The sequence below is a fragment of the Mirounga angustirostris genome, unplaced genomic scaffold, assembly GCF_029215605.1.
Source record: "Mirounga angustirostris isolate CCGP_5_RB_7025 unplaced genomic scaffold, mMirAng1.0.hap1 SCAF_2, whole genome shotgun sequence".
Taxonomy (NCBI): Eukaryota; Metazoa; Chordata; class Mammalia; order Carnivora; family Phocidae; genus Mirounga; species Mirounga angustirostris.
Window position 1 is genome coordinate 202,283,709 of NW_026991710.1, and position 143,386 is coordinate 202,427,094.

At 52.4% G+C, this 143,386-nt stretch overlaps 1 protein-coding gene across 2 annotated transcripts; it reads left to right on the forward strand.

Moving 5' to 3' along the window:
* The first annotated feature begins 36,082 nt into the window (after window positions 1-36,082).
* On the forward strand, window positions 36,083-101,930 carry ERICH1 (glutamate rich 1). 2 transcript variants are annotated; one of them, XM_064585729.1, is made up of 6 exons: window positions 36,083-36,201; window positions 49,774-49,905; window positions 66,366-66,518; window positions 90,819-91,310; window positions 93,517-93,714; window positions 101,419-101,930. In XM_064585729.1, exons 1-6 carry the CDS (start codon window positions 36,180-36,182, stop codon window positions 101,565-101,567), a joined length of 1,146 nt encoding a protein of 381 aa, XP_064441799.1. In that variant the 5' UTR covers window positions 36,083-36,179; the 3' UTR covers window positions 101,568-101,930. The 2 variants fall into 2 exon arrangements, with proteins under 2 accessions (XP_064441799.1, XP_064441800.1); XM_064585730.1 differs by lacking the exon at window positions 36,083-36,201 and adding an exon at window positions 65,380-65,633 and having other exon boundaries at window positions 49,772-49,905.
* Window positions 101,931-143,386: the final 41,456 nt, after the last annotated feature.

Sequence of the window (143,386 nt, forward strand, 5' to 3'; positions counted from 1 at the left end):
TCAAAGAAACACTACATGAGAGTTTACAAAAGCCAAAGGCACAAAACTACCAACTAGAATCTAGAGTCCACATAGCCAAGCATCTTGACTGGGAGGGAAAAACATACACCCATGGATATCCTCATAATTTCCTAGAACACAAAGATAAAGAGAAAAGTGTATTTGCAGAGAGGAGAAATCAGTTCAACAAACGAGAATGAGACTTTCAAGTAACAACACTGAATTTAAAAAAAGGGAAAAAACGCCTTCAAACGTCTTTACCAAAATTAGATGCTAGACTTCTATACCCAGCCCAACTTTCACACACATGCAGCCAGACAGGCAAGATCGGAAAAGTCACCTTCTACTCTTATTTTCTTAGTAAATTATTTGAAGTTGCACATTAGCAAAATGAGGGTGAAAATCAACACAGAAAAAGACAAGGAACAATAGGTCTAGCCAGGAGGGAAATGAAAGAGACAGAACCCAGGGCTTCCTGCCCAGAAGGCAGTGAGTTCAAGCAAACAGGGCTTCAGGAAGTGGCTCCTGTCAATGAGGCAGTCGATGGGGGAAATGAGGATGTTTCAGGTGAGAAATGTAGCGTTTGGAACGTAGCTAAGAGGCAGTGAGGGAAGAAAATGCAAGAAAAGGAAAAGCCGTCAGAAACTTTAGCTGGAATGAACAGCTAGTTGAGAAAGAAAACAATGAACACACACCAGGCAGGTAGCTCTGCCCTGAATTTTGCCATTTAGATAACAACACACATGTACACATGTATTTTCAACTTTCAACCCACTGAAAAGCACCAAACGTAACTACGATCACTAAGCACAACTGAATGGTATCCACAACGGACACATGTTGGCAGGCAGAAGTGAACCAAGAAAGGAAGGAAGCTGACAGGTGTTAATGTCCCCGCCTTACAAAATGGGTTGTCAGGTGACACAACTGTGAGCTGATGGAGTGATAAGTAAAGGAGGAAACTGTCAATCAAGGTATCGCAGTAGCAAAGAGAAGGATCTAAAAGCAGTGACTTCCTTATGCTGAGAGAAGGGGCAGATGTGAGTAGTTAGAAATGTTAAAGGGGATTAATTAGGAGATGAGGAAATCACCTGAGAAGACCTGAAAACACAGCCACACGTCCAAGTGAGCGACACAGTGAAACTACTTGACGGTGCGTATGTGTCCACCCCGGAGAACGCACCCCACCAGGAGGGAGCCCGTGGCTCACCGTGGACTCTGGGTAATGAGCAGTGCGGCACACCAGCGCTAACTAATGTCAGTAAAGATCAACGCTGACCACCCACAGGGGGCCACGAGGAATCTCTGCACCTTCCTCTCTATTTTGCCATGAGCCACAAACTGCACTAAAAAATAAAGTCTGGTCAAAAACTTCGAGTTACACGTGATTCTCCTCCCCTTATAGGGAGGAGTGGAGCCAGAGGCTACTGCTTTTCACTGCAATTCCTTCTGTATCATCTGATTAATTCTGTGCAAATGTTACTCTAAAATACATGTAAAGATATATATTTTTTTAAAGATTTTATTTATTTATTTGACAGAGAGAGACACAGTGAGAGAGGGAACACAAGCAGGGGGAGCGGGAGAGGGAGAAGCAGGCTCCCCGCAGAGCAGGGAGCCCGATGCGAGACTCGATCCCAGGACCCTGGGATCATGACCTGAGCCGAAGGCAGACTCAACGACTGAGCTACCCAGGCGCCCTGTAAAGATATATATTAAGATGAAGGTTTTCCAGTCTTCGTATTCAACAAGGAAACAAGCGTGAAGGGTTTTCTCCACCTAAAGAAAGTCTTCATTACCATTTCACAGTTTATACAGAAGGTACAAATACAGAACTGATTTTTATGAAGAAATACTAGGAAGGCTTTCAATACAGCCAACCCCATCATAGCATCCTGCCTCCTCACCCCTCCCAGCACTGACGGCCTCAGAGCAGGGCGGACCCTGTGCACCCTGACCAGCATGGAACCCTTGGGCAGTTACCTTCTGTGGCTTTGGTCCCCTCAGCTTAAAGCAGATTGATCAGGGACGTGCGGCCCATGGTTCTCTTTTCTTGTGGGATCTCGCCTGGCTTTGGTGTAAGGCTGATGCTGGCCTCATTTAGAAGTGTTCTCTCTACTTCCCCCTTTCAGAAGAGTTTAAGAAGGATTGGTATTAATTCTTCTATGAATATGCAGAAGAACTCAGATGTGAAGCTGTCCGGTCCTGGGCTTTTCTTTGTTGGGAGGTAATCAAAACCTTTCTTTGATTACCACTTTCTTTGCTTTCCACTTCTTGACTCAGTCTTGACAGGCTCCACGTCTAGGAATTTATGCCTTTCCTCTAGGATACCCAATGTGCTACCATATCACTATTTATGACAGTCCACATGATCCTCTTATTGCTGGGCATCCGTGATAATGTCTCCTCTTTCAACAGTGATCTTATTTTTCTGAGTCTTCTTTCTTCCTGTTGGTCCAGCTACAGTCTGTCAACAGCAGACCCCCACCCACGGTGGTCTCATGGAACTCAATGAGACACCAGCAACACAGCATCGACCACCACGCCTGGGTGCTCATTCAGGAAATGGTAGCTGAATCTCTATTATCTTTAATGATCAGAGTACAGTTGACCCTTTAAAAACACAGTGCCTAGGGACACCAGACCCCTGTGCGGTCTAAAATTCACACATGATTTCTGACTCCCCAACAATGTAACTACTAATAGCCTACTTTTGACCACAAGGAAGTCTTACCAATAACATGAACATTCCATTAACACATTCTGCAGGTTATATGTGTTATATACCGTATTCTTACAACAAACTAGGCTGGAGAAAAGAAAATACTTATTATGAAAATGGTAAGAGAAAATAGATTTAGTTTTGTAAAAAAAATTACATGAATGTGCAAGGGTCAAATATATAAATCAGTTAAGATCTTGCTGAACATATAAGCCCAAAGAAATACAAAAGTAGAGAAACTGATGTTTTGAACTGAGAATAACTGTAGAAATCATTTCATCTGGTTCTACACACTTAGAGATGGGGCCACAGAGCTGAGGCTGATGTGCACCTAATCATGGCTGAAGGAAGGGGCAAGAGCAGAAGGAATGGGGATTTAGTGCTAAAGTCAGAGATCAACAAAGTGATCAATGGATGCATGATAGTCAAATAACCTGTAGGTAGGAACGCTGATTCAGTTCTCAGGGGACACCCTGCAGGACTTCACCATGACTCCGAGAGACTGTGTGCCCAGTGGCACCCAGCAGGAAGGAGAGGACCTGTGATCAGGTGTGGCTGGGGTTGCAGCTGGAAAAGAAGATCCCATGACAACAGGTCTGGAGGAACCAGACAGACATGATGTGAGAGGAGTGCAGAGAAGCTAAGCCAGCCCCCAAGCTGCTCAAAGTCTGTCTGCATGTGGATGATGAAGGTAACCAGACACACAGCATTTGGGGAGACCAACTGAAGGCAAAGCTATCGAGATCAGAAGCTGGTAAGAACCTTGGAAGCACATACTTTTGGAGAGTTTCCAGGAAAACCTGCAATACTTCAGATGCGTCACGTGAAAAGTTGTTGCACCATCTCTAATTCAATAAAAATATTCACAGTTTGTTTTAATCAGTAAAAATAAAAGACACAGTCTCATAAAGATGGATGGATTGGGGCGCCTGGGTGGCTCAGATGGTTAAGCGTCTGCCTTCAGCTCAGGTCATGATCTCAGGGTCCTGGGATCGAGTCCCGCATCGGGTTCCCTGCTCAGTGCAGAGCCTGCTTCTCCCTCTCCCTCTGCCACTCCCTCTGCTTGTGCTCTTCTGTCTATCTCTGTCAAATAAATAAATAAAATCTTTAAAAAAAAGATGGATGGATTGAAACAAAAAAAAACCAGCTGAAAATTTAAAAATGCTTTCCCAAAAATATGGGAGACACAGTATCACCTTCTGAGTATAGTAATTTCTATGGTTAAACGACTTTCACTACGTGCGTGCCCAGGGAGCTCACCAGGATGCTCTGTGCTGAGGAACTGAGCAGAGTTCAGTCTAGTGCTCAGCCCCAGGAAGGGAATCCGAATGTCCATCCAGGCTCCACTGCTGTCCCATCCCCCGGCTGGTCAGCCAGGCTTGCCAGGTCTCGGGATCCTGTTTCATGCTGCCCTCCATGCACAGGTACAGAAGGGAATGACATCGTTGTCACCCCCATTCCACTGATAAGATGACTGGCACTCACAGACACGGTCATGGCCAAGTTCACTCGGCCAGGAGGTCAGGTCACCCACCCTCCATCATGCCTCACCGTCACCCCACGACCGTGAAACCATACAGCTGAGGGCACACGCATTTGAGAACACCTGATGGCTTTTAAATCCACCAAGAGAACAGACTCGGCCTCTGATTACATAGTGAATTTGACACAGAGTTTCTGGAGAAAGGCATACAGCTTCCCACCACTTTCAACACTATCTGGGCTTCTGCTAAAACATGACTCTAAAATGGGAAAATCAGAGACACACAGTCTCTAAATCAAAGACGTCTGATCTTAGATTCAGTAGTGTGGGATTCGAAACTCCAGCCAGGCCCATGGACCACACAGCCTGGGAAGCCAGCACCATTTCCCAATGGACAGGCACAGCACAGGACTCTGAAGGAGCTCGTTCCTGAGCCTCATTCTGAGGCGTGTGCTGCAATCTCCTGTCGGCCCGTAAAACCATGAGTGTGGCATCTCTTAAAACCCAGCATGAAATAAATCAATCTCATTAACTGCATCACTGTCAACGCAGAACGGGAACTATTTTTTTAGAGAAAACTCATTGTGGGGTAACATTATTTGTAATTTACAGTATTTGTAAATTATTTGTAAATCTAGCTAGCCATTACATGATGACTGGTTTGTGGTTTAAGGTATCTTGTATAGGACATCTTCTGAAGGTTATAAGCTGAATACATAATTGCTAAAGGGAACCATAGAGTAAAGGAATGGTCAGAGTTGGAGGAGTGAAGCACAGATGTTCCAGGATAAAAAGGGTTTCAGTTAGATAGGAAAGAGAAATGGACACAGATCGAGGGAGAAATGTAACACAAGAAACAGGCTGATACAGAATTTTCCAGGTGGGTGATATGGCTTGTGCAAAGGCCCAGTGGCAGGCAACAGTAAACCGTGGGCAGGAATCCCGCATGAGCAGCATTTGCTCCATAAAGCTTTATGCGGAGTACCCCAGGAAAGAGGATATTTTGCAGCAAGCTTTGAAAGCCAGAAGGGAAAAATCTGGATTTGACAAAAGGCAACAGAAAACAGCATGCAGAGAAGTGACATGATAAAAATGGCCTTAGAAAGATTATCCCAGCAGCTGTGTGTAGGATGGTTTCAAGCCGAGGGAGACTGGAGGCGGAGACCTGCTAAGAGAATGTTCTACTAATTCAAGCACAGTGGGGGGAGGGCGTGGTCGGGGTGCAGAACCTGGTGGAGGGAAAGGGCACTCTCACAGAAAGGAAGAGGTCTGGGGCCATCCTCAGTTTCCCCATCTGTAAAATGCCAGGCTTGACCACACACTTCACTTTGAGCACTCTGGGACCCAACAGATTCTAGATGATCCAAAAGACGATGGATAAGATCTCCAGGTGAGCCGGATATGAATAGAGATTGGGGAGAAGGAAAAGGAAAAGCAAATCCCAAACCACACCTAAACAATGAAACCTGGTTTTTGCAAACTAAAGTTCATGCATTTAGTATTCTCTTAAAATCCTTCTAAATAAACAATTGTATCCATACTAACTAAAAGCAGATTAGAGACCATTCCCAAGTAGTCGGTTAATGGTTCCAACCTTACTAGACCCTCAACAGCACCCAGAACAGCTCCATCCTCCACCAGCTCAGGCAGAAGCCTTGGAGAGTCCTTGATGCTTCCCTGCACAGCCCTTCCTTGGACCTAGAAGACAATTACCTCTGCCACCCCAAACACTGCTCCTGATTCCTACTTGTTCTTCAGAACTCACCTGAAATGCCACTTCTGCCCCCACACTCCAAGCTGCCCATCATCATAGGACCAATGCTTCTCCTTCAGAGCTGTCCCCATAGCAGTCTCGTAATTATAATTATGAATACAGTTTTAGGAATTGTTACATATTTATTAATATTTATCTCCCTCCACAGAGGCTTACTCCAGCAAGGGCTTTCTTGTTTCCTGAAATATACATGATGCTGAGCACAGTGCTTGGCCCACTGGGAGTTCACAAATGGATACATCAAATGAATGAACAAACAGTAATGTTCTCTCTTGTATCCACCAGACATGCACCAAAAAGTACCTTCCAAAGGACCTATAATCACCAAATATCTGGAAATTCATCTGAAGTTATCCAGATTATTACAAATTGCTAGGAAGAATGCACCTGGGTGGATCAGTCAGTTAAGCATCTGGCGCTTGGTTTTGGCTCAGGTCATAATCTCAGGGTCCTGAGTTGAGCCCTACATCGGGCTCCCTACTCGGCACAGAGTCGGCTTGTCCCTCTCCCTCTGGTCCTCCCTCTACACACTCTCTCATAAATAAAAATCTCTTAAAAAGTTGCTAGGAAGATTTATCAGATGGATTAAAAATGCATATCCTGGTGACAAAGGCATGTGCCCCTTTCTAATGTCCACTCTGTGGCTGCACACATCCAACTGCTGAGTATTCCTTTCTATGGGAACAGAGAATGCTAATCCTGCAGCCCTTGTTTTTTAAGCTATGTTTACTCGGTCCTCCATGAAAAGCTTCACACACAGAAAAAGAGAGAGATGATACATACAGAAATCCACACTTCAAGTTCCTTTGGTATGCGATCACCATCCTACTGAACCTGTGATTCCCTGATATTTAAAGAGAGATCTGTCCCTTTGTTTAAGATACAGTGAAAGTTGTTGAAGTCCAGTGGAGCTGAATTCGGCAAACCCTACAAGTGTTTGTAGATGAAGGTGGCAACTGGATATGGCAGACATCCATCAGGGGGCCCAGTGAGCCCAGGAAATGTTGGAAGTATCATTCAGACATGGCTGGCTCAGGAATTCCTGTGGGACAAGCCCACATGCTCTGGACACTGCCACACCCTCACTCGGGACCATTTTCTCCCAGCAGGAGTGGCTCACTGGGGCACTGAGGCCTCCCCTCAGAACAAGGGCAGGAAACAATGAAAGGAGTTACCAGGGCATCACTTTAAACAGGGAACCCAAGTCTGTACTGTCCAGTTTCCTCTGACTCTCAGGGACCTTGAAATGCCCGTCCCATCGCAATTACACAGACAGGGCCATTATCCCTAATTTGTCGCCGACTGTAAACTTACCATGCTTTCTCTGTACATTTATTTTTAAATACTTCAAGGAAAACAATGATTATTTATCTCATTTTATCATGTTGGATCATCGTAGAGGACACGCATCGTGTTTAAAAACTGGTAAATCTCCATCTGGTGCACTGATAAATTCTGTATGCCTATGATATTTGAACAGATGAATAAAGAACTCAAAGACACTTCTGGGCTTGAAAACTGACTGCACCTACTGTTATTTCTCCTATTTTCTCTCTGTGACTCCCTTCAATTTTGCAGGCCCCTCCTGCCCTCCCGGTCCCCTTGCGGTGGCCTCACCTAGAACTTCTCACTCCTCACGGATCTGCCCGTAATTTCTGAAGACCTGCAGGGGTATCTGCTACCTCACAGAAACCCTTTCAGTTCTTCATTCCTAGAAGGAAATGTTTAATGAGTAAACTTATGATTTAAACGGACTTCATTCATCCTAGTGACTGAATGTCCCTATTTCCCTATGGACAAAGCTTCAGTATAAACAAATTGTGGCCATATTAGCCTAGAAGTAACATTAAAGAACACTGAGTCTCAAATCCAACAATACATTATCATTCACCACAATCAGGTGAGATTATTCTGGGGTTGTAAGGATGGTTCAATATCCTTGAATCCATCAGTATGATACAACACATTAATAAAGGATAAAAATCACATGACCACCTCAATAGATGCAGAAAAAACACATCTGACTAAATTCAACATCTGTCTGTGATTAAAAAAAAACACTCTCAAAAAAGATGGTTTACAGAAAACACACCTGAATGTAATAAAGGCCAAATATGAAAAACCCAGAGCAAACATCAACCTCAATGGTGAAAACCTGAAAGTGTTTCCTCTAACATCAGGAACAAGACAAGGATTCCCATTTTCACCACTTCTATTCAACACAGTACTAGAAGTTCCAGCCACAGCAATCAGACAAGAAAAAAGAAATAAAAGGCATCCAAATTGGTAAGGAAAAGTTAAACTACCACTATTTGCAGATGGCATAATACTATATTTAGAAAGCCCTAAACACACCAAAAACTATTAGAAGTAATAAATTCAGTAAAGTTGCAGGATACAAAAGTAATGTACAGAAATCTGTTGAGTGTCTATACACTAATAATGAAGTAGCAGAAAGAGAAATTAATAAAGTAGTCTCCTTTACAACTGCACCAAAAAAATAAAATAAAATACCTAGGAACAAACTTAACCAAAGAGGTAAAAGACCTGTACTTTGAAAACTATAAAACACTGATGAAAGAAACTGAAGACCACATATGTGGAAAGATATTCCATGCTCATGGATTGGAAGAACCAATATTGTTAAAATGTCCATACTACCCAAAGCCATTTACAGAATCAATGAAATCCCTATTAAAATACCAACAAAAACAATAACAATAATTTAAAATAATTTAAAAAAGATACACAACCACTCAATTTATTTACAATAGCCAAGATATGAAAGCAACCCAAGTATCCATCAATAGATGAATTGATAAAGAAGGTGTAATACACACACACCACACACACACATGAATATACACAGTGGAATATTATTCAGCCAATAAAAAGGATGAAATCTTGCCATTTGCAACAACATGGATGGATCTAAAGGGTATTATGCTAAGCGAAGTCAGAGAAAAACAAATATCATACAATTTTACACATACGAGGAATCTAAAAAAAAAACAAAGACTCAAAGAAAAAAAAGCAGAATCACTCCATAAATACAGAGAGGAAACTGGTGGTTGTGGGAGGGCAGGTGGTTGGGGGCATGGGCAAAATGGGTGGAGGGCAGTGGGAGATACAGACATCCAGGTATGGGATGAAAGGCACATGGGATGTCTGGGTGGTTCAGTCGTTAAGCATCTGCCTTTGGCTCACGTCATAATCCCAGGGTCCTGGGATCGAGTCCCACATCGGGCTCCCTGCTCCACGGGAAGCCTGCTTCTCCCTCTCCCGCTCCCCCTGCTTGTGTTCCCTCTCTTGCTGTGTCTCTCTGTCAAATGAATAAATAAAATTATTAAAAAATAAAAAAGAAAGAAAGGCACAGCACAGGGAATACGGTTGGTGATACTGTAACAGCGGGTGGAAGACGGTCGGTGAGGCTCTAACAGCAGGTGGAAGACATTCGGTGAAGCTGTAACAGCACCATATGCTGGCAGACGTAGCCACACTCGTGGTGGGCACAGCAAAACTTTGTCCAATCGCTAGGCTGTACCCCTGAAGCTAATGTAACATTCTGTTCAACTACCCTCAAATAAAAAGAACGCTGAGCCTTCCTAACATGCCCTAAAGTGACTACTGCTCCCGAGAGGCATTTGTCAAGTCCACGCTCGGAGATGCAGGGGAGGGACGCGGCACAAAGGATCACCGTCCTCCCTCCCTGGGAATCACAGGTGGACAGCGACACCGTTATCCCGGCTTGTGTCCCACACTGTAAAGTCTGCATACCTTTCAAGGCAACTGTTCGCATTTTGCAAGAGAGAGAGGATAATACTTGACCCCAAATAAGCTTGTAATCTGTGTTCTTCTAAGGTGGGGGTTTAGGACAAAACAATCATAGGAGAGTGACCATGGCTTTTGCCACATTTCTAAAAATAATCTTTTTTTTTTTTTAAAGATTTTATTTATTTATTTGAGAGAGAGAGAATGAGAGACAGAGAGCATGAGAGGGAGGAGGGTCAGAGGGAGAAGCAGACTCCCTGCCGAGCAGGGAGCCCGATGCGGGACTCGATCCCGGGACTCCTGGATCATGACCTGAGCCGAGGGCAGTCGCCCAACCGACTGAGCCACCCAGGCGCCCTGATTCTGCATTTCTTTTTTCTTTTTTTTTTAAAGATTTTATTTATTTATTTGAGAGAGAGAGAATGAGAGACAGAGAGCATGAGAGGGAAGAGGGCAGAGGGAGAAGCAGACCCCCCGCCGAGCAGGGAGCCCGACGCGGGGCTCGATCCCGGCACCCCGGGATCATGACCTGAGCCAAAGGCAGTCGCTCAACCAACTGAGCCACCCAGGCGCCCTCTAAAAATAATCTTGAGAAACAGGTAAGCAGGTGTCTATTTGGACGGACAAAGGAATACAACATTTGAGAGGAAGACTGTCCTGAGAAACCCAAGAGGCAGGCCATCTGCAGGGGGCCAACCGGGGTGACTCTGGGCTGCTCGGGCAAGGGGACCCGGCCGGCCTGCACTCCCCTCCCCAGAGGCTTCGTCACAAGGGCCACCACACTCCACGTCTGCCCGACCTGCAGGGGCCGCTGTCAGAATCTGGGTGGGTCCCCATGCATCCCACGCCTCCTGGCCAGCTCAGGCAGCCCGCCACTTCTACATTTCAGGGGGGATCCGGGCCTCGTTATGCTGCATCCTCCATGTGTAGCACTGAATGAATGGGCCCAGGGCGTGAAAGCAGGAAGATTGGCAGGAAGCACTGCTCTGAGCATCGACCTGTGGCCTCAGCCCCTATTCCTGGATGACAAAGTCAGATGCACCCCAGACAGATGCTAACCAGCTCCCGAGCACACCTGATCCCCCCGGTCCCTGCTCCACCTGTCTGCACATCAGATACCACTGTTAAGTGCTGGGCGAGGGCCAACTGTTCGGTCCTGCCATGTCCATGGCTCCCACCGGACTAGGAGCTTCTGGTGGGCAAGGACCACATCCCACTGTCCTTTCTGACCACAGCGCGGGATCTGACACAGACAAACCCTGTCACAGAACCCGTGAGTCAGGTGCATCAAAAGAACATAAGCGTGAGAACATCAGATGAAGCAGAATTTTGAACTTGCCATCAGGATTAGGAAAGAGGCAGAAAACCCAGAGAAGTGCTTATGTTTTTTAAACCTTACATTTATTAAACGTCTCCCAGAGAAAGCAACAAGGACCCGGAGGGAGGACGCTGAGCTGGCACGCTCAAGAACGGGACAGGGAGAGACGCCCCTGAGCAGTGATCAGAAACGCGTCAGGAGCTCTTAGCACATCAGACGTTTATGTCACAAAGTATCGGAAACAGATCTTTCCAGGGAGGGACGGTCGTGGCATCCCACACAGCTAACGGCCCCTGTCTGCGGGCAGAGGCTGGGGGGGGCCAAACTTCCAGGCCCCAGCAGCTTGCGCAGCTCACCTTCTCCGTCGAAATAGTGCAGCCCAGGCCCACAGTTCAGAATTGGTCTATTTTAGGACTGGACATTTTTCAGACACTAAATTTAGCTCGCTTGAATTCTTCTTAAAAAACGCTCTCCCATTAAACCTTTTGAAACAGGAAATCTACATTTCATTATAAAGTCAGAACACAGTGTTCTCTGATCAGCTGTGAAGCGCAGGGGAAAGTGAGCGTTAGGGACGGCGCACTCGGCAGAATCAAATGCCTCATGGGGGTATTTTGGGAAGGTTGAGGGCATACAACGAATGGACTCATGCTTAGATGTCTGATCATCAAATACTGAAAATGTGTGGTCATTAATTATTTTTAAAATAATAACCTATGGTATGAGTTTCAAAAAGTGATGTTTAGTTTGCCTTTTTGTTATCTTTCATTAGTGATTCTGGCCGTTCTCAAATGCTTATGGACCAAACTACTGACTCTTTTATGAATTTCCTGATTATTCCTTATCCATTTTTATGCACTCATGAAAATAACCTTTATACATAAAGGATATTAACCCATTTTTAAGGATAAGAACAAACGTGCCTCCAAGCTCACCATGTGTGCCTTTAGTTTTCTCTGGGTGGGCACAGAAAAGTTTCCTGATGTTCCTTTCCTCTCCTTTGCTCTCGTGGCTCTCACTCTTACAAACCCCGTCCTGAGCCACGATCAGCTCACACTTGCCCCCTTTCCCAGCTGTGGCGAGGGTGCCACGGAATGAGCACTCACACCGTGCTGGTGGGGACGTCCTGCTCTGGAAGGAGCTCGGCAGCAGTTTCAAGTTCTAAGACCGTTCATGCCCACTGCGGTGAGCCAAAAACGGCCCCCAGGGGACGGCCACTCCACTGCCTGGAATCCAGCAACCTGACCTTGTTTGGAAACGAGGTCTTTGAGGCTGTGATTCAAGTAGGAACACGGAGAAGAGCCAACGCTCCCGGGTCATCTGGGTGGGTCCCAGATCCAGTGACAAGAGTCCCTCGAAGAGAGAGAGACTGGAGATGGACAGGAGACACAGACCCAGACAAGAAACCACGTGAAGATGGAGGCGGAGACCGAGTGATGGGGCCACAAGCCACAGGACCCCCAGTCAGCCCCCAGAATGGCAGCCAAAAATTTTGGTAAGCAACTGAAACTAAGCAATAAGGCAATGCTTAAATAATACTGTATATGGGAATATTATACTTCAATAAAATCAAAGAATATCTTAAAAATAGGGGCACATTCTCAGAAAAGAATATAAAGTGAAAAAACACTATAGTTTGCAATTTTGGTTTAAAAAAATAATAAGATGGTAAAGAAGCATGCAAGAGAAAAACAATGATTGTTTCTAGGTCATGGAATTACTGGTGACTTTGAAGTCATTACTTTGTGCTTCTCTATAATTTCTAAATATTTAGCAGATCCAATGGCCGGAAAAAGAAAAGAAAATGTATGAATGTCATCCAACTAGCCTGCAATTTCTCCACCAGCTAAGGGGAAAGACAGCCATTATCATAGGAAGGAAGTTTTTAAAAGCGGAATAAATACAAGAGGTATTGGCCAGAAAGGATCTGGTAGCCAAGCAAATGCGCTGAGTTTGACAATAAGACTCTGACCTCCAGGTTCTGCCTGTTCTTGTTCCCTGGAAAAACACGGCATACTTCTCAAAGAATATTCTAGATCTAAAATAGAGGGAAATTCTAAAGGGTTGGAACAAAAGCTCACAGGCAGAGGCAAAAGAATAAACTGCCGTTGTGATCATTAGTAAGAAGAGTGGTGCTTAGAGACGCTCTTAACTTTGGAACACTGTGGACCCTCATTCTACCCAGCGTACACGTGGAAATCGCTTCCGCACAACACCCTAAGATACGTTGTAGGAGGATACAAGATCTTACATCTCTCCCCTTCCCTACGGCTGGGATTCCAATGACTTACAGGGGAAAGGCCAGGTAAGGGTCTTCTCCTGGGGGCACAGAAAGAACAGGATACATTTGCCTGGTCGATGTTCGGCGTGCCCCCTCCCCCGCACACCACAATCCAGGTGCCCTGCAGGTCTCTGGATAAAGCAGCACACAACCCTGCTAAGCCAGCTGCATGAACCAATCCCAAGCAAAGTGAGGCTGAGATGGAGAACGGAAACCCCAGGACAGGGTCCCACAGATCCTGCCACTGAGCTGCTACTGCCAGGCTGAGAGGGGACACGGCAAGTGACAGAGGCCAAGGAAGAAGTGGTGTCGCAGACTCTGCCCCACAGGGTCCGCCCGGCCCCTCCCCATCCTGGCTGGGTGAGGAGGGTGAGCACAGTGTGGCCTGGACCCCCAGACTCTGCCCCACGGGGTCTGCCCGGCCCCTCCCCGTCCTGGCTGGGTGAGGAGGGTGAGCACAGTGACCCTGAAAGCCTCCTGTGTGGATGGCCGAGCCGCCGACGGCAAGAACCTGGGTACAGGAGGATCATTCTGGGGATCGCACTCCCTGCCCCAGAAACCTGTTCTACTTGACTGCAGCAGAAGCCATGCTCCGGGTGTCATAACCAGTGCTGCAGGAGGACTGTCACGGCTGCCGGCAGGCCCAGCAGAGGCCAGTCCTCTTCCCCCAGGGACACGGTCACACCTGGAGTGAAGGCCCCGAACGTGCCGGCCCCCTGCACCAGGAGGGGTTAGACCAACACAGGGAAGACCCAGCGCAGAACGGGGACAACCAGGATCCCTGATGACATTCCACCCGCCGCCCTTTATGACAAGAGTAACATGTCCTGTTTCAGTCATTCTGTGTGGGACCATCCATGACCCAAGGCCAAATGTGTTCAGACACAAACAGAAAAAAAGAACAAAAAACTGTGGATCCACCCCAGCATTTGCGGATGAACACTGTGAGTTCTCTGATCAATATGCACCCATTCAGCAAACACAGACTGAGCACCAAAGGCCCAGCAGTATTTTAGGGGCTTGGGACCCAGCAGTGACCAAAATGCACACAACCCTCCACCCTCACAGAGCTGAGATTCCAGCCAGAGGCTGCACTCTCCGGCCCTGCCTGACCATGTATGTGACCCCCGACACGTCACCTAATCTGTTTCCCCTGCTCTCCCCATCTGCGATGTGCAAGGGAAAACAGTCCAGACCTCCCAGGGCTGGTGTGCAAGGGAGGGACACAACGCTGTGTGTTGCACACTCAGCAGCATGCCCACCGCCGGCAAGTGCTCAGCACGTGCTGGTGATTACAGGCAGGGGACAAACATCCAAAAATAAATAACTAAATCACACAGTGCGTCAGACAGTCACCAGGGAGCTCGCGAGTGCGGGAGGCATGGCGTGGACTCCCTGACAAAGTGCTGCATGTGGGGGCTCCATGCAGGGAGGGGTGACTGCCATGTCCTGGGAGCACAGAGGCAGGCCAGGAGCTGTGCAAAGGCCTGGCGCCAAGACACACCCCAGCCCCAGGAACAGCATGGGGAGAATATAGTGTGAGCCGAGTGTGCCGGGGAGAGGGACTCAGACACCTACCCAGGTCAGGTGGGGCCTGCCCTTCACTCTGAGCACTGGAGAGGGGGACAAACAGGGCCCCCCACTCTGGCCTCTGGATCTCTACTGCCTCTCCTCTTCAGAGATATGGGGTGAGAATGTGCTCTTTGTAATCTCCTTTTGTGCGTTCATGTGATATGAACACCTTTTTCTAGTATGAAATACCTAACTGTCATCTTTTTAATGGAGGTGTACTTTTTTGGTAATGTGGCTATAACAGTGAATTGATCTGATTTCTTATTATTCCTATTTTCCAGTATTTTACTGTAACACAAAACTAGACTGAACATCATTTCAGTAGTTTCCTATAAATTCATGACTATTTCCTTAGGATATGTTCACCAAAGTGAAATTGCTGAGACTAGTTATACCCAAAAGTAGTTTTATTTTAAATGAGTGCTGTGGCGGGGGGCGGAGCAAGATGGCGGAGGAGTAGGAGACCTGGATTTCGTCTGGACCCAGGAATTCAGCTGGATAGGGATCAAACCATTCTGAACACCTACAAACCCAACAGGAGATCGAAGAAAGGAATAGCAACAACTCTCTGAACAGAAAAGCGACCACTTCTGGAAGGTAGGACGTGCGGAGAAGTGAATCCGAGGCGATATTTGGGAGGATAGACGGCGGGGGAGGGGCCTCCGTCGGCCGCTTCTGGCAAGTGATAGAGCCGCGGAGCACAAAATCGGAACTTTTAAAAGTCTGCTCCGCCGAGGGACGTCACTCTGGTGGCTCAGCGGGGGGTGGAAGCCTCCGGGACAGTGTGGTCTCAGGACCCTCGGGGTCACAGAAAGACCGGGGGCGCCTGAGTGTGGCAGAGCTCCCAGGTATCGGAGCAGGGAAGCCGGCTGCGGAGGCGGAGCCCAGGCGCGGGCTCTCAGCTCGGGGTCGCCATTGACCGTGATCCGCGGCCCAGTCGGGCCACGGCTCCTCCAGCAGGAACCCAACAAGCGGCAGATCCGGGGAGACTCCCCTTCCTCCCCCGGGAGGAGCCGCGCGGGAGGGCACCGCAGGGATCTGCTGGGTTTGGAGACTCCACCCGGGGTCGGGGGCCAGAGATACAAATGCGCGGTCACAGGCCGGGCGAGCACGGAGTGCGGCCGGAGACCGGGGAGACGGGAGTGACTGGCGGCTTTTCTCTGGGGCTCACTGAGGAGCGGGGCCCCGAGTTCTCGGCTCCTCCGGGGCGGAGATTGGGAGGCCGCCATTTTCACTCTCCGCCTCGAAAGCTGGACGGAAAGCTCGCAGGGAACAAAAGCCCCGGAGAGCAAACCCGAGCAGATGACTTAGGCGGGAGGGGGCAAGGGCGGGCAGTTCCGCCTCCGGCAGAGACATTTGGGAACCAGGGCAACAGGCCCCTCCCCAGAAGATCCGCGAGAACAGCCGGCCAAGACCAAGTTTACCGATCAATGAGAACGGCAGAACTCCAGCGCTAGGGGACTACTGCACATAGAATTCACGGCTTTTTTACCATGATTCCTTAGTCTTTCAAAGTTAATTTTTTTTAACTGTCTTTTTTTCTTTTTTTTGAATTTTTCTTTTTCCCTTTTTCAAACAACATCTTATCAATCCTTTTAAAAAACATTTTTTATTTTTCATTTTGAGTCATTCTATCCCTTCATAGTAGTTACCCTTAATTGTCATATATATATATGTTGTTCTCTCTTTAAAATTTTGAGATACACTTTCTTCTAACAAATCAAAATATACCCTAAATCTCTAGTGTATGGCTTTGTTCTACTCTCCTGCCTGAGCACAGTCACTCCCTTTTTTTTTTTAAACCTCTTCTTTCTTTTTTCAAACAACTTATCAATTCCTTTTATAAAATTTTTTTATAATTTTCATCTTTACAGTCATATTCCATCCCTTCATCATATCAACCCTTATTTTTGTATATATATAAGTTTTTCTTTCTTTAAAATTTTGGGAGGCACTTTCTTCTAACAGACCAAATACACCCAAAATCTAGTGTTTGGCACTGGTATACCAGCCTGATCATATTTGATAACATTCTGGGGGTTTTTTTGTTTTGTTCTGCTTTTGTTTTTTGTTTTTTAAAGATTTTATTTATTTATTTGAGAGAGAGAATGAGATAGAGAGAGCATGAGACGGGGGAGGGGCAGAGGGAGAAGCAGACTCCCTGCCGAGCAGGGAGCCCGATGCGGGACTCGATCCCGGGACTCCAGGATCATGACCTGAGCAGAAGGCTGTCGCTTAACCAACTGAGCCACCAAGGCGCCCTCTGCTTTTGTTTTTACTTTTATCTTTTTCTTTTTTTCTTTTTCTTTTTTCTCTCTTTCCCTTTCTTTTCCCACTGCTTCAGGTCTTTTCTGACTTGTTTAGAGTATATTTTCTGGGAACGTTGTTACCCTATTAGCATTTTGTTCTCTTCTTCATCTATTCCCCTCTGGACAAAATGACAAGATGGAAAAAATCACCTCAACAAAAAGAACAAGGGGTAGTACCGACTGCCAGGGACCTACTCAATACGGACATTAGGACGATGTCGGATCTAGAGTTCAGAATCATCACTTTAAAGATACTAGCTGGGCTGGAAAAAAGCATGGAAGTTATTAGAGAAACCCTTTCTGGAGAAGTAAAAGAACTAAAATCTAACAAGTCGAAATCAAAAAGGCTATTATTGAGGTGCAATCAAATATGGGGGCACTAACTGCTAGGATAAATGAGGCAGAAGAGAAAATCAGTGATATCGAAGACCAAATGATGGAAAATAAAGAAGCTGAGAAAAAGAGAGATAAACAACTACTGGATCACGAGGGCAGAATTCGAGAGATAAGCGATACCATAAGACGAAACAACATTAGAATAATTGGGATCCCAGAAGAAGAAGAAAGAGAGAGAGGGGCAGAAGGTATATTGGAGCAAATTATAGCAGAGAACTTCCCTAATTTGGGGAAGGAAACAGGCATCAAAATCCAGGAAGCACAGAGAACCCCTCTCAAAATCAATAAAAATAGGTCAACACCCCGACATCTAATAGTAAAACTTACGAGTCTCAGAGACAAAGAGAAAATCCTGAAAGCAGCTCGGGAGAAGAGATATGTAACCTATAATGGTACAAAACATTAGATTGGCAACAGACCTACCCACAGAGACCTGGCAGGCCAGAAAGGACTGGCAGGATATATTCAGAGCACTAAATGAGAAAAATATACAGCCAAGAATACTATATCCAGCCAGGCTGTCATTGAAAATAGCAGGAGAGATAAAAAGCTTCCAGGACAAACAAAAACTAAAGGAATTTGCAAACACAAAACCAGCCCTACAAGAAATCTTGAAAGGGGTCCTCTAGGCAAAGAGAGACCCTAAAAGCAACATAGACCAGAAAGGAACACAGACAATATACAGTAACAGTCACCTTACAGGCAATACAATGGCACTAAATTCCTATCTTTCAATAGTTACCCTGAATGTAAATGGGCTCAATGCCCCAATCAAAAGACACAGGCTATCAGACTGGATTAAAAAACAAGACCCATCGATATGCTGTCTGCAAGAGACTCATTTTAGAACCAAAGACACCCCCAGATTGAAAGTGAGGGGGTGGAAAACCATTTACCATGCTAATGGACACCAAAAGAAAACTAGGGTGGCAATCCTTATATCAAATTAGATTTTAAACCAAAGACTGTAATAAGAGATGAGGAAGGACACTATATCCTACTTAAAGGGTCTATCCAACAAGAAGATCTAACAATTGTAAATATCTATGCCCCTAACATGGGAGCAGCCAATTACATAAGGCAATTAATAACAAAAACAAAGAAACACATTGAGAGCAATACAGTAATAGTGGGGCACTTTAACACCCCCCTCACTAAAATGGACAGATCATCTAAGCAAAAGATCAACAAGGAAATAAAGACCTTAAATGAAACACTGGACCAAATGGACATCACAGACATATTCAGAACATTCCATCCCAAAGCAACGGAATACACATTCTTCTCTAGTGCCCATGGAACATTCTCCAGAATAGATCACATCCTAGGTCACAAATCAGGTCTCAACCAGTATCAAAAGGATCATTCCCTGCCTATTTTCAGACCACAATGCTTTGAAACTAGAACTCAATCACAAGAGGGAAGTCGGAAAGAAATACATGGAGGCTAAAGAGCATCCTACTAAAGAATAAATGGGTCAAGCAGGAAATTAAAGAAGAATTAAAAAAATTCATGGAAACCAATGAAAATGAAAACACAACTATTCAAAATCTTTGAGATGCAGCAAAGGCAGTCCTGAGAGGAAAGTATATAGCAATACAAGCCTTTCTCAAGAAACAAGAAAGGTCTCAAGTACACAACCTAACCCTACACCTAAAGGAGCTGGAGAAAGAACACAAATAAAGCCTAAACCCAGCAGGAGGAGAGAAATAATAAAGATCAGAGCAGAAATCAATGAAATAGAAACCAAAAGAACAGCAGAACAGATCAACGAAACTAGGAGCTGGTTCTTTGAAAGAATTAACAAGATTGATAAACCCCTGGCCAGACTTATCAAAAAGAAAAGAGAAATGACCCAAATCAACAAAATCATGAATGAAAGAGATCACAACCAACACCAAAGAAATACAAACAATTATAAGAACATATTATGAGCAACTCTATGCCAGCAAATTAGATAATCTGGAAGAAATGGATGCATTCCTAGAGATGTATCAACTACCAAAACTGAAACAGGAAGAAAGAGAAAACCTGAATAGCCCTATAACCACTAAGGAAATTGAAGCAGTCATCAAAAATCTACCAATAAACAAAGGCCCAGGGCCAGATGGCTTCCCAGGGGAATTCTACCAAACATTTCAAGAAGAATTAATACCTATTCTTCTGAAACTGTTCCAAAAAATAGAAACGGAAGGAAAACTTCCAAACTCGTTTTATGAGGCCAGCATTACCTTGATCCCAAAACCAGACAAAGACCCCGTCAAAAAGGAGAATTACAAACCAATATCTCTGATGAACATGGATGCAAAAATTCTCACCAAAATACTAGCCAATAGGATCCAACAGTACATTAAAAGGATTATTCACCACAACCAAGTGGGATTTATCCCTGGGCTGCAAGGTTGGTTCAACATCCGCAAATCAATCAACGTGATACAATACATTAACAAAAGAAAGAACAAGAATCATATGATCCTCTCAATAGATGCAGAAAAAGCATTTGACAAAGTACAGCATCCTTTCTTGATCAAAACTCTTCAGAGTGTAGGCATAGAGGGTACATACCTCAATATCATAAAAGCCATCTAGGAAAAACCTACAGCGAATATCATTCTCAATGGGGAAAAACTGAGAGCTTTCCCCCTAAGGTCAGGAACGCGGCAGGGATGTCCACTATCACCACTGCTATTCAACATAGCACTAGAAGTCCTAGCCACAGCAATCAGACAACAAAAAGAAATCAAAGGCATCCAAATTGGCAAAGAAGAAGTCAAACTCTCACTCTTTGCAGATGATATGATACTTTATGTGGAAAACCCCAAGGACTCCACCCCAAAACTGCTAGAACTCATACAGGAATTCAGTCAAGTGGCAGGATATAAAATCAATGCACAGAAGTCAGTGGCATTCCTATACAACAACAACAAGACAGAAGAAAGAGAAATGAAGGAGTCGATCCCATTTACAATTGCACCCAAAACCATAAGATACCTAGGAATCAATCTAACCAAAGACACAAAGGATCTATACTCAGAAAACTATAAAATACTCATGAAAGAAATTGAGGAAGACACAAAGAAATGGAAAAACGTTCCATGCTCATGGATTGGAAGAACAAATATTGTGAAGATGTCAATGCTACCTAGAGCAATCTACACATTCAATGCAATCCCCATCAAAATACCATCCACTTTTTTCAAAGAAATGGAACAAATAATCCTAAAATTTGTATGGAACCAGAAAAGACCCCGAATAGCCAGAGGGATGTTGAAAAAGAAAAGCAAAGCTGGCGGCATCACAATTCCGGACTTCCAGCTCTATTACAAAGCTGTCATCATCAAGACAGCATGGTACTGGCACAAAAACAGACACATAGATCAATGGAACAGAATAGAGAGCCCAGAAATGGACCCTCAACTCTATGGTCAACTCATCTTTAACAAAGCAGGAAAGAATGTCCAATGGTAAAAAGACAGTCTCTTCAACAAATGGTGTTAGGAAAATTGGATAGCCACATGCAGAAGAATGAAACTGGACCATTTCCTTACACCACACACAAAAATAGACTCCAAATGGTTGAAAGACCTCAATGTGAGACAGGAGTCCATCAAAATCCTAAAGGAGAACACAGGCAGCAACCTCTTTGACCTCAGCCGCAGCAACTTCTTCCTAGAAATATTGCCAAAGGCAAGGGAAGCAACGGCAAAAATGAACTATTGGGACTTCATCAAGATAAAAAGCTTTTGCACAGCAAAAGAAACAGTCAACAAAACTAAAAGACAACCGACAGAATGGGAGAAGATATTTGCAAATGACATATCAGATAAAGGGCTAGTATCCAAGATCTATAAAGAACTTATCAAACTCAACACCCAAAGAACAAATGATCCAATCAAGAAATGGGCAGAAGATATGAACAGACATTTTTCCAAAGACATCCAAATGGCCAACAGACACATGAAAAAGTGCTCAATATCGCTCAGCATCAGGGAAATCCAAATCAAAACCTTAATGAGATTATCACGTCACACCAGTCAGAATGGCTAAAATTAACAAGTCAGGAAACGACAGATGTTGGCGGGAATGCGGAGAAAAGGGAACCCTCCTACACTGTCGGTGGGAATGCAAGCTGGTGCAGCCACTCTGGAAAACAGTATGGAGGTTCCTCAAAAAGTTGAAAATAGAGCTACCATACGATCCAGCAATTGCACTCCTGGGTGTTTACCCAAAAGATACAAAAGTAGGGATCCGAAAGGGTACGTGCACCCCGATGTTTATAGCAGCAATGTCCACAATAGCCAAACTGTGGAAAGAGCCAAGATGTCCATCGACAGATGAATGGATAAAGAAGATGTGGTATATATATACGATGGAATATTATGCAGCCATCAAAAGGAATGAGGTCTTGCCATTTGCAACAATGTGGATGGAACTGGAGGGTATTATGTTGAGCGAAATAAGTCAAACAGAGAAAGACATGTATCATATGACCTCACTGATATGAGGAATTCTTAATCTCAGGAAACAAACTGAGGGTTGCTGGAGTGGGGGGTGGGGTGGGAGGGATGGGGTGATTGGGTGACAGACACTGGGGAGGGTATGTGCTCTGGTAAGTGCTGTGAATTGTGCAAGAATGTTGAATCTCAGATCTGTACCTCTGAAACAAATAATGGAATATATGTTAAAAAAAAAAAAAAAAGAAGATGATGATGATAGCAGGAGGGGAAGAATGAAGGGGGGGAGATTGGAGGCGTAGATGAACCATGAGAGACGATGGACTCTGAAAAACAAACTGAGGGCTCTAGAGGGGAGGGGGTGGGGGATGGGTTAGCCTGGTGATGGTTATTAAAGAGGGCACGTTCTGCATGGAGCACTGGGTGTTATGCACAAACAATGAATCATGGAACACTTCATCTAAAACTAATGATGTAATGTATGGGGATTAACATAACAATAAAAATGTTTTTAAAAAGAATAATTAAAAATAAATAAATAAATGAGTGCTGTGACTCTTAAATATTAGAGAAACTAGCAAGTCGATAAACTAGCAAGGACGACTAAATACTGTTCCGTTTTAATGAGCTATGTAGCCCCTCCTTCATAACGAAAATAAAATTTTAATCTAACTAGAGTGAGAATTTGGAACATTTTATTGTAGACCCAGGAATGTTATATCCTAAAATGGCCACAACGGAAGTTCAAAAAACAACATTCAACTGTTTAAGAAAACTGCTAAGTTACCAATAGATTCTACACTGTTTTAAGAGTCAGAAAAGAGATGCTCAGAAATTTGTTCAGAAACTGTCAAATCACAAAGAATGTCAGAAAAATGGACATTTTTAAAAAGCCAAAAGTTTCATATACTAGCAAAATTAAAAAGGTAACCAAACCCACTGACGTGCCTATCACGTCCCACATCTCCAACATCCTCACACACAACTGAGAAGCCATGGGTAGAAGCAGGTCAACGAGGAGCCTCTCCCGCAGGGCACCAGGGAGGAAACTAGTTGTGGATTCACTCACTCAAGTATCTAATGAGTAGTACGACTTAAAACACTCAGACAGAACGGGGGGTGAGGGGGACTGCCAGATCTGCCCCCTTCACTGTTTCTCCTCAACACCACGGACAGAGCCAGGCAGCTGGTACATGGAGGCATCAGGAGCACAAATATTGATCCTCCATGGAACATTCACTAAGAAAAGCACAAAGAACCACAGGGATGACTTGCTTCTACACTGAAGGACTGGGGAACCTGTCAGTGGGGACGTCACAGTTAAACGAGGTCTGAAAGGATAAACTGAGGAAAGCACAGATGAGAAACTGTGGTTAAGTGTGGGCAGAAGCATGGTGTCATTCTGCTCATGGCCAAGTCAGGAAACAGGGAACAAACCAGGGACGGGATCCGAGAGCAGAGCCTAGAACACCACGGAAGGAGCCATGGGGATGGAGGAAGAGGAACAGACGTAAGGTCAGATCTGCCAGGCTGAGTGTCACTCACTGCTCCCGGTCACACGCTGCAACAGATAGCGAGACAGACAGGGATCCGAGCGCCCTCCCTCAAAAGCTGTCATTCTGAAAGGGGAAGAGAAGTAAAGGGTTAACCGCAGTGCAATGTGAGGTTTACTCGAGGAGCAGGTACACAGGGAGTTACCTAGCTGACCTTATGGGGTTAGGGAAGTTATGGCTTCTAAGTTCTTACTCGGAGGCTAAGTACTGCCCCCCAAAGTGTGGGTGGGAGACGGAGACCGGACATGGCCTTGGGGTTGGAGACCGTAGCCCTGACGACTCCATTCACCTGGGGTCACATTCAGACCACACAGCCACTCGTCTTTGGCTAAGACAGGTTCATCACCGAAAAACAAGCATGCAAAGTCCACTCCAATAAGGTGATCAAGTCAGGGCCTAGATGTTTGGGGTTTCGTGGACTTGGTGAACAGGAAACTCAATCAAATTTGATGCCCAAGGAATTACGTTAACCCTCCTGGTTGTCATACTTGTTTGCTCTGATTATCTATTGCTGTTTGATTAACATTTTTGGCCTTAGTCTTTGTGGTTAAGTGGGGTCAAAATTTTGGAAAAAGGAGGCAAAACAGATAAATGAGTAAAAGAAGACTAGAAGTAACAAATACATAAGTTTTATGGGAATTCAGAACATCGCTTCACAACACACAACATAGGATGGTTCAAACCAAGCCCCAGTTTTACTCTCTGATCCAAAAGAATCAACACTTACTGAGCATTTACTGCATACACCGTTCTAAGTGCTTTATAGCCATTAATTCTTTTATTTTTTTTAAGATTTCATTTATTTATTTGAAAGATAGCAAGAGAGAGCACAAGCAGGGTGGAGAGGGAGAAGCAGGCTCCCTGCAGAGCAGGGAGCTCGACGTGGGGCTTGATTCCAGGACCTTGAGATCATGATCTGAGCCGAAGTCAGACGATTAAATGAGCTACCCAGGCGCCCCAGCATCCATTCCTTTAAACCTTGTGACAACCCTATAAAGCTAATTGGTACCCGTCCCTCTCTTATTGACAAGGGACTGAGGTATATGAAGGTCAAATGAACTGTCCAAGGACACTGGGCTGCCCAGCAGGTCTGACCCCAGAGCCCGCTCTCTCATCACCACCTACACTGCCAACATGGATCCTACTGTTCAGTGCTGTGCAAAATCATTTTCATTTAGCACAAGACGATAATTTTATTTTGCCTGGCTTATAATATATACTCTATGGGCCCTAAGGGAATCATTTCAATATTTTTACTTTTGTGCAGAGTATGGTATACATCATTGTAAAGACAATGACCAATTACATTTAAAAGTTACTTTTTTATTTATTTTTTATTTTTTTTTTTTTTTAAAGATTTTATTTGACAGAGAGAGACACAGCGAGAGAGGGGAACACAAGCAGGGGGAGGGGGAGAGGGAGAAGCAGGCTCCCGGCCGAGCAGGGAGCCCGACGTGGGGCTCGATCCCAGGACTCTGGAATCATGACCCGAGCCGAAGGCAGATGCTTAACGACTGAGCCACCCAGGCGCCCCTAAAAGTTACTTTTTTAAATATTTACTGCAATTTTATGGATAGGCTGACTGAAAATGCTTATTCCTCTTTGGCATGACTTTTTTCCTGTGGATACACACAAAAAGTTATGTCAAACAAAAATATCACCTCAAGATGGACAAATCTTACACCATGATGAGAGCTTTAATGTGGATATTCTGGGAGAAACTAAAACCCCTCACATTCCACCTGGGTCCCAGGGACAGAAAACCCAATTCACACTGGGGGAGATTTCTTGGTTTACATAACTGAAAGTCAAGCAGTAATGATGCGGCAGGCACAACAAGGTCTCAGGACCCAGTGGTCCCCAAGCACAGCTAGAGCCCTGCCGTCCTCCACAGATGGGCGTCCCCTGCGAGGTGGCTTCCTTTTCAGAGAGGCCATGCCCTCCTCAGTGCATTGCAAGGACTCTAGGCCCTGCATGTTTTCAGCTTGATTTCCTAAAGCTTTCGTTCCTCAAAATGCATATGCAGTTCTGGACTGAAAGGAAATGTCCAGGTCCACAGGGATGCTCTTCCTCCTGGGACAGGGATGGGGCTGTGACTTCCTTTCGCCCACTAGGAGCCTGTCTCTAGACAGAGGGCAGACCACCACAGCGGAGTGCTAAAAGTGGGCACAGGTGACCCCCAAAGGACATCAGCAGTCATCTGGAAGGGTGAATTCACACTGCATGGGACGTTCAACAGAAGCCTAACAAGCTGGTCTAGAGAGTTCATCTCCTTGAAGATCCACCCAGAAACACAGCTCAAAACCAGCTTGACCAGCACCCAGCAAGGAAAACCACCGGCAACCACTCGGGGAGGCACATTCTCCGAAGCGCTTGGGGAAGCTGTCGGAACAACCAGAGGACTGGGCAGGCACCCTTCCTGGGCACAGAGTCAGGACAAGACGGGGCCCATCATTGGCTCACTGCCGGCAGCTTTTTCAGAAGCAGATGAAGCCAGAGCACAGGGTAAGGGCAGGAACAACGAAGAACGGGATTGCACATGGTATCCAGTTACCTTTGCCAAGGAACCGGATGCTGACAACAAGGAAGTCTGTCCCCAAGAGGGACGGGGAGGGGCTGGAAAGGCAGGTGCTCTTCCCCAAGCAGGTGCAGGATGTGAATCGCAATCTATACACCCTCCAAGCCCACCCTGTCGACCCAAAGCCCACGGACCCAGCTCCCTACACAGGAGTGTTTCTGTCATGAATAAACACGGAACGCCCTGCTTATTCTTTGTATTCACGAGTACCTGCGAAACAAGACACATTTGAAACGCTGATGATCAGCTAGGACCACGGTCACAGGATAAAAAGAACTTGCACATAAAACTGTGGTGGATGAAGAATGACTTTTAACTTCCTAAGATGTTTTGCCTGCTAACTTCCTGTGTGGTAGCCTATAATTCTTTTAGAACCAACACACTGGCAGTGCTCTGAAGAGGACTCCCATCTGTCCAACATGATGAATCATAGTTATTTTTATTGTATCCAATGAATGACCCAGACATCCTTTCCAAGGGTCAATAAATGATATATTAACTGATTTTCCCTTTAAGATCAATACTCAAAGTGTCCATCCTTCAACTCCTTGGGTAATCATGAAGCTGTCCTCAAATACAGTCATAAAACAATAACAGCATTTCTTCGATTTCATCATGTAGGCACAGGATGGAAGATACTCTGTTAAAAACAGACATAAGAAATGCTCTAACAATATTGATCATATTAGAATGCTTTAGTTTCAGAAGTGGTTGGATTCTGGGTATCTGGAATCCAATGTAACCCAAATGCTGCAAAGCATATTTTTGCTTTTAATATGTAATTTGCAATTTCCCCCAATTTCAAAAATGAGGTAGACAAAGAGAAGCAATAGATTGCCATAGGGGGACATATTTATGTCACCAGGAAGAAATAATGCAAAGTAACCTGAATTCTATAAAAATAAAATCTATCCTTATTAATTCATCAAAATCACAAGTAACCTAAGCCATACAAAAATAGTGGTAAAAGAATACATGTTTATTTCTGTCTCAAGCAGGACCACTTTGGACAACTCTTCTGTAAATGTGAAGTTTCTTGGAAGGAAAAGGAATAAAGGATTAACAGAATGAAAAGTTGGCTCAGAGCACTTATCTGAGAAAACATCTCCGTGGTGAGAAAACTCTCGTTTTAAGCACTTCATCACTTTGGATTACTTGAGGTAGTATTCTTTTCTCTAAGCTTACCCTGTAACCTACAATTATCCGGCAGAAGCGACAGGTCACTAGAGTAAGTCACCCAAGGCTCACTGATTTCTTCACCAAGAACAGAGGATTTCAAGGGAGAGGTAATGAAGGGGCAGAGGGGCTCACAGACACAAAGTTGTCAGTGAGAGTCAATCCCACCTTTATGGGCCTCCTCATGGACAGGACATTACAGTGATCTATAAAAAGGCAGTGTGCTTTAGGACAGGACTTTCTCCCCTGTTTTCGTTCATTAGGTCCCTTACTCTGCCCAGATGAGCCTGAGCAGACCGTGTTCCCCACAGCCTGCTCACAGTGTTGCCAGATGTGGGGCATAAAATACTGCAATTTGTTCTTTTCCAAGCAATGAAAAAGTCACATCATCTAAAAGGAAATGGTCCACACACTCCACAGTTAGTGTGGAGCCCAGTGTGTGAGTCACCCAGTGTCTGCACAAGACAATCTGGCTACTGGAGAATCCTGATTAATGACTTCTCTTACACACCGGAGTAACCTGACGTGCCAAAAATCACAATCTTTCATCAATTCGCCACGTTTTGCCTTGGCTACCTATTCGCTTACCCAGAGAATGTGAAGGAAAATGAGAATGGTGTTGTGAGGCACATGAACCGCAGATGTCCATGTTGCTTCTTGCAAGTTGTGGGGGAGGGGGCGGGGGTGACATCCCCTGGAGGTGCTACGCGGCCTCCCCCAGCCTGTGCGGGGAGCCTGGGGATTTTCTAGTCACCAACAGAATTCACCACCTGAAATAAGTACCAGGTCCGCCAGTTCCTATCGCATGCAGTGCTCCCCAAGGACACACAGCCAGCAAGTGCCCAGGACCCCAGGGAGAGTCCTTGTCCGAAGTCCTCCCCTGAGCTCTCCTGCCTCCGAGGGGACAGACAAAGGCAGTGCGCTCTACATTCCGAGCTCCAAAGCCACGCCAGCCCTGGCCCGCGGCATTACCGCCACCGAGGAAGAGCTCGCTACCCATCGCTTCATTTTAAGCGGTACCAGACAGCCCATGCTGAGAAGTCACGAATTCCCAATTCCAAGCCCCGGCCGGAATCGCCATCCCTTTGGCAGAAGAGAACACAGGCGGCTGGAATCACAGCAGCTGCGAAGTGTGCAAGAGTCAAAGGAAGAGAGGCTGCCTCGAGTTTCCCATGCAAATCTCCAGCCACTGGGCATGCTCTCTCCTCTCTCCACCTGTGCCCCCTCCCACCTCCACGTGCGCCCTCTCCACCTGCAGCTCTCTCCCTTCTCCACCTGTGCCCCCTCCCCTCACAGACCTCTGATCTCTCCATCTGTAGACCGCTCCTGCCTCCAGGTGGGCCCTCTCCCTTCTCCACCTGCACCCTCTCCCCTTTGCACGTGGGCCCTCTCCACCTGCAGACCCCCTTGACCTCCGAGACACCCCGCCTTGTTGCCCCCTCCCGACCTCTCCTAACTCTTTCCCCTAACCGTCTCCCCCCCACCCCCTCCCCAGGTTCCCTGTCCAGCTGGCTCCAAGCCTCTGGGCGCAGCGTGGGCAAGGAGGGCGGCCGGGTGGGCTGGGGCACCCCCCCCAGCCCGGCCTCACCTGCTAGTGCACGCAGAGCCCGTGCCTGCCGCCCCCACCCCTGGCAGCCAGGCTGCAATAATTACATCCTCATTATTTCTCTGCGATCCTTAGCGAGCGAGCCGAGAACAGCAACAGCCGCTGCCGGGGGAGGCTTGGTTACAAAACCCTGCGCCGGGAGCTCCGCGCTTAGCAACCACCCCGAAAAAAGCCCGGTCCTCGCGCTCCCACTTGAAGAGCGGGGCGGCGGCCACCCCCTCCCGCGCTGCAGCCGCCGCGACCCGGCAGAAGTGGCCCCTCCGCCGTCCCTGGCCCGCGCCCCTCGCAGGCGCAACCCGCGCTCCCGACCCCCGCTGAACCTCCCCAGTCCGGGTCAACGGCCCACCTGCGCCCCTGGCCCCTCGCGCCTGCCCCGCGGGAGCCGGACACCGCCCCCTCCTCAGTCTCCAGCTCCCCCAGCTCGCCGGCCGAGCGGAGCCTGTCCCGCCTCCGCGGCTCCCGCACCCGCCCATACCTCGAGAGCCCAGGGTCCGGGGACCCCCGGCCACGACCAGCGGTGCGCCCAGCCCGAGCGAAGGACGAGGCCGCCCGCGCAGCCCGGGACCCTGGGTCCAGGCTGCCCGGGGGTCCCTGCCCGCGCCCCACGCGGAGCCCAACCCCGCGCCCCGGCACCGCGCCCCGGCGTCCGCACCTTCCTCAGCGCAGACATCCTCGGGCGCTCGGAGCTCAGTAGGTGCAGGGCGGCATGGCGCGTGGCGGGTCCGTCCGCCCGTCCGCCCGTCCGTCAGTCCGCGGGGCCGCCGCCGCCGCGCGCTCCGACCGCGCTCGAGCCCGGCGCACGGTCGGAGCTCACCGCCCGCGCCTGCGCACTGCGCGCCCGGGGAGGCCCGGCGCACTGGGGGGCGGCCGGCGCGCGGCGGCATCTGGGGAGGGGCCAGGCCTGCACCCGGGGGAGCCCAGGCGGGCGCGCCGCGCCCCCGGCCGCCCCGCCCCGCCCCGCCCCGCCCGCCGGCGCGCAAGCCACGCCCCGGACGCCACCTGTTGCGCGGGGCGCAGCGGGGCGCCGGAGACGGCGTGCAACCCGAGGCGCTCGGAGCTCGCCCGGCAGCCCCGCTGTTCCAGCGCTGCCCGCGCTAGCCGGTGCCAGGGCGCTGCGAAGTTAGCGCGCGGATCCCGCACGTGCCTCGGCACCTGGGAAGCAGCAGCGCGCTCGGGTTCGGAGTGACGCGCGCACCCGGTAAAGGCAGCTCCATAGCCAGATGCTCCCTAGCCGGAGACGACACAGGAGGAGCTGCGTGTTCCAGGCGCTGGCAAGGGGTGTCACCGCAAAGGTGCCCGCTTCTGTCCGTCCTGCTGCTGGGGCGGCCCTAAAACCGAGCCTCCTCCTCCTTCCAAGAGCGCGCTTTCCCGTAGAGAGCACCTGCGTGGTGTCCGCAGGGGAGAAGGGGTGGACTATGGCGGCAGCGGAACAGCCTTCCTTTTAATGGTAAACCTGCGTGGAGAGGCCGTGAGCACCATCAGTGGGGTCTGGCCGCCTCCGTGCGTTTGCTCTCAGCAACACAGAGAGGGCAGCGGCCGAGGAGGAGGACGAATTAATGGAGTAGAAGTTGTGCTGACAACCTGAGCTATCCGGACAACAGCTGAGCCCCGCCGGCCATACTCCGATAGACCGTCATTAAATTCGTGGCAATACCCTTCCAAGACCGGATTGCCTGAGAAGGAAAGTTCGCCTGCTGCGCCGGGAACCAGAGGCCAGGTGCTCTTATTCCAGGCTGTCCCCTTGTGGTCATGGGCCCAGGGCAGGGTAGGGAGCCCCATGGTAACCCGTCTGCACTAACAGACTCCTCCAAGTCTCCACGTGGGTTGTTGGGAAGTCTAAGGGGGATGAAAGCCGAGGAAGCTGCTAGCAAAAGCGAGGTCGGCAGGATGAAGGTTTGGTTTTGGTGAAACGAGAGGGATTGGAATAGGAATCAGGTGATCAGAAATAATTGGTGGACAAGCCGGTCTTTTTCAGAAATTCCAAGATTTTTTTTTAAGGTTTCATTTATTTTAGAGAGCACAAACGGGGAGGGGCAGAGGGAGAGGGAGAAGCAGACTCCCCGCTGAGCAGGGAGCCCAATGCACGGACTCGAACCCAGGACCCTGGGATCATGACGTCAGCCTAAGGCAGCCGCTTAACCGACTGAGCCACCCAGGCGTCCTCGGTAATTCCAAGATCTTTAAACAAAAGCACTGTCTCCCTAAGAGTTCTTCTTCATAGAACTGACCACTCTTGTTCATCAGTTGCATTTTATCTTATTTTATTTTACAGCAAAGTTCTACATGCTGAGGGGAGTGGATACAAGGTGAATCAAAGAATCCTGTCCACAATCGCATTCTGTGCAGTGTTTCTAGCATCTTCCCATTTGCCTCTGTGGTCAAAAACTGATGAATCGTGCATGCCAAACCTCAACCAGAAATCCAGATTCTAGATTCATTTTTTAATTTGAAAGCTTACTTCGCTCCTCTCCATATTTATCCTCGTCTGTTCATCTTTTTGAGATTCATTTGTTCATTCATTCACACTACAGCAACAACAAAAAAATAAAAATGTGCTGAGTCTGTCTTGTCTCTCAATATTTGAGCAAAACAGAGAAACAGCCGAAACAGCCACTGGACCAGGGAGCTTTCAGTCCAGAGAGGGAGTCACTTGTAAAAATATCACATGAGACATGGAGTTGGGTGCAGGTAGTTTAATTTGGAGGTCAGTCCGGGAAGCTGGAAGAGTATGACAGGGAGGATGGGAAAGTTTATCAGATGCATCACCAAGCTGGTCACCCCTGTAGACAACGGGCGCTCAGTCTGGCTGGGGTCCCTGAAGGAACCCTGTGGGCTGCCCCTCAGAATTGCTTGACTGAGGTTTGGAGGACTGGACATCTGTTCATCGGACTTCCATCCCCCAGACTGACAGGTGTCTCCCCACCGGCTCACGGCAGGTGCCTCTGGCTGAGCAACTCCTGTACCTTCTAGAGAGGCTGCCAGCAGGGCTTGGGGGCAGCAGGTGAATGCAAGGGGATTGTGCAGAGAAGCACAGTGAATGCTGAGGGCAGCTTCTGCCAGAGTCCTGGGGAAGCACTGGGATTTGGACAAGAAAGGAGCGGGGTGGGGAAGGGGATGTGGGAAGAAGGAAGAGCCGGCATGAGGATGCAGGCAGGTGGAAGGAAGGGGGCAGGTGGAAGACCCGCCCTGCGTGCTCAGAACATCGGAGTAAGCGGAACAAAGTAGACTAGGGACAGAGCGGCACGGAAGAATCTAGAAGTCTGGGGTTTACATGACATCGGAAGGACGCCAAGTAGTATCTTGTATTCAGTAAGACCTGATGTGGGGTTTTGAGCAGGGAAGGAGGATGTTGTTCTACAGAGACAATCATGGCGTTCATGGACAAAGTTTCAGCTCTCCCTTCCCAAGCTGTACACATTTTATTTCCTTGTCTTATTACTTGAGCAGGACTTCTGAGGCCACGTGGGAAAGTGTGGTGGGAAGGGACACCATGAAATAGAGGGTTAACATGATGTAGCTACAGGATTTTGTAGATGCTCTTTATCAAGCTGAAGTCCCCCTCTGTTCCTAGTCAAGAGTTTTTATCATGAACACGTGTTGGGTTTTGTCAAATGCCTTTTCTGCATCTATTGATATGTTCGTGTAATTTTGTACTTAGCTTAAAAGTGATGGATTACCTTCACTGATTCTGAATGGCAGTGAGATTTTTAAGACATTTTGGCTGCAATGAGAAGACTGGAGGGGGTGGGAGTGAGGAAGCAAGAGTGGAATTGGGGAGCTCAGTTTAAAATGCCTGGAGGAGGGGCGCCTGGGTGGCTCAGTTGGTTAAGCGACTGCCTGCGGCTCAGGTCATGATCCTGGAGTCCCTGGATCGAGTCCCGCATCCGGCTCCCTGCTTGGCAGGTAGTCTGCTTCTCCCTCTGACCCTCCCCCCTCTCATGTACTCACTCTCTCATTCTCTCTCTCTCAAATAAATAAATAAAATCTTTAAAAAAATAAATAAAATAAAATAAAATGCCTGGAGGAGGGGCGTCTGGGTGGCTCAGTCGTTAAGTGTCTCCCTTTGGCTCAGGTCATGATCCTGGGGTCCTGGGATGGAGCCCTGTATCGGGCTCCCTGCTCAGCAGAGAACCTGTTTCTCCCTCTCCCTCTGCCCCTCCCCATTGCTCGTGCTCTCTCTTTCTCTCTGTCAAATAAATAAATAAAATCTTCTTTTAAAAAAGCCTGGAGGAATTCTAGTGAGAGATGATGAAGACAGCGGGGGCCAGAAACACTGCAGAGAGAACACCCTTATGGTTTTTCTGGGCAGGTTATGAGGGGAGAGGGAGGAGAGGAGGCACAGGGATCCTACGTCTGGCTCCGCACCTGGGCAGGTGGCACTCCTGCGAGGATACCGGGTGGCAGGTGCACACTGCTCAGCCTGCACTGGACCCGGGGACGTGAGGTCCTGTGACCTAGGAGCAGGCACACAGGGGGTGGATGCGGGAGACTCGCCGCAGATGACAAAGTGGAGGCTGACTTTGTCGTCAATTCTTTCAGGTGTGTGTCTGAAAGGGATTAAGGACTTAGGGTGGGAGGAAAATCGGGTTTCTGGGAAGATTTTTTGTAAAGCTGCCAAGTCCAGAGTGGGCTTGAACTCTGGTGGGGTGTGGCAGAAGGGAAGAACAAGTTCAAGATGCAGCCTCCTCGAGGACATTAGTCCAGCGAGTAACCCCTCCTTCTCCTGCACCAACATGTTTTACGTAGCTTTATTTCTTACAACAGTTTCACGTTCACAGAATTGAGGGGAAGGTGCAGAGACTTCATATGTACTGCCTGCCTCCCCCCCACCCTCAGCCCCCCATCATCCACACGCCCACCAGATGGTACCTCTGTTACAACAATGAGCCCACATTGACCATCATCATCTGGCGTCCATCGTGAATCCCGTCGGGGCTCACTCTCGGTGTTGGACATTCTGTGGGTTTGGACCAGTGAATGGTTACCTGGACTCACTGGTCCCCTGAACTCTAAAGTCCCAGTCAACTGTTCAATGGATGCCTACATTTACGGGTCTAGCGAGCCTCTCAAACTTCACGGGGCAGATGCTGCCTGCCGCCCCCAAGGATGACCCTCTCAGAGGCTTCCCATCTGCTCCGTGTGACTCCATCCTTCCGGTTTCTGGAACAACACTGTGGACACATGCCACACTGCTCTTCTTCAGAGCCCACACGGGTCAACATGAAAACCTCTTTTGCTTTGTCGTCAAATACATCCGAAATCCGAGGACGGCTTCCTACAACCTCGGAAGCTACTACCACCCTGATGCTGGCCACCGAGGTCTCTCTAGGTGCGATAGACTCACCCTGGTCTCCCTGCTTCCTCGAGGGACTTAAGATGTAGGTCAGAGAAGTTCACTCCTCTGCTCCAGCAGGCTGATGATTTTCCATGGCTCGCTGGGAAACGTAGAGTTGTGATAATCCCCTTTGGGCCCGTGTCCCCAACACGGAGGCCTGTTTCCTGCCTGATGGCATCCGCCCCTCTGCCCTCCCTGGTTCCGCTGCAGACACCGTCCCCCAGGAGCCTCAGGGCACATGTGTGTCCCCTCTGCTGAGTGCTCTTTGCCTGGTTATCACCAAGCCTTGCTCCTCTGCGGCTAGCCTGGCCCACTTGACCTTCCTGTGGAGCCTTCCTGACCGCCACAGTCGTGTCCACGTGACATGCCGTGTGTCTCCCTTCATTCCCTTCCTGTCTCCCAACATCAGACTTTTCAGGACGTGTCCGCAGCATCTGGAACAGTGCCTGACATGGACAGAGTCTGGGCTCTGGGAAAATCTATTTTCCAAGAAGTAAATTTGAGAAAGGGAGCAAACAATAAGTCAAGGTCTTAGAGAAGGTGCAGTGGGGTTGGACAGGGAAGAAACCCACCGGGGGAACGTGGACCTGCGGGCAAGAGGGACAGGGGAGGGCAGTGGTCTTCCCCATGGCCGTCAGCAGGCTCTCTTCTTCGCCTTGGCCTTCACACCCCTAGTTCTGGGGTACCTTAGGACACCTGGTGCAGGGTGGGCGCTAAGCAGGCCCAGCACTGCTCCCATCCCGGCAGCACCAGCACCCCTGATGTGGGGCCTCGGAACCCGAGGTGACACCATGGGTGGTCACCAAGCCACACTACCAGCCCTCCCCTCCCACCGTGCCTCTTCTCCCCATGACTCCCTCCCGCTGACCCCCTCCTGCTGACCCCCCTCTCTATGACCCCCTCCCCTTGACCCCCTCCTGCTGACCCCCCTCTCTATGACCCCCTTCCCCTTGAACCCCTCCCGCTGACCCCCCTCCATATGACTCCTCCCATTGACCCCCTCCCTTTAGCCCCCTTCCCTTGACCCCCTCCTGCTGATGCTCCTCCCGCTGACCCCTTCCCCTTGACCCCCTCCCATTAACCCCCTCCCGCTGACCTCCCTCCATATGGCTCCTCCCACTGACCCGCTCCCTTTAACCCCGTCCCCCGACCTCCTTCCCTGTGACCCCCTCCCGCTGACCCCCTTCCACCTGATCCCCTCCCGTTGACCCCCCTTCCTCTAAGCCCCTCCCCCCTTTCCCCTTGACCCCCTCCCGCTGACCCCCTTCTCCTTGACTCTCTCCCTTTGACCCCCTCCTGCTGACGCCCCTCCCGCTGACCCCCTTCCCTTTAAACTCTCCCTTTAACCCCCTCTCGCTGACCCTCTTCCCCGTGACCCCCTCCCGCTGACCCCCTAGTCATGACCCCTCCCTAAACTTAGTGTTGTATTTCAATTATATGTCAGTAAAACTGGGGAAAAAATAAATCCTTCCCTTTCTTCATTTGAATATTGAAGACTAAATGGTAATGAGGAGGAGATACAGTTTAAGAGGGTTCATATGAAACTGGAGTTCCCGGCATCTCCTGACTTTCTTCTAAGGCACTAAAACTGAGAACGCGGCCAACCCAGGATTCAATCGCTTCCCTCTGAGCATGCTCGAAGCACCCCACGGCCACGCCCGCAGCCCCCGTACGAGCCAATCCTCAGCCGGAGCGCGGCTGATTGGCAGCTAGCGGGAAAGACCCTGGATCCTGATTGGGCACGTCCGTTGTTGTGGGCGGGCATAGAGGGCCGGGATCCGGAAGCGTCGCCGTGCGGCTCCGGCCGCCGAGTGGGTCCCGCGGCGATAAAGCTAGGGTCGCCGGATCTCCATGGCAGCGCTGCGGCAGCAAGGTACGCTGGGTAGGGGTCTGGGGGCAAAGGCGGGCGGCGCAGGTGGGGAGCGGGGGCGTGGCCCACCCAGATCCTGCTCTGGGACCCGGACCCCGGACCCCGGCCCACCTCCCGCCCGGACCGCAGAGCCCTGTCCACCTCCCACCCGGACCCGGGACCCCAGTCCACCTCCCTCTTGGATCCCAGAGCCCCGCCCACCTTTTGCCGGACTCTGGACCCTGGCCCACCTCCCGCCCGGACCCCAGACCCCACAGCCCTGTCCACCTCCCATCCGGACCCGGGACAGCTGCCCACCTCCCGCTGGGATCCCAGAGCCCTATCCACGTCCGTCCTGTACGGGGACCCCGGCCCACCTCCTGCCCAGACCCCAGGCCCCAGAGCCCTGTCCACCTCCCACCCGGACCCAGGACCCCAGTCCACCTCCCTCTTGGATCCCAGAGCCCCGCCCACCTTTTGCCGGACTCTGGACCCTGGCCCACCTCCCGCCCGGACCCCAGACCCCACAGCCCTGTCCACCTCCCACCCGGACCCGGGACCCCAGTCCACCTCCCTCTTGGATCCCAGAGCCCCGCCCACCTTTTGCCGGACTCTGGACCCTGGCCCACCTCCCGCCCGGACCCCAGACCCCACAGCCCTGTCCACCTCCCACCCGGACCCGGGACCCCAGTCCACCTCCCTCTTGGATCCCAGAGCCCCGCCCACCTTTTGCCGGACTCTGGACCCTGGCCCACCTCCCGCCCGGACCCCAGACCCCACAGCCCTGTCCACCTCCCACCCGGACCCGGGACCCCAGTCCACCTCCCTCTTGGATCCCAGAGCCCCGCCCACCTTTTGCCGGACTCTGGACCCTGGCCCACCTCCCGCCCGGACCCCAGACCCCACAGCCCTGTCCACCTCCCACCCGGACCCGGGACCCCAGTCCACCTCCCTCTTGGATCCCAGAGCCCCGCCCACCTTTTGCCGGACTCTGGACCCTGGCCCACCTCCCGCCCGGACCCCAGACCCCACAGCCCTGTCCACCTCCCATCCGGACCCGGGACAGCTGCCCACCTCCCGCTGGGATCCCAGAGCCCTATCCACGTCCGTCCTGTACGGGGACCCCGGCCCACCTCCTGCCCAGACCCCAGGCCCCAGAGCCCTGTCCACCTCCCACCCGGACCCAGGACCCCAGTCCACCTCCCTCTTGGATCCCAGAGCCCTGCCCACCTTTTGCCGGACTCTGGACCCTGGCCCACCTCCCGCCCGGACCCCAGACCCCAGAGCCCTGTCCACCTCCCGCCTGGACCCAGGACCCCAGTCCACCCCCCTCTTGGATCCCAGAGCCCCGCCCACCTTTTGCCGGACTCTGGACCCCGGCCCACCTCCCGTCCAGACCCCAGACCCAGACCCAGGCGGATGTTGGCGCTGGGGGCCCGGGAGGACCCCAGGACCCCAGGTATCTCTGGGATCCGTACCCCAGCCCTGGGTGTCCAAAGGCCCTGGGCGGAGGCGACAAGGCCCGTGCGACCCCGAAGGAGCGGGGAACACCTTTCTGTGGAGGAATATGGGATTTGCAGAGGCCGGGGTCGGTCCCCAAAGACTTTGCAGAGACCTGCAGCTTGTAGTGGAGCAAACACTGTGGGGCTGTTTTCCTCCCTTGGAACAGGTCAGAAGCCTTTCTGAGCCTCATTTGCTTCATCTGTAAAATGGGCACAATACTCTACCTTGTCACAGCGTTCATTAACTGATATTTTCAACCAGCACCCAAGGGGTGGAATACATTTAATTGGCTAACATTTTGGCGCCTTAGAATTGAAGGTGGGAAGATGCAGGGACCTCCCATCTCATTAAGGTGCAACTAGATCTCATCCCACTCAGTCATCAGCATTCCGATGAAGAAGGGGAAGGTTGTATGTTTTCCCAGTTTTACTGAGATATGATTGACGTTCAACCCCGTATAAGTTTAACGTGTGTGGCAAAGAGACTCGACATGCATGCACACTGCAAATTCATCACAGTAAGTTAACATCCATGTTTTTCCTTGTGGTGAGAACTTTTAGGACTTTCTCTCTTAGCAGCTTTCAAATATAGCACACAGCGTCGTAGACTAGGGTCACCATGCTGCACATCACGTCCCAGGAGTTATTAACTCTACAGCTGGAAGTTTGTACCTCTGGCCCCTTTCCTCCAGTTCCTTCCCTCCACCCCTCACCCCTTCTGTTAACCACCAATCCGGTCTCTGTATCTACGCATTCGGGGGTTTTTAGAAGCCACACATAAGTAAGACCATATGGTAGTTGTCTTTGACTTATTTCGTTTAGCATAGGCCCTCGGGGTCCGCCTGTGTGGTTACAAATGGCAAGATTTCCTTCTTTTTTAATGGCTGACGTATATACACTACAGCATCTTTATCTATTCATCCATCCTGGATGGACCCTCAGGCTGTTCCATGTCTTGGCTATTGTAAATAGTGCTTCAGTGAACATGGGGGTGCAGATGCCTCTTTGAGCTCCAGATTTTATTTCCTCTGAATAAATATCCAAAAGTGCAATCACTGGGTCGCAGGATAGTTCTATTTCTAACTTTCTGAGGAAGCTCCACACTGTTTTCCAGAGTGCCTGCACCAGCTTGCATTCCCACCAAGTGTTTGTGACCCTTCCAAGCCTGACACTGTACTCTTCCCTCTGCAAGAAAGTAGAGTCATCTGAGTGCACCTTGTCAAGTTGTCAAAACCTTTCGCAGCTCGACAGATTGAGATGAATGAAACCTTGTGTTGTTTTCCTCGGTCAGGGACCTTCTTCTCTAAAAACCGCCTCCTTTTCCCATTGGATCGGTGATAGAATTGTCAAAGTGAGGTTTTAAGACACTGCAGTTGGAAGGATGGATTAGTAAGAGGGTTCCCCTTTCTCCATATCCTTGCCAACATTTGTTATTTTTTGCCTTTTTGATTATTGCCATTCTAAGAGGTGTGAGGTGATCTCTTGCTGTGGTTTGGATTTGCATTTCCCTGGTGATGAGTGGTGTTGAACATCTTTCCATGTGTCTGTTGCCCATCTGGACGTCTTCTATAGAAGAATTTCTATTCAGATCCTCTGCCCATTTTTTTTAATTGGCTTGGTATTTTGCTGTTGAGTTGTGTACATTCTTCATATATTTTGGGCATGAACACCTTTCAGATGCATGACTGGCAGGCATCTTCTCCCGGTCCCTAGACTTCTTCATCGTGTTGGTGGGTTTCTGTCCTGTGCAGAAGCCTTTTGGTTTGATGTGTCCCACTTGTGGATTTTCACTTTTGTTCCTTGTGCTTTAGTTTCCTGTCCAAAAAACCATCACCAAGACCCATATCGAGAAGCTCTTTCCCTGTGTTTTCTTCTAGGAGTTTATGTTTTCAGGTAAAAGTGAAGGTTTTTTGATACATTTCGTATGTTACTTGGATTGGTTCAGGCCGTGATTATTTATTTTTTCTTTTCTACATTTAAAATGGATGATTGTGGTTTTGCCCTTTGAAATGAAAAGTCGAGTGTCCATTATAGTTAATAAGCACTTGCTTAAAATAAGACATGGAAACTAATTTCTCAGTAAGGCAGAATATGGAGAGCAGTGATTAGAGTTCCTATCTCTGTGGCTTCCTTTATAGGAGAACACTGCGCACGCCTCCCTACTGTTCTGCACCCTGCTGAGTCCTGACTTCCTCCTATGAGCTTTAAACACAGATCATCGCAGGTTGAAATGGCTTAATTTCTAACCAGTCAGATGTTAGTCTCCAAAATGAACATTAACAGATCTTGAGTACTCAGACCACTGCTCTTACATACGCTGGAAGCAGGAGCGAAGACTCTGCAGGCTTGTGAGCGGGCCTAATGCAGGTGGCCACCCTGGATCTTTGCGCTGGCTGCAAGCCCGAGCAGTCTTCCCCGTCACCAGGGGTCCTTCCTGGACTGCACAGCCACTCTTTCTCTTCATCCCCTTCTCGCATCCCACGTGTGTTTGTGACCCTTCCAAGCCTGACACTGTACTCTTCCCTCTGCAAGAAAGTAGAGTCATCTGAGTGCACCTTGTCAAGTTGTCAAAACCTTTCGCAGCTCGACAGATTGAGATGAATGAAACCTTGCGTTGTTTTCCTCGGTCAGGGACCTTCTTCTCTAAAAACAGCCTCCTTTTCCCATTGGATCGGTGATAGAATTGTCAAAGTGAGGTTTTAAGACACTGCAGTTGGAAGGATGGATTAGTAAGTCTTGGAAGTCTATAATTTAAGTGGGAAACAAAATATTAGTTTTGTGAGTCTTTTTAACAATATCACTGATGAGCATGTCTCTGGGACAACACTTATGCTTCCAGCAACACTTATGGGGGAGATTGCAGTTGGAAAAAGATTCTAAGCACCCGTAACTTGTCAAAGCCTACAATTTGTGTGGCGAGCGGAGAAAGCCATGCTGGTGCAGACTTCCCCTCACAGCTCTGCTGTCTCGCTGCCCAGCCCCCCTTCAGAGACACAGGGTCGCCTGCAGAACTCTCACTTCACACTCACTCATGCAGCAAATGTTCACTGAGTCTGCTGAGTGTGTGTGACATCTCGTTCAGGCCCTGGGAACGCAGCAGGGAATCAAACGCTTTCATTCTAGGCAGGTCCCAGGTTGTTCCTTTGGGCTAGGGTCATGGTTGCGGATGAACCACATCCCAGGAAAAAGATACTGCACTCTGGCATGGACCGAGAAAGCGTGACAGGCTGCAGCAGTGATTCTAGGGGCATCCCTGAAGGCAGAGTGCTTCCGCCAGGTCCTGAATCCTGCCGACACCCAAATTTCTCCTGAGACGATTTGTAGCGAAACTCTGCGGGATTCATGGGGAGGATGTTTTGCCTTTGCAGCGATACGACTTGAGTAAGAAGCAAAATTTTTTTTTAATGTGCTCTATTTTATGTGGGAAAATGTGTGAATGGTACTAGCAGATGTCTCCTGGGCCAGACTTTGCAAGCCTCTGGGAGGTAACAGGCAGACCTGGAATGAACAGCTCTCTGTAACTGAAGCGAGTCCCATGAAGGCCCCCATATCCTAAGCGGTCTTCCTTTGTGCTGCGGGAGATTGGGTGAATATCCAGCATGTAATCAAGTGCTGGATCAGGTGGGGACCGGCTGGCTCCGAGGAGCCGAGGTAGAGGAAGGAGCACGAGAGCGTTGGGAATCGGGAAGGATGTCCAGGCGGATTGGGCGGCAGCTGCCACGGGCCGGCTCCCTATGGAATGGGCGATCCTGGGGACGGCGCGGGCTGCAGGAGTGTCTGGTCCCCATCTCACACGGTGCTGGCCTCAGGAGCTGCACAGGTCACTCTTCAAATGAGTGACCAGGCGTAGTGTCCCTGCCACCTACCTAACAGGTGCCTCCCCTGCCTTTCCGGGTGCCTTCTTGTAGTGGGAGCAGCGTATTTCATGAGGTAGCTCATCCATTTTTAGAAAACCTGACTGTGGTACGTCTCCCTGGGTCTAGTTTTGCTGCTTGGAGCCTGAGTGTGGTAGCCCCTCACGCGATGGTGCCTCCTCAGAGTCTCGAGCACCCCATCGTCCCTGCCTCCCAGCTCCGGCCGCCGGAAGCTCCGTGTGCTTCGGAATGCCTCTCGCGGGAGGCATGCTCCCGCTGGCCTCCAAAACAGAGAACACTTCAATGCTGGGACGGACGGCCTGGTGAGAGCGTGGGCTCCACCCCTGGGCCAGGAGCAACACAGCTCTCGTCCTGCTTCTGCACCTCACTGCCGCGCCGCGGACGCCACCGTCCCTCTCTCCCTGCCCCTCACCGCCGTCCCGCGGACGCCACCGTCCCTCTCTCCCTGCCCCTCACCACCGTCCCGCGGATGCCACCGTCCCTCTCTCCCTGCTCCTGTATTTACGAGATGAGTGGTAGGTGGAGATGATTAAACGAATAGATTGAAGTCAAGAGCATGGCAGAGTGCCTGGGCCCCAGCAATGCACCTCCTTGTCATCCAGCATCCCCCACCCTGTGGGCCAGTCACTTTTTGTTAATCCTAAGATGTCTCATCAAGAGGAAATAGTCATCTCAGTCTCTCATGTTATCAGGATTAAATGAGTGAGTGTCCGTGGCCCTGGCTTCCCACCTCCACGCCCTTGCACGTTCCTTAGGATACTGAACCCGCCCTGACCTGTGTGCATCTGCACCTGCCTGCTGGGCTCATCAGGCAGACGGCCAATTGGGGAATGTGTGTGTAATGCACAGGGTCCAGTTGCTTTTTAATGAGACTTTGCTCCTGCCATGACTGACCTTCCCAGGGTGCACCTCTCCTGGGGGCCAGGATTGTGTGGCCCTCTGAGCCCTTGGTAACCCCAAGATCCTTGTCCCCAGGGACTCTTGTTGGATGAGATCTGAACCATAGGTGGTCTCCGTCCCAGCTGGCCAAGACTTGATCCTCTTCCCCGTGTCCTTGCATCTGCGGGAGGGCTCTGTGGTCAGCATGACCTACCCCTCACTGTGGTGCTCTCTGTGGCCCGGGTGCTGATGATAGCGCTCCTGGAGCAGTGGGACGGGGATGTGTGTGTTATGTGCATGCCCGTGTGTCTGTGTGTCTGTGTGCAGCTGTCTCCCCTGTCACCCCTCGGACTTACCCACACTGCCAGCAGCCTCCTCTGGAGGCTCAGAACCACATGCTCTGGTCAGGATGCATCTCTATTGGAAAGTGACCCCCGTTCCTTTGCTGAGCTGCATGCCAGGTGTCTGGTGCTAGCCAGCGCCAGGTGGCTCTTGGGGCCCAGCTTCATCCTTGTGCCTGTGAGGCTTCCACAGTAGAAATAGCCTGGCTTTCCGTACTCATGTAAGTTGCCCAGGGCAGAAGGCTGGATTAGCGCCCCTACCCCCGTTCCAGCTCCCGTGATGGCACGCACCCTCCATCACACACTGCTGCCCTCTGGATTGTCACCACCAGGTTCCTGTCTGAATTCTACCAGGCAGGCTTCCTGTGCTCAGCAAGCATTTCCTGAATGAGCAGAGGAGTGAATGCATGAGCTCAGCAAGCATTTCCTGAATGAATGAATGAATGAATGAATGAATGCATGAGCTCAGCAAGCATTTCCTGAATGAATGAATGAATGAATGAATGAGCTCAGCAAGCATTTCCTGAATGAATGACCCAGGGAACAGACACGAATGGCTCCATGCAAACCATGAATGCTGGGCCCTGGCTGCCCAGAAGCAGCCATGTTGGGGTAGGAATTGTGAGCGCTGCTATAGGTTTCAGGCACAGGAGGGGTGGGTGTTTGCTTCCATAAAAGGCAGAAAGTGGACAGGGTAATTGTGGGAAGGGGCAGGTCCAGCATGTGGTTGGGGTTTCGTGGGTGGGTGAAGACAACATGGAGTAAGACAGGGCCCTGGGGGACAGACGTTTCCTGAAAAAACTGGACATGCGGACTGGCCTCGTAAGTCCGGAGACACCTGGTGGGCAGTTACAGCCTGCTGTCTCTTGGATTTGGCACAAGTCAGTTTGGGGTATGTTGAAAGAGTGGGTTCCACCACCTGAAACCAGGTGCCCAGCGCTAGAATGCTTCTGGTCTGAGGGAGGTGGGCCCCTCTGAGGGCACCCCTGTAATCCTCAGTTGTCTTGTCTGTAGGCTGGGGGCTGTCCTGGGTTCTTTCCTGATGTGGTTGTCAGATGCAGCCACAAGAGGGCACGAAGCAGAGGCTCAGGAAAATCAAGGCCATTGTACTCATGGGTCCTAGAGACGGAAAGCACATCAGGCCACCCCATGCTGGGCCACCTGGGGGAAGCACTAGGTCAGGAGGCAGTCAGGGAAAGATTCAGACAATGGCCTTTGTTGGGGTTTCCATGGGATAGGCAGTCAGGTCACAGTAAACAATTTAGGTCTGGCTAGTTTGAACAGTTTTGGTGGGCTTTGAGCAATAAGGACGGCCCTTAGTTGCCTGGTACCGGGCCTGGGATGATCAGGGCAGAGGAATATTGCTCCTGGGTGCAGGAAGGTGAGGGAGGTAGAGCAGAGGGGTGTTGCTCTGGGTGTGGTAGGTGGGGGAGGCCAGACTCCTGATGGATTCGTTTGCATATCAAAGATCCTCTGCTTTGCTGTCTCCTAAGTGTGGGCAGGCCCTGGGAGGGGCAGTCTCTCCAGCCAGGAAGGTTTTTAAGATGTCAAAAAATGATAATAAAGTTAATCCATGAACAACTGGGGTTTGAACTGCATGGGTCCACTTGGACGTAGGTTTTTCCCATCAATACAGTATAGTTCTGTTTTCTCTTCCTTATGATTTTCTTAGTGACATTTTCTTTTCTCTAGTATCCATTGTGAGAATACACTACGTGATACACATAACAGACAAAATAAGTGTTAATCAACTGTTACGTTATTGGTAAGCTTTCTGGCCAACGATAGGCTATAGTAGTTTGGGGGTCAGAGGTTATACAGGGGTTTTCAGCTGCACAGGGGTCCATGTCCAAACCCCGTGCTGCTCAGGGGGCAGCTACACACTGAGGATCTAGTGCAGGCAGCTCGGGGTGACGCTGGCGTTGTCCTGACGACTGCGTCGGGCGCACGGTGAAGTGCTAGGTCCAGGGTCACAGCCTGGCTGACAAGGACACAGCAGCCAGGCCACCAGCGTGGACGCCATTCGGGGGCCCTGGCGTAGGGGCTGGAGAGCAGGCCAGTACCCCACCTTGAAGACATAGCAGTAGGAGGCCCAGTCCCTGAGTGGAGGGCGGTTTCAGGACACCGAGTAGCGGGCACCTCCCAGTCTGTGTCCTCCCGGAGCCCTCCCAAAGCAAGCGGGTCACCTAACCACTCCTGTCGGTGACCCGGCTGCCAGTCTCGCCTTGCGTGCCTTGGGTGGAATTCAAGATCTGGTGGATGAAAAAGCCAGCGTTCATGAAACTGGGAAAAATGGAAGTCTTGGAGTAGACATGATAGGTTACCCTGTATGTCCCCAGGATAGTAAAGCAAGTTTCTGAAGGCCGAGCGCTGGTCCCTCAGCGTGTTCGGTGAGGCCAGGAGCTCCGGAGCCACCTGGCCCTGCATCCCTGCTGTGTCCCCTGGTGGGAACGGTTGTGGCTGGGACGGCTTTTCTGGCGGCTGACACAGTAAGTCACGTTAGACACTCTGCAAGGGAAAAATGAGGACAAAGTTTGGAATTTTCTAAAGTGTCAAAGTTTTGGGAGAAAATGAATATTCAGGGTCCATGTACCCTTAGACGGGAGAGCACATCAGACTGGTCATGGCGTACGTTCTGATCATGTCCCCTCAGGGCACCATTTCTGGCTTTATTTTGAGCACTGTTTCCCTCTTAATTAAAACTTAGAAAGCTTGCCAACTCTTGCTTAAATATTTTTTTTTTAAGATTTTATTTATTTATTTGAGAGAGCGAGAATGAGAGAGAGAGAGCACATGAGAGGGGGGAGGGTCAGAGGGAGAAGCAGACTCCCTGCCGAGCAGGGAGCCTGATGCGGGACTCGATCCCGGGACTCCAGGATCATGACCTAAGCCGAAGGCAGTTGCTTAACCAACTGAGCCACCCAGGCGCCCTCTTGCTTAAATCTTAGCTAATTATTCTTTCATTTATGATTCTATTATGAAGCTAATTAAGAAACTATCATTCATTAAATTAGCATATTATCCTGAACTTTCCTTTCTTGCAAAGTGATAGAGTGCTATTATCAGTTTATTCCTAGATTATAGACGATGGCTGAATACCTTGCCTCGTTATTGGGATAAAATGGAAGAAATAAAATACTGAATATTGTTAAGAAAGCTATAGATAGGCTGGCAGGTGTTTAAACATGGTCTTTCCTGAAAAGACAGAACTCAAAATATCCGATTCCAAGAATACAGTAACCCTGAGAAATTTTAACTTAAAGTGTCTGTTGAAACCTGGTACACCCAAGTCAGGATGGAAACAGGGGTGACGCGACCCAGGATTTGCTGAGGTGGGGGGGTTCTCCGTTCTTGGGTGCGTGCGTATCTGTTGCCTGCGTGCCTTGCTCAGGCTTCGGTGAGGAGGGGGTGCGATCGCTTAGCCACTAAGCTTCTAGTAATGTCCTTTTCTAGTCTTGTTTTCGGTAGCAGTTTTCATTTAAGTCTGGTTTCAAAAAGCCCGGCAACTCTCAAGTCTAGATAATCAGCTTTCCACTTACACATCTGTTCACTGGAAACTACATAAAGGTGTGTCATAAACCTATTTGTTCTGTGTTTTCCTCTCAAAATTTTTAAAGTTATGTGTCACTATTGTGAGGTCCCATCTATTTTTGTGTAATTTCAGGGAGTGTGGGATCCAGTTGGTTTTACTCCTTCCCAGTAACATCCACCCTTTAAGATACGGCCTTGGAACTGATTTCCTTCCTCATGTCCCCAGATGAGCTCACACACGTTTTATTTGTCCTCTCCGAGTCCTCCTTTTCCAAAGACAGTGCTTTGTAGGGATGATAACAGAGGTTTTGACATACTTGCCTAGGGAATCACAAATGAGTAAACATTTCTACTCTCACCCATTACAAGCTCTCCAAATGTACAGTGTGTATTTAGTAGAAGTAGGTGCATAGCTCTACCCCCATTTTAAGTGAAGTATACTATGTACACAGATCTTGAGGCGAATATATATTACTTTGTGATCAGACTGAACTTTTTTAAGAGAAAACCATTCCTGATACTGACGGGATGCTTTTTCTGTACCACATATTTTTAATCTTCTTTTGCTTTTTTCAGAATGGGATATTACACAAGAAAAAGTTCCTATTTCCATTTCTTCTCTCAGAAGAGCCTTTTCGAATGGAACATGCAGCCAGTTTGCCCCAATCGGGAGCTGGCCCGGCCGGCCAGTGTGGGAGCTCGCTCCCCTGCTTCCCCCGCAGATGCTCGCTGCACGCCGCACAGCGGCCCGGGCCTCCGCTCTAACAGCTCGGAACACAGGAAAGCCGTCCTGGCAATGTGACACTACGCCTTGTTAAACATGGGACATACTCTCCCTTTCCTATACTCAACTGTTAGATTGTAAAGCCAGTAACGGCATTGAGGAAGATTTAATGTTTGTAGTGAGGAAACGCACACACACACACAAGGTCAAAAGGTGCATTTCAGCAAACCAGAAGTGACAGGTGCTTTTTAAAAATGATGCTTTACTATGTACCGGTATCCTGAAAAACTACTGGTACTTTCTTTTATGTTCTGCTTTTCACATGCATCACTAAGTAGATTTGACCAGTTGGAAAACATGCCTTGATTATAGAATTCAGTCCATATTTGTAGGAAACCATCAAGCAGTTCATAGGGTACATGTTTTATTCATAACTGTGGGCTCCGAGTAGCAGTGAGAGTTTAAGTGGCTCTAAACCATGTTTTTAGGCCTCAAATAGCTGGCTGTTTCTGTTTCAATCAACTATGAACTCTTTTAGTGCTGTGTGTGTGAAATACCAGGACGGGTGTCTGTTGTGGGAAAAGGCTCTGGGACTCGGGCGTGCTGCAGGAGGGTCCCCTGTGAGCGGTGGTCGGAAGTGTGTGAGGAAGAGGTGATGTGGGAGGGTGCAGCCACGTCTAAGGCCAGAGGGGCATTTCTGCCCATTTCGAGGTGGGAAATGCTGGGGCTCAGCTCACCTTAACCCGGTGTCCTACCCAGCAGGGGCAGAGTGGAACATTCCTCTCTGCCACGTAAGGAGTCACCCACAACTGTTGTTTCTAGCCGAAACTCTGGAAACTTCGCTTCCATTTATCAGTGATACCACCAAACATTTCTTGTAAACGCTGTGCGAAACAGGCTGTTTTTCCCCACAGTTCCGGTGGGGTGAGGCTCCCGGGCACATGCCGGGAACCCGTTCCGCAGGAGGCTGTGGGAACATGCCTCCTCAGCAGGTTGTGTTGGAAACACACTTTGTGCCGGGTTCCATGCTAACGACGATTTTGTAGAACATTCAACCAGATACAAGTGCGTGGGGAATCTTTTATTGCTAGGACCTGTGGTCCTAAATGCTAACGTCGTTAGCACGGGCCGCCTTCCTTCAGGCAGAGGAGCCCCCTGCCGTGGAAGGGGGCCACCCTCCTCCCTGGGAGCCACCAGCTGCGTTCCAGTGGGTTCTCTGAGGAGTCATTACTGTGGCGGGAGCCCTGTGGAATTTTGAAACCCGAATTCCCAACTAGAACGGGGCCGTGGGAGCTATTCCTAGTGGGGATGCTGCCCGACAATGTGATGAAACCAGGAGGCCGAGGGTCCCCATGCCCCAGCTGTGGCAGGACGGCACCGCCCCCAAGAATCTGGGAGCCCCACGTGCTGGCTCCCAGCGGTCTGGTTTCTGCCGCTTGGCTGCCTGCCACCCCAGAGCAGCGCTCTCCCGTTCTGTTGAGTTCTTTCTAAATCTACAAATTCGTTTTATTAACCTTTCCCCTCACCTTTTCCAGGATGCTGTTTTGAGATTCTTGCCTGTTCCTTATCCACACTTCCATCAGGACAGAAATATTTACTCATTATGACAGCTTTCTTCCAGTTGAAGCAGAATGCCAGCTAACCCACACACGCGCGTGTTAGAGCGGGGTTCGGTCCCTAACTGCAGCGCTGAGCTCATACAGGTGTGCTGGAGGGAACGGCCCGTGCTGCCAGCCCCCGGGCCCTGCTCTGTGTGCCCCACTGCACACCGGCCCCGGGGTCGGCTGTGTGACCTGCACGTGGACCGGCCCTGTAGGGGGACACTTCGTACCCAGCGCCTGAACCCCAAATTCAGAAACTGGTTCATAGTCTGTACTTTACACAGAAACTCAGAGAGATAAGAACATTGGAGGGAAGGAAGACCATTTACAAACCCAAAAGTAAACACCTGAGTTCATACCACTACCCAGGCCTGCGGCCCTCTCTTCCCAGCCTGGCTCCTGTCCCCGGTGTCCACACCTACGGGCATCCCAGGCTGCCGGTCCTGTGGGGAGGGGGTCATCTGATGGACCAAGCTGGGGGTCCCCTGATGGAAAGTGCAGGGGCCCTTGAAGGATAGTCCTGGGGGTCCTTAGGGGTGAGTTTTGGGGGGTCCTCTGATGGATGGTCCTGGGGGGACTACTGGGGGGTCTTCTGATGGATGGTCCTGGGGGTCCTTTGGGGACAGTGCTCGGGGGATCCTCTGATAGATGGCCTGGGGGTCTTCTCATGGACAGTCCTGGGAGGGGTCCTCTGATGGACATTCCTGGGGTCCTCTAATGGACGGTCCTAGGGGTCCTCTGATGGATGGTCCTGGGGTACTTGGGGGACAGTGCTGGGGGTCCTCTGATGGATAATGCTGGGTGTCCTCTGGGGGACAGTCCTGAGGGTCTTCTTATAGACAGTGCTGGGGAGTCCTTGGGGGGATAGTGCTGGGGGGTGTCTGATGGACAGTGCTGGGGGGTCCTAGGGGATGGTGCTGGGGGTCCTTGGGGGGATAGTGCTAGGGGGTCTCTGACGGACAGTGCTGGGGGGTCCCAGGGGATGGTGCTGGGGAGTCCTCAGGACAGTGCTGGGGGTCCTCACACACATTTCCTTTTCTCTCAGGTGGTGGTGTCAGGCTGTGTATTTTACATAAAATCCGTTTGTGATTTAAACTGCTGTGAATAATTCCTCCTTCTTTTTTCTTTGTGAATTGGTTGTAGCGTTTGTGGAAAAAGTGCTGAGGAGGCTTTTCCCTAGTGTTCCCTGTGGCCAAGAAAAGAGCGCACCCGTGACACCGGCTTCCGACAGAGCAGCCGGAAGAGTGACCGCTGAGGAGGTCCCCACGCTGACAGGTGAGGGGCTTGGGGGGTCGCTGACGGTTTCCTGACGTCTGTCCTGTCTGCCTGGCTGCTGGGGGTGCTGAGCTCCGGGGTCCCTGGCCAGCGCGCTTGGGGAGAGAAGCTGCTGCTGGTGGCGCCTTCATCAGAGGCCAGCTCAGGACTTTGCTGGGTGCTTGAGTTCACGCGCAAGCCCTTCTCAGGTCCTGGAGATGACCGCTGACCCCGCCGGCCTTGTCCTCTGCCACTGCCACTCCGTCCCAGGCCCTGCTTCGCTTGTGTCCACGCGGCTCGGGCTCCTGACGGCTCCCCTGCTTTCCTCCCTCATCCACTGGTCCTTGGCAGAGGTCTGCGTGAGCTCCTCAAGCAGTGGGGTGGTCTGCAGCAGAGCATCATTAGCCCCCCAGCAGCAGGGGGTGTCCCACCAGTGCGGGGCCGCTGCACGGGAAACGCGGGGGGACGCCATGCCGGGCTGGACACGTGAGTTTGTGCTGTGAGCCCCCCTCCTTGGTTCTGTGTCCTCTGGCATGAGCCCGCACTGGCCTCTGTTCCCACGTGACTGTTCCTGGGTGCTGGCCCCGCAGAGTGACCGTGGCGGAGAGACAGGTTAGCTCCCTGGACGCGCTCATCCGATGACGTGCCCTGGCTTGATCTCAGCAGACAGGCCCAGGAGTCCCACCGCTCTGCTTGCTGCCCCGAGGCCAGGTCTGCGTGGGCAAGCCTGAGCATGGTGAGTCTCGGCCCTGTGAGTTGGGGCGGCTCGTGTCCGTGCGCAGCGGTGGCCCACGAGCAGCCGCACACACACGGGGGCGAGCGTTTGCCGTCAGCATGGGGCGGGCTTCAGCTTCAGGGGCTGAGTCCAGTCCGTTCCTACACATGACTCACGCCCTCTGAAGTGGCCCCTGATCCTCTAGGCCACGTCTTCGCACCAGAGTTTGTGCTCGGTCACTTCGTGTCAGCAGGCACCTGTAAATACCGTTGTCGGGCCTGGAGGTGTTAATTAAGCGTGAAAATACCATCGCTAAGTTCGGTTTGGAATGTGTTTATGATGCGGAAGCCACTGGTTCGCAAGGCCCTGGAGCTGTTCTGCTCTGCCAAGGGGGTGCATGGTACGCGTCCGAGGGAGGGTCTCAGTGGGCCTCCCCGCACGTTTCATCCTCAGCGCCAGGAGCGCTGTCTGCGGGCCTGGCTGTGGGAGGGCAGCAGAGGCACAGACCCCCCGCGAGTGCGGAGCCCGAGGCGGGCTCGAGCCCAGGACCCTGACATCAGACCTGAGCCGAAATCAAGAGTCAGATGCTTAACCAACTGAGCCCCCCAGGTGGCCCTGATTTTTTTTTTTAAGATAAAATTCACTTATGGATAAAGAAGATGTGGTATATATATACAATGGAATATTATGCAGCCATCAAAAGGAATGAGATCTTGCCATTTGCAACGATGTGGATGGAACTGGAGGGTGTTATGCTGAGCGAAATAAGTCACTCAGAGAAAGACATGTATCATATGACCTCACTGATATGAGGAATTCTTAATCTCAGGAAACAAAGTGAGGGTTGCTGGAGTGGGGGGTGGGGTGGGAGGGACGGGGTGACTGGGTGATAGACACTGGGGAGGGTATGTGCTCTGGTAAGCGCTGTGAATTGTGCAAGACTGTTGAATCTCAGTTCTGTACCTCTGAGACAAATAATGCAATATATCTTAAGAAAAAAAAAAGAAGCTAGCAGGAGGGGAAGAATGAAGGGGGGGAAATCGGAGGGGGAGACGAACCATGAGAGACGATGGACTCTGAAAAACAAACTGAGGGTTATAGAGGGGAGGGAGGTGGGAGGATGGGTTAGCCTGGTGATGGGTATTGAGGAGAGCACATTCTGTATGGAGCACTGGGTGTCATATGCAAACAATGAATCATGGAACACTACATCTAAAACTAATGATGTAATGTATGGGGATTAACATAACAATAAAAAAGAAAAAATAATTAAAAAATAAATCATTACCAACATAAAAAAAAAGATAAAATTCACTTAACCTCAAGTTTACTGTTTCAGCCATTTCAAAGCATCCAGTGATTTTTAGTATATTTACAAAAGCCATGCAAACACCACCACCAACTCCAGAACATGGTTATCACTCCAGAAACAAACCCCATGCCCATTAGCAGGCACTCCCATTCCCCATCCCTACCGTCTGTTCTGTGGGTTTTTCTCTTCTGCACATTCCATGTACGTGGACTCCTACGCCCCGTGGCCACGCGGCACCATGTGTTTGGGTCCGTCCACGTTGTAGCGTCTACACTCCATTCCTCTCGACCACTGAAGACCACTCTGTTGGATGCGTAGAGCATGCTGTGTCTATTCATTGCTCAATGGATGGCCATTTGGGTGGTTTCTGCTTCTGGGCTGTTATCAGTGATGCTGCCGTGAACATCCATGAGCAAGTGTGTGTGTGGACATGTGTTTTCACTTGTCCTGGATGTGCACCTGGGTGTGTGCTTGCTGGTCCCATGGTAGTTCTGAGGGACGGCCACAGTGTTGTCCCTGGCGGCCACCCCATGTGACACCCCCAGCAGGGGCGCAAGGGCTCCAATCTCCCCCACCCTTCCCACATCTGCTATTTTCTGTTTTCTTGATGGCGGCTGTCCTAGTGGGTGTGAGGCTGTATCTCACTGTAGTTCTAATTTTCATTTTCTTGATGACCGTGCACGGGGAGCATCTTCTCATGCATTTGTTGGCCGTCTGTGCATCCAGAAAAATGTCTGTATGAGTCCTTGTAAGTTGGACTGTTTGTCTTTTGTTGTTGAGTTGTGAGAATTATGGTTATGCTCTGGATACTAGACCCTTACCAGATGTGTGACCTGCAGATGCTTTCTTCTGTACCGTGGGTTGTCTTTCCACTTCCTTGATGTGTCCTTGGAAGCACAAAAGATTTCAGGTTTGATTGGGTCTCACATCTATTTTTTTCTTCTGTCACCTGTGGTTTCGGTGTTACATCTAAGAAACCATCGTCAAATCTGAGGTCCCAAATTTTACATCTAGGTTTTGTGGGAGTTTTAGTTTTACCTCTGATGTTGAAGTCATCGATGCCTTCCGGGTTAGTGATTGTATATGGTGTGAGGCAGGGGTCCAGATCCAGTCCTTCTCCTGGGTGTCCTTGTCCCCACACCATCCATGGAGCAGATTGCTTTTCCCACTGAACGGCCTTAGCACCCTTGTCAGAAATCAATGGGCTCTAGATGTTTGGATTTATTTCCAGGCTTTCAGTTTAGTCCATTTTTCTGTATGTCTGTCCTGTGCCAGGACCACACTGTTTTAATTATAGCTTGATAGTAAGTTTGGAAATCAGGAAGTAAGAGTCTTCCAAGTTTGTTATTTTTCAAGCCTGTTTTAGCTATCAGGGTCCCTTGCAATTCCACATGAATCTTAGGATCAGCTTATCCACTTCCGGGGGAAAAAAAAGACAATTGGATTTTTTTTTTAAGATTTTATTTATTTATTTGACAGAGAGAGAGAGAGAGCACGAGCAGGGGGAGCAGCAGAGGGAGAGGGAGAAGCAGGCTTCCCGCTGAGCAGGGAGCCGGATGTGAGGCTCGATTCCAGGACCCTGGGATCATGACCTGAGCCGAAGGCAGATGCTTAACCATCTGAGCCACCCAGGCGCCCCAAGGCAATTGGATTTTGATACAAATTGCACTGAATGTACAGAACACTGTGGGGGTGGTTGCCCTCGTAACAATATTCACTTGTCCAGTTCATGAATTTAGAACAACTTTCTGTTTAAGTCATCTTTGATTTCTTTCAACAATATTTTGTAGCTTTTACTGTTAATTTTACACTTAAAAAAAGGTTTATTTCAAAGTATTGTATTCATTTTCATACTGTTACAAGTGGAATTACTTTCTTCTTTTGGTTTCTTTTTGGAATGCTCATTGCTGGTGTGTGGAAATAATGTGAATCCTCTGACCTCAGAACAGGCAAATGTTTCCTAAATATGGAAATTCAGGTTTTTGTGTCTTGATCTCATATCCTACAACTTTACCAAATATATCACCTCTAACAGTTTTGTGTGCATGTGTGCACGTGTGTGTCTTCAGCACTTTCTGCATACAAGATCATGTCATCTGTGGGGAGAGATGTTTTACCTCTTCCCGTTCAGTCTGGATGTCTTTTCTTTCTTTTTTTCCTTATTTACTTGCTGGAACATCAGTGTACCCTTGAGGGAAAGTGGCAGGGGTGGGAATGCTGGTCTCTTTGCTGGTCTTGGGGAGAGGATCCAGGCTCTCCCTCTGCACAGGATGTTTGTAGTGGGCTTTGCGCACATACCCTTTGTCAGGTTGAAGTTTCCTCCCATTCCTAGTTTGTTGAATGCTTTTTTTAAAAAAACATGAAAGAGCAACATACTTTTATGAAGCAATATGCCTTGGAAATTTTAAAGGAAAAACAAAATTTACAGCTGGAAAAAGAAATCTTGGCTAGAGCAAAACAATGAAATCACGATCATATAGATAAAACTTGCGTGAAGCTTCTGTAAACGTTATTTTGAGAATTCCCTTGGAGGCATGGTGCTCTTGGAGGAGACAGCTTGGTGATCATCAGAGCTGTAGGGGCACCCATATCTTTGTAGGGTTGGAAGAAGGCAGCCCAGATAAAGAAAGGTGCCTTTATCAGTGAGTCCTTGGATGTGAGATTGGGAGAATGCTCTTTGTGGTTAGGACACAGCATGGTAATTATGGTAATTATTTAGCCAATTTACTGATGTTTGTTCAAAACTTCACAGAAACCCATTTCCTCTTTCTGGTTTTAAAAGAGTGCTGATAATTCCACTTGTTAAAGACAAGGGTATAATCTGCAGATAGACAAAACAACCAATCTGTATGCATTTGGTAAATTTCTTTCACTCAGAGGCCCATATCAGACCTTTACTTTTCATTATTGCTCTTATTATTACTTTTAATTGATTCATGGTCTCTCACATACCCTGAAGTTCTACAAGTAGTCCTGCAGAAATTACCACGACAAGCAGCAGCATGCACCACACAGGTCCCCCGGTCTGCACCTGCTGTCTGGGTGATGGAAGCCTCTCCTGGGCCCGCGAGCTTCTCTGCTGGCTCCCCCTCACAGACATGTCTTCCAGTGTCATTCAGCCACAGTGTTGTGGGCTTGGGACCCACTGTTTGCACTGCAATGAATGTGTGGAGAGTATTTGCCACTGAGTCACATAATATGTGATGATTCTGTTTCGTACAACTTCTGGTGGAGTGGAGTTAGTGATGCTTCATGGAGTTAATGATTTTCTAAATACTCCCCATCTTCCCCTAACCGCCCCTCGGGGCCATGGTCCGAAGCACCTTTGACGCGGTCCGACCCTGGGAACTGTGTGGGTTTCATGGTTTTGTAGCGATCTCCTGCACCACGCGGACCCCCTCCTCTGCAAGCCCAGACCCATCTCTTCCCTTCAAGAGGGTTTGTCTCCTTTGTCGGAGTAGTTTCTTGACAAACGGTTTTGGGGAAATAAATATTTTGGGGACTTTGGATTGTAAAATATCACGATTCTTGTACTTAAATGCCACGGGATGTAGAACTCTTAGAAACTGCCTTCTCTCGGGAGCCTGAGTGGCTCAGTTGGTTAGGCGTCTGCCTTCGGCTCAGGTCATGATCCCGGGGTCCTGGGATCGAGCACCGCATCGGGCTCCTTGCTCAGTAGGGAGCCTGCTTCTCCCTCTGCCCCTCCCCCTTGCTCGTGATCTCTCTCTCAAATAAATAAATAAAATCTTTAAAAAAAAAAAAAGAAACCGCCTTCTCTCAGAGGCTTGAAGACTCCACCTGCAGCACCCACTGTCAACGTTGCGAAGTCAGCCGCTCAGCGTCCTGAACATCCTCGGGTCTGCTCCCACCCACCCGGAGGCCCTTCCATCCACCGTCTGCCTCTGGGTGGGGTCTGGGGAGGGAGTAGCTGTGGATGCCTCTGTTCGTCCCTGCGTCTCTGTCCTTGGGATGCCTGATTGTGTATGACTGGAAGCTGCCCCTGCGCTGGGGGCCTGAGGCCACGTGGTCGCTGCTCCAAGGGACCGCCCAGCTGCCCTGTGGGGCTTCCTTCCTCGGCTGCTCTTCTCCCATTTGAAAAGGAGGGCCTAGCGGGTGAGGACACCACTTCAGTGTACCCACCAAGGGATGACTGGGAATACTGGTGTCCTGGAAAGAAAATGAACTAGTCTAAGGATGGGTAACACATCTCTCTGCAAGTCAGACATTCAGCATTCCTTTGCTTTCAGCAAAACTGAAGGAAATAATTGAGTTATCAGCCAATAGATCATGAAAAGTAATTTTGTTTGATGATGGATTTCACTGTGATTTCTGGCATATGATTTAGATAGAATTCAGTGAATCAAGTAATATTGCTATTTTTAAAAAGCCACACACTGTCATCTACCTGTTTTTGTGTTCAAAGTTTCTGAGCAGTTACCTCTGTAAAAATGCAAAATAGTAATTACATTCCAGCAAAACCCTGTCTCCTTGTAGCAGGGACAGACGTCCTGTCCTTCGCTCTCAGCAAGAGAGTTGTTGCCAAAAGGACTTGCCTCTGTATCGGGTGATCACGAAAAGCAACAACTGTTACTTTGGTCAGTTGCCTTCTACTAGTTGTAATAATTTAGAAGAAGTTACATGTAGCATCGTGGAAATTTTTGAAAGCATACAGCTTGTTCAAGAAGTATGATATGACAGAATTACTCTATGAGGGCAAAGTTGTGGGGGTGTTGGAGTTCCAGAGGAGAAAAGGGTGGAGTAGGGTTTCTGACTGAGCCGAGAGCTCATTCATGTATGTTGTTTCAGTGGATGCAGCTGGCCACCAGCTTGTGTGGGGTGTGGATACCTTTAGGTACAAATACTTACCCTTTAACACAAGTAGGTGTTCGATGTGGCAGCTGCGTGTGCATGGACGGGCCTTGCAGTTTAAAGCCACGGCTCCGGGGACTGCGTGTGTGGGAGCAAGAGTGCCCCTCTGAGCCGCCGGGCTGCGGTCGGGTGGGTTTGTGCTGTATTGCGCTCCTTAGGGGCCTGTGGGAATCAGTATGTGGAGAAACGTCTCTGAGTGCCTGCAGTTGCCCATGAAAACGTGGCAAAGCTCTTTTCGGTAAAAACTGCAGTTTTCCATTAAGATGTGAATATTTTCTAATAAAGTCTTGATAGTACAGCAGAAGTCTTGGAACCCGCTCCACTCAGGTCTTTCAAATCTTCACCTTTTGCCACTTCCTCGAAAGCCTCCTGCTGTCTAAGAAATACAGCTTACGGACCTCAAGGGCATTATGCCAAGTGGGGTAAGTCAGGCAGAGGAAGACAAACACGGCATGATCTCACTTCAGTGTGGACTCTGAAACAGGGAACTCACAGGGGACAGGGTGGGGGGACGCTGGTCACAGGTGACGGACCTCCAGTTGCAGGGGAGTGAGCTCTGGGGTCTAACATAGGGCATGATGACTGTAGTTAACTGTTCTGTATCGTACACCCGACAGCTCCCGGGAATAGACCAGAAATGTTCTCAGCACACAGAGAGGTGGTCATTACGGGAGGGCATGGAGCCGCCAGTAGGCTGGCCGTGACCTTGCCGTGTTTCAGTGTGTCCAGTCCGTACACTGTGTACCTAGTCTCAGCGTAGCTCAGGAAGGACGGAAACGTGGGTGACACCAGTGTAAGCGGCGGCCCCAAGCCCCCCCAGGCCCGGTTCCCTCCTGCCCTCCTAGGATTCGGAAGCCCCACTTCCATGCACTTTCCTGCTGGGTCCCACAGTATGTACCCTTTACCGTACGTATATCATCCTGGAAGGTGTGCAAGGCTCTGTTGCGGGTGGTAAGTGCTGTCGAGTTCAGCCGCTGTCGTCTGCGGCGGGGCGGCGGCGCGGGAGCGGACCCCGCTCTGGTCTCCAGCCTCCGGGTTCTGCTGTGCCCCTCTGTGGTGCCCCCACGGTCATGTGTGTCCAGTGTGTGGAGCTCCTGGGGTCCCTGCGGTTGTGATCCTCATCATGTGGGGAAGGTTCAGTAAGTATTTCTCAGAGGGCTTCAGGTTCACGCACGAGGCCACCTGATGTTGCCGCACGGCCCACAGAGGCCCTGTTGGTCCCACGCCTTCTCCGTTTTTGTGGGTTTTGTTTGACCTCCAGGGGGCTCCTTGCGTGCTCTTCCATCTCAGCCAGCGGGGTGCAAGGGGCCAGGCAGCAGGGTGGAAGTCCGCCTGGCCCCAGAAGCTGCTGTCCATCACCCCGCAGTGCTCACGTCGAGGACAGGACGGGCCCATGCTCCTGCCCCCCCTCCCAGCTGTCTGGATGCAGGGACACTGCTGGGCAGTGGCCGGGCCCTTTTCCGAGGTTGCCGACTGCCAAGTGTCAAGGTGCCTGGCGCCAAGATGTGAAGCCCCCCCTGCCTGGCAGCTCCTCTCCGAGGTGCCCACACCCTGCTCAGCAGAACACTCAGGGGTCCCCCGCAGAACCCTGGGCTTACTCTATGCAGCCTGCTTCTCTCAGGGACACTGCCCGTGGCCTGCAGGCACCTGGGCCTCCCTGGACCTCTGTCCCCACCTCACCTTGGGAGAACACCACCTGGCAGGTCCCATCCCATGCTGCTCGTGCTCACTCTGCCCCGGGCCACGGTGGCCACAGTGGCCACGGGCTCATGGCCGGTCTGTTCCTCAGTGATCAGCGTTTAAAACCTGCTTTATCAGGTCGTCCCATCCCTGTGGTTGTTCCAGGCGGAATGGTGCATGCAGCCTGTGGCTCCGTCTTGGCTGGAAGCTCACGTTGCATGTTCTTCTGGCTTTGCAGCATGGTTCTCTCTGTGAGTGAAGGTGCTAGGTCGTCATGGACCTCTCCATACACAGGGGAGTTTCCTGGGGCCTGTCGCCAGAGAACCTGTCGCCCTCCAGGGACCCGCCCACCTTCTTGTTCTCCAGGTCCTACCGAGTAGGTAAGACAGCTGACCCTTGAATGAGCCAGGGGTTGGGGCGCTGACCTCCCGGCAGTCGGAAATCCGCCTCTAACTGTTGGCTCCCCGAAACTTACCCACTAATAGCCTACTGCTGGCCGGAAGCCTCACTACTCACATAAATAGTCGATGCACATGTTCTGTATGTTACATGTATAATATACTGTATTCTTACTACACATCTATCAAAAAGAAAATGTCATGAAGGAAATTATAAGGAAGGGGCACCTGGGTGGCTCAGTTGGTAAAGCGGCTGCCTTCGGCTCAGGTCGTGATCCCGGGGTCCTGGGATGGAGAAGCCTGCTTCTCCCTCTGCCCCTCCCCTGCTCATGCTCTCTCTCTCTCTCAAATAAATAAAATCTTTTTTAAAAAAAGAAAATTGTGAGGAAGAGAAAATACATTTCAGTATCAGTGGACCCCAGCAGTTCAAACCCCCATTGTTCCAGGGCCAGCTAATCAAGTGCAAGGAAACTACATGTCATTTTAATATGCGCTACTGATTATTCCTGAAGCTACACAGCAGAAGCATGTTTGTAGACCAGATTTAGGGGCTGTTTTTCTCTTGGGTTGTTTTTGGTTATTTATCTTACAGATTTCACAAGTTCTTTTTGTATTCCAAATCTCAACTTTTGGCCAACTATATATGTTGCAAGTACCTTCTCTCCATGGACTGTCTCCATTTTTAAAAACAACAATGTGTTCTCTTGTTTAGAAGTCTGTCTTTAAGTTTGTGGCTAGTGCTGTTTGTTTCTGGCTGAAGAAGTTTTTTGCGACTGTAATAGTAGGTATTTTCTGTCTCCTAAAAGATGGGCCTCTCCTGCGTAGGTGCCCCTTTCAGACCATGACCCGTGTGGAGGACACGGTCTCCCCTTACTTCGTGCAGGTTCCTCGGCCAGGTTTGCAGAAGACAGTGTCCCCTCCGGGTTTGTGAGCTCCGCGATGCTGCTGGCCACACCAGCTTAATTTCTCTGGTTTATAATGTACCTTCATATCCAGTCGGGAAAATCCATTCCGCTTATTCTTCTTCAAAGTTTTCTCTGCTCAACTGCGCCCTTTGCTCGTCCTCGTGTACTTTAATCAGATTCTCAAGGTGTGCACAGAAAAATTCTTGAAAACGTATTGCTTGCTCCCAGGATGGCCCGGTTGCCTCGGCGCACAGCTATGCCGGGAGAGAATGTTTGCTGCGGGTTACCTGGCATTTCTCAGAGTTTTCGGGACAAGTGTTCAGGTTCTCTCCCTTGCCCGGTCACCAGAAGCAGAAGCCTCTGACACAGGACTGTGTTACTAGGCCTGTGATAGTGTGAACACGCCCACGGGTGGAAAGCACGTGTACCTAATGCTCAGGGGAGTGGCAAGAATTTATTGTGATTGTCTTTAAAAACCGACATGTTCAGTGGTCAAATATTTGTGCTTTTTAGCTAACATTGTCGTAAAAAAGGAAGTGCCTTTGAAAGCTAACTGTTCTGCAGATGTGTCCAATGCGATGTGGCTAAGCTGGTAGAGTTGGAAACACAAGGGGGGGCAGCTTTTGGGAGACGATGTGGCAACAGGTTAACTGTTCACCATGTGAACAAGAGGAGCTCACAGACCCATCCTATTTGGCAGATGTTATTCCAAAGCTAAGCAGGATCACTTAAGCACAAGGCGGTGAAACTTTTTCATTGCACAGAAAATAGCTGCAGTGAAGTGGCAGTTTGGAAGCTGGATAACCACCTGATGGTGGGGGTCGTAGGGATGTGGTCTGTGCACACTCAGCGTGGGTGCGCGGTGTGCGTGGGTGCGCTCGCAGCGTGGGTGTGGGGTGGGTGTGGGGTGTGCGTGGGTGTGCTCGCAGTGGGGGCTCGATGTTCACGGGTGCGCTCGCAGCGTGGGTGCTCGGTGTGCGTGGGTGCGCTCGCAGCGTGGGTGCTCGGTGTGCGTGGGTGCGCTCGCAGCGTGGGTGCTCGGTGTGCGTGGGTGCGCTCGCAGCGTGGGTGCTCGGTGTGCGTGGGTGCGCTCGTAGCGTCGGTGCGGGGTGTGCGTGGGTGCGCTCGCAGCGTGGGCGCGGGGTGTGCGTGGTGCGCTCGTAGCGTGGGTGCTCGGTGTGCGTGGGTGCGCTCGCAGCGTGGGTGCGGGGTGTGCGTGGGTGCGCTCGTAGCGCGGGTGCTCGGTGTGCGAGGGTGCGCTCGCAGCGCGGGTGCTCCGTGTGCGTGGGTGTGCTTGCAGTGGGTGCTCGATGTTCATGGGTGCGCTCGCAGCGTGGGTGCGGGGTGTGCGTGGGTGCGCTCGCAGCATGGATGTGGAGTGTGCGTGGGTGCGCTCGCAGCGCGGGTGCTCGGTGTGCGTGGGTGTGCTCGCAGTGGGTGCTCGATGTTCATGGGTGCGCTCGCAGCATGGATGCGGGGTGTGCGTGGGTGCGCTCGCAGCATGGGTGTGGAGTGTGCGTGGGTGCGCTCGTAGCGTGGGTGCTCGGTGTGCGTGGGCGCGCTCGCAGCGCGGGTGCTCGGTGTGCGTGGGTGTGCTCGCGGTGGGTGCTCGATGTTCATGGGTGCGCTCGCAGCGTGGGTGCGGGGTGTGCGTGGGTGCGCTTGCAGCATGGGTGTGGAGTGTGCGTGGGTGCGCTCGTAGTGTGGGTGCTCGGTGTGCGTGGGTGCGCTCGCAGCGTGGGTGCGGGGTGTGCGTGGGTGCGCTCGCAGCGCGGGTGCTCGGTGTGCGTGGGTGCGCTCGTAGCGTGGGTGCGCTCGCAGCATGGGTGCGGCGTGTGCGTGGGTGCGCTCGCAGCGCGGGTCCTCGGTGTGCGTGGGTGCGCTCGTAGCGTGGGTGCGCTCGCAGCATGGGTGCGGGGTGTGCGTGGGTGCGCTCGCAGCGCGGGTGCTCGGTGTGCGTGGGTGTGCTCGCAGTGGGTGCTCGATGTTCGTGGGTGCGCTCGCAGCGTGGATGCGGGGTGTGCGTGGGTGCGCTTGCAGCATGGGTGTGGAGTGTGCGTGGGTGCGCTCGTAGCGTGGGTGCTCGGTGTGCGTGGGTGCGCTCGCAGCGTGGGTGCGGGGTGTGCGTGGGTGCGCTCGCAGCGCGGGTCCTCGGTGTGCGTGGGTGCGCTCGCAGTGGGTGCTCGATGTTCATGGGTGCGCTCGCAGCGTGGGTGCGGGGTGTGCGTGGGTGCGCTCGCAGCGTGGATGTGGAGTGTGCGTGGGTGCGCTCGTAGCGTGGGTGCGCTCGTAGCGTGGGTGCGCTCGCAGCGTGGGTGCGGGGTGTGCGTGGGTGCGCTCGCAGCGCGGGTGCTCAGTGTGCGTGGGTGCGCTCGTAGCGTGGGTGCTCGGTGTGCGTGGGTGCGCTCGCAGCGTGGGTGCGGGGTGTGCGTGGTGCGCTCGCAGCATGGGTGTGGAGTGTGCTTGGGTGCGCTCGCAGCGTGGGTGCGGGGTGTGCGTGGGTGTGCTCGCAGTGGGTGCTCGATGTTCATGGGTGCGCTCGCAGCGTGGGTGCGGGGTGTGCGTGGGTGCACTCGCAGCGTGGGTGCGGGGTGTGCGTGGGTGCGCTCGCAGCGTGGGTGCGGGGTGTGCGTGGGTGCGCTCGTAGCGTGGGGTGTTGGTGGCCCGGAGACTTCCATCAGGGATAAAAGAACTCTGTTTGAGGTACAGGAGGAGGGGCCCAGGGAGGCCAAGATGGCAAAGACTGTGCAGAGAATGATCTGATCCCTCATCCCCCCTGAAAGCCCCACGGAATGACCTAGCTGTTGTGCACATGAAAGCTGAAACAGGTGTTTACAGCAGCTGTATTTGTAACTGCCAAAACCCGGAGGCCACCAAGTTGTCCTGCAGTAGGTGATGGACACATAGACTGGTCCCTCCAGACAGTGGGGTAATATTCAGTATAGAAAGGGAATGAGCCGTGAAGCCGTGAGAAGACATGGAGGAGTCATAAGTGCAGATCACTAAGTGAGAGAAGCTACTCTGCAGAGTCTACACACTGCATCATCCCAACTCTGTGACCTTTTGGAAAAGGCAAAACTAAAGAGAGGAGTGGCTGCCAGGGGAAGGGGGAGGGAGGGTGAGCAGGCGGGGCACAGAGGGTTTCGGGCAGTGAGACCACTCCGTGTGACCCTGTCACGGTGGGTACGTGTCCTCACACATTCGTGCAAACCCACAGAGCGTGCACCACCAGCAGCGACCCTGATGTAGACTGTGGACTCTGGGAGATGACAGTTGTCCACGCAGGCTCATCAGTGGTGACAAATGCACCGTCCAGAGGGGATGCTGTAGTGGGGGTGCTGTTGGGGAGGCTGTGCATGTGGAGGGGGGCATATGAGAAATCTCTGTAGCTCTCTCTCCATTTTACTCTGAACCTAAAACTGCTCTAAAAATGTAAAGTCCTTTAAAAAAAAAAAAAGGTGTTTTGTTTTTTTTTAATTAGCTCTTGAGGTGCTTGGGGTGAGCGGACAATTTGTAGAACAAGGTGCTGAATTTCGCGTCTGGAATGACAAAGGGCAAAGGAGAAGAGCCCAGATCCAGTGCTGGGCTTCCCCAGAGTGGGGCGGACCAGGTGTTACCTCCCGGATTTGCAGGTGGTAGGAGGGCTCTGGGCCGGCCGGGCCTTGTGGTCCAGAGTCTGCGCCAAATTTCGTGCATTGTCCAAGAGGCAGGAAGGGAGAGCTGCCTCCAGTTACTTCTATGGGAGCTGAAAGTCCAAAACCGGAATAGCTAGCCGTGGCAGGGGGTTCGGTGAGCACACCGCATTCCTAACAGGGGGACACATTAACCCAGTTTTGGGGGGGGCGGTGAGTGATGGTGCCACGAGAAACTTCTCTCTTCCTCAACAACAGCATTTCCTTGAATGTTTTAAAGGCTTCTGGTGGTTGTGATTCTTTTTAAGAGGCTGAGTTGGAAACCAGAATCGATTTTGTTAAAACTGGCTTGCTCAACTGCTGGGGCATCATGAGGAAGCAGAGAGATCAAGTGGGGCAGGCCCCTTGAGGCGCATCCCCGTTCCGGACAGGCCGAGGGGACAGGACGCCCGAGCATCGGCGCTCCCGCCCCGGCCACGTTCTCCTTCTGTCACCGCGCACATCTGTGGAGGTCCTCGGGCGCGGGACGCAGCCACGGCTCATGTGGGCTCTGAGCCGTTCGCACCCGGGCCTCTCCTCCAGCCAGCCACTCCTGCGTCCTGTGCTCACTCCCTTCCCGGCTCTGTGCCCCGGGCATGGCGTGACCCCCGGGTGGAAGAGGCGCTGTGGTCTGTCCGTGTCCCGTGCCCTGCACGGCGGCTGCTCGGAGGCGGCACCCAGTGAGCTCAGGGACCTGCATGGGAGCCGCTCCAGGTCGGAGGGAGCTAAACGAAGTGGACAACCAAGCTCATAGTGGTGACTTCCACTGGCTTCACCTGAGCCGGGCGGGTCCCCCAGAGTTCTCTCCAGCTGGGACGCTGTCCCCACGCTGTCCCTGCACACACACCCGGTGAGTGCGGGGTGGAGGGCAGGGGGCACGGAGTCCCGTGGGGCGCTGGGCCCCGTGCCGGGTGAAGGATGGGGGCGCGGAGGCCTGTGTGTGTGGCTGCTCAGCAAAGCCTAGTTAACTTTCACCTTGATCGTCCCTGAGCCGTGAACATCTGACCGGGGAAGTGTAGATAGATGTCATCACAACAAGCCATTTTTCCGCAGAAGAAATTGGGGAGAACTGGAGCTGGAAGCTGTCAGGTCATTTACGGTTCAAAGGCTCAGCCTTAGGAGCCGCGGGTGTGCTGTCCGGATGGATGAGAGCGGTTTCCTGGGAGCGTTGCACTGGATGGAGATGCGTCTCAGCTGCCTCTGGTGACTCAAGTTGTGTTTCACTTCCCGATCTGTGCACCCGAATAATCAAGTGAACAGTGACATTCCAAGTTCTCTTTAACTTTCTCATCACTGACACTTTAGCCGACTAAAAGCTTCCAGAAATCCTCTGCAGAAGGGATAAACGTTGATGTCTGTCTGGGGTGGTCTCCTTGGAAGCCACGTCCCACTCTGCCCCCAATTCCAGTGGAATGACATAGTAATTCATCGACTATGAAGTAAATTAATCTAAGAACTGAATTCTTGCATCTTAGCTCCAAGAAAGTGAAATACATTGATGGTGGAAGAATTGGAGAGTGTTTCAAGGTTTTTACAGTATATGTCATATGTATTAGTGATTTCTTTCAAACCTTTTATTTTTTTAAATAAAATGTCAGTTTTTCTGTGAAAGATTAATGGGGATATCCGCTTGTGTTTGTCACATACAAGATTGCTTTACCGTATTTTCAATGGAAATATGACAATTAAAAAGATGAAGAGGTCGTTTATGAACATCTCCCCTTCCCTAGGCTGCCTCATCATTGTCTGGCCAGTTCCTTTGCCCACTAGTTTATTTTTGCTTCTGTTTTCCTTGTCTGAGAAGAAAGTTCCAGAAAGATATTGCTGAGGCTGGAATCAAAAAGATCACAGCCTGTGCTCTCTTCTAGGAGTTCTGTGGTCTCAGGTCTCACATCTAGGTCTTTGATCCATTTAGAGTTTATTTCTGTGTGTGGTCCCGTCTCAGGTTTGGAAGTGCAGCCTGGGGAGCAGAGTCCAGAACGTTGTCATCCTGTGTGTGGGGCCAGATGTTGACTGCACTGCTTACGGGAACACTGCAGGGCACGTCCAGTCAGTATGTGGCGTGAAACTAACGCACCTCTGTGTGTCAGCTGTGCGTGAGTTAAAGGTTTCTGCCACCCAGTGTTGGCAAGAGCATGGGAGAAACCAGCGATCCTGTAGCTGCCTTTCTGGACCGTGCGTCTCAGAAGCCAGCGGAAGGTACTTACCCTTCGGACAGTCCCGTTTGCAGGGATTTCTCTGAAGGAACTCAGTGGTCAGGTGTTCAAAGTTATGTATGACAAGGACAGTCAGCAGCTGTTTGTGATAGTGGAAATTTAGAATCAACCTCCATGTGTGGAATTTAGGACAATGGTTAAATTATAATTAAATTATAATTTGTTAGAGACATGGAATATTATGTAACCATTAAAAGACCACGTAGATGTAAATGTATCTTAATATATTATTCTGTCATGTATTAACTTTTGAATATTATATATATGATATACAAATGTATAATAACAAAAGTGGGTAGCATGATCCCATTAAGATGTGTGTGTATACACAATATATGCGGGTTGTTAGCACACGTGAGAAAAAGTTCCAGACCGGGCACCAAAACGTTAAGAGATTTGCATGGTAATGATGAGAGGTATGCTATGTGGAACAGTCTTTTTTCTGCTTCCTTTTCATGAGTTATATTTTTCTCTCATTTTATAAAAATCCAGAGGTTAAATAATCACAGGTCGTTCCTTTCTCCTGGCTGGGTATAGGGCTGGTGCCCTCTGACAAGGCGCTTGGCTTCCTGAGCTCAGTGCCGACGGCAGAGGCTGGGTTTCACGAGCTGTTGGGTGTCTCACGTCTTCGGGGCATTAGGTTGGGGAGGGGTGCCAGGGCCGGCAAATGTCTGGTCACGTGATGCCGTGTTGACCGTCCCCTTGTCTCCTGCAGATGAGGACGCCAAGGCCCCCCCGCGAAGGCGGTTCTACACGGCGAGTTTGCCTCCTGAGGGGTACGTCCCCGCTCCGCCAGAGCCGCAGGGCAGCCCGGCCTCGGAGGACACCGCGGGCAGCGATGATGCGGGAGGAGGGCGCCCGCTCGCAGGTGAGGCGTGATTCCACGGTGTCCCACTTTTATAGACTCACAGTGAGAGGGCCAGCTGAGCATGTCCGCAGACGGCCACACGATGGGCTGGACGTGTCTTGCCGCCATTAAAAATGCCAGGGAGACAGGCTCAGGTGGGAGGAGCCTGAGCCGGAACGGGGCCGGGGCGTAATTGTCGGTAGGTTAGGAGAAGTTTACTATTAAATACAGCATGATGTCAGTGGTACTTGTTCTGACTTAAGTAGAACTTTTTTCTTGATTTTCCAATTTTTTTATAATTTCTGAGATTGTATATCCATTTTATGATTATGGGAATCACTTCTTTGGCGTCTGTTTCGTGGACGGACTGAATGACTGTTCTGCTGTTGTGCTGGAACGTCCTGGGAACGTCCTGGGACGAAGGAAGGTGAGGCGCCTGCTTTGGGGGGTGTGCTGGCTGCACGGTCGTCAAGGAAAGAGGATTCTGGAGTCGGCCAGTAAAAATTTTACCCAGATGATTTTCTAACGAGTATAAAGAACTCTGTACTCTAAAGCTTACTTAATTTGAACATCAAGAAAATGTGGTTTCCTTGTACATCGATCTTCCTGAGTCCCTAATTAAAGGATCAGAAACCATAAAACCAAAAATGGGGTAGCTAAGGAAAAATGTACTCATCTTTTCAAGCCCTGTTGAAAATCTTTGGAATGTAATTATTGGGTGAATAGATTATTTAATTAGAAAACTACGTTCTTATGAAGATCGGTGACTTGGGTGAGCATACTTCACATGTACCTCGCATACTCGGTACAAAACGTGCAGGACTCCTCCCCGTGCCCCTGGACACGAGTCCGCTCACCCGCAGCTGTGCATGGTTAGCTCTGCTGGCGAGGCCAGCGAGGGCCCGGCTGCATCCTGGACCCCCGCATCGACAGCGTGAGTGTGTCCTGAGACTGCAGGTTCTGAGCTGGGGTGATGTCCGCACAGGACGTGGAGGGGGGTTGGCACAACTGGGCAAGTGCATCCCGGCCGAAAGGTGCCCCCACGCGGGCAGCCAGCAGCTGACCTGACGGTGGCCCACGGCTGAGAGCAAAACTGGGAAGACCGGGGGCTGCCGACTAGAATTCCATGGTAACCTGGCAAATTCACTAGTAAGTTGGACAGCATTGACTGCAACATTATTACAGGACCCATGTCTGCAACTTGTGAGGCAGAATCTTTCTGTGAATTGTCTCTTCCTCTGTTACTTGTTGTGGGCGGGGGTCTTCCTTTTCCCAGAGGCCGTGATCGGGGAGGGGCGTGGTGGAGATGGGGGCTGATGGGACTTGCATCCCCACCCCCTCACCCTCTGAGGAGAGCGTGGGCAGGCCCCTCCCTGAGCTGTCTTGCGCACCTCGCTCCGTCCGTTCTGCCTCGGGACCCTGAGCGGCCGTCTGCCACTGGGGTCTCTCCACAGCAGGCGGGGTCGGGGGCTCCTCACGGCCGGGGACCGTGTCTGGGCTTGAGGAGGCGATTCTTTCTGAAGGCGCTGTGAGCTCGGTTTCCCAAGTCAGGGCTGCTGAAAATGCTACCCACTTTTCCAGAAGAGCTTTGAATAACTTACTCATCAGAGTGAGGCTGGGAAGTCCGTATCTTTCCCTTTTCAACACTTGGAACCCATCTCTGTTTCCATCTGCTTTGTTTACTGTTTATCATGTTTTCTTCCCGTTGTCGGCCCAGGAAGTGGGCCGCTGCAGGGTGCTGGAGTGGATAAAGTTGGAGGTGTTCACCCAAGCCTCCTACCAGTGGTCTCCAGAATGAACGAGCGTTCAGAGGCCGTAGCGCCCAGCCCCGCGCAGTGGGTGTGTAGCCTGAGCAGGCTCCAGGTGGGAGGTGTGCAGACCGGGAAGCTGGGAGGAGGAGTCCTGAATCTTTCCGTTTGCAGTTTTAAGCAAAGAGAACATGAGCACTGATGTTGGAAAAGAAGGAAAAGTCAAATTGTTTCTGTTTTTCCAAGAATCACTTCTGGCCATTGACTTCCACTGTGAATACGCAGGACCAGTAAGTCAATGACATAGTAGCTTGGAGAAAACTTTAGGAGAAAAGGGGTGACTCCATCCTGCTTTTGTGTCCACGTGTGTCCAGCAGGCCGGCTGCTTGCGGCCTGCAGGTTCTGTGCACCCTCACCAGGCACTCCTGTAGGGCACGGCCGCGGCCCAGAGCACCTGAGCCCCCAGGCCGCCCGGGGAGCCCCCGTCCATTGGTCATCCTGCACCAACCCCCTCCCCGGGAAGCCCCCATCCCCGTCACCCCTCACTGGCCCCACTGCCTGTGTCCTTGGGCCCTGATGTGAATGCACCTGGGGCTTGTGAACTGTCCTCACTAGGTTTGTTCCAGGCCCACGTGTGTTTGCTGTGGACACAAGCATGTACTCTCGGAGACCCGGTATCGCTGGTGCGCTGCTTGCCGTCCGCACGGCCTTTCCCATTCCGTGGGTAATCTCTGAGTGTAACAAAGACAGACTTGAATTCTCTTAGGCCTACTGTTTGTGAGCAGTGGGCCAGTGGCAGCTGTAGGGAAAGGAAGGCGCTTCGTCAAACCAAGTGGGTCCTATCGGACTCCAGGATCCCCCTCCTATGTTTGATTCACACAGGTGCCCTGGTACAGCTTTCGAGAAGAAGAACTTCATGCTCCCGTGCTCCTTCCTACCTCGGACACCTGGCATTTCTGTGTTTGCTCACATGGTGTCGCACGTTGTTCTCAACGGGCCAGTAAACCGCAACCCGTAGCTCTTCCCCGGAAAATGCTAACTGGTTGAGTCACTTCTCTGGTGGGAACACTGTTCAGCTCACCGTCTTGGTGCACCCCCAGGAACGCGGCCCTGTGTGACGTTACATAATGCAGGACCTTACCATGAAAGTCCTCCCGGGCAGTCAGGTAATAAGTACTGTTAGCAGCTCAGTCATTTCCCCAGCACACCGCCTGGCAGGACCCTGGGGACTCAGGTGCCCACTGGTGGAAACATGAGCAGACGCGGAGCCTCCTGCAGACGCCCCAGGCTCGTCCCCCGAGCAGCCTCGTGTCACCCGCAGAGGGAGAGGCGTGCAGTGGCTCCGCGTGCCTGTGTCCTGGGTTGGCCTGAGCCATTGGTCCTGGGGGTGTGGACCCGTCAGAAGTGGTCCAGTGCTGGTGTGGGTGTGGGAGGGGAGCACCCGTCACTCCGTCCCCGGGGTTTGGTGAGTGCTCCCGCTATGCTGCGGGAGGTCGTAAGAAAGCTCTGCACCCACTCTGTGTCAGCACCTCTTTCTCTAACAATATCATCGTGGAATTTCCTTTTTAATGAGGTTAGTTAAAGGCCTGGAGGGTGTTTTTTGTTGTTAGCTTGTTTTAGTAAAGCTGTCATTTCAAACTTTGTTCTTCGCTCACTGTATATCCCCTGATGTTTGTATAAAAATGAAAATTTGTTTTAGCATTCAGTGCTAGAAAATGCTTTGGTTGTTAGGAACCGGTCTGCTGCTTCTTGTTGGACAAGAAACGTTTTACTCAGATACACTCTTTTTGCTTTGGCTGCCAGGGAGCTCAGATCATAGTTTTTTGTTGTCTTCATCCAGTTGCAGTTGGTTTCCTTGATCTCTGTTCTCTGATAGTTACCTCTCCCCACCTCTCAATGCTTGGGCTTTCTTTTTAGATTGAGTCCTTAAGATGTTGATTTTTCTAAGCTACGCCCTACCTGTTTTGGAAGTAAAAAGAGTAAACTGTTCAACCACGAGTTCTCTTAACTAGTAAATGCCTGTTTAATGTTTGTGCTGGCTGCGTGGTCAGGCCCTGGGACCACGAAGACAGCAGACAGGGCCCTGCCTGAGGGGCTCGTCCCCGGGAGACTCGCGCGAGCCCCGAGGTAGAGTAGGTTATCTGACAACAGGCAGCAATGAATGCCGCGGGAGCACAGAGTGACCTTGGGGACATCCGCACGAGTGCGCAGGACTCAGCACGGCAGGCGGGGCACCTGATCCTGTGGAAAGCATGACTTAGGAACGATGGACAGAGGGTAGCAGGACCTCTGGCAAGGAGACGCCAGGTGTGCGGCGTGAGACCCAGCTGTGATGCAGTCAGCCGTGCTCAGCGTCACAGAGGCTGCGCCCGCCCACCAGCGGGGACGGGTGAGCAGGGGATGAGCAGTGCAGGGACTTTGGATGGCGTCCCAGGTGACCTCTGGGGTCTGGACTTGGCACGTCTAGGGCACAGGAAGGGAGAGAGGGCGCCGTGACCTAAGCCGTCGCGGGTGATGGAGGGAAGGTGTTCCCACGGGTAGCAGTCAGATGTGTGACTTTCCTCGAGAGAAGGACCCCCCTCCCCACGTCAGTGCTTCTGACTCTGGAGGACCTGTGGTGAGGACACAGAGACCACGACTGTCGTGAGCATCTCTCCTTCTGGTGGACTTGGCCTGGACCCTGCGGTGCCTCCCACGCGGAGGTGAAGGCACTCTCACGCTGTTGGCACGGCAGAGCTTATCCCCAAGGGCGTCCAGACCCCAGCACGTGCCGGGGACAGGTGCACACGTGCGAGCAGGTCCGCCCCCACACGCCGCCCCTGGAGGTCACTGCGCGGGGAGTGGAGACCAGCCCGGAACAGTGCTGGTGTGAAGCTGCCGTGGGGCGTTCCAGTGACCGGCACGTTTCAAACGCCCCCGAAATTACTGTTTGCACTCTCCCTGTGAGTTTCCCACTGTCTCCGGTGCGCCCTGGCCGGGAGCTCTGTGGGCCTCACTCATCCTTCCGGAAGGAGGGTTTTGTGCTCCGTCGGCCTCCCGGCGTATTAGTCTTACAACTCTCGCCTCTCACATTTGTCGCTGTGGCTCAGTGACGGTTGTCCACGTTGCTTCCTTCGGCCCCACGTTTAGTCAACGCCTTTGAGCCGCTGAACCAAGAATCCAGCTTTTTGTCAGGCAGTGCCAAGCCTCAAGCCCCCCTCGTGTCCTTAGAAACAGAATTGTGGCCGGGTCCGTGGTTTCAGTTCAGCTCCAGCAGGGAGCCCATCAGCCGCTGGTGAGCCCGTAGCTGCAGGTGATCTGGTCGCAGGACGGGTCCTCGTGCATCCACCTCGTTCAGACACGCTTTTCGCGGCCACCGCTGCCTGCACCTGGCCCTCCTCCCTTCTTCCCTGAATTAAATGTTCTCACCAGCTGTCCTCCGCCTGCCCTTGCGTCTCTCCGTGCTCTGCTCTCAGTGGCAAACCCCTGTGCCCCCCTCCTCCCGCTGCTGCCCACCGCAGTGACCCCTGCGGCTTGCCAAACTGTCGTCATCATGACACAAGTTCCCACTGGCCACGGCACAGATTAAGTCCTGGAACCACGACCAGAAAGTGTCCACGTTACACAGAAATGGGAGGCCCGGTCTCTAGGAGGAGGGCCTTTTCTGGGTACTCCTCTCATCTTTATTGCTTTTGTTTTGCTAAAATGAAAGCACTTTGTTTTCTTGCACACAGAAAATACTTACCACAGGAAAGTCACGCATGACAGACGATGCAGAGAGAGGAAGGCAGCACATAAGGCCGCTAGCCAGAGGCTTCGCGTGAGCATCTTCACACGTCCCCCATGCACACGACGCACGCACGCAGTTTACTTGTCTCTCGTGTTGCAGTCCAGAGTTTTCCTTCTCACAGCATATAGATTGTTCATATCGTGTTTTTCAACAGCTGAAATCTGTTGAAATCTGTTTGGTGAAAGCAGGTTTCCAGAAGTTTCCACGCTACTGCAGTTCGCACATGAACGTAAACGCTGCAGTCCGATTTCCTCCTGAATACAGACTCTCACGTAAGAGTAAACATGTTTCCAATTTTCAGGACCTGTTCACAAATTATCTTTCAGAAAGCTGTTCCAGTTCACGGTCCTGAAGGCTGACTAAAGTTCACTTTCTCCCAGAGCCGGGCCTTTTCAGCCGGAACTTTTAGCCCCTTCCCTGGACAGCATGTCCTGCTGGTCGTGTGAGGAGTCCATGCGTCCGGGACGGTCTTCCTGAGCCGCAGAGCTTGGTGGACAGATCTGCCTCTGCAGAAACCGAAACTTTCTTCACGGCCAAGTACACTGCGTGCATGGTTAAAACACAAAGGAACAAAATAGGAAAGGATATTCGCACATTCCACGTCGGTGAAAGTGAATTTCCTAAAAATGTGGCAAGCCGTCACCCTGGTAGAATGAGCAGAACAGAAATGACAACACCCTGAAGAACAAATAAAAACAACTATCTTAATAAACGTATGAAAACACCCTTTTATGGCTCTTTACCTTTGGAATTTTTATGTGAAATGTTTGATCCATCTGAAATATATTTTGTTAGAACAGGTGTAGGTCCACCTCTCTTTTTTTTAAATAGATTTACCCTTTTAAATCCAATACCTTTTCTCGAATTATCTATTAATTTTCCTTAATGGTTTTTTTCAAATCTATGTAAGAGAGCAAATCCCCACCTACCCCTGACCTTGGCTCTGCTCCTCGGGACTCTCTGGACCAGCCCTTCCTTCCCAGCTGCCCCCAGTGGTATTTGGAACTGGACGGGCCTCAAGACGGTTGGGTGGATGGGAGCACCGCACGCCAGCTGAGGGGCAAGCACAGATGGCCGTCCCTGCTCCTCGCCCCTCCCCGGAGCCCCTCCGGTGCCCCAGGACCAGGACCTTGTGAAGGGGGGTCGACTGCAGGAGACTCGGGCTTGGTGAGTGTGGCCCGTGCGGGGGCGGGGCTCGCACTGGACAAATCACCATCTCCACCCATTCTCTTATCATTGTCATGTTTTTCAGAAGAGCTCCATCATCTTGAGAACTCCCCAGGTTTACTGATCTGCAAACTGATCAGTTATTAATTCTTAGGTAACTGCATACATCTCTCTATGACTTTCCCCAATACTGATTGCTGTGTATTTCATGATGGCGTCCACTTTTTTTTAGTTTTGTTTTTTGTTTTTTGTTTTGAGAGGGAGAGGGAGAGAGACTCTCAAGCAGGCTCCCCACTCAGCATGAAGCCTGACACAGGGCTTAATCTCGCGACCCCGAGATGATGATCTGAGCCAAAATCAAGAGACGGATGCTCAACCAACTGAGCCCCCAGGCGCTCCTTTTAGTTATTATAACATATTTTATGAAATTTCTGTAGACCCCAAAGTTTGATGAGGGCTAAAAATCTGGAATCAGGTCATGTCCCTACTTATAATTACAGTGACAACAAGAGAAACGACCTCCGTGAAGTCAATTTGCCTTGATGCGCATCCTGCCGGGCTGGCTCCACTTGTCTAGAATCATGAACAGCTGGGCAGAGCCTTGACCGCAGGCCTGTCTTTCTTCCTCCAGTGGCTGGTGTGGGTGTGTTTCTCCTTCCTCCGTGGACGTGCCTGCCTCGTCCAGCCCTCCGCTCCTCGTCCCTCTGGCTTGGTGCCACAGAGAGGGGGCATGCACCTGGCCAGCGCTCAGTCCTGGCAGCCTTGTCCCAGGAGGGCTCCGGGGCAGCAGGCCCAGGATTCTGAGTACCGGTCATCTCCACCACTCAGGGACCGCCAGGGCATCTGCGCCCATTCAGAGAGCTGTTACACATAAGCCGCACCTGGTTCCTTACCCTGAGACAGGTGGCGAGGTCCCTCCACCACACCAGGCTGTCTGCAGCATCCCCCTCCTGCCCGTGGGGCTACTCTTGCCGTCCCTCTTCCCTGGGCTGATCCCCACTGCCAGCCTAGCCCTTGGATTGTTTCCACAACATAAAGTATACTTAACACCTAAATAATTTATTGTTAGCATATACCCACAAAACTACTTACATCTCTTCACGACAGAATGTATCTGTGTATCGATGGAGCCAGCTTGCTCTAGGTTATGATAACATTTGTATTATATTTTCATTATTATAGTTTTAGTGACTACAACAGTTACAGTCTGTTCCGCGACAACAAACTGCCGTTTAGCTTTCCCGGTCTCGTTTCAGCGACTGAAAATGCTCCCTGGGGTTATCAGGTGTCTTCTGGCATGTTCCCTGCGGCTTGTTGCTTTTTTTTATTATTATTATTATGTTCAGTTAGCGACTGTATAGTACATCATTAGATTTTGATGTAGTGTTCAATGATTCATCATTTGCCTGTAACACCCAGTGCTCATCACATCATGTGCCCTCTTACTACCCATCACCCGGTGACCCCATCCTCCACCCCCCTCCCTTCTGAAACCCTCAGTTTGTTTCCCGGAGTCCAGAGTCTCTCACGGTTCGTCTCCCTCTCTGATTTCCTCCCATTCAGATTTCCCTCCCTTCCCCTGTGGTCCTCTGTGCTGTTTCTTATGTTCCACATATGAGAGAAACCATATGATAATTGTCTTTCTCTGCTTGACTTATTTCACTTAGCATAATCCCCTCCAGTTCCATCCATGTCAGTACAGATGGTGGGTATTCATCCTTTCTGATGGCTGAGTAATATTCCATTGTATATATGGACCACATCTTCTTTATCCATTCGTCTGTTGAAGGGCATCTCGGCTCTTTCCACAGTTTGGCTATTGCGGACATTGCTGCTATGAACATTGGGGAGCATATGGCCCTTCTTTTCACTACATCTGTGTCTTGTGCAATTGCTTGGTTGTAAGGTAGCTCTATTTTTAACGTCTTGAGGAACCTCCATACTGTTTTCCAGAGTGGCTGCACCAGCTTGCATTCCCACCAACAGTGTAGGAGGGTTCCCCTTTCTCCGCATCCTCGCCAACATCTGTCGTTTCCTGACTTGTTAATAGCCATTCTGACTGGTGTGAGGTGGTATCTTAATGTGATTTTAATTTGGATTTCCCTGATGCAGAGTGATGTTGAACATTTTTTCATGTGTCTGTTGGCCATTTGGATGTCTTCTTTGGAGAAATGTCTGTTCATGTCTTCTGCCCATTTTTTTAATTATTTGTTTTTTGGGTGTTGAGTTTGAGAAGTTCTTTATAGATCTTGGCTATCAGCCCTTTATCTGTAGTGTCATTTGCAAATATCTTCTCCCATTCTGTGGGTTGCCTCTTTGTTTTATCCACTGTTTCCTTTGCTGTGCAGAAGCTTTTTATCTTGATGAAGTCCCAAAAGTTCATTTTTGCCCTTGCTTCCCTTGCCTTTGGAGACGTGTCTTGAAAGAAGTTGCTGCAGCTGAGGTCGAAGAGGTTACTACCTGTGTTCTCCTCTAGGATTTTGATGGATTCCTGTCTCACATTGAGGTCTTTCATCCATTTTGAGTCTATTTTTGTGTCTGGTGTCAGAGAATGGTCCAGTTTAATTCTGCATGTCGCTGTCCAATATTCCCAGTATTGAAGAGACTGGATACTCTTCCCCCCCCTCCCCCCCCCCACTGGATACTCTTTTTCCATTGGATATTCTTTCCTGCTTTGTCGAAGATTATTTGACCATAGAGTTGAGGATCCATTTCTGGGCTCTCCATTCTGTTCCATTGATCTATGTGTCTGTTTTTGTGTCGGTACCATACTGTCTTGATGATGACAGCTTTGTAATAGAGCCGGAAGTCCGGAATTGTGATGCCGCCAGCTTTGCTTTTCTTTATCAACATTCCTCTGGCTATGCGGGGTCTTTTCTGGTTCCATACACATTTTAGGATTATTTGTTCCATTTCTTTGAAAAAAGTGGATGGTATTTTGATGGGGATTGCATTGAATGTGTAGACTGCTCTAGGTAGCATTGACATTTTCATAGTATTTGTTCTTCCAATCCATGAGCATGGAACGTTTTTCCATCTCTTTGTGTTTTCCTCCATTTCCTTCATCAGTGTCCTGTGGTTTCTAGAGTACAGATCCTTCACCTCTTTGGTTAGGCTCCTTGCTTTGACTGTCTTCCTGGCTGGGCTGGTTCCCAGTGAGCTTGCAGGAATGTTGGTTTGAGCGTTCCCCTGCAAGAGCTCTTCCTTCTTCAGCCTTCCCCTGGGAAGTCTGACTCCGTGCTTGGTTCACGGCCGTCTCCAAAGCCCACACACGTTTCCCATCACATTACAGGGGCTTCTCACTCTCGTGGTTCCTGTCCCATCTGCCCAGTAACTTTGCCCTTTGCGCTCCCAGGTGGGGTGCAGTGCAGGTTTGAAACCCAGGAGCAGGACCCCGGTCTGCCTGGCGTTCAGCTGGGAGTGCGGCAGGCAAGCCGGGGCCACGTCCCCGGTGGATCCAGCTCAGGACACTGAGCAGGGTCACTTCTCTGGTGAGCCCCGCCCAGTGCGTCAGCACGTGTGCCTGTCGGCCTCTGTGCGGCCCGTTCTCAGCAGCCCTCACCACCCACACGTCTTCCACGGCGCTCCTGAGGTCCCAGACGCTTGGCTCACTGTCCCGCTCACAGACGTCCCTCCTGAGGGCCCCACACCCCCGCCATCCGCAGCTGTGCCCCCTGAGAGGGCTTTCCACAGGCCCTGCTTCCGACCTGGTGCTGAAGGCTTGCTGGGTGTCCCCTCAGCTTCCTCACTGTGACCTGTGACAGCCCGCAGTGTCCTCTAAGATGTGCCCCACGAGACCCCTCCGGCCCAGCCCAGGCGTCATTCCTCGTGTCTGTGCTCTGCCCACCAGTGTCTGCACAGCGTCATCTCTATGTGTGTCGTCTTTCTCTCCCCTCTGGGCTCACTTGCCTGTCTAGTGGGGGGACAGCTCGGACTTGTGTGCCCAGAAATAAGCCCGGCCATACGGTCAATGAATCTTGGACAAAGGGGGCAAGAATATGCAATTGGAAAAAACAGTCTCTTCAACATATAGTGTTGGGATAACTGGACAGCTACATGCAAAACAATGAAACTGGGCCACTTTCTTACCCACACACAAAAACAAACTCAAAATGGATGAAAGACCTAAATGGGAGACCTGAAACCATTAAAATGCTAGGAGAAAACATGGCGGGGGAAGCTCTTTGACATAGTTCTTATGAGTGATTTTTTAGATTTGACACCAAAAGCAGAGTCAGTAAGAGCAAAAAATAAAATGACCAATTGGGACTATATCAAACTAAAAGGTTTTGCACAGTGAAGGAAACAACAAAACAAAAAGGCAGCCTACTGAATGGGAAAAACATTTGCAAAGTATATATCCAATAAGGGGTTAATGTCCCAAATATAAAAAGAATTCTTACAACAGTAGCCAAAAAACAGTCTGATTGAAAAATGGGCAGAAGACATGAACAGACATTTTTCCAAAGAAGACATCCAAATGGCCAACAGACACATGAAAAATTCTCAATATCGCTCGGCATCAGGGAAATCCAAATCAAAATCTCCATGAGATCCCACCTCACACCAGACAGAATGGCTAAAATTAACAAGTCAGGAAACGACAGATGTTGGCGGGGATGCGGAGAAAGGGGAACCCTCCTACCCTGTTGGTGGGAATGCAAGCTGGTGCAGCCACTCTGGAAAACTGTATGGAGGTTCCTTAAACAATTCAAAAAGAGCTACCCTGTGACCCAGCTCTTCCACTTCTGGGCACATAACCCCGGGGAATGGAAACAGGATCTCAAGGACACGCCTGCCTCCCATGTTCATTGTGCGCTGTTGACAGTAGCTGAAACATGGAACAACCATACATGTCCATCAAAGGGTGAATGGACAAAGACCACATCGTGTACATACAACAGAATACGGTTCAGCCATGAGGAAGAAAGAAGTCCTGCATTTGCAACGACGTGGATGGACTTCGAGGGTATTATGCTACATGAAATAAGTCTGAGGGGGAAAGTTGAATCCTGCATTATGTCATATATGTGGAATCTAAACACAGAAGGCAAAGCCCTAGAAACAGAGCATAGGAAAGTGGTTGCTAGTGGTTGGGAGAAATAGGGAGAGGTTGGTAGAGGGTCCAGATTTTCAGCTATACAATGAGTCACGTGTGGGTTGCCCGACGTGTAGAGCTGGGGAGGGATGCCGTGGAGGGAAGGGCTCATGCAGAACCTGCAGTAATCATACTGAGAAGCACCCCCATCCAGAAGGATTCTCATGAAATGCCAAAGTAGCAGCCCCCCCAGTACGTGCCAAAGTGTTGCCGAGGAGGACCCCGACCTCCCTGAGCTGCAGGCCTCAGGGCCGCACGTCGTCGATGGCAGCTGAGCAGACTCTCTGCCGAGCAGGCTCACGCTAGTTCTCAACACACCAGGTCACAGGGCTGGGTCCAAAAGGAGCATCTGTGCGGGGCTCACAGGTTCAGAGCACGGCAGGTGCACAGTCTCCCCTGACTGTGGTCCCCATGCCTGGCTGTGCACCGAGCTTTCGTGACGGAACTCCGTCAGCATCACCAGACAAGAAGGTACGTCACCTGGTGGCGGATGGTGGGAGGTGCCAGGTGAAGTGGAAGAGAAGTGTGCAGGGAGTCTGCATCCACATGATCTGCCAGACTCCTGACCTGTTTGGGCCGCATTTTTCTCTCTGTATAATGAGGGGTTTGAATAGACGGTTTTCTGAATTCTCTCCCAGTTTTAAGGGTGAGTGCATTTAGATTTCCTTGAACTAATTGTCCTATAAAGTGACAATGGGTAGAGAAGATTCATGAAAATAATTCTGACGCAGCATCTCTGACCTGTCCTCTGTCCCACAGCGAGTCAGCGACGCGCACCACAGGCTCACGGGCCAGTGAGGGGGTGGGGCACGCAAACACGATGCCGATGGTGAGGGGCAGGCTGTTCAGCAGACCGGGTGTTCCCAAGAGCACGGAGGCCGAGATGGGATAGGGGCTGAGCCCAGTGGGGCCGCCCTTCATTCGGCCCACGGTCACCGCAGACAGGTGGCGGCCCACAGTCACTGCAGACAGGCGGCAGCCCACGTCCGAGGCTGCTTTCTCCATCTCGTCCCCATAGCCTAGCCCGACCACGCCCCGAAGATGGCTGGTGATACCAAGAGCATCTTGCGGTGCTTTCCGACGGCATCAGGGAAGTGACGGTGCACAGACCACGTTCTCCCAGGTGTGGCTGGCGGGACCCTCCAGAAAGGCACTCTGTGACTCCACGTAACCCATTCTCCCATCATCACATGGACACAGATATGGTTCCCGGTGACCCATGGTTTCACATGGGATTTCACAAATTCTTCTCCAGGGCAATTTGCTCCTTCTTGTAAATTATCCGAGAAATAGGAATGAAAAATAGTGTGAACATGGGACAGGGGTGTGGTTCCTGCCACCATTGACTGTAGACACAGTATAAAAATGGTAATGTGGAATCAAGGACTTTGCTAAGCCTCTGCCATCGCCTGAAATAATAAGGTAGTACCAGAACCCTGTGAATTCTGCACAGAAATCTCACCGCATTCCCAAACTCAGTCCCATTCTGAATCTCCGCGTCTTCAGAGCCTCTCAAGAACACGAGTTTGCCCAAAACCAGTCATTGTGAAGTAGCAGGTGTCCACGAATGAGCCAGATGTTGGCAAGGATGTGGAGAAAGGGGAGCCCTCCTACACTGTTGGTGCAGTGGTGGGTCTCTACTTCCGGCCGGCAGACCTCATGAAGGAGGCCTCACGCCCGGTGTCCTCCAGGCCATTCTCATCTCTGGCGGCATCTCTGAGAGCTTCCCAAAGCCACCAGGGTCCCAGCCATCCAGGACCCTACATGAACTCACTGGTAACCCAAGGAACCCCCGTTAGGAAACAGTCAAGGAACCTGGATCTCCTCTAGATTCACCCCAATCAGTCTGATAGGGAGAGAGAAGCCCCACATAAGAGGGTGCCTTTTTGGTTGTGTGAATACCACAGAGTAACTCTGAGGATCCCGAGATCTAAGTGGACCGCATGTCGCTATACTTCCGGCCCCAAAAGACAGTTGATGCCTATTTGTGGACAAGAGAAATAAGCATCGTTTGCTGTGAACTTCAGAGCACGAGGAGCTCTGCACAGTGTCCTTATTTTCTGTAGCTGGCTGGATCTGAAATGCAAGCTCTTCATTGAGAACCTAGTATGTCAAACATTGGAGAAACAGAAGTGGCTGAAACGTAGCCCTTAGAGCTCGCAGGTGAGTAATAAAGCCGGTAACAGGTCTTCTCCTCCCGTGCTGCGCATTTCTAGTGGAAGGAGAACCCTGGGGACGAAGGAAGCTGGCAGGTCTGAGCTGGGCTTGGCAGTAAGCGAAGGCGGCTCATAAACAAGAGGAACAATTTAGTTTTAGGCACAGAGAATGAAGAATCATGAGAAGGTCTAGTATGTTCATGTGAAAAGTGTTGTAAAGTTTAGGTCAGATTTATCATTTCACCATATTTTTACAAATTATTCTACATTACTAGGAGTTCTGCATGTAACCCAGCCAAACAGCTGCGTTCTGTTCTGCTTATAAAAGTAGTTACATTCGTTTGTGTGTAGGCATTGCCCAAGGGACATACATGGTCTATAGGTTGTTCTGAAATGTTAACACTTAAAATAAATGGACCTTTATATTGACTGTGTTGCCTACATATCAGATCTAATTACTAACACACGTTACTGTTTTTCAAAAGAAATGTTGAACCATGTCTGGGTCTGTATTGACTGCAGTTTTCAAGCTAAGTTGCATCAAGATGTTATCCTTAGGACACAAATAGGGGAAATAGTCGCTAAGCCCCGCGGCCGTGCGGGATGTCACGGGACCGCAGAAGGGCGGGGCAGCTGCTCGTAACCCTGGGAGCAGACTTGGCACGCTCGGTGTCTGGTTACCAGTTGGCCTGTCTGGAAGCTGCTGTGAAGCCCGTCCTACCTGCAGAGAACGGATTCACACAAGGAAAATCTGAGCTCTGACGCCCTAAACAACTATGCAGATGGGTGTTAAGGGGCCGCCGGGGCCGCCGGGGCTGCAGGTCTGGTGGACACGGATGGACCGTGCACCGTGTGTGAGGCTGCCTCCACCACACAGGTCGGGGCCACGTCAGGAGAGGGTTGGTGTGTCCACCCTGGCCGTCACACCCTCCCTGTTCCTTGCTCACGTCTTTCCTGGAGGTGAGAGGCGAGAGGCGGGTGCCCGGCGTCCCCACATCTCCAGCTCAGGGGGTCTGGGACACGGACGCACCTGCCCAGCATACAGCCTGCCCGCTCGGCCTGCGACTTCCCTCCTCGTCCCTGGTCTGTCTTGTTCTTGGAGGACATGTTTACTCCATGCAAACCTTCTGTAGCTCGGTATTTATTGAATAACTTCTGTGTCTCTTCCTTACTTACGCTGTCTTAATTACTTTCCTGATTGCCCTTTCTTTAACTTTTTTTATTTATTGCCCATAATTTAACTTTAATGAGTTTCATGGTTTTAACATTTTATCTAAGGGATTTGGGATTTTATTGCCATATATTAAACCATTTATTTTATTAATTCAAAACTTTCACCATTTATTGGTCATTTTATTGAAAATTATCACAGAGAATTATTCTAAATATGAATTGTTTTGAGAAGTCCATATCCGAGTGTTTTTGTGGGCGAGGCACCACCTAATTATCCTTCCACTAAATGCCTGTTTCTCAGTTTTCAAGACTAAAGTTTCATTTTCCAAAGACAGAGAACTCAAGCCTATTCAGAACTAACTAGAGAACTGGGAGATGATTTCAGTATCAAAACCTGTTTCAGAAAAGAAGGCAGGAAGTAATGAGGCTGAAGATTATTAGGTCGTGTATGTTGACCACGTATTTGTTATGTTCTTGTGAAGTAGATATTTAGTGTGGCAACAGATCAGAACATTTTATCAGAACAAAGTGATCTGATTGCCATCAGGCAGACAGACTTACAATCATGAGGAATTTATTATCTAGATGGTAGTATTTTGTTTTTGTTTTTGAGAGGATGAGTCAGAGAGAGAGAGAAAGGGAGAGGGAACGGAGAGGATCTCAAGCAGACTCCCCGCTCAGCACGGAGCCCAGCACGGAGCTCGATCCCATGAGATCACGACTGGAGCCGAAACCCAAGAGTCTGACACTAACTGACTGAGCCACCCAGGCGCCCCCAGATTGTAGGGTTTGAAGCCTGGTGCCCTTTGTATGACATGAGGGTCCCGTGCGTTCTTTGGATGTTATTTGGGATTAAAAGCTAAATTATAGCTTGGAACTGAAGCGAAGCCCAGGCAGACCTCTTCCCTGTGGCCAGCCGTCGTGCTGCTTCCCCTTCTTGCTCTCTTTGGAAATTTCCGCTCTAGATATCCAGAACCAATTAAAAAAAAGAGTGAGCAAATCCATTTTTTAAAGTTACAGGGAACTCTTAAAGTCCCCTCTGCCCAGTATGCAGGCTGGGCTGCAGACGGGCCCCTGCCTGGCTCTCCCGTGTCCCTGTCCCCTCAGTCTCGGGGTGGGGAGGGCAGTCCCGAGAGCCAGGCAACCACATCCTGACGAAACCCGCACCCCATTTTCACTTTGCCGAATGTGTGCAGTCGGCACCGGTCACTGGCCAATACTGTCCTGAATTTGAGGCAAACAGACTACGGAAGTAACACGAGGGGCGCCTGGGCGGCTCAGTCGGTGAAGCATCTGCCTTCGGCTCGGGTCATGATCTCAGGGTCCTGGGATCGAGCCCCGCATCGGGCTCCCTGCTCAGTGGGGGGTCTGCTTCTCCCTCTCCCTCTGTCGCTCTCTCTCAAATAAAAAGTCTTTGAAAACGAAAGTAGTTTGAAGCACCTCATATCTTCATATTTTAACAGCCTGCCATGTGTATGGTTTAGATCAACACTAACTGTAAGCTTACTACTTTGCATTTAGCCTCTAGAGGACACTGAGAGCCAAAGGGTAATTATCAAATGCATCTGTAGCCTTAGCTTTGCATCTAGAATAAAACTCACATTTCCTTTAAAAGACTTAGCTTTTTTTTAATGCAACATGGTACAGCTGTGAGAATTGGAATAAGCTGGAGACTATGGCTATTTTGGGTATCTAACTGTTTCTACTATAGCAGTTCATCAGAATGTGGGTGCCAAATAGTAGCTGAGAGAACTTTGACAAATTGTGATTATTTTTAAAGTTAGCGTGTCTGAAAGGTATGTTTTGGGGATGGTAGCTTTTCAAAATTAGTGTGCTTCTCAGATTTATAAATCGTCAGACCACTGGCTCCCTAATATAAATGTTGCCATAGCTCTCACTGTGTATGAGGGTTTGAAGAAGGCAAGATTGCAGGTGTGTAGTGGGCCAGTGGAGACGGAATGTTCTGGAGTCAGTGGAGGAGGGCCTGTTTGGACAAAGTCCCTCCGAGGAGCGGCAACCCAGCTTCTCTGGTGAGATGCAAGGTCAGGTTAGCAGAAGTCACAGAAAATTAGCACTTAAGGTCCTTCTCATTGTAGAAGTGCCTTGTTTTCAAAGGGCAGGGAGCTTGCAGAATGAAGGGAGAGCTCCAGGTCGGAGTCCTTTCGGCTGGTCCTGCCCGGCGCCTCCCGGGGCCGAACCCCGCGAGCGCACTGCGGCCCCAGACTGAGCCCAGGGACCGCGCACGTGCCAGGCTGTCGGGGGCGCTGCTCTTCCCGGCGGGGAGGCTGGAACCCGTAGGCCGCCCTGGGGGCGGGGGGGCGGGCTCGCGCAGATGTGGCCTCCGCCCTGCGGGGCTGGTGCGGGCCCCCTGGATGGCGCTCGGGCGGGCGCCCCGCACCGGACCGGGACCGCACCCGCGCAGCAGGTGCCGCGGGCCAGGCGGAGGCCCGCGGGGCCTCGGCCCCACGCCGCGCCCCGGCCCGCGACGGCGCAGCGCCTGCCGGCTCGGCGTTCACCCGCCTCGGCGTCCCGTGCGGACAGTGGGCGGCGCCAGGCCCTGGCGGTGGCCCTCCCGGTGCGAGCCCTTCCCGTTGGCGGGCTGGGGACAGCCGTGGAGGCGGGGCGGGGGCGCCTGCGCGGGGGCCGCGTGCCGGGGCTGGGGGCGCGGGGGCACACGCGGGCCGCGGCGCCCGCGGGCGAGGCGGCGAGTGGGGTCCGTGCGCCCGGAGCAAGCGGGCCGGGCGCGCGGGGTCGCGGCGGACCTGCCGGTCAGGCGCGGTAAAGCGGGAGCTGGCCGCCGGCGCACGGGTCTCCTCTCTCTCCGCCTGCCTCGCACCTCCGCGTGTCCGTGTGTCCGTCCCTCCAGCCCACACAGCAGGTGCTCACAGGCTCGCAGTGGAGACAGGCCGCCCTGTGGGGTTGCTGCCCGGGGACAGAGACGCAGAGACTGAGACAGAGACAGACTGCGACAGAGATGGACACAAACAGAAGACAGAGACAGAGAGACAGAGATGGAGAGAGAGACACCGACGGAGACAGAGACAGAGGGACATAGAGGCACAGAGAGACGGAGGGAGAGGTGGAGAGAAACAGAGACAGAGAGAGGCTAAGAGAGACAAAGACACAGGGACAGAGGCTGAGAGACAAAGACACAGACAGAGAAACAGAGACAGAGAGATAGAGATAGAGACACAGAGAGAATGAGGGAGACACAGACGGAGGCAGAGACAGACTGAGAGAGACAGAGACAGACTGAAACCGAGAGACAGACAGGGACACAGACACAGAGAGAGAGACAGAGACATACAGAGACACAGAGACAGAGACAGAGATGGAGAGAGAGACACCGACGGAGACAGAGACAGAGGGACATAGAGGCACAGAGAGACGGAGGGAGAGGTGGAGAGAAGTAGAGACAGAGAGAGGCTAAGAGAGACAAAGACACAGGGACAGAGGCTGAGAGACAAAGACACAGACAGAGAAACAGAGACAGAGAGATAGAGATAGAGACACAGAGAGAATGAGGGAGACACAGACGGAGGCAGAGACAGACTGAGAGAGACAGAGACAGACTGAAACCGAGAGACAGACAGGGACACAGACACAGAGAGAGAGACAGAGACATACAGAGACGCAGAGACAGAGACAGAGAGACAGAGATGGAGAGAGAGACACCGACGGAGACAGAGACAGAGGGACATAGAGGCACAGAGAGACGGAGGGAGAGGTGGAGAGAAACAGAGACAGAGAGATGGAGACAGAGAGACAGAGAGAGGCTAAGAGAGACAAAGACAGAGACAGAGGCTGAGAGACAAAGACACAGACAGAGAAACAGAGACAGAGAGATAGAGATAGAGACACAGAGAGAATGAGGGAGACACAGACTGAGACAGAGACAGACTGAGAGAGACAGAGACAGACTGAAACCGAGAGACAGACAGGGACACAGACACAGAGAGAGAGACAGAGACATACAGAGACACAGAGACAGAGACAGAGAGACAGAGATGGAGAGAGAGACACCGACGGAGACAGAGACAGAGGGACATAGAGGCACAGAGAGACGGAGGGAGAGGTGGAGAGAAACAGAGACAGAGAGATGGAGACACAGAGACAGAGAGAGGCTAAGAGAGACAAAGACACAGGGACAGAGGCTGAGAGACAAAGACACAGACAGAGAAACAGAGACAGAGAGATAGAGATAGAGACACAGAGAGAATGAGGGAGACACAGACTGAGACAGAGACAGACTGAGAGAGACAGAGACAGACTGAAACCGAGAGACAGACAGGGACACAGACACAGAGAGAGAGACAGAGACATACAGAGACGCAGAGACTGAGACAGAGACAGACTGCGACAGAGATGGACACAAACAGAAGACAGAGACAGAGAGACAGAGATGGAGAGAGAGACACCGACGGAGACAGAGACAGAGGGACATAGAGACACAGAGAGACGGAGGGACAGGTGGAGAGAAGTAGAGACAGAGAGATGGAGACAGAGAGACAGAGATGGGGAGAGAGACACAGACGGAGACAGAGACAGAGGGACATAGAGACACAGAGAGACGGAGGGAGAGGTGGAGACAGAGAGACAGAGATGGAGAGAGAGACACAGACGGAGACAGAGACAGAGGGACATAGAGACACAGAGAGACGGAGGGAGAGGTGGAGAGAAACAGAGACAGAGAGATGGAGACACAGAGACAGAGATGGAGAGAGAGACACCGACGGAGACAGTCAGAGGGACATAGAGACACAGAGAGACCGAGGGAGAGGTGGAGAGAAGTAGAGACAGAGAGATGGAGACAGAGAGACAGAGAGAGGCTAAGAGAGACAAAGACACAGGGACAGAGGCTGAGAGACAAAGACATAGACAGAGAAACAGAGACAGAGAGATAGAGATAGAGATAGAGACACAGAATGAGAGAGACACAGACTGAGACAGAGACAGACTGAGAGAGACAGAGACAGACTGAAACCGAGAGACAGACAGGGACACAGACACAGAGAGAGAGACAGAGACATACAGAGACGCAGAGACTGAGACAGAGACAGACTGCGACAGAGATGGACACAAACAGAAGACAGAGACAGAGAGACAGAGATGGAGAGAGAGACACCGATGGAGACAGAGACAGAGGGACATAGAGGCACAGAGAGACGGAGGGAGAGGTGGAGAGAAACAGAGACAGAGAGATGGAGACACAGAGACAGAGAGAGGCTAAGAGAGACAAAGACACAGGGACAGAGGCTGAGAGACAAAGACACAGACAGAGAAACAGAGACAGAGAGATAGAGATAGAGACACAGAGAGAATGAGGGAGACACAGACTGAGACAGAGACAGACTGAGAGAGACAGAGACAGACTGAAACCGAGAGACAGACAGGGACACAGACACAGAGAGAGAGACAGAGACATACAGAGACGCAGAGACTGAGACAGAGACAGACTGCGACAGAGATGGACACAAACAGAAGACAGAGACAGAGAGACAGAGATGGAGAGAGAGACACCGACGGAGACAGAGACAGAGGGACATAGAGACACAGAGAGACGGAGGGACAGGTGGAGAGAAGTAGAGACAGAGAGATGGAGACAGAGAGACAGAGATGGGGAGAGAGACACAGACGGAGACAGAGACAGAGGGACATAGAGACACAGAGAGACGGAGGGAGAGGTGGAGACAGAGAGACAGAGATGGAGAGAGAGACACAGACGGAGACAGAGACAGAGGGACATAGAGACACAGAGAGACGGAGGGAGAGGTGGAGAGAAGTAGAGACAGAGAGATGGAGACAGAGAGACAGAGAGAGGCTAAGAGAGACAAAGACACAGGGACAGAGGCTGAGAGACAAAGACATAGACAGAGAAACAGAGACAGAGAGATAGAGATAGAGATAGAGACACAGAATGAGAGAGACACAGACTGAGACAGAGACAGACTGAGAGAGACAGAGACAGACTGAAACCGAGAGACAGACAGGGACACAGACACAGAGAGAGAGACAGAGACATACAGAGACGCAGAGACAGAGACAGAGATGGAGAGAGAGACACCGACGGAGACAGAGACAGAGGGACATAGAGACACAGAGAGACGGAGGGACAGGTGGAGAGAAGTAGAGACAGAGAGATGGAGACAGAGAGACAGAGATGGGGAGAGAGACACAGACGGAGACAGAGACAGAGGGACATAGAGACACAGAGAGATGGAGGGAGAGGTGGAGACAGAGAGACAGAGATGGAGAGAGAGACACAGACGGAGACAGAGACAGAGGGACATAGAGACACAGAGAGACAGAGGGAGAGGTGGAGAGAAGTAGAGACAGAGAGATGGAGACAGAGAGACAGAGAGAGGCTAAGAGAGACAAAGACAGAGAGACAGAGAGAGGCTAAGAGAGACAAAGACACAGAGACAGAGGCTGAGAGACAAAGACAGAGACAGAAACAGAGACAGAGAGATAGAGATAGAGATAGAGACACAGAATGAGAGAGACACAGACTGAGACAGAGACAGACTGAGAGAGACAGAGACAGACTGAAACCGAGAGACAGACAGGGACACAGACACAGAGAGAGAGACAGAGACATACAGAGACACAGAGACAGAGACAGAGATGGAGAGAGAGACACCGACGGAGACAGAGACAGAGGGACATAGAGACACAGAGAGACGGAGGGACAGGTGGAGAGAAGTAGAGACAGAGAGATGGAGACAGAGAGACAGAGATGGGGAGAGAGACACCGACGGAGACAGAGACAGAGGGACATAGAGGCACAGAGAGACGGAGGGAGAGGTGGAGAGAAACAGAGACAGAGAGATGGAGACACAGAGACAGAGATGGAGAGAGAGACACCGACGGAGACAGTCAGAGGGACATAGAGACACAGAGAGACCGAGGGAGAGGTGGAGAGAAGTAGAGACAGAGAGATGGAGACAGAGAGACAGAGAGAGGCTAAGAGAGACAAAGACAGAGAGACAGAGAGAGGCTAAGAGAGACAAAGACACAGAGACAGAGGCTGAGAGACAAAGACAGAGACAGAAACAGAGACAGAGAGATAGAGATAGAGATAGAGACACAGAATGAGAGAGACACAGACTGAGACAGAGACAGACTGAGAGAGACAGAGACAGACTGAAACCGAGAGACAGACAGGGACACAGACACAGAGAGAGAGACAGAGACATACAGAGACACAGAGACAGAGACAGAGATGGAGAGAGAGACACCGACGGAGACAGAGACAGAGGGACATAGAGACACAGAGAGACGGAGGGACAGGTGGAGAGAAGTAGAGACAGAGAGATGGAGACAGAGAGACAGAGATGGGGAGAGAGACACAGACGGAGACAGAGACAGAGGGACATAGAGACACAGAGAGATGGAGGGAGAGGTGGAGACAGAGAGACAGAGATGGAGAGAGAGACACAGACGGAGACAGAGACAGAGGGACATAGAGACACAGAGAGACAGAGGGAGAGGTGGAGAGAAGTAGAGACAGAGAGATGGAGACAGAGAGACAGAGAGAGGCTAAGAGAGACAAAGACAGAGACAGAGGCTGAGAGACAAAGACACAGACAGAGAAACAGAGACAGAGAGATAGAGATAGAGACACAGAGAGAATGAGGAAGACACAGACGGAGGCAGAGACAGACTGAGAGAGACAGAGACAGACTGAAACCGAGAGACAGACAGGGACACAGACACAGAGAGAGAGACAGAGACATACAGAGACACAGAGACAGAGACGGAGAGACACAGAGATGGAGAGAGAGACACAGAGACAGAGGGACATAGAGACACAGAGAGACAGAGGGAGAGGTGGAGAGAAGTAGAGACAGAGAGATGGAGACAGAGACACAGAGAGAGGCTAAGAGAGACAAAGACACAGAGACAGAGGCTGAGAGACAAAGACAGAGACAGAAACAGAGACAGAGAGATAGAGATAGAGACACAGAGAATGAGAGAGACACTGAGAGAGACAGATACAGACTGAGACTGAGAGACAGACAGGGACACAGACACAGAAAGAGAGACAGAGACATATAGAGACTAAGAGAGAGACAGAGACATACAGAGACACAGAGACTGAGACAGAGACAGACTGCGACAGAGATGGACACAAACAGAAGACAGAGACACAGAGACGGAGACGGAGAGACACAGAGATGGAGAGAGAGACACAGAGACAGAGACAGAGGGACATAGAGACACAGAGAGACAGAGAGAGAGGTGGAGAGAAATAGAGACAGAGAGATGGAGACAGAGAGACAGAGAGAGGCTAAGAGAGACAAAGACACAGAGACAGAGGCTGAGAGACAAAGACACAGACAGAGAAACAGAGACAGAGAGATAGAGATAGAGATAGAGACACAGAATGAGAGAGACACAGACTGAGACAGAGACAGACTGAGAGAGACAGAGACAGACTGAGACTGAGAGACAGGGACACAGACACAGAAAGAGAGACAGAGACATACAGAGACACAGAGACTGAGACAGAGACAGACTGCGACAGAGATGGACACAGAAACAGAAGACAGAGACACAGAGACACAGAGACGGAGGCAGCAACAGCCTCAGAGCCTTCACTGTTGTCCCGTGTTCAACCCTGGGGCTTCAGGGTGAGCACGTCACAGCCCCTGATGCCGTACTCTTCGTTGGAGGCCTGCCGGGCACATCCACAGCCAACCCATGGCTGCTGACCGCGAGCCCAAGCTCCATCTTCATTTCAAAATGTGACCTCGTGCTGATTCACACGGGCAAGGCGACCCTAGTTATGATTTATTCTCACATCCGAGTAGCTCTTAGAAGGCACCAAAGTAAAATTTTAAAATATAGGAATTAATGTGTTTTCCCCAAGGCTGCAGGCCTGAAACCTTACTTCCAATAAAATTGCAACAGCTCTTACATCCCTGAAATCTCACCATTTGTCATGATTGTAGCAACGGTGAACGTGCGTGTATCTGTCTCTGTGCAGGCCTCTCTGGAAGAACACGTCCGCCGCTCATTTAGTTAAGGGTAAGTCCCAGGTTCCTCGATCACGTAGTTACTTGAGATAAAGTTGAGAATCACTGAAGTAAATATTTTAAATACCTTTTCTACTGAATCTGCAAGATTCTAATGGAAAACTTAACCTAATATGTTTGTTATGGTTCTATTGTACAGAAAATGGTTGTATTTGAATTTTTGTTTTTATAGATGAGGATCTTCATGATCAACCAAAGAGAAGAAGAGCAAGAAAGCATAAATCCAAGAAAAGTTTTAAAAATCCCAATAATGATCATGCAGAACAAGCAGAATTAAAGAAACAGCAGAGTCTTTCACAAGAAAAACTGCAGCCACGGCCCACAGATGGCCCCACAATCAGTAAAAATAAAAAGAGGAAACTGAAGAAGAAGCAGCAGATGAAGAGGAAGAAAGCTGCCGGCTTACTGACCACAGCCTCTGGCCGCAACTTCATGTACCAGCCTGAGGAGGGCGACAGCGAGCAAGAAGCCCTGAGAGAGAGTGACGGGGAGGACGCGGAGGATCACCGGGAGGATGCTGCAGACGCCCTCGGGGAGGACAGTGCAGACGCCCGCGGGGAGGACGGTGCAGACACCAATGAGGAAGACCTTAAAAGTACCAATGAAAAGGCAGATGATATCCTAAGGTTTCTAAAGTCAACACAAGAAATTTACTTTTATGATGGTATGTTTTTTACCGTTCTTTTGAATAATGGCATCCACTTATTTGGAAAAGTAAGCAAATATAAAATATTTAAATGTTTAAAATATAAAACACGAAAATATGCAGTAGTCAAAATAAGTCATTAGTTTTGAGGCAAAGATGAGAAATTTAAACTCTGTCCAGCAAGGATGCAGAATGGCTTGTGCTCGAGGCTGTGGCTCCTCACGTGGTTGGTCTCTGCATCCTCACTGCTTTAAACGCGATTTCAGAGGCTGTTGGTATTCTCAGCTCTATTTCCACGGGAAAGGTCAGTCCAGATTGCAGGTGTGATGAACTCAGGCTCGTTTTCACGAGCTAATCAGGAAGTAAAAGTATAAGCACAACCGTCCCCTCTGAGAAGTACCTTGATTTACTTCCCACGTGTAACTTGCGGATTTAAGATTTTCAGGGAGCGTCTTTGAGCAACTCTCTATATTGATACAGGAGATGAAAAAGGGAAGCACATTTACTCTCATGGGTGGTAATTGCTTACGTTTGTGTTGAGGTTTACTGACGGCTGACCTCAGGATCAGGAAGGGGCAGGTGCTGAGTTGAGCCACCATGTTCACACCAAGGACAAAGGCGCTCGGGATGAGCCGTTGCCCATTCTGACAACGTTCCTAGTGGATTCAGGGGCTGGGGTGGGTTTAGTGTATCCCGATGTGAGCAAGAATGTGACCTTATGAATAAGACTGAGAAATTTTGGCTCTGTGATAATTGGGGGGGTAAGGAAGTGATTTACACAAGGGTGTGAAAATGCCATTGTTAATAGATCAGTTTAACCCTTTCCCCTTTAGCACGTCTATCAGCGCTTTGTCTTAACAGAGCGAAAACAAACTTAATAGCTAAACGAGGCTAGTAGGAACACATAGCTAATACGCGGCAGAGCAGAAGGAGCCTCAGAAAGACCTCAGTACAGGATCCATTGCGTGTGAGTCTAGGAGGTTCTGCGGAAAAGCGCCCAAGAGGGCAGACCCCAGAGGAGGTGACACCACGTGAGGGCTGAGCCCTAACTCCACGGCCTCCTTTCCCCGGGGGCGTCTGCCGGCCATGCATGTGGGCGCTGGAGCGGGGTGCAGGGGAGGGCCGGCCGAGCCCTGGGAAGCTCACCCACCAGTGTGTGCAGCTTCAGCCACAGTGCAGGCCTGTGGGCCTCTCAGAACCTTTGCCAGATGCCAACCTGTGGGCTGCAAGGTAGGGAGAAGCGAGGAGCTTCAACAACATGGTGGACCTCTTCGGCAGTTTTGGGATGCTGACAAGGTTGACATCCCAGAGGGCCACGCACTTGGAGCAGGGGTGGGTGGAGGCGGCTGAGCCCACCCTGTGTCAGCTCAGTCCCTGCAGGGGCAGGTTGGCCCAGACCACCGCCAGTTTCCATACTCACGCACTCCAACTTAGCGGGCAAAACCACGAGAAGAACGTGCAATGGAGACATTGATGTTATCAGAAGGCACTGAAAGAGGTATGATTAAGGTGCTCAAAAAAATAGGGAGAAAAAGGTGAAAAATTGCAGAATTTCACCAGATAGCCTCAATCTATTAAGACAGTCAAATGCAAATTGTGAGAAATATAATAACTGAAATTAAGAACTCAATGCTGAGTCTCAGCCGCAGGTCAGGTTCAGCATGAGAGAGATCAGTGGCCGGGAAACAGGCAGGATAGAACCTGCAGATGGGTGCTCACAGGCGCCAGGGGGACGGGAACAGGTCTGACATGCGTGTACTTGGGGTCCAGGACAGGGCGCTGGGGGCCGTGTGCAGAGGTAATAGTTGGGAGTTCTTTGAAGTTGGGAAAGGCCATCAAGTCATAGACTCAAAATGCTGTATGAAGTCCAAGCGGGACTAAAGCGGAGAACAGCACAGCAAAAGCCGTTGAGTGGGAACGGGGCACCTGAGGCCGGTCTGCAGGGCTGGGCCGTGTCCGTGGCCCTGCCACGGCCCGTGACTCCTAGCGGTGTTTCTGGAAGGCGTCGCAGGAGATGGAGGCCCAGACAGAGGCAGGCCTCCAGCGGCTTCACTGAGCCCTAGTTCCTTGCTGACGGTTCACATTCTGCTCCAGCGGCCTCTCCTGGCAGCTTCCTCTATCCCCAGCAGCTCATTCTGAGTAGAGACGCGTTAGGTGGGAAGTACCTTCAGCTGACAGAAAGAAACATAAACGTGTGTTTCTCTGGGACCCTGGCTTTGCTTAGGTGCCTCCAAGGATGATGCAGACTGTGCTGTGTCCGTGGAAGCCAGTCAGGAGCTGTTCCAGCATCTCGAGGCTCACAGCATGTCCCCCTCTGATGTGCGCCTTGTGCATCACATGAAAACGCTGTTACTCGTGCGAGACACCGAGAGCCTGCAGCACGCCCTGGAGAGGCTCCCAGCATGTTGCGCCATGCCGCCCGGTACGTACTGAGCCCCTGGGGTCAGCCCCCGAGGCCGGGGGGCAGAGCGTCGGGGACGCGCGTGTGCTTGTGGACACGGGAATGTGCTTGCTGTAAGCAGGACTCACGTGACGGGCGCGGAAGGCCCTGTGCCGCCCGATCTTCCAGGCGCTGAGCTGTCTGGGCCAGATGTCATCGGTTTAAATGTCACCCCTTGCCCGCTTCCTCCTCTGCTCTGCTGGTAGGAGGCTGACTTTTTCTGCCCGTTAAGTATCTTGGGGAGACGTGAATTACAAGACGACTTTTCTCTTGTGTACCACCCTTTCTTGGGTGCCCTTTCCACGCAAACTGTCAGGTGCTGGGGCCAACCGTGCCCCAGTCCTCCCAGCACCGGGGTGCTGACTTCGTGTCAGTAGCTTGAAATGGGCGTTGGGGGGAGTATCAGGCCACGGGAGTGTGCAGACGCCAAGGATCAGAAAATCAAGGCTCTTCCTAGAGAACCACCGCAGAGCCCACGCCTGACCCACACCAGGCCAGTGGCACCTTTTCAGCTGAATGAATGGAGGGCTTCTGCAGACTTCTCCGAGGGAACGTCAAAGTGACCACAATGACTGTCTCCACCCAGAAACCTCATGGTTGCAGCTGAAAGGTCACTACTAACATGGTATCAAATCAGGTAAGAGGACAGTAAGGCCATCCCAGTGTGGCGCTGGGGTGACGAGCAGGGGAGTGACAGGGACCGTCAACACTTCATTCTCCAGTTGGGGAGGCCGGTCACCGAGCTGGGGTCCCAGAGGTCCCAGAGGTCCTGAATTAACGTGTCTGTTGAGCTTCATTGGGCGTCTGCCTGCGCCGCCCTCTGTCCTCAGTTGCTGGATTCTCGGAGAACGGGGCAGACAAAGCCCTGCCCTTGGGTGCTCGTGTGCCGGTGGGGCGACTGGAGATCAGGAGCTGACCCCCGCCGTATGCACGCTAGACAGGAGCCTCGAGTCCCGGTGGGGAGACGGGTGACGAGATTGGGAGCTGACCCCCGCCGTGTGCACGCAGGACAGGAGCCTTATGTACTGGTGGGGAGACTGGGGAGATCGGGAGTGACCCCCGCCGTGTGCACGCTAGACAGGAGCTTCGTGTCCTGGTGGGGCGATGGGTGACAAGATCGGGAGCTGACCCCCGCCGTGTGCACGCTAGACAGGAGCCTCGAGTCCCGGTGGGGAGACGAGTGACGGGATTGGGAGCTGACCCCCGCCGTGTGCACGCTAGACAGGAGCTTCGTGTCCTGGTGGGGCGATGGGTGACAAGATCGGGAGCTGACCCCCGCCGTGTGCATGCTAGACAGAAGCCTCGAGTCCCGGTGGGGAGACGGGAGACGAGATCGGGAGCTGACTCCGCCGTGTGCACGCTAGACAGGAGTCTCATGTCCTGATGGGGAGACTGGGGAGATCGGGAGCTGACCCCCACCGTGTGCACGCTAGACAGGAGCCTCGAGTCCCGGTGGGGAGACGGGTGACGAGATCGGGAGCTGACCCCCGCCGTGTGCACGCTAGACAGGAGTCTCATGTCCTGATGGGGAGACTGGGGAGATCGGGAGCTGACCCCCGCCGTGTGCACGCTAGACAGGAGCCTCGTGTCCTGGTGGGGAGATGGGTGACAAGATTGGGAGCTGACCCCCGCCGGAAGCTGACCCCCGCCGTGTGCACGCTAGACAGGAGCCTCGAGTCCCGGTGGGGAGACGGGTGACGAGATCGGGAGCTGACCCCGCCGTGTGCACGCTAGACAGGAGCCTCGAGTCCCGGTGGGGAGACGGGTGACGAGATCGGGAGCTGACCCCCGCCGTGTGCACGCTAGACAGGAGTCTCATGTCCTGATGGGGAGACTGGGGAGATCGGGAGCTGACCCCCGCCGTGTGCACGCTAGACAGGAGCCTCGTGTCCTGGTGGGGAGATGGGTGACAAGATTGGGAGCTGACCCCCGCCGGAAGCTGACCCCCGCCGTGTGCACGCTAGACAGGAGCCTCGAGTCCCGGTGGGGAGACGGGTGACGAGATCGGGAGGTGACCCCCACCGTGTGCACACTAGACAGGAGTCTCATGTTCTGATGGGGAGACTGGGGAGATCGGGAGCTGACCCCCGCCCTGTGCATGCTAGACAGGAGTCTCATGTATTGGTGGGGAGACTGGGGAGATCGGGAGCTGACCCCCGCCGTGTGCACGCTAGACAGGAGCCTCGAGTCCCGGTGGGGAGACGAGTGACGGGATTGGGAGCTGACCCCCGCCGTGTGCACGCTAGACAGGAGTCTCATGTCCTGATGGGGAGACTGGGGAGATCGGGAGCTGACCCCCGCCGTGTGCACGCTAGACAGGAGCCTCGAGTCCCGGTGGGGAGACGGGTGACGAGATCGGGAGCTGACCCCCGCCGTGTGCACGCTAGACAGGAGCCTCGAGTCCCGGTGGGGAGACGGGTGACGAGATCGGGAGCTGACCCCGCCGTGTGCACGCTAGACAGGAGCCTCGAGTCCCGGTGGGGAGACGGGTGACGAGATCGGGAGCCTACCCCGCCGTGTGCACGCTAGACAGGAGCCTCGAGTCCCGGTGGGGAGACGGGAGACGAGATCGGGAGCTGACCCCCACTGTGTGCATGCTAGACAGGAGCCTCATGTATTGGTGGGGAGACTGGGGAGATCGGGAGCTGACCCCCGCCGTGTGCACGCTAGACAGGAGCCTCGTGTCCTGGTGGGGAGATGGGTGACAAGATTGGGAGCTGACCCCCGCCGGAAGCTGACCCCCGCCATGTGCACGCTAGACAGGAGCCTCGAGTCCCGGTGGGGAGACGGGTGACGAGATCGGGAGCTGACCCCGCCGTGTGCACGCTAGACAGGAGCCTCGAGTCCCGGTGGGGAGACGGGTGACGAGATCGGGAGCTGACCCCGCCGTGTGCACGCTAGACAGGAGCCTCGAGTCCCGGTGGGGAGACGGGAGACGAGATCGGGAGCTGACCCCCGCCGTGTGCACGCTAGACAGGAGCCTCGAGTCCCGGTGGGGAGACGGGAGACGAGATCGGGAGCTGACCCCCGCCGTGTGCACGCTAGACAGGAGCCTCGAGTCCCGGTGGGGAGACGGGTGACGAGATCGGGAGCCTACCCCGCCGTGTGCACGCTAGACAGGAGCCTCGAGTCCCGGTGGGGAGACGGGAGACGAGATCGGGAGCTGACCCCCGCCGTGTGCACGCTAGACAGGAGCCTCGAGTCCCGGTGGGGAGACGGGTGACGAGATCGGGAGCTGACCCCCGCCGTGTGCACGCTAGACAGGAGCCTCGAGTCCCGGTGGGGAGACGGGTGACGAGATCGGGAGCTGACCCCGCCGTGTGCACGCTAGACAGGAGCCTCGAGTCCCGGTGGGGAGACGGGTGACGAGATCGGGAGCTGACCCCGCCGTGTGCACGCTAGACAGGAGCCTCGAGTCCCGGTGGGGAGACGGGTGACGAGATCGGGAGCTGACCCCGCCGTGTGCACGCTAGACAGGAGCCTCGAGTCCCGGTGGGGAGACGGGTGACGAGATCGGGAGCTGACCCCCGCCGTGTGCATGCTAGACAGGAGCCTCGAGTCCCGGTGGGGAGACGGGTGACGAGATCGGGAGCTGACCCCGCCGTGTGCACGCTAGACAGGAGCCTCGAGTCCCGGTGGGGAGACGGGTGACGAGATCGGGAGCTGACCCCGCCGTGTGCATGCTAGACAGGAGCCTCATGTATTGGTGGGGAGACTGGGGAGATCGGGAGCTGACCCCCGCCGTGTGCACGCTAGACAGGAGCCTCGTGTCCTGGTGGGGAGATGGGTGACAAGATTGGGAGCTGACCCCCGCCGGAAGCTGACCCCCGCCGTGTGCACGCTAGACAGGAGCCTCGAGTCCCGGTGGGGAGACGGGAGACGAGATCGGGAGCTGACCCCCGCCGTGTGCACGCTAGACAGGAGCCTCGAGTCCCGGTGGGGAGACGGGTGACGAGATCGGGAGCTGACCCCCGCCGTGTGCACGCTAGACAGGAGCCTCGAGTCCCGGTGGGGAGACGGGTGACGAGATCGGGAGCTGACCCCGCCGTGTGCACGCTAGACAGGAGCCTCGAGTCCCGGTGGGGAGACGGGTGACGAGATCGGGAGCCTACCCCGCCGTGTGCACGCTAGACAGGAGCCTCGAGTCCCGGTGGGGAGACGGGAGACGAGATCGGGAGCTGACCCCCACTGTGTGCATGCTAGACAGGAGCCTCATGTATTGGTGGGGAGACTGGGGAGATCGGGAGCTGACCCCCGCCGTGTGCACGCTAGACAGGAGCCTCGTGTCCTGGTGGGGAGATGGGTGACAAGATTGGGAGCTGACCCCCGCCGGAAGCTGACCCCCGCCATGTGCACGCTAGACAGGAGCCTCGAGTCCCGGTGGGGAGACGGGTGACGAGATCGGGAGCTGACCCCGCCGTGTGCACGCTAGACAGGAGCCTCGAGTCCCGGTGGGGAGACGGGTGACGAGATCGGGAGCTGACCCCCGCCGTGTGCATGCTAGACAGGAGCCTCATGTATTGGTGGGGAGACTGGGGAGATCGGGAGCTGACCCCCGCCGTGTGCACGCTAGACAGGAGCCTCGTGTCCTGGTGGGGAGATGGGTGACAAGATTGGGAGCTGACCCCCGCCGGAAGCTGACCCCCGCCGTGTGCACGCTAGACAGGAGCCTCGAGTCCCGGTGGGGAGACGGGTGACGAGATCGGGAGCTGACCCCGCCGTGTGCACGCTAGACAGGAGCCTCGAGTCCCGGTGGGGAGACGGGAGACGAGATCGGGAGCTGACCCCCGCCGTGTGCACGCTAGACAGGAGCCTCGAGTCCCGGTGGGGAGACGGGAGACGAGATCGGGAGCTGACCCCCGCCGTGTGCACGCTAGACAGGAGCCTCGAGTCCCGGTGGGGAGACGGGTGACGAGATCGGGAGCTGACCCCGCCGTGTGCACGCTAGACAGGAGCCTCGAGTCCCGGTGGGGAGACGGGAGACGAGATCGGGAGCTGACCCCCGCCGTGTGCACGCTAGACAGGAGCCTCGAGTCCCGGTGGGGAGACGGGTGACGAGATCGGGAGCTGACCCCGCCGTGTGCACGCTAGACAGGAGCCTCGAGTCCCGGTGGGGAGACGGGAGACGAGATCGGGAGCTGACCCCCGCCGTGTGCACGCTAGACAGGAGCCTTGAGTCCCGGTGGGGAGACGGGAGACGAGATCGGGAGCTGACCCCCGCCGTGTGCACGCTAGACAGGAGCCTCGAGTCCCGGTGGGGAGACAGGTAACGAGATTGGGAGCTGACCCCCGCCATGTGCATGCTAGATCGGAGTCTGCGGAGAAGGAAAACCCACAGGGAGGGGATATTCTTGCAGCCAGGAGCAAATGCACTGGGATGGAGTGTGGTGGGTTTCTCATGGTGGGAGCAGGTCGTGGGAGCAGGCGGATGGAGGGCGACCTGGCGGTGGTGTCGACCCGAGTGCAGAGTCATGCCATCGCTATGGGCTTCTGCTCCCAGACACAAGCAAGACCCCTGGCTGTCGAGTTCAGGCCAGAGTGAAGGGTCAGGAGCAGAAGGCCGGGGCCTTTGCTTATGGTGAGAGAGGCGGTCCAGAGGTGTGGGAGGTTCAGAGAGGCTGTGCAGGTGGAAGCCACAGGATGGCCAGCTGAGCAGGCGTGGGGCCTGAGCCTCTGGAAGAGCCCAGTGGCCGGTTCTGAGCTGTGATGCTCGGAGGGGCAGAGTCCAGGGAGAGGGACCTCAGGAGCCAGGGTCGCCTGGGGCCGGACGGGATGCTGGCTGGACACCCAGGGTGAGACTGAGGATGGGGAAGGTCACCAGGGGCCACCTTCGCAGAGCAGAGAGGGTGGAGGAGAGCAGAGACCCGTCCGGGGGCCCCTGCAGGAGGAGGCGCGGGGGAGCCTAGAGGCGAGCGTGCGGGAAGGCATGGTGCCTCAGAAGCTGAGGCACCCAAGCCCTTCTCACAAGGAGCTCAGCTCAGGGGGGTCGGGCGGCCAGGGCTTCCTGAGCAGCTCGCTGGTGGTCGCGCTAGATGCAGCAGACTTAAATTTCCATAAAGTTTCAGCTCAAATTGCAGAAAGCCAGTTTTATTAAACAAATATAAAGTTTTTATGAGGTAAAAATAAATCATTTAAAATTTTCAGAATTTGTGCTGTGTTCCTCACACGGAGGCCTTTCTTCTGCGTTGCTCTAAAACGTGTTGGCAGAGTTCTCAGCAGCAGCTGGGGATTTAGCAGGAATGTTTCTCTGGGCTTCTTACGTTCAGGTCACTGGGCAAGTTTTGTCTACAAGCACACTTACTTTCAGCACTTGGTAGAACTAAAACTTACATATGAAGCCCTTTCCTTAAAAATGAGTTCCCTTTTAGTGCATGTAGGATATGCTTTCAGAGTTGTTCTATTTAAAGCTGTTTTGTAGACAAAACAAAGCATGTTAGCAGCAGTGAAGCCCTGTCCTCAGACCGGTGTGTCTGACGCACGCTTGTCCTGGGCGCGGCGCAGGGGCGGGCGGCTGGGCCAGGACCACGCACTTGGGAGCTGCAGAGGGTCCCTCCCCGCCGCTCAGTCATTACCGTTGCTGACACTCGGCCCTTTCCTGGCTGCGCCCCAGTCGGTCTCTTCACGGGTCCGTGTTTAGGGAGCTAGGACCAAGCTGGTGCCCAGGAAAGGGGCCCAGCTCCTGACCACTTACGGTTCCGAACACAGGAGCCTACGGTCCGGGCAGTAACGCTGCACTCTACCGCATGTTGTCACGCGACCCTCCTTGACGCCTGGTGAGGGAGCGCGGGGTCAGGCCGCTGGCCGGGTAGCAGGGCGCATCCGGACCGGCCTTAGCCCCGGGCCTCTGTTCCAAGTGGGCAGTGGGGTGGGCCTCCCAGCGGAGCCGGCTGCATGTGACCGGGCTGCAGGGCGTGCTGACAGCCGGCCGCTCCCGAGGGCAGCCCCGTCTCCGACCGCCCCAAGGCCGCTGTGCGTAGTGGCCGCCTGTGACGGGTGTCCGAGCGGTTAGGAGGCCCGGCACCTGGGGAGAGGCATCCGCACTGGAAGCTGCACAGGCCCCGGAGGCGGGAGAGGGGCGGTGGAGCCCAGGCCGGCTGCAGGCACCACGCTGCGCTAGGGCACCTCCTACGTGTGCCTGCGTGAGGTTCCGGCGCCCCCCGCAGAGGGGTTCCACCTCGGACCCCAAGCTCTCTGTCCCCCTGTGTGCGCACACCTGTGCCTGCGGCCCCGGCGCCCCCGCAGAGGGGTTCCGCCGCGGACCCCGCGTGCTCTGTTCCCCTGTGCGCACACCTGTGCCCGTGGCCCTGACGCCCCCACGGAGGGGTTCCATCGCAGACCCCTGAGCGCCCTGTTCCCCTGCGCGCACACCTGTGTCCGCGGACCCTGCGCGCTCTGTTTCCCTGCGCTGGGTTTCAGTGTGCCCTTCCCCTGAGCGCCGGTGGTCGCGCAATTCCGTCACGGGTGTTCGGAAGGTCTGACAGAGCCTGCAGACCGCGAGCTGTCACCCGAGGAAGCACCGACCCCCAGAATTTACCCGCGTGCTGTAGGCTCTGACTGCCGCGGGCCGCGACCACTACCACTTCTGAGCCAACAGCTAAGGGCTAAAAAACATCATTTATAGTTTGTGTTTGGGGACTTTCCTGCTCTTTTTTATCTTTTGTTTTATGTCGTGTGTTTGCCCTCCAGACCACGCCAGAGTGCTCTCAGCTTTCTTTAACTACTGGGTCACACACATCCTTCCGGAGAAACACAGTGAACAAGTCGGTGCATCCAAGAAGAGCCAACATTTAGCAAGAAAATATAAAACGGCAAACATGCGATCGGCAGAGACGTGATTTGTACAGAGAAGACAGAATTGCTAAATTTTCTTTGTAACCTGAATCCCAGGAACTTTGAAAGTATCTCTGCCGTGTTATTTATTTATGTGTTGTACACAATGGGCAACATGCAGTCAGACTTTGAGAAACTGGGATAAAATGGAACATTTTCAATTATCAGAAATTGCTTATGTCTCAGATTACTACACAGTGATCCTGTTTTTCTGATTCTTGTAAAAATTGAAAATGGACATTCTGTTAAATTTAATAAACTGTGTAGTTTGAAGTTGTTATATATTTTTGTAAAGTAATATAACCTTGTATTTGAAAGTCTCTGTTTTAAGAACACTTTATGGACATTAAATGTTCTGGTTTAGGTCATTTGATTCTAGTTGAATTTATTATTTTCTTCCTTGTTTCCTCTTCTCTGCTTTGGGAATAACAAGAACATCATTTTCCCGGTTTGATCTTCCCTTTCTCCGTGGTGATAGTCACCTGTTCTCAGGATTACTGGGTTTTAGAGACACCTGTCAGCTGACTCACGCTTTAGGAGGTCATTGACTCTGTCCATGAAAATATATTTTTTTATTGTGGTAAAATATGCATAACATAAAATTCATCATTTTAGCCGTTTTTAAGTGTACAATTCAGTGGCATTAAGTTATTCGCAGCGTCGGGCGACCATGCCACTCTTCAGGCTAAACAGCATTCCGCTATATGGATAAGCCACGTTCTGTTTGCCTGCCATCTGCTGATGGACGTCTGGGCTGTTGTGAATAGTGCCGCCCTGGAGACCGTGCACGGAATCCTGTGTGGACACCTGTGTTCCTGCCTCTCGGGGGGTAGGATTGCCCGGTCCGACGGTAACTCTGAGTGTGACTTCTCGAGGAAATGCTGGTCTGCTGTCCATGGGGGCCACACCATCCTGCATCCCGCCAGCCCTGCACAGAGTGGCCACGGCCCCCACATCCACCCTCACGCTGTTATCTTCTGTTTGCTTGGTGGTAGCCAGCCTGATGGCGACAAATGATGTCTCGTGTGCTTTCAGTTTACATTTCCATGGTGTTGAATGCTTTTGAGCATATTTTCACCTGCTTGTGGGCCATTCTCTTTTTCAGGGAAATGCCTGTTGAAGTCATTGTCCATTAGGGAATTGGATTATCTGGTTTTTGTCATTGGATTATAAGAGTTCTTTATATATTCTGAATATTAATCCCTTATCAGAGAAGTGATTTTACGGTGTTTTCTCCCATTTTGTGGCCTGCCTGCCTTGTCTCTAGCTCACTACTGTTCTTTGATGCACAAATGGTTTACATTTTGATGAAGTCCAACTTATTTATCTTTTCCTTTGTTGCTGATGCATTTGGTGTCATATCCAGGATATAATTGCCAAACCAGTATCATAAGATTTTTCCCTAATGTTTTCTCCCAAGAATTTCATAGTTCTTTGTAACTCTTACATTTAGGTCTTTGATCCACTTTGAGTTAATTTTTATATACGGTGTAAGGTAAGATTCTGATTTCATTGTCTGTGTGTGGATATTCAGTTATCCCAGGATCGTATGTTGAAAAGACTGTCTTTTCCCCATTGACTGGTCTTGGCACCCTTGTTGAGAATCATCTGACCGCATATGTGAGGATTTATTTCGGGGTTCTCTGTTCTATTCCATTTGTCTGTATGTCTGTCCTTATGCTAGGACCACACTATTCTCATTACTGTAGCTCCATAGAAGATATGAGATCAGGAAGTGTAAATCCTCCAGCTTTGTTCTTTTTCATGATTGTTTTGGCTATTTGGGGCCCCTTGAGATTCCATGTGAATATTAGGCTAGAGTTTTCTATCTCTGGAAAAAACACCTTTGGTAATCATAGGGATTGCATTGAACCTGGAGATCACTTTGGGTGGTGTGGTCATCTCAACACTATTATTAAGTCTTCCACTCCACGAACATGGGATGTCTTTCCATGTATTTATGACTCTTCCTAAATTCCCTTTAGCAGTGTTTTGTAGAATTCAGTGTACTAGCCTTTCTCTCCATCATTAAGCTTAGTCCTAAGTATTTTATTCTTTCTGATGTGATTGTAAATGAAATTGTTTTCTTAATTGCCTTTTCAGATGGTTCATCATTAGTATAGAAATGCAACTGATTGGGGCGCCTGGGTAGCTCAGTCGGTGAGCATCTGCCTTCGGCTCAGGTCATAATCCTGGGATCTAGCATCCAGCCCTGCATCGGGCTCCCTGCTCAGCGGGGATTCTGCTTCTCCCTCTGCCTCTGCTGCTCCCCCTGTTCTCTCTCTCTCTCTGTCTCTCTGTCAGATAAATAAATCTTTAAAAAAGAAAAAAGAAATGCAGCTGATTTTTGTATATTGGTTTTGTATCCTGCAATGTTGCTGAGTAACAGTGGTGTATGTGTGTATTCTTTATCCCGCCATGTCCTTAAGAGATGCCTGTTCCACTAAGTAGAACCTTCTGGAGGCAGATTGAGACAGCCAAGATTTGCTACCGGTTCTGGAGAGCCATCAGTTTGCAGCTAGGTGCTGTGAAGCACCCTGAGCTTCATAAAAGTCAGTAAGTGGAGCCACCGGCCAGACCTGGACACTAGGATAGGCCCGCCACACCCCAGGGCTGTGACCAAGAGCATGAATGCTCTTGGCCAGGGTGGGCGCACGTCCTAAAGGAGCCATTTTGGGGAGGCCACACCTTGAGGTGAGAGAGGTGGGGCAGCATCACCGTTCACTCCCCTGACAACGTCTGGCTCCTCCCCGTGCCCCCCCCAAGGGAGAAATGTCACCTGCACGAGGGTCCTACCCATCCACTACCTCCCTCTCTCCGCTAATATAAGTCAGCATGGAATGTGGGTGAGGTCCGAGCCCCGGGAGTCATGTCCCTTCCCACGGGGACCAGGGACCACTCGGCAGCACAATGTCAACTGCTGCTTGCCTTCAGGGACCACCTGGCTGGCCTTAGGAAACCTGACTTTTCATGGACCCAGATAGTGACCCTCCCACAGTGCCTGTGAATTAATAAGCTGTGTCTGCCAATATGAAAATACTGACAGATTCATTAATTTTCCTGTTAATTCTCAGCGTCTAATTTGTGTCTCTTAATTAGGATCAATTTACATTTTTTCTGTGCACAGCAAGTTAGCACACTGTTGACAGAGAGGAAAACCCTGCAGTTGGCAGACGGACGGCCCTTCATTTGGTCTCTTTCCTCTCAGCACAGAATCCGGCCAACTCCCCTCCTCCCCCTTCCCCACTCCGTGGGGTTTTGCCTTCTCTGTTTCCCCGGCCACACCCCAAAATACACAGGAACAGGATGTAATCCCACAGGCAGGGCGGTCAGGGTCAGTGGGTTTTGTGTATCATTCTAATTCAAAGAAGAAAAAAATGCCTCTTCTAGAGAACAAAAGCAAATAAATCCTGTCTCTAATGTGTTGGCATAAATATGGTAATGTTTATCACCATGGGGTTGAAGTTGGGTAATAAATAGATCAATTTATCTTTTATAAAAGTGCAGAATATTCATGAGGTGCATGTGACTTGTTCTCTGTGAACCAGTCACAACAAAGAGAAGGAAGCTCTCAGGAAATGGGTGGGTATGCATTAGCTTGCTGATACTGAGACCCTGGTGTTCCGGAGAAAAGCCTGTCCACACCTTCCCGCAGCCCTGAGACCCCAGAGGCCCCAGACGAGGCCATGGCATGCGCGCCCGAGCTTTTCCTGCCCCCACAACCCAAGGGCTGCAGTGTTTTCAGAGAAAAGCTGCCCTGAGTTCACCTGCACCAGCACTTGGCTGATTCTGGATTTTTCTTCTATGTCCAGCACATGCTTGAGCCCCAGCGTTTTCTCGGGGGACCTTGTCTTCTCATTTGGGGCACATATTCTTCAGAGAATCTAATGAAAGCATCAGACCCTCTCCAAAATAAGGAGCGGATGCACGTGTCCACCCCACCCCGGACACACAAATATCGTGCACAACTTTATTTTTTTTTTAAAGATTTTATTTATTTATTTGACACAGAGAGACACAGCGGGAGAGGGAACACAAGCAGGGGGAGTGGGAGAGGGAGAAGCAGGCTCCCCGTGGAGCAGAGAGCCCAATGCGGGGCTCGATCCCAGGACCCTGGGATCATGACCTGAGCCGAAGGCAGACGCTTAACGACTGAGCCACCCAGGCACCCCTCGTGCACAACTTTAAAGAGGTTGCATGTTCCCCCCAAATCCATTCGCCAGTGTGTTAATATTCTCCTTCTGCACAACAAATGACCACAAACCAGTGGCTTAAAACAGCACCCATGTATTTGTCCCAGTGTCTGTAGGTCAGGGCGCAGGCCTAGCTACCTGGCTCGTGTGCTCAGGGTCTCACTGGGCTGTTGGTGGAGCTCTGTTCCTATGGCTTAGGACTGAGGTCCTGGTGTTCTTGCTGGCTGTTGGCCAGGACATCTCTCAGCTCCTTGAGGACCCCATGTCCCAGCCACGGACCCCTCTGAGCCCCTCCAACCTGGCAGGGACCCCTTCAAGGCCAGCAGAAGAATCTAGGAAGAGCTGAGCCTTCTCAAGGGCTTACCCTGATGGATTGGACCCACCAGGATGCTCTCTCTTTTGAATAATTTAAAACTGATGAATGGGCAACTTCAGGATCCTGCAGTAAATGCAGACAAGCCTTTATTGTGCTCACACTGCTCACAGGGCACCCGGCCACTGCAGTGTCCGCCACACATGGGATGCCTGGTGCATGTGCACACACGGGTCACAGCACACGCAGGTGTCTGGAATATGTGCACGCATGAGTCAGCACATGCAGGTGTCCTATGTATACATGCATGAGTCAGCACATGCGGGGAACCCATGTATCCACGCATGAGTCAGCACACGTGGGGGTCCCGTGTTTACACACATGAGTCAGCACATGCAGGTGTCCTATGTATACATGCATGAGTCAGCACACGCAGGGTTCCCGTGTATCCGCGCATGAGTCAGCACATGCAGGGGTCCTGTGTATGTGCACACAAGTCAGCACACGCATGGGTCCCGTGTATGTGCACATGAGTCAGCACACGCAGGGGTCCCAGGTATCCGTGCATGAGTCAGCACACGCAGGGGTCCCGTGTATGTGCACACGAGTCAGCACACGCAGGGGTCCCGTGTATGTGCACACATGAGTCAGCACATGCAGGGTCCCGTGTATGTGCACACGAGTCACCACACACAGGGGTCCCGTGTATCCGTGCATGAGTCAGCACTCGCAGGGGTCCCGTGTATGTGCACATGAGTCAGCACACGCAGGCGTCCCGTGTATGTGCACACATGAGTCAGCACACGCAGGGGTCCGGTGTATCCACGCACGAGTCAGCACATGCAGGGGCCCCGTGTATGTGCACACATGAGTCAGCACTGCAGGGGTCCCGTGTTTACACACACGAGTCAGCACACGCAGGTGTCCCGTGTATGTGCACACACGAGTCAGCACACGCAGGGGTCCCATGTATGTGCACACGAGTCAGCACATGCAGGGTCCCGTGTATGTGCACACACAAGCCAGCACACGCAGGGGCCCCATGTATGTGCACACGAGTCAGCACACGCAGGGTCCCGTGTATGTGCACACATGAGTCAGCACATGCAGGGTCCCGTGTATGTGCACACACGAGTCAGCACACACAGGGGTCCCATGTATGTGCACACATGAGTCAGCACACAGAGGGGTCTCATGTTTACACACACGAGTCAGCATACGCAGGGGTCCCGTGTATGTGCACACGAGTCAGCACACGCAGGGGTCCCGTGTATGTGCACACATGAGTCAGCACACAGAGGGGTCTCATGTTTACACACACGAGTCAGCACATGCAGGGTCCCGTGTATGTGCACACACGAGTCAGCACACACAGGGGTCCCATGTATGTGCACACATGAGTCAGCACACAGAGGGGTCTCATGTTTACACACACGAGTCAGCATACGCAGGGGTCCCGTGTATGTGCACACGAGTCAGCACACGCAGGGGTCCCGTGTATGTGCACACATGAGTCAGCACACAGAGGGGTCTCATGTTTACACACACGAGTCAGCTCATGCAGGTGTCCCGTGTATGTGCACACATGAGTCAGCACACGCAGGCGTCCCATGTTTACATGCACGAGACAGCACAAGCAGGTATCTGAGATATTTGTAAGTATCCTATGATTAACTCAAGAGAGTGCCCCAGTCGGGCGCCTGGGTGGCTCAGTCGGTTAAGCGACTGCCTTCGGCTCAGGTCATGATCCTGGAGTCCCGGGATCGAGTCCCGCATCGGGCTCCCTGCTCGGCGGGGAGTCTGCTTCTCCCTCTGACCTCCCCCCTCTCATGCTCTCTGTCTCTCATTCTCTCTCTCTCAAATAAATAAATAAAATCTTTAAAAAAAAAAAAGAGTGCCCCAGTCGTGAGACCTGGTGCAGACAGGAGGTGGGGGCTAACCTAGTGACCCCCCCCCCGCAGATTGTCTTTTTTGGGGGGAAAGCACAATAGCCTTCAGCAATTCCTGCCAGATTTAAATTCCCCCCAAATGAGCCCCTGTTACTCACCTCTTGATTTTATCTTCCTTTTAGCTATTTAAATATCGATTTCCAGAAAATAATATTAAGATAGACTCCAGATATTAGACCCTCTCCTTTTTTCTCCCTTTAGCAGATGTTTCAAGAAATACATTCCTAGAGAACAAACGCCCTGTGCAGAGGCCTCCTCCCTCGGCCTGCGGTGGGTGCGTGGCTGGCCACGAACACTCTCGCTGGGTCACCCAGCCCCTTCTGTTTTGCAAGAGAAGCTGGTGGCCAGAGGCTGGGGTGTGCTCAGGTGGGAAGTGGATGGTGAGATGTAGGTGTGGGTACAATGTGGGGGGAACGCGCTGTCGGCATCCGGGTAGAGAGAAATCACCTTCCGGGAGGATCTCGGGAGAGAGGTGGTGTCTGAGCCATTCCTGGAAAGACAGGTGGGAGGAAGACGTCTGGGAATCCGGGAAGAGGACCGGGCCTGGTCATGGGTCCTGTGGCTGTTTTCCATCGGCACCAACAAGGCTGTGCTGGGACTCACCAGAGCTGACAGACCTTTGCTGGAAATTACCACAACAATATCTCCCTGTCAAATTTCATCACCACCACCCTTGCAGGAAACGTGCCCGTCTGAAAGTAATTAATGGCGTCCTAAGGGATTGGAACATTCCAGAACGAGCGTGGACAGTAACTGACGGCAGCCAGCCGCCCGAGGCTGTGCCAGGAAGCAGACTCCCGGTGACATGCGGCAGCTCCGCGGGGGCGCATGCGGTGTTACTGCCATGGTCTGGTCCAGGGGCCTTTCCAGGAGGGACGGGGTACCCACTGTCTCGCCACGCACAGGACACGCACGTGGCAGTTTCCCAGGTGCCGCTTGACCTTCAGACGTCCCGGCGAGCACGAGACAAGCCTGCGCAGAGCCCGCTCCGTTTGACGTTGAACAGAAGGCAGCTTTCTCGCGTCTGTCAGGAGTGAGCTTTGCCGTGTCTGCGGGGACAGTGGGAGGACTGCTCGTCCCGCTTGGGCAGGAAGCTCGTCACCAGCAGCAGCGGCATCCCAGGAGAGGGAGACCAGACGCGGGCAGGGGGGTGTGCGCGGCCCCTAAGGACAGATGCCCCGATGTCGGGTCGCATGAACCGTGTGGGGGTGAAATGCACATTCACCGGGGCCGCTTCGGGATCCGGCACCTGTGGACAGCGAGGATGGGTGCGTGTTGCTGTTTAAAAGGAAGCCCATGTTGAGGCGAACTGTGAATGGGGACAGAGCCACGTGGGGGGCTGAGCCACGGGGACCCAGTCTGGAGAAGGCCCACAGGTGAGGAACCTGGGTCCCTGGGCACACCTGGGGCAGCCAGCCCACCGAGGCCTGCAAAGGAAAGGTCCGGAAACAGCCCGTTCCTGGGTCCTCCGTCAGCGGTCCTGAAGGTCGCTTTACAGAAAAAATACCCCACGTCAGCTCTTGTGGGACAAGAGGTAATTTTCATGGCCTTGTTATTTGGCTAAAGTACGCTTGGCAAACTGAGAAAAGACAACTGGGAATTTCCCGCAGGCTCTATTCATAAATAAAACGGGGCCTGAATTGTCGTTATTCTACTGAAGTTGATTCGGTGTGCAGACGTGAGGGTGTGGCAGGCGTGCAGGCCGGCCGGAGCTGGCCCTCGGGGTGCAGGTGCTCAGGCTGGGGTGCGGCGGCCTCCCCTGTGCTCACGGAATGCAGGAAGCAGCCTTGCGCTCTGGGACGATGGGCTTCCTGGGAAGCCAGGCCCCTCAGCACAGAGAGCAGTAGCTCCCACCACCGGGCGTTCAGGGCCAGCAGCCCTTGCGATGCTATACACATCGGAGGCCTTTTCCCACCTTCCCATCTCTCCCTGAACCTGCTGCTTGGGAGCCGCCACCAAGGCCCTCCAGCTGAGTGACCGCCCTGTAAGGGGGCTTCTTTAAAAACAGAAGCTCCCAACTCACGATGATGAGGAGAAGGGAGAGGAAGCAAGGGCATCACACCTTCAGAAGCCAAAGAGCTTAGCAGATCTGGAAAATCAAATCCTCATCTATTAGCACAAAAGAGAGTGAGTGAAAGAAAAGGCCATGTGCAGATCAAGAATGATCATGAGGGATAAAGTGAGCAGCATGATTAATTCAGCAGCTGGGGTCCAAGACACAAAGGAACAGCCAACCAACCACACAACCACACCCTAACCAACCAACCATACAAACACACACCAACCAACCAACCAACCACACAGCCAACCAACAACACACCAACCAACCAACCACACAGCCAACCAACCAACCACACAACCAACCAACCAACTACACAAACACCCACAAACCAACCAACCAATCACACAAATACTCAACCAAACACATAGACAACCATACAACCAACCAACCAGCCACTTAACTGATCAACTACATACCAAATAAACAAGCACACAACCAAACCACGACAGAGCAAGCTACCCAACATGGCGGGTATGTGGTTTACCAGAACACTTAGAATTTGGAAACATGAGATCTGTTCTTTTATAAAAATTGGAAGTCTCTGAAAGAAGGGCAAAAGAAACTAATGAAATTCGTATTTGATTTTTTAAATGTCAAAAGATTCCGAGAATCCTGGATATGCTAATAGGCACACACAAAATTCTCTGCAGGCTTAATTATTATTTACTGTGTTGGATTCACTTACAGCCAGCTGTAGCTCTAGGATGTCTGAGCACAGGGATAAAGGAGAATTTAGAAAGTAAGTTGTAGCTACAGCCTCGGGTCTAGAGACAACAGAGGCCTTGTCTGTTGGAAGATGCTTGGCCAAGATGAAGAGCAGAACCAAACATGGCCACTCTTCCCAAGGACCAAAGACACGTGCCTTGGACTTGGGCTGACACTGGGTCCAGCTGTGAGCCCAGGCTCTGCGGAGACACTTCTAAAGACATAACAGGGAGGCTTCTGGTTTACTAGTCTACAAAGCTCTCAGCAGCCTTCTGTTGTGTGGCTAAAAGGAATTTCTGAGAATAAAGTGTATTCTTTATTGCCAAGTTGCCAAGTTGGAAAATTGTTTACTTTTTAAAAAAACCTCCTTCAGATACTCACTCGTGTATTTATATGTATTCTCTTTTCTTTTTGTTAGTAAGATAGATTTTACCTATGTACATAGCATTTTCAATTAGGACAAATTCTACATTTATTCATAAAATTATTAACCAACATTGAAAAGGGGCTCAGGGAGTCATGTTTCAGTGACAGAATGAAAGGGAAGACATGAGATGTTCCCAAGGATCCCACACAAGGTGGACCATCTGCCACTGAGCCATGTGGTGGAGCAGGTGGGATTCAGTCCTGCATTTGCCTTATGTTTTCCCCTCTCCCAGCTTGCTGAGGGTTGCCTTTGTGTTCATAAACTCTCCTACTCCTTGCTCTGTTGGCCTCATGATACACGGGAGCCTGGGAAGGGCCTGACGGGAGGAGGCATGGAGAGACCACGGCCCAATGGCAGAGGACGTAGCTGCTTGAGCCATGCCGCCCTGGGTGGGCCGTCCACAGGCTGAGCAGCGGCCCCGGTGCTGTGAACACTGAGCCTGGACCAGATTGAGGCCCCTGAAGGACAGGCTTGGTCTTACATGCTCGTACTTCCCCATCACCCCCCAGGAACAGCTCCAGGCATGTAGGAGGTGCTTGCTGAAGATGTAGAGGAGGTTAGAAAGCTTCTCCTCTCCCCCCTGGGTTCCAGGCAGGGGCCCTGAAGGTTCACCCACGGAAGACAGAATGCCATTCAGAAAGAGTGGAGTCTGTTAGTAGGTGGATTACCCACCCTCGCAGGAGAGGCTCCCAGGAGCAGCTAGGGGGCTTTGGAACCCAGGCTCACACACATCTGAACAAAGAAAAAACATCTGCAGCCAGGTGACAACCCAGAGGAAGGGGGTTAGGCTTTCAGGGGCAGCAAACAGGGATGGTAGACTTTGGGGAGCTAATGAGGGTATGGTTATTCAGGACCCGTGTGCCTGCTCAGGGCGAGTGGGAGTCTAGCACCTGCCCTCCTCTTGCTGGTCTGGGAAAGGGGGATGCCAGGGATTGATGTCCTGGCTTTAGGCAAATGGGGCGGGGCAGAGAGCTGCTCTTTCTCACGTGTCTTCAGCTCAAAATCACCAATATGGCAAAGTGGCCTGTGTTGGCGTGGGTGTTGTGGCCCCTCTAAGGGACCCTCTGGCTCCTTCTAGGGCTGTCCGGCTGTGGTGCAGGGTGCCAGGGGCCTGCCAGGAGCAGGCTTGGAAGGAACAGGTCAGGGCTCGAGGGAGGAAAGACAGGGCGCGGGTGGGAACACCTTGCACGTGGTTAGCGGTGCTGCTCCTGGAAGTGGCGTTGTCCGCTTTGTCTAGAATTCCCTACAAGCTTCTCGAGAAGCCTAGCGGACTTTGGGCAAGAAACAGAAATATTATCTCTTCTTTTTTTTTAAGATTTTATTTATTTATCTGAGAGAGAGAATGGGAGACAGAGAGCATGAGAGGGGGAGGGTCAGAGGGAGAAGCAGACTCCCCGCTGAGCAGGGAGCCCGATGCGGGACTCGATCCCGGGACTCCAGGATCATGACCTGAGCCGAAGGCAGTTGCTCAACCAACTGAGCCACCCAGGCGCCCGAAATATTATCTCTTCTGGGAAGATCAGAGCCAAGGGCCGCGTCCCGGAAGAGAAGGCTCCTTGTGTGCCGAGATGTTGTTTCCTCAGTTTTAACTGATTAAAGAACAAAAGCACGGACTGTGTTCCTTCCCCTGCAAGAGAGCGGGCGGGAGGGGCGGCAGCAGGGTCTAATCCTTTCCTGGAACAAAGCCCAATCTGTGTCCTTTGCCCATTTGTTCATTAAACTGGTTTTGTTTGGTTGTTTACCACATACTTTTTAATCACTTCTATGTCCTTCGAGCCTTGTGACCCAGGTCTGCGTGCCACTTGAATTCTGCAGACCCGGCATCCTCTGGGGATAAGGTCCCCCTCTTACCTAAGCACCGTACCATAAGGTATACCTGCCTGACCTCGAGTGACCACGCAAACTGTGTCCCATGCGGTGACCGCGTGGGGAGGGGATGTCTCTGTCCCGCTCCTGCTCCATCCGCAGGTGCTCTCCCCTGCTGCCCCAGAGATGCCCTCCAGCCAGGACCCAAGCCACGGTTACACTGAGCGTTTGGCTGTGTCTTCCTTCAGCACCCATTCGGGAGAAACGGGTCAGTTGTCCCCAGAGCGGCCCACGTTCTCCACGAGGCCACTGTTTGCTCTCTTCTGAGCCTGTGTTCCCATGGCCGGGGGTTAGGTGGGAAGGCCTCTGTCTCCATGGTCAGTGTGTAAATCCAGTGACGCTTGGCACCTCAGGCATTCTGTCCCTGGTGCACTCCCCGGATTTCTCATGCGGTTCGTGATGCTTTCCTGCACCAGCCACACACCCGCTCCTTCCCTACTCTGCCTCCCTCCCCTCCCTCCCAGTAGTAGCCAGCTGCAAGGGAGACTGGGTATGATGGTCATGTCCATGGGGATGGGCAAGGTGCTCTCTCTCTGTCTCTCTCGCCCCATTATGGAGTTTCCTTGAGCCAACAGGAGCCCATCAAGCCGGCCCCTGTGTCCTTCTAGCGGGCTGCATCTTTGAGTGCTTCCCCACTCTCTGAAAGCTCAGATATGCAGGCGAATCATACTTTCTATGCCCCAGAGTTGGGATCATCCATTTCTCCAAGGAGCAAAGGGGTGATTTTTTTAAATACAGATTTCAGAATCAGAATCAGTATTTTTCAAAATCCTTCTTCCCCGCAGGCCCCCACCCAACACGGTTCATAATATCAGGTATGTTTAGGGTGCCCTCACCCCTAAAAAACCTGCACTGTTCCTGGCATGCATAAGGTGCTGAATAACGAAAACCAGAATGTCAATTTTCTTCCTGACCCTAGACTGACAACCTGAGCTGAACCAGAACATGAATTTCAGCACAAAACAGCCCGCATTGACTCGCAGTGTCTAATTCAACTTAACTGAAATACCAGTTTTGTGTTGACTGTACCCATTGGAAAGAAAACATAACAAGACAGGGAGACACAGGCCCCGAGCTGTGTATTTATCTAAGATCACTGAGCACAGGCGAGGCCAGAACACCAAGGATTTAGAATGCGTGAATACACTGTTGTTTCATTTGGCTAAAATTACTTCACTCCATTTTCCCCCTCTTTTAAGCCACCCTAGAGATGGGATCCCAGATCTATTTCTAAATCACACTGAAGGAGATTCCACTGTCTGCTTGCATAATGCATCCCAGTGTTTTAATTTGGGATCTTCTCATCACGAAGAAGCATATTTTCAGCCTCCTCCTCTTGCTTCATAAGGAAGATGCAGCGAGCTAAGACCACAGCCGCCCCCGAGCTCCGCAGACGACGCGGTGCCGCGCGTCACAGAGCCCGTCCTCACCGGGATGGCAGCACAACACTGAGGTCCCCGCGCACCCAGCCCCCTAGTGGGTTTCCAGTCCGCCACAGCGTCTGCTCAGTGGCTGACAACTGCCTCGTCGGCGGGGGGTGCCGTAACCAAGCACCGCCCAGTTCTGTTCCTCGCGCCCTGGGGGCTGGATGTCCAAGGTCATGGTGCCGGCTCGGGTCCTCACGCGGCGGAGAGAGAGGGCACTGGGTCCTCTTCCCCATCCTGTAAGCACAGCCACCCTGGGTCCTCACGGATCCTCGGTCACCTCCTCCCCGGCCCTGGGTTCACGGTCCTGTGGGGGGTCAGGGCCCCACCTGTGAAGCTGGGGGGCACTCGGCACAGAAATAACCAGCCCTTAGAAAATACTTCATCCCTCACAGCGCCTGTTTTACAGATGTGCGGATGGATGGGTAGACGGACACAGAGGCGGCCGGGAGCTGGAAGGTTGGGCCAGGAGGTGGCAGGGCCCTCTGAAGTCGTATCCCGCGTCCTTGCCTTCCTCGAGCTGTCGTCCTGAGAGCATGATGCCCACGCTCGTGGGCTCTGAGGGCAGCAGACGCCCAGCTCGTGCCGGGCAGCCCTGTGTCCGTGTTGGGCCGGCACCAGGGACCCCCGCTTCCGGATGTCTGGTCCTCGAGCCGCACCAGCAGCTCCTGAGGAAAGTGTCCAAGACGGAAGCTGGGCTCGGAGGGAGAGGCGCGGCTTTGGAGTCAGCCTCGGATGGCCCCTAGAAGCCCACCTGGAGTCAGCTCTCAGGCCCAAGGCAGAAGAAGGCTTCCCTGATGCATCCTCAGACCAGGACGCAGCCCCGGCATTTGGAGCAGAAAGGGTAGACACCCGGAGCCAGGCCCCCGAGGAAATGGTATCCTCACTCCTCTGAACAAGACAGCTGTGCCATGCGTCCTCCACAAAACTGGCAGGACAAGCCTGATGCCGCGGGGCCAGCTCCCCACGCCCATGCTGTCCCACGTGGGTGCAGCCACGTCTCAGGTGCATGGGTGCCACAGGGGTCAGCATTTCCCCAGGGGTCACAGAAGGTCTCACGGATGCATGGACAGGGCGCCCCCGGTGGGCTCACCCCACACAGCACAACACACCCAAGGATGCCCTTGTGGGCACCACCTTGGAGGCCACGGGGATGTGCATCTGGATCTGCACAGAGCAGGACCCCCTCACCGCACCCCTGCCGCATATGCTCCAGAATGCCCACAGGGCGGCACACCATGCCCACCCCCACTTAGCACACACTTCCCTGCCATTTTCCCCCCTCAGATGGTGTTATGTCCCCTCTGCTCACTGGTGATTTGAGCAAGGATCCTCACATCGGCCTCCCTGGAGGCTGCTCTTGCGGGATTGGGCATCCCCATCACTCCTTTGTCTCCAATCAGGTTTCCCCTTGTCCTCGATGATGGTTGGGGCTTCCTGGAACATTCTGGGCACAGATCCCTTCTCCATTTCAGGCACTGCTAGACTTCCTCCAGCACTCCAGACCTCCTCCAGAATTCCAGACCTCCTCCAGCATTCCAGATGTCCTCCAGAATTCCAGACCTCCTCCAGAATTTCAGACGTCCTCCAGCATTCTAGACTTCCTCCAGAATTCCAGGTGTCTTTTAGTGGGGCTCCTTGGGTCTTCAGCAAACACATCCACCAATATCTTGCTTGATAATTTGTACCCTTGGGGTTTTGGTAAAAAACACTTTTCCATTTCCAGAGCTCAAAGACCTGCACTTCCATCTCTTACTTTATGATTTCACCTGCCACATCAAGTGTTTAATCCAGTTCAAGTCTAGGTTAATGATGAAATTAAGGATCAGGCTTCATTGTTTTCTCCATATAATGAACAAGTTTCTCAATCTCAACCTTTAAAAAAATCTGTCCTTTCTCTGTGGGAGATTTGGTATGTCATCTTTATTACATATCGAGTCTCCCATATGACTATGGGTCCATTTTTTATCCTATTTTCTTGTATTGATCTATCTGGTCCTATGGCAATCCACACAGCCTGTATTAGTTTGGCTTTCTAGTACGTTCCACTGTGAGGTAAGGAGATTTACCTTTTAAAACTGACTTTGCTATTCATGTATTTTCATTTTTCATATAAATTTCAAATGACATTTTTGAGTTTACCTAAAATTCCAACTGGCTATTTAATTTGCATTGCAAAGAATGCATTTGAGTGGTGTTGACATCTTTACAGTATTATATCACATCCAAAAATATGTATCTCTCCATTTGTCCAGATCTTCTCTTTTGTCCTTCAGTAGAGTTGAACAGACTCCATAGAAGTCTGGTGCATTCTTTCTTTGGTTAATTCTTGATTCTTCATCCATTAGACATTCATTCCTTTAATACATACTCACTGAGTGCTTTCAGAGTCCTTAGCACTAGGGGCAGTGATGAAGAAAACAATCCAGTTCCTAGCCCTGTTGGGGGTAAGATTCCATAGGAATATATGGAATATAAGGCATATGCTACAGCTTTATGAAGATATTTTTATTCTTATTATAAATGATTACTTACTTATTTACTATATGTTTTATTTTTTACTACATTCCTACAATATTTTACTGTAAGAGCATGTATATACATTTATTTATTTGCTATAATGTTTCTAGCTGATTATTGCTGGCGTAGAGGAGTGATGTTGATTTGTAAGCTGATCTTGGATCTGGCAACCTTGATGAATTCCTATTAGTTCTAAAAGTACATCAGTTCTATTGAGGGTTTTATGTAGATGAGCTAATCAACTATAAACAATAACACTTTATCTCTTTCCATCTTTAATCTTATTATTTTATTTTCACATCTTATACCTTCAGTCAAGATATCAAATGTTATATTAAACAGTACCAATGATACATCCTTATCTTGTTCCTGATTTTAGTATGAATTATATAAAAATTGTCCATCAAGTATGATGTGTCTATTATAGGTTTTGATATATTGCCTTTTACAAGGTAGCAAATGTCCTTCTATTTTTTGTTTCCTGAGACTTTTTCACAGAAGAGTTAAATGTCACTATGGGAATTTTCTGGATTTGTTTAGAACATGATTTGATTATTCCCCTTAAACCCACTGTGTGGTATGGTTGTTTAAGAAAAGTGGTCACAGTTGTCTGACCATCTTCCCACTGAGAAGCAGGGTCTCTGTTCCCTCCCCTGGGATCTGGGACAACATGATTTCTTGGACCGAAGAACATGGTGGAATGACTCCATGGTAGAATGATGTTGGGTGGACATGATGTTGGGTGACTCTCCAAGGCAGGAGAGTAAGTCTACCTCATTCCCTGGGTTTTTCTGTCTGGGGGAAGCTGGCTGCTATGTTTGAAAGTCTGAGAGTACCATGCTCAGGAGGCCAATGCTGGAACTTGGGTCAAGCCCCCAGCCATCAGTCAGCATCGACCTCCTGCCATTAGACTGAACTATCTTGGAAGTCTGTATGGTTGGGCTTCCACCGTAAGCCGAAAACGTTGCTCATGGGGCTTCTCCCTGAGGGTGGCTTTGCAGACTGGCGGGCCCTGGACGCAGAGGCTGAGGCTGTCACCTCCATGCTGATGGAGCCGACATGCGAGGCGGCTGCACTGCGCGCTCATGCCTCCTGAGCCCCGTGGGAGCTTGCGTGCTGTCTCCCTCTGCCTCTTTGTCCTCTGTCATGAAGCCGTTCCCTGCATCCGCATCTGGCCCAGTGTGGGCGACGCAGAGCTCACCCTGCGTTTTCATGACCCTGAAGCTCCAGCGAAGGTGACACACTCACCCTCGAAAGCACAGAGGAGGAAGGACGCCCTCCATCACGGGATGCTGCACAGAACACAGTGTGAGATGGTTGGCAACAGAAATTATTGTTGTAAATCCAGATAGCGTTTATAACAGAGCCCAGCAGACGTGTTTTAAAATCCTTGTAAAATAGGGGCGCCTGGGTGGCTCAGTTGTTAAGCATCTGCCTTCGGCTCAGGTCATGATCCCAGGGTCCTGGGATCGAGCCCCGCATCGGGCTCCTTGCTCTGCAGGAAGCCTGCTTCTCCCTCTCCCACTCCCCCTGCTTGTGTTCCCTCTCTCGCTGTGTCTCTCGCTGTCAAATAAATAAATAAAATCTTTAAAAATAAAAAAAAATAAAAAAAAATCCTTGTAAAATATTAAAACTGATGGAGGAAACTCGTGACTCTGACGGCCGGTGCGTGAGGAGCCCCTCTGGGGCTGGGGACCACAGTACAGAAAACGCTACTTCCAGCTCATTGTTAGAGGTAGTTAACGTTTCAAGGAAACTAGTCAAGTGTTCCGTGTTTGACAAATGATGAAAGCAATTTTCACGTTAAAGATGTTGGAATAAATCCTGTTCATGCTCCCATGTCAGCAGGCGAGTTGAAGTTCTCTTCCACGGGGGTACGTGGTTTGGGGAAATGCCAGTCCACACCAGCATGGGGGTGTTTTCCGCCGGCTGGGAAATGTGGGGGTCGTGACCTCAGAGCTGCTTGTCCACGAGCAGTCCTTGGTAGGACACGTGTCTTGCCCCTTGGTCTTCTGCAGGGATCCATCTGAACTGCGTTTCCGGTCCTCCTGCAGGTAGGCGGTGTCCCCACGTGCGGCCTAGCATCGGTTCAAGGTCATGGGACGTGGGTCCCACGAGGCAGGCGCTGACATGGACGCCAGACCCTGGGCGCCCGTGGACTCTGGGCTTCACCGAGACCACGGAGCACAGCCCTCAGGTGGTAACCGGCTGTCCAGTGGCCTCAGCGTGGGCATTAAGGACTGTCTGGGTGGACATGGCGGCGTCATTAGATGTAGGCCCTTCTGACCTGGGACATCTGTGACCCAGAAGGGTTACTAGCGTCCCCACCCCGTGCAGTCAGCGTGGAAACAGACGCCGTGCGGAGACCTAATGCGGAGACCACGGTGTGCGTGCAGGGTTGCTCGGGCGCTGGGTCTCTGCTCCCTCACCTGGGACCAGGCTAACAGCAACATCGACAGGAGTTGGGTCAGGAGTAGGGGAGACAAGCTCCATGGGGCCCAAGTCGAGCTGCTTTGGGGGTGGGCTCTCAGGTGGGAGCGTCTTGTGTCCCTGGAGGCCAAATTCGCACCTGCACTTCCTGCACTTCTTGCACATCCCGGGGCCCAATGCCTGCCATGCTCCAGGCAAGCACATCGGGGCGCTGGCCCGACTGACCCATGGCCCACGTTACCACTAGGAGCATGCGGCCCAGGCTCTCCCCTGCTGTTCCTCCTCTTTGCAGGGGTGAGGATGCTGTGAGGGGGAGGCTGCTGGGGCTAGCCCTTCGAGGAAGAGTGGGGTCTGGGATGGCAGGCAGCATCTCGCCTCCTGGGGACAGCAGGTGACGGGGCTCGGGAACAGAGCAAGCGGGTGGGAAGTGCAACTGTTTGGGACCATACATCAGTCCCTCCAATGCTGTATCTTACCTTGATTCTGGTTTTCATTAAATGTCAGTTTGGGCAAATTTCCAATTTTAGTCTTTGTGAGATCTGAAGATTTTTCTGGCACTTCCCTTGTCACTCTTGATGATTTTTTTTAAAAGATTTTGTTTATTTATTTGACAGAGAGAGAGACAGCGAGAGAGGGAACACAAGCAGGGGGAGTGTGAGAGAGAGAAGCAGGCTTCCCGCGGAGCAGGGAGCCCGATGCGGGGCTCGATCTCAGGACCCTGGGACCATGACCTAAGCCCAAGGCAGATGCTTAACGACTGAGCCACCAGGTGCCCCGTGATGATTTTGTTTTTAATCTGCGGAGGTATTACTCTGAATATATAAGATAGCTGCAGGTAAGGAAAAACTTTTCTAATTTTTCTCCTTCTAATTACAGCTTTGAATGCCATTTCAATTTTGTTGAAAGTCCTTCTCGCTTGTAATTTAGTAAAACTAATTCAAGTGAACACAGACTTCTCCTAGTTAAGTCTCATAATGATTCATGAAAGTCTTAATTAAGCATCTGCTAAGAAGTAAATGAGTTATGATAATTTGGGTAATGGCTATCATTTTGGAATAGCTAATGCCAAACATTTGGAAAGAATTATAATAGCTTTAACTAAATGATAAACATTTCTCCATTAGCCTTTGTGAGGAAATCACTGCATGTAGGACGTGGTGAGCATGGCCCCGAGCCACATCACCTGCATGTGGCCTGTCACAGGTTCAGTCCACCCAGGCCATGTGGCAATTCAAACAAGCACAAAGCACAGAGCAACCTTCCAAACAAGAAGCCAGGGTAAACCAAACTTGACCTGGATCATAATTAGGGACAAAGTTGGAGTAAGAGACACCACGAGTGAGTGTTCAAAATCTTCGGACTTCCCACCAATTCCTACGTCCACGTGCCCTCCTACCCACGTGCCACCAAGTCCACAGGGCAGATGACACAGAGAATCATGGACGAGAAAATGCCCCCAGATCCCGGGAGACCCTCCATGAGGCACCCGCAGGAGGAGTCTGGTGCTCCAGGCAACAGGAAGTGTCCTTGTCACAGTTCAGGGTGCACCCGGGTCCCACGAGACAGGCACTGACATGGACGGCTCGTCAGGAGGCACGTGGGTCCCACGAGGCAGGCGTTGACACGGGCGGCTCGTCAGGGGCACATGGGTCCCACAAGACAGGCACTGATACGGACAGCTCGTCAGGAGGCACGTGGGTCCCACGAGGCAGGCGTTGACACGGGCGGCTCGTCAGGGGCACGTGGGTCCCACGAGGCAGGTGCTGACAGGGATGGCTCATCAGGGGCACATGGGTCCCACGAGGCAGGCGCTGACACGGACAGCTTGTCAGGGGCATGTGGGCCCCACGAAGCGGGGCTGACACAGAGGGCTCGTCAGGAGGCACGTGGGTCCCACCAGACAGGCGCTAACACGGGTGGCTCGTCAGGGGCACGTGGGTCCCACGAGGCAGGCGCTGACACGGACGGCTCATCATGGGCACGTGGGTCCCACGAGGCAGGCGCTGACACGAATGGCTCGTCAGGGGCACGTGGGTCCCATGAGACAGGCGGTGACACGGATGGCTCGTCAGGGGCACGTGGGTCCCACGAGACAGGCGCTGACACGGACGGCTCAGCAGGGGCACGTGGGTCCCACGAGACAGGCGCTAACACGGGTGGCTCGTCAGGGGCACGTGGGTCCCACGAAGTAGGCGTTGATACGGCGGCTCATCAGGAGGCACGTGGGTCCCACGAGGCAGGCGCTGACACGGACGGCTCATCATGGGCACGTGGGTCCCACGAGGCAGGCGCTGACACGAATGGCTCGTCAGGGGCACGTGGGTCCCATGAGACAGGCGGTGACACGGATGGCTCGTCAGGGGCACGTGGGTCCCACAGGGCAGGCGCTAACATGGACGGCTCATCAGGGGCGCGTGGGTCCCACGAGGCAGGCGTTGACACGGGTGGCTCATCAGGGGCACGTGGGTCCCACGAGACAGGCGCTGATACGGACAGCTTGTCAGGGGCACGTGGGTCCCATGAGACAGGTGTTGATACGGATGGCTCGTCAGGGGCATGTGGGTCCCACGAGACAGGTGTTGACACGGATGGCTCGTCAGGGGTACGTGGGTCCCACGAGGCAGGTGTTGACAGGGGCAGCTCATCAGGGGCTGGTGGGTCCCATGAGACAGGCACTGACACAGATGGCTCGTCAGGAGGCACGTGGGTCCCACGAGGCAGGCGTTGACACGGATGGCTCGTCAGGGGCACGTGGGTCCCACGAGGCAGGCGTTGACACGGGCATCTCGTCAGGGGCACGTGGGTCCCACGAGGCAGGCGTTGACACGGGCATCTCGTCAGGGGCACATGGGTCCCACGAGGCAGGCGTTGACATGGGTGGCTCATCAGGGGCACGTGGGTCCCACGAGGCAGGCGCTCGTCAGGGGCACGTGGGTCCCACGAGGCAGGCGTTGACACGGGCGGCTCGTCAGGGGCACATGGGTCCCACGAGGCAGGCGCTGACACGGGCGGTTCTTCTGAGACCAGCACCTACGTCTCCACGAGCAAGAGGGGTCTGGGGGGGGCAACCCATCAGCTCTGTGCCTCCCAGTCTTTGTGCATAGGAAGCTCGGCAGTTGAGCCAGCCAGTGAGAAGGGGGAACGAGGGCCTGGGGGTGACGGGGGCCACACCTTTGCCTCAGAGGAAGCCAGTATTACATGTGGCGTCCTGGCTTCGGACACACGTGTGGCTCTTGTTCAGTGTGCTGGGACGTGGGTGCAGGACTGAGTGCCATAGTGTGACGGGTCATTTTTAGCTGAAAGCAAGCCTTGCCAAAAGTAATACACGCACAAAGACCTACTTGGAGCCCTTGAGACCTATTTCTAGGAAGACAGAAATGTTTTGATATTGGTGATGTGCATATCACAGAACATGTTGAGCCAAATGTTTTCTCCTGAGAACAGCTCCCTGGGCAGAGGTGGACACCCTGCACCCAGCGCCTGGGACTGATGGAGCCCCGGGGAGTGTGGACCCCAGGGACACACTAAATATGCACGCTGACCACAGTCACACCACCTGCAAACACAGAACTCTGACCTAACCCTGCAGTCACCAGCAGGAAACCAACCCATCCTCCATGGTCACCAGCCCTGGGGGACCCAGCCCGTCTCCCAGTCACCAGCCCGGGGACCCAGCCTGTCCTCCATGGTCACCAGACCTGGGGGACCCAGCCCATCGCCCAGTCACCAGCCCGGGGACCCAGCCCGTCCTCCACGGTCACCAGCCCTGGGACCCAGCCCATCCTCCATGGTCACCAGCCCCGGGACCGGAGCCCGTCCTCCACAATCACCAGCCCGGGGACCCAGCCCATCCTCCATAGTCACCAACCCTGGGACTCAGCCCGTCCTCCACGGTCACCAGCCCGGGGGACCTAGCCCATCCTCCACGGTCACCAGCCCTAGGACCCAGCCTGTCCTCCATGGTCACCAGCCCGGGGACCCAGCCCATCCTCCATAGTCACCAACCCTGGGACTCAGCCCGTCTTCCACGGTCACCAGCCCGGGGACCCAGCAAGCAGGAAGTCAGACCTGTCTCTAGCAATCCATCCAGGAAGCCCGACAATAACCCTGTGACAGTTGGCCCAATGGCCAGAACTTGATCCATAACTGATAGCTTCCCTAATTTTGTCCCCACTGCCAACCTAGGACCCACCCTGGGAAGCCAAATCCGCCCCCGAGCCAGTGGTAAGGGCGACCCTCCTTGCGAGCCCAGTTCGGCTTCCCGGTGCCCGCGGCCTCTCAGGGTGCCCGGCGCTCCCCGACCTTCCCTTTCCCACACGGAGCTCCTCGCCCGCCTGCCTTTGGGTTTCTGCCCCATGAGGCTGAGCCTGGCCCCTCCCCTGGGGCTGCAGGCTCTGAGTGAGTACCAGCCTCCGCCCCTCCCGCCCTGGGCGGCCCTGGTTTGTTTCCACAGCAGCAAAGACAAGGACCTCCCATGTTGATGAGGACACCCAGCCCAGGATGTGTGCCTGCGCTGGGGGAGGCCCATGCTTCCCCCACATCGTACCAGGAGCCCCCTCCCCGCTGAGGGGCCCCCTGACCGCCTGACCTGTGTCTGGGCACCTGTCGGGGTGGGGGAGAGCTGTGATTCCCCCAGGTTGCAGTGTCTGCAGACATCTCGGGTCCCTGGCCCTGCTCCCCAGCCCCCCAGCAGCCCTCGGGCCTCCCCCATCACACAGCACAGACCCTGCTTTCTGGGGAACCCAGACCCAGACCCAGTCTCTCTGCGGTTATTTCACAACCCATGAACATTCCCGAACGGAAGAACATTGACGATCCGGGGTCCTTAGAGGTTATCTCTAATGCAACCTCCGACCAGATGAATTCCGTTCCAGAGGGTCCTCAGGAAGGCCGGAACGGGGGCCTCGAGGTGACTGTATGGGGTGTGGGCAAATTTGGGAGCAAGGCTGGAAATGAGGAGCGTCTCCCGTGGCCTCCTTCATCAGCCCTGAGCTCGCCGGTCCTCTGCCTGGACCAGCGCTGGGGAGTCGGCCAGGCTTCTGAACAGCTGTGCTTCTCACGCTCAGGCCAGCCTGAGGCAGCCGGCCCCACAGACCCGTGCGAGGTGGGGCCGCAGAGGGGAGCTCCCGGCCCCCAGGCCTCCTGCAGACACGGTCAGGAGTCTGAGTGCCCCCAGCCGCTGGGCCCCAGGCACTCCCCTTCCCTCGGCTGTGGGGCTCAGCCCCCGAGTCCAGCCCGTGCAGAGGCTCCCCTTCCCCAGAGCTCCAGCTCCGCACAGTCACCCCCTCCTGCTGCCGCAGCATCTCCACGAAGAGGCCCGCATCCAGACGGTTCTGGAACACGGAGCCCCTCGCTCAGGGCACCTGTGAAGCCAGACGGCGAACACAGCGTATGATAGAGTAGGTGGAACGTGATCCATAGCCACTCGTACCAATAAATCAGTAAATATACATACATACTATACTTACATCACACGTGATAAACATCAAGTTGGCAACCCACATCGCTTAAGTACAAACGGTGGTGCGTTCTGTAAAAAGAGTCATTTCAAAGTCTGGAGGGGCGCCTGGGTGGCTCAGTCATTAAGCGTCTGCCTTCGGCTCAGGTCATGATCCCAGGGTCCTGGGATCGAGCCCCACATCGGCTCCCTCCTCGGTGGGAAGCCTGCTTCTCCCTCTCCCACTCCCCCTGCTTGTGTTCCCTCTCTCGCTGTGTCTCTCTCTGTCAAATAAATAAATAAAATCTTAAAAAAAAAAACAAAATCAAAGTCTGGAAAGGCTCTTGATTGCGACTCTTCTGTGGGTCCAAGGAGCTCAGGAGCCAGTCCACGTTAGGTCTGGGTGGGCTGGCTCGTGAAACACCTCCGGGGCTGCAGGATGAGATACGGCAATGCCCGAAAAAGCACTCTGCATCCTCTGGGAGCTCCGAGCAACGTGGGTCTGGGTCCTCATGCTGACTCTCGTGACGGTTCCCAAGGGAAGCCGGGTGGCGTTCTCACGCCCAGCCACACTCCCAGGTGTGAACACGTGACGAACGGGAAGATGCATGCAGGATAGAGTCTCCGGATGTAGACGGGCAGACAAGGCCTTGTGACGGTTCTGCTGGCATATTGAGCCGGAGGGAGGGTGAGGCGCGTCTGTCCCCTGTATGTCCGTGTCTCAGAAGGGGCGCGGTGTGCAGGGTGGAGAGGAGCATCTCACCTGGCGCTCACGGGGACCACGCTCGCCTGCCACGACTACCCTGGCCCGATTCTCCCCAGCAGTGGCCAAGTTCTAATCAGTGCAGTATCAGGCTGCAGCAACCGCAGACCTACACTGGGCCATTTGAAGGGGGTGCAGCGAGGGGCCACAGCGTGGGGGCCGCGAGGCGCAGCGGTCCTGGGGCCAGGGGGCTGGGACTTGGCCATCAGCTGAGAGGAGTGCAGAGCCTCCCAGGCGTCACGACACCCCTGTGTCCCCCTCCTCGTTCCCAAATGCCCCGGATGATCCGCCTCGTCCCAGAGGGGCCAGGAATGGATCTGCCTTTTAACTCCTGTGGCCCCCATTCCCTCATCCCTCACATGGGACAGACAGGCAGCTACACGCTGTCTGGTTACTTCTGCTGGAGGCGTACAGAGCCCACCACCCAAAATATCTGGGCATACTGAGTACTTGGAGCTGCAGTCGTCCGAGAATGGGAGCAGGATGGGCTCCCTGACTTTATATCAGGAGGTGCATGAGGCTGCGGACTAATGGCTCCCTGAGGCTTCCCTTCCCTCTGCAGACCCCACATGCATAAAACACCTTAAGGAGGTGCGTGTGGCCTCCCTGCTAGTCGGCCTTACGTCGGTTCGGTTCTCAGGCAGAGGGGCAGGAGGAGCTTGTCCCCGGCCCTGTTATCTGGCTCGTGCTGAGCGGGACACCATTGTTTCTCATACTCGCGAACTGACAGGAACATCATGCAAACTACTCGGCAACCAGTGGGAGGAGGCGCCCAGCAGCCCGAACAGGTGCGGGCTGTGGACGGGAGGAAGGCCCCCGGACGCCCCTTGTGCGGGCGTGGGCCTCCCACAGCAGATCTTGAAGAGGACCATGAGGGCTATTTAGCAACTGACCGTGGGTTTCCTTCACTAACAAGTATGGCTCCGAAAAACAGTCTGATTGCCTTCTTTCGGGGTGGCCCTACACACCGCTAGCCACAAGGCTGAGCCACCTCTGGTCTGGCCCCACGGCTGGAAGTGCTCTGCAGGCGGGCCCACGGAGCAACAGAGAGGCTCGCTCCCTTACCCGACACCCAAGCCTGCAGGCATTCCAGATGTGCAAGGCCCATTCAGTCCCTCGAACTGACCATATGTGCGCAGGGGGGAGCTCCACATAGACGAGCTGGTGCTGTGTGGAGATCAATGCAGAATCAAGCATTACTGAGAGAAATGAGCCAAGACCTAATCCCAGCACATGCACGGTTGCTAATCACCAGGACGCACTCAACTGTGGTTTCTGTAACTAAAAAGATCACTTCCAGACCTCGATATTCTTTTTAGGGATGTTCTTAGTGGCGTGGAGATGAATCAGGGGGAAGCACATCAACATGGACCAGAGTCTCAGCTTAAACACTGGGCAGTGCGTTCTGGGCTTCAGAACGTCCTCACAGGTGTGGTGTTCCCCTCCCAGGACTGGCTGCCTGAAAACATTCAAGTAACAGGGTAGACAGCAAAGTGGCGATTTTTGAAAATCTGCGCACACACGCGCACACACACCCCTTCCTTGTAAGCATCCTCCAAGAGTGAAGTCATCTGCATGAGCTTTCTCTGCTGCAGAAGGCACATCTCTCTTCATGAAGTTTTAAGCTCAGACTCCACACCCTTCTCCCTGTACAATTAGTCTGACAATATTATTAAACTCTAATTTGAATGATCTTTGAAAAAAGGTCTTATAGATGTGGAGGAAAGGGACCTTTCAAGAGGTGCCTTGGGGTACAAGCTATTAACCTTTACCAAGCTAATTAAAGCCACCCAGAGTTATAATTGTATGTAAATGAACTTTGCTTCCATCAGCTTCTTCCCCGAGGGCCTTAGGGGGTCTCGGGGATTTCTTTTCTTTCCTAATTTTTCATTTTGAAAATGATGCCCTGCCAACACCATTTACATGTGGCCACTAAGGGACATCCTACACAGGATGATTATTTTAATGCCTAAAGATTGTTCCTTTCAGCATTATTAATTACAGGCTTATACCATCTTGAAGATTTTTCCGGCACAAGAATTTATTCAAGGAAATTGGAAAAATAAACTCTTTGTCAGGTTCCAACAAATCATCCCACCATTTCCCACAAGTCTGCGTACATGTAACACTTTGGACCTCAGTGACTCGGGCCCCGAGGCCCCGCTGGTCGAGGGGAGAGGAGAGTCCTGGGAGGGCCTCTCCAGCCAGGCCAGAAAGGCAAGCTGAACTATCCCAGAGCGTCTTGTTGAACTTCACATCTCCCTCAAAACTCACTGAAGCACTTGTTTTGGAGTCTTGGTTGACACGAAGGATTTTTAAGAAAGGTAACATAATTTCTGATTCTTTAAGAGGTGGATTGTTTTAAGCTTTTATTGGCTTCTGTAAAATCAGATGGAAACAACTTCAATCCCAGCAGCGCTCAGACTAGAAAAAATATCCGGTTCTGTTGCCGCAGGAGCAATAGGCAGAGCTGGACCTGAAGGGTGTCTGAGCCCAGGGTCACCGGTGAGGTGCGCGCTGCCCGGCCCGGGGGCTGCAGGCCGAGCGGAGTCCAGTCACCTCCTCCTCCCTCAGCTTTCTCGCATTTCATCTCCACCTGAAACAAAGTGGACAGAAGTACAAAAGCCTACGTGCGGGGCATCCTGGTGGGAGAGCAGCAGTTTCCGGGAGCCGAGGGATGCGGCAGGGTCAGTCTCCTGGGCCTTGGGTCTCAGAGTATTTCAGAGTCACAAAAAGATAACTTCATAAATGGGGGGATGCCCACTCACACCTCCAGGGTGTTTGCATACGTTGCTTCAAAGGAGGTGATGCGGGGCGCGCGGGATGCAATGTGTGCGGGGTGCGGGTGCGGAGGGTGTGCGGGGTGCGGGTGCCTAGGGTGTGCGGGTGTGCCCAGGGTGTGTGCCGGTGCCTGGAGTGTGCGGACTGTGGGGTGCGCGGGGTGTGCGGGGTGAGGCTGCCCGGGTGTGCGGGGTGCAGGGTGTGCAGGGTGTGCGGGGTGTGGGTGCCCGAGGTGTGTGGGGTGCAGGTGCGCAGGGTGTGCGGGGTGTGCGGGGTGCGGGTGCCTGGGGTGCACAGGGTGAGGGGTGTGCGAGGTGTGCGGGGTGCGGGTGCCCGGGGTGTGCGGGGTGCGGTGCGCAGGGTGTGCGGGGTGCGGGTGCCTGGGGTGTGCAGGGTGCGGGTGCGCAGGGTGTGCGGGGTGTGCTGGGTGCGGGTGTGCCCGGGGTGTGTGCCAGTGCGCGGGGTGTGCGGGGTGTGGGTACCCGGGGTGTGCAGGGTGCGGGTGCGCAGGGTGTGCGAGGTGTGCGGGATGCGGGTGCCCGGGGTATGCGGGGTGCAGTGTGCAGGGTGCACGGGTGTGCCCAGGTGTGTGCCAGTGCGCAGGGTGTGTGGGGTGTGCGGGATGAGGGTGCCCGGGGTGTGCAGGGTGCAGGTGCGCAGGGTGTGCGGGTGTGCGGGGTGTGGGTGTCCGGGGTGCACAGGGTGCGGGGTGTGCGAGGTGTGCGGGGTGTGGGTACCCGGGGTGTGCAGGGTGCGGGTGCGCAGGGTGTGCGGGGTGTGGGGGGTGCGGGTGCCCGGGGTGTGCAGGGTTCGGTGCGCAGGGTGTGCGGGGTGTGCGGGATGAGGGTGCCCGGGGGCGCAGGGTGCGGGGCCTGCGGGGTGTGCGGGTGTGCCCGGGGTGTGCGGGCTGCGGGGTGTGCAGGGTGTGCAAGGTGTGCAAGGTGCGGGGTGTGCCGGTTTGCGCAGGGTGTGCGTGGGGTGCGGGGTGTGTCGATGCATGGTGTTCTGGGATCGTGGGGGTGTGAGGTACAGGGGAGCGCGGGGTGCCGCGCCTCCTGGAGCCTCTGCAGTCTGGGTTCATGTGTCAGCAGCTCCGGAGCTGAACCGGAAAATGAAAATGAAAATGAAAAATGCCAAAATAAAGAGTTCCTAATTTTGGTATAAAAACGTGGCATCCGCTGCGGTTTCGTGAGCGCCCACCCTGTGCAGGCTCCGTCCATGGAAGTTTTGTGCAAGAACCCGTGGTGTGGCTCGGCTCTGCACTCATGTGTTCGTGGAGCCCATCGGTTCTCCCTCCGTAGAGCGGGCACAGGGTCGCAGCCCCAAGGACGCAGCGAGTCCCGCAGGTGGGAGCCTGGAACACTGTGGTCAGATGTTCCTCCTCATTGTTCTTAGAGCTTCTTGAGAACTTTAACGGGAAACATAAGCTCAAGAAATAAGAAATTTCATGAAGGTCACACCACCAGTAAACGGCGGGGTGGGAATTCAGAACCGGCTTCTTTTCCCCTCGGGCCCTGTCAGTCTTGGTGCTGCCGTCCAGCTGGGGCGGTCGCTGCCCCCAAAGGACACATGACCTGTCTGATGTTTCCCGTGTGTCCAGAGGCTCTGAATTACATTCTTGGTGCAAAGTGCTTTTCCAATCATGCTTCATTTATTTACATTGGGATTCTTCTAGGAAGCTATTTATGCCAACATTATAGATTGAAATCTGCATCGGGGGAGAGTGAGCAGCGTGGCCGGGGCACAAAAGCGCTCGGGTGAGCTTCGGCCGGCATCTGGGCGGGGGAGACCCTCCGGAGCTCTCCGAGGGGCGGAGACAGGCAGTATTATTAGTGTAATGTGAGTCTCTTCGGCTAGAACAGAAAACTTCTCTTAGCCTGGGTACCGCGCGTGGGACGCACAGCGCGCCGAGGCGGGGCCTGGCATTGAACTGGCTTGTGTCAAGGCCTCGGGGAACAGCAGTGAGTGAGTGTCACAGAAGGGGCGGGCAGCGGGTGGGGCGCACCCTGCTGTGTAGACGCCCGGTGCTGGTGCTGGTGCTGGTGCTGGGCTGACGCGGGGTCTCTGGTCCAGGGCAATGCGTATCCTGCTGCCCCCTCATCGCCTCCAGAGGCCTCCTTTGGGGGAAGGACCGGCTCCCTCAGCATCGTGCTGAGATGTATGATGAGCACCTGCCCCTCGGTCTCCATCAGGTGGAGAAGCCGAGCCGCCGGGCCGCGGCCACAGACCTTCCCAACATGCTGGGGCTCCCACGGGGCCCCCGGAAGGTGAGGGGCAGCCCGGGCGGCAAACACAGCTCTCAGAGGGCGGAGAGTCCCATCCTCCGCCCAGGGCTGACCTTCCTGCAGGTGGCAGGTGGTGTGCGCTGTGACTGGAGGGGGAGCGAGTCCCCCCACACAAGCCACACGTGGGACAAGCGGGCTCGCTGGTTCAGGATGGTCTGGGGGAGAACTGCGAGCGGGCAGCACAAGTCTGGCCGCCAAGATCAGGTGCTTCTGCAGGAGTCCATGTGCCGGGAGCACAGGGCACAGCCTCTCTGCCCTTCCTCTGTGGGTGCCACCACGTTCGGCCGAAGTGGGAGTTCTTGCTGAAGCCCGTCCCTCAGAAGGGTGACATGACTTTGGGCGTAACCAGGGCAACAGTGCTTCTTACTGGGGGAAACGCGCTCACCGCCATGGGCCAGGAGATCGGGCTAGAATTTAAATTCTACACCATCAACAGCATTAACTTTGAAAAATGATTCAGAAATTTCCACCACAAGACGACTTCGCTATGTTGAAACAAGGTCTTGGCCCCTGAGAAAGTCTGAAATCCCAGAGCTGAGTACAAGACAGGAAGCAGCCCAGAGAGGGGCTGTCCTCACCCAAGCTTGGGACTGAGCATGCACCCGGCAGCCCTGCGCCTCCCGAGCAGAGCGCCTGCCTCCTTGGTGCGGCGTTCACACAGCCAGACTCGCGGTTCCAGACTCGCGGAAGGACCCGCGGTGCCGCGGCTTCCTCCCCTGGGGACCACGGTGCCTCCGGAGTGCGTGTCACAGGCATGGGATCCCGTGCATCACCGAATCGACACCCGCATGGGTAAGACGCGCCCTATGTCTGCAGTTGCCATGAGAGCGGGAACCGTCCTCTGCTGGAGCTGCAGCTGAGCTGAGGAGCGCAGAAACTGGACCAGGACGGGGAGGCTGGAGGGAGGCGGCGATCGGGCTGGACTCGCACCCGGCCCAGGCACCCCAGCACCGTCATTGCACCAGCCCAGCTCGGCTGCAGCGCGGACCAGGGCACAGTCAGGGTGACAAGGCATCACAGCCACAGGCGGTGGTGGCCCAAGCCCGCGGTGCAGGGATCGAGGCCCTCCCAGGGCGGACAGAGCAGCCTGTGCCTGAGTGACTGCAGGCGGAGGGCTGGGGGCTCCCCGGACAGAGGGGCTGTGCGCTGGGGCAGCACGGACTGGGGGGCAGCCCAAGTTTCAGCAGAGGCCGAGGCCCCCACGGACGGACTAAGGGAGGCCTCCTCCCTCGGGGAGTGGAGGGGGCGCCGGCCTGCAGGGTCCTGGCAGGAGACCCGCCGGAGAAGCAAGAGAGGCTGCGTCTGGAGTCTGGCTTACGCGCCCGGAACCAGCCCTCAGCACGGCGGCCCAGGAACCGATGCGAACGCTGCGAGATGCCCAGGAGCGCATTTCCCTGCGTTTGGTCAGACGTTGTCGGTGACCCTGGGTGAGGGGGCACCTGCCAGGGCGCTGAGCTGGCGTTTTCCAGACCCCGTCCTCATAGCCGTCACCCCCGCTTCGTCCACACTGAGATTTTTCTGCGAAGTCCTCCCCCCATTTATACGTGATGGAAGGGGGCCCAGCAGGAGCGCGTGCCTGCTGCTCCGTTTCTGGGCACTGGGGCGTGAAGGAGCGTCCCTGGGCCTGACGTTTGGGGCAGAATATCGTGCAGGTCTCCTGAAGGCCCACCTCAGTGCAGAGATGGCGAGGAGCTCGGCTGTGTCTTTGGGGAGGGGTGAAGTGTGTTTCTACGCGGAGGAGAGATAGATGAGGTGCTCCGTGACAAACGGTGGGGAGCACGGAGCGTGTGCTCCATGGACGGGCTCCTGATTTCATTCATCCGTGCGGGGCCCGGCAGTGCACACCTGTGTCCCTAAGTGTGTGGGTGTCCTAGGGCTGCCGTCACCAGGGGGCCTACACCGCAGAAATTCACCGACCCGCGGTTCTGGAGCGACAAGGGTCCTGGCAGGTTTGGTCCCCCCCGGGGGCTCTGAGGGAGGGTCTGTCCAGGCCTCTCCGCTTGGCTTGCAAGCGTCTTCCCTCCTGCCATGCTGGGATCGGCGTCCACCCAGACAACCTCGGCTAGGTCCGTCACCGGCGTACACCGAGGTCGGAGCGGCGGTCAGAGACTCAGGGCTGCAGGCCAGTCAGGGCTGGAGCCCCTTGGGAGTAAACTGAGTCCCAGATGTCCTTCCCAGTCACAACATCGATGGCACTGTGGCTGATGACTCTCACTTCACAGATGCGGGCAAGCCAACAGCAATCTGGTCTGCAGGGACAGCCAAGCCCGCGTGCCGACGCTTTAAGGCAAAGTCAACATGCTTAATACTCAGGACTTATTCTCGTAGAACCAGCCTGTTTATTTGGGCACATGCTTTGTCTCATCTATGTGAGCAGCTAATGTGTTTGCATACACTGGGTTTTCAAAGTGTAAACACAGTCTGTTTACTCTTTGACCTATTCTGTGATGCTTATGGACAGCAGCTCTTCAATGACAATGTCTGGTTTTGTAACTTTGAGTCAAGCTGGTCAGTGAATTTCTTTCATGTGTGCCAACCTCTTCGGCTAAGATCCACTAATCCAAAATGAGACAGTTCAGCAGGACGACTTACAAACCACCCCTGTCGTGTGCAAGCTTTGGAGGTCGGTTTACATAAGGTGACGGGTGAGCCAGACGCAGACGTGCTTGTTGGTTGGTTTGGAGGGGGCGTGAGTAGGGGGTGGCTGCATTCTGTCCAGGGAAGCGTCCGTTGGAGAAGGTGACCTCCTAGCACACACACCAGGCTCTGCTCCAGACCAGCTGCTCCCCAGCCACCGGAACTTCTGTGATGTAAAAATAATCATATTCTAGTCTTCATCTCCTAGCTCCTGATGCAGAGCCCCCAAACCCCTTGCAACTTCCTGGGTGGGAGGAGCACTTTTGTTCGAATGAGGTGACTGGGCATAGCTTCAGGCTGGGGGCTGCTCAGTAGAAGCCCCGGGCCGTGGTCAGAAGTGTGGAACCTCCAGCCACACCCCACATCCTCCAAGGAGGGGAGAGGGGCTGGAGATGGAGTTCATGCTCCATCACACCCACGTGAGGAACCCCCATAAAATTCCCAACAGTGGGGGCCTCGGGGAGCCTCCAGGTGGGTGAACATGTTAGGTGTGGAGAGGGTGATGCCCCCAGCTCCGCGAGGGGTCCTCCCTGACCTCGCCCTACGTGCGTCTTCATCTGGCTGCTCATCTGTATCCTTCATCATATCCTGGGTTCTGGAATAAGCAGGCACACGCCCGTGTGTGGGCTCTGGGAGCCCCTGGAGTGAGTCACTGCGCCCGAGGACGGGGCCGTGGGAACCCCGGTGTAGAGCCACGCAGGCCGGGAGCCCCTGCGGCTGGCGTGTGGGGTGGGGCGGCCTGGGGGACGGAGCCCCCGGCCTGGGGGCTGCAGGAACCCTGGGTGGACAGAATTGCAGGGTGCCCAGCTGATATGGGGGCCGGTGGGTGTGCAGGAAGCCCACAGGGTGTCCTGGGTGAGCAGAGGGGCACGCGAGTTTGCACCGTCTGTGGAGGCCTTGCCTCGCATGAAGACTGGCAGGTGGCTCCTGCTCATCCGCGTGCGGCTGGCCTGTGTTCACGGACGCTCGCTGTCTCCTTACACCGTAGCTCCCCTGTAACAGCCTTGGGGGCCATTTTTCCCAGTGGCGGCTTCTCCTTGCAGATCCTGACGTCTTTGTGATGAGACTCGTTTCTGTTTTCGGAAGCGGAGACAGCCCCCTTCAGCGGAAACATGCCTGGCACAGATCTGCACCTGCTCAGCTAAGTTATACCCACGGGCTTTCCCCTGGTCACCTGGAACATCCTACAGGGTGTGGTGCACACTGGGGTGGACCAGGGCACGCGCCCTACCGCCATCATGCCCCGGGACGCACTTCAGCAAGAACAGGCTCCCAGCCATGTGCTGTGGGCCCTCTGTCCTTTCAGCAGAGTGTGACCCCAGTGCCAGAGGTGGTGGGAGGGGGTGCAGCGGGTGTGAGGGGACACAGCGGGGGAGAAGTGGGGGCCTGGGGGCCGCAAGAGCCCAGCGCCCACGGCGGTTCCGGGAACAAGAGTGCAGCCAGCTGTCAACCGGGCTTCAGTAAGAAGAACTACAAGTCAGTTTAACATGAGATCTTGCAACAATCCTATACCTGTCCTCCAGCTTACGGTTCTGTGATTGCTGTTTTATTGGGAAATGCACAGGAGAGCTGAAGCCAGTGTGCATGAACATGCGCCCGGAGGCACTCGTTTCTCTGCAGAAAGGCTGTGATGAGGTCATGGACATGATGTGAAGTTCACACAAAAGCAACTCAGTTACTGGGCGTGAGAACAGTGTTCATGGAAAGGTGCCCCCAGCTGCAGCCCCAGATCCAGGCAGGGACACAGTGATAGGAGCCTGTCTGTGTTTTCAGAAATAAGCTGGCACACACAGTACATACATGCACGCACATGCACACGGTACCCACACACATGCACGCACATGCACGCACATGCACACGGTACCCACACACATGCATACGGTACACACATGCACACACGCACACCTGTGCGTCCACAGTGTGATTGTTGACCCCTCCAAGCAGGAACCCTGAGAAGCTGGAAGCTCACTCACACAGGGCCACAGCCGCTCCGGCCACTGGGGACCCCTGCTTTGGAAGCGCCCCAGAGCCGTGTGCTGGCTGTCCCCGCAGTGCCCGCATAAAGCAGGAGCACCATCATGACAAGGAAAGCTGGGGACATGGACCCAGGTGGGAAACTCAGAGGAACAGGCTTTCCCGCATGGAGGAGCCCATGGACAGCATTGGGAGCACGTGCTCCACAGCCAGAGCTGTGCCCAAGTGGGGCTGAGTGACCCGTGAGTCCCAGGATCCTGGGCAAGCCACGCAGGGTCCGGTACCCACATGTGAGGTGAGGGCTACTGGGGCTCAGGTGAGTGGATACAGGTGAAGCCCTCCACGGCCTGGCCCAGAGCAAGCATCATGTCATCAATACTCCTGACTGAGCGCAGGGGCGCCTGGCTGCATGGTGCAGTGATGTTTGGAGGGATGCACAGGTCAGCCCGAATGTGTTCTGCTCAGCATGCTTTCCTGGGGTCCAGTAAGGTCTCCGAGGTGGTGGGGACACATGGTGAGAACAGAAGGGATTCTTTCTGTATGTAGCCCCACATGATGGAGGCACCCTTGTAACCCCCTGCCGTGGTCTGAGCACGGGCATCCTCACCCACTGTCCACGTGGAAGCCTAACCTCGGGTGCTGGTGTGAGCAGGTGTGACCCGAGGGTGGTGATGAGGCCGTGAGGGAGGGATCAGTGCCCCTGGGAGAGCCCCCGAGCGAGCCAGCCTCTCTGCCCCACTCACCGCAGGTGTCTGCCACCTGGCCAAACCCACACCTGATCCTGGTCGTCCAGCACCCAGATGGGCAAGAAGCAGACTCTATGGTTTACAGCTCCTGGGGCCACAGTGTTGGGTGGATGATACCGCGTGGCTCGTGTCCATGTTGGGTCGTTAGCAGTGATGCTGCTGTGAGCGTTCGTGGACAGGTCTTGTGTGGACATAGGTGTCATTTCTCGAGCGTGTGCACCTGGGGGGAACTTGTAGGCCTCGTGGTCGTTCTGCGTTTACTACTGGGGAACACTAGGCTGTTCTCCAAGGTGGTGGCGCCATGTTACGTTCTTGCAGCAACGTGAGCAGCTTCGCTGGTTTTTCATCTCAGTGGGTCCCATTTCCCCACGTCTCTGACAATACGTGATGTCTGTGTCCTCGGTCACAGCCGTCCTAGCGGGTTGGAGGGACAGCTCAGTGTGGGTTTGCGTTTCCCTAATGGCTGACAAAGCACAACATCTTTTCGTGGCTTATTGGCCATTTGTCTGTCTTCTTGAGGGCACGTTCATTCAAGTCCTTGGCTAATTTATAACGGGCTTTTTTGTGTTTTTATTATGATGTTAGAGAAGTTCTTTAGTATTTTGAGTATCAGTCCCACATTAGATACATGATTTGCAAATATTTTCTCCCATTCTTCTTGGGTTATCTTACTTTGTTCAGATCACTTGCAATGGAAAGTTTTAGTTTTAACATCCAATTCTCTCTTTTGTTGCCGTGCTTTTGGTGTCAAATCTAAGAAACCATCATCTGACCAAAGGTCATGAAGATAAACACCTGTTTTCTCCTAAGAGAAACCTTAGCCTTCAGTCCCCACACTTAGGTCTGGGGTCCATGTGTAGTTTTGTGCACAGGGTAAGGGAAAGGCCTGGCACCGTTCTTTTGTATGGGAACATCGCACCGTCCCAGCACCGTCACTTTGAAAGACTGCCCTTTCCCGGGACTTGTCTTGGGCCCCTTGTCAATAGTCAACTCACCATAAATAGAAGGGTCAGGCTGTAAGAAGTCTCGTCCTGCTAGTTTCATGAGTATTTTTTAATGGTGAAACAGTGTTGGATTTTGTCAAAATTCTTTTCTGCATCCATCGAGATGCAAAAGGACACTGCTTTTGTCCTTTATTACATTGATTGCAGTTGAGCCAGACACACGCGGCTGGCGTAAATCCTGTTTACTCACCTTTAGGATCCGCCTCACGTGGGCTCTCATCTGCGTGTGGGGTGGCGATTTCTGCGTCTGTGTTCAGAGCAGCCCTCGGTCTGCGGCCGTGGGCTCGGGCCGTCTGTGCCCCGTGTTGGCGTCGGGGTGGTGACGAGCTGGGGAGGGTTCACTCCTCCTCAACTCTTTGGCAGAGTTTCTGAAGCATTTAAATGTCAGCGGGAAGCCACCAGGGCAGCTCTCTGGAGTTTCTACGTTATTAGTATTTCTACTTGTTTTATATCTATTCAGATTTTCTCTGTCCTCTTGAGTCAGTTTCCGTATTTGTGTTTCTCTAGGAATTTATCCATTTGCTTAACTTCACTGGCATGCGATTGTTGAGAGTACTCAGTTCTAATCATCTTTTACATTTATAAGGTCATTATTGTATAAGACATCCCTCCCCCCATTTCCCCCGACTTTGGTAACTTAGCGGTTTTCTTTTCTCCTTAGTCAGACTTGCTACAGGATTGTGATTCTATCAACGTTTTCAAAGAAACAGCTTCTGGTTGTGTTGATTTCTCTACTGTTCTAATCTTGACTTCATTTATTTCTGCTTTAATCTGGTTTCCTTCCTTCTGCTGGATTTGGGCTTGCTGTTCTCTTCTAGTTTCTTAAGGTGAAAAGTTGTTGATTTGAGGTGTTTTCTTAGAATAGGCACTTAAAGCTATGATTTTCCCTTTGAGCACAGCTTTGACCACCTCCCGTAATGCTAACATGCTAATTTTCCTTGGGGTTTACTCTTTGACCCACTGGTTATTTAGGATGTGTTGTTTAGTGTCCACATTTGTGAATTATTTAGTTCAGATTTAATATGTTTCCATTCCATCGTGGGTACTGGAGTGTATTTCATGGTGCACCACACGGTTCCCACTGGAGAGCATCTCACATGCCCAACCGCGCCCTCTACTGTTTGGTGGTGGGTCCTGTGGACATCAGGTAGGTAGAGTGGGTTTAAAGTATGATCCCAGGGTGCCTGGGTGGCTCAGTCGTTAAGCGTCTGCCTTCAGCTCAGGTCATGATCCCGGGGTCCTGGGATCGAGCCCCGCGTCGGGCTCCCTGCTCCGCGGGAAGCCTGCTTCTCCCTCTCCCACTCCCCCTGCTTGTGTTCCCTCTCTCGCTGTGTCTCTCTCTGTCAAATAAATAAATAAAATCTTTAAAAAATAAATAAATAAAATAAAGTATGATCCCAGTCTTGTGTTTCCCTGTTGATCTTCGGCCTGGCTGTCCCATTAATTGTTGGAAGTAGGTATTGGAGTCTCTAGAAGCTGTTGTTAAATTGTCTCCTTCCCCTTCAATTCTGTCAAGTTCATGCATTTGGGGCCCCGCTATTAAGCGCATGTAAGCTTAAAATTGTTATATCTTCCTCATGAATCGACCCTTTTATTATTATAAAATGCCCCATCTTTTCTCTGGGAACATTTTCTGCTTCAAAGTCTGTTTTGTCCCGATGTTGGTACAGCCTCCCTGTTTCTCTCATGGTTGCGTTTCCCGGCTCCCCACTGGGCCCCTGTAGACAGTGTGTGTGTGCATGTGTGGATATGGACCTGGTGTGCAGTGTGGACTCACATACATGTGAGTATCTGCCTCCCTCCGTCCAGACTGGTCACTTCTGAGTCCCGATGAGCTGGTCAAGTGACTCACAGGCAGTGTTACTGTTGGCGTGGTTGGATCCGTGACCACCAACACACTCCATCCTCTGCGAGTCCTGCTCCCCCCTCCTACCCCCATCCCGTACCACCTTCTTCTGCATTCAGCGGCTCTTCCCTGGCACAGCAGTATGAGTATTTTACTGTGCTATTGAGTTGTTTTCTGAGTGGTTGTCCCGGGGCTTACGGCATACATCCCGACACCAGGGTCTACGTCAGAGTTGGACTAACCGGGCTCCTGAACGGGACAGAACATCAGCTGGCTCAGCGGCACTCCCCAGACCGCATTCCCATGCTGTTGTGTCTCAAACGCAGCAAGACATTGTCATAATTATTATTTTATATAGTCTTAAGCTGAAGGGAGAAAGAGCAAATATGTATTTACACAACTTGCCACGTTAAAGTTCCCTCTGGCCATTCTGACTCACTCACTGCTTCCTGTGCTGTGGATGCCCCCTCTGTCGTTCTGTCTCTCCAACGTCCACCTCCCCCAGGGGCTGTTTTCAAGTGTATTACATTTCCGTATGATACAACCAAGTAATACAATTCTACACATATTATCTAGCGCAATTATTCTTAAATCAGTTAAGAGAAGAAAGGGGGAGAAATATGCCTGGTACCATCTGTTAAATTGTCCACGCGATAACCTCTGGTACCACTCTGCTGTACCACGTGAATTTGAATTCTGTCTGGTGCCATCCGTGCTCAGCCTGAAGAGCCTCCTCGGTACTGTGGAAGGTGATTCTGCTAGCAACAAATGCTCTGCTTCTCTGAGAATATGAGATTCTTGATTGGCTTTACCTTCAGCACACTGAGCCTGTCCCTGCACTGCCCCTGGTGTCCTCTGCTTCCAGGAACCCAGCGGCTAGTCCCGTTGGAGGTTGTGGGCGGGCCCTGTGAGGAGAACGTGGGACAGTTCCCGAGTCTGCCCCACGTCCGTCTGTCTCTGAGTCCTGCTGAGCAGGAGCCGCCTGGGGCTCAGGACAACTTTCCACCAGAGACAGACAGAGAGACAGAGGGAGCAAGGAGATCAGGAAGACACGTGTGTGGCGGGGTAAGTCCTGCTGTGCACTCGGTAGTGTGTCCCAGCCCACTGGTGACTGAAGGCTGTGGAACCATCCCAGTTTGCCGATGAGGAAACTGAGGCCCACAGGAGGCAGGGAGCCGGCATCTGTGCCCAGGTCATTCTCGAGCCGCTTGGCTGGCCCTCCCTTCCCGTGGCCAGAAGGCAGACATCCCACAACAGGTGGGGCTGTTCTCACGGGCAGGTGCCTCGATGAAAGCCCCACAGGCATCGGGGACCCTCCCCAGCGCTCGCGAGGGTCCCTGCACAGGAGAGCCCAGTGCCTCCTGACGGGCCTTCCAGCCCCGTCTCCTAAAATAGATGCTTGTTCCGCCCTCCGTCGGGCCGGCCTCATCCTCCCAAGCAAACCCAACATTAAACACGACCAAGGTCTGTGCCGCCAGACACACATGGATATGGAGACACCATTGCTCGTCATCCTACTCTTCGTGTGTCCACACTTTGCTGGTTACGGGATTTCCTTCATTTGTACCCTTAAGTTTAATATTCAGGACTTATAAAAAACCTGCCCATGCAGGGGAAAAGTGACCAGAAACATGACGGGCTTTTCATGGACGTCCCTCCTGTGCACGTCTCTGGACGTGACCTGAACTAAATACCGCCCAGGCCAGGGTGCATCTTCCCGGGCGATTCCTACTGTTTGCATCTTTAAGAAACCAGCATTCTAAGTCGTCCCCAAAACCCTAACTTGCTCATTAAAGAGGAAACTTCCTTAGCATCTCCCTACTGTGTGGGACTGCAGCATATTCACAAAGGAGGAAAGCTATTGCCAGGAAATAGGCATGGGAAAGTTGTGACAGATGCTCTGTCGGAAGATGAAGTGGGATTTCCTGAGGCCAGCTGCTGCCGCAGAGAGCGAAGGGCGCCTGTGTGCTGTCCGTCTCCCTGCTCCTCTCGGGAGCAGACCCGCAAGCGGTAGAAACCGGGTTCCCCGCCCACATGGGCCCCGAGCTGGTGGAGCATTCCAACCCCTGTTGGAGTAGTTGGTCTTGTCCTTACCCTCGTTCTTATGGTGCAGGAAATGAGAACCAGCGGGACGAACCTTAGGTGTCCCCTCGTCCCCAGGGGTCCGCACCTGTCTGTGGATCCATAAATGTTGAATTAAAGCTGAAGACGACTAATCTCCCTTCACCGCGTGTTTCTAGGAGCTCCAAGCAGATCTAACACCAACAAAATGAGATGATGAAGGACAAAGATATCACCAAACAGACTTACGGGGCTGACCTCAGCTCTCCCAGGTCAAAACTGACTTTGTCTTCCTTTTACTGTAATTGTTTCGTGTAATGAGTTACTTTCTTAGGAAAGAGCCAGGAGCCCGAGACTCAGTGTTGCAGTTGGCTGTACAAGGTGAGGGAGAGCTAAATTTCCATTGGCCCAGGAATTTCAGACAGCTGAAGGCGACCACTTTTCTACCCCAGGGTGGCTTGAATGCGGGCGTGGCTCTAGTCCTTCTGACACTCGTGTCCCTCGTCCCTCTCATACGAGCGGCCCGCAGACCCCTACTCTGTGGCATCATGCAAGCGAAGACCTCCATTGGCTGGGGGAGTCTCCTCCATACCGACCTCCACCGATCCTGAAGGACACCCTCTTCAGACTGACCAATCTGAAAGTCTAAATAAAGACATTAATCTCTACTTCGGATTAAGGAAGTCCGTGGCATCGGGCATAGAGCTGAGCATCAGCTCGTGTGTGTTGGATAAATGAATGGATGGATGAAGTGAAATGAATTGAACATTGACTGAACACTCCTTCCTACTTCTCATTTAGTCCCACATGAACTACAGAAGAACTTCGAATAGGGAAGGGAACACGGGACGAGCACACACCCATCATATCATCAGTGTGTTGAGAGCGTCACCACCGGCAACCTGACACATCCGACCAGTCACCACGTGCACAGCCCTGCACCCGTCCAGACGAGCACAAGGAGGGGGTTGGCAAAACTGGCGCCAAATGACCAAACGTGTGAATGTTACCACGGTCCCAGACTGGAGGAGGTGGAGCGACTGCAAACGTGGGAAACCACACCAGATGGCATGGCTTTCATGCCATGAGTGTTTCTCTTCTCATTTCTGAAAGGTGTGGTCCCAAGTCTCCAAGTAAGTGAGTTTCCCGAGGGTCTGAGGTGTGGTTCTGCACACACATCCCTCAGGTGAAGACAGATGCACTCCACTGTGGTCGCGAAGGGAGAACTCGGAAGGCCCAGCATTGTTACAGAGAGAGGTAAGATCTGTCCACAGGCCTTCAAGAGTGAGCGGCCTGTGGTCTTCAGGTGATTCGGGTGCAGAAAGGCACTAACTAGTGTTCGATCCTTGACCGAGCCGCCCAGAAAGGTCTGCAGGGCTGGTGTCTCAGCCGTTCCTGCCGCCGTCCTGCTATCCGGGCCGTGGGAATGCCGGCTCTCTCCGGACATGCTGCCGGAGCGAGCTGGGCTCGTCCTCTCCCCCAAGGACATGCCCCCACTAGCCTGCATGTCCTCGAGTACTCGATGAATATTTGCCAAAAGAATGAATGACCAATAATCAGGTCAATATAGATTTTTTAGACTTTCAAGCCAATTTGGGGCTTTTGTCACTTGTAGAAGATCAGAGGCAGAGAGAAAGGAAGGAATTTTTTATGCAAGTTTCCTTTTGTGTCTTCTACATGTTACACTCGGTGCACACAAACACATTATTGGCCCACAAATTCCATTTATTGTCATCTCATTTTTTTAGAAGATTTACTTACTTATTTTAGAGAGAGAGAAAGAGAGCATGAGTGAGAGGGAGGGCGGCAAAGGCAGAGAGGGAGAGAGAATCCCAAGCCGACTCTGAGCTGAGCGTGGAGCCCGACACGGGGCCGACTCATGACCTGAGCCGAAATCAAGAGTCGGGAGCTCAACCAACTGAGCCCCCAGGTGCCCCAACTGTCATCTCATTTTAAATAAATACTGGAAGTTACATAAAAATAAATCTTTTTACGTAGGTGGGTGATCATTAATGAAAGACGGGACAGATTTGCAAAGATTTTAGTCGTCCCAGGAAACGGGGCCCTGCAGGGCTGTTATTTTGTTAGACAAACCGTTCATTCATGCTCAAGCACCTTGTCCTTTCAGCACTCACCCTACATCTTAAGAGTAAACATTACATTGTGCTACTTTTGTGTTAGTTCTATTCTCAGTTGCCTTTGAGCCTTTCTGCTTAGAACAGAAAGCTCGCACTTGACATTAACGGGAAAGATCCAGTCTGGCTTCTCTAACTAATCCACATTGATCTTGCTTTTGTTCTTCCCTCTACTGACGGTAAGAAATCTTCTTCCCTATTTTTTAAGAGTGGATGTCTTTCTGCTGCAGGGAAATTATCCATCTTGTCCCTGGTGGGATTAACGA

Coding starts and splice junctions, on each gene's coding strand:
- ERICH1 (XM_064585729.1), top strand. CDS start 36,180: ATGGCAGCGCTGCGGCAGCAAG. Junction 49,906..66,365: donor GGAGGTCCCCACGCTGACAG/GTGAGGGGCTTG, acceptor TGTCTCCTGCAG/ATGAGGACGCCAAGGCCCCC. Junction 93,715..101,418: donor ATGTTGCGCCATGCCGCCCG/GTACGTACTGAG, acceptor TTTGCCCTCCAG/ACCACGCCAGAGTGCTCTCA.